This window comes from Neophocaena asiaeorientalis, unplaced genomic scaffold (genome assembly GCF_003031525.2).
Source record: "Neophocaena asiaeorientalis asiaeorientalis breed wild unplaced genomic scaffold, Neophocaena_asiaeorientalis_V1.1 scaffold107, whole genome shotgun sequence".
NCBI lineage: Eukaryota > Metazoa > Chordata > Mammalia > Artiodactyla > Phocoenidae > Neophocaena > Neophocaena asiaeorientalis.
This window is the reverse complement of record NW_020173110.1, coordinates 602,561-746,739: the sequence shown is the minus strand read 5'-3', so window position 1 is coordinate 746,739 and position 144,179 is coordinate 602,561. Positions and strand designations below refer to the sequence as shown.

At 36.4% G+C, this 144,179-nt stretch overlaps 2 protein-coding genes across 14 annotated transcripts; one reads left to right on the top strand and one right to left on the bottom strand.

The window, feature by feature from the left end:
* The first annotated feature begins 29,080 nt into the window (after window positions 1-29,080).
* On the top strand, window positions 29,081-87,674 carry MIS18BP1 (MIS18 binding protein 1). Of its 7 annotated transcripts, none has more exons than XM_024743426.1 (16): window positions 29,135-29,172; window positions 32,581-32,654; window positions 34,241-34,872; window positions 39,028-39,138; window positions 39,765-40,240; window positions 46,465-46,538; window positions 48,222-48,352; window positions 53,422-53,509; window positions 55,535-55,692; window positions 59,184-60,048; window positions 70,586-70,749; window positions 74,259-74,419; window positions 76,437-76,585; window positions 81,348-81,435; window positions 86,372-86,426; window positions 86,611-87,674. In XM_024743426.1, exons 3-16 carry the CDS (start codon window positions 34,332-34,334, stop codon window positions 86,712-86,714), a joined length of 3,165 nt encoding a protein of 1,054 aa, XP_024599194.1. In that variant the 5' UTR covers window positions 29,135-29,172; window positions 32,581-32,654; window positions 34,241-34,331; the 3' UTR covers window positions 86,715-87,674. The 7 variants fall into 7 exon arrangements, with proteins under 7 accessions (XP_024599190.1, XP_024599194.1, XP_024599191.1 ...); XM_024743423.1 differs by lacking the exon at window positions 29,135-29,172 and adding an exon at window positions 29,286-29,535 and having other exon boundaries at window positions 32,581-32,650; XM_024743428.1 differs by lacking the exon at window positions 29,135-29,172 and adding an exon at window positions 29,286-29,535 and having other exon boundaries at window positions 34,666-34,872.
* Window positions 87,675-89,838: 2,164 nt separating this feature from the next.
* Window positions 89,839-143,907, bottom strand: FANCM (FA complementation group M). Of its 7 annotated transcripts, none has more exons than XM_024743415.1 (23): window positions 143,232-143,907; window positions 142,491-142,663; window positions 139,105-139,182; window positions 135,613-135,771; window positions 132,614-132,745; window positions 130,350-130,482; window positions 129,588-129,713; window positions 128,990-129,076; window positions 126,168-126,352; window positions 119,752-119,958; window positions 118,030-118,243; window positions 114,306-114,463; window positions 113,036-113,191; window positions 109,393-111,301; window positions 105,051-105,142; window positions 104,746-104,814; window positions 102,990-103,109; window positions 102,103-102,259; window positions 99,351-99,457; window positions 96,846-97,409; window positions 93,135-93,510; window positions 91,237-91,528; window positions 89,839-90,203 (listed from the first exon to the last, which is right to left on the bottom strand). In XM_024743415.1, exons 1-23 carry the CDS (start codon window positions 143,764-143,766, stop codon window positions 90,065-90,067), a joined length of 6,168 nt encoding a protein of 2,055 aa, XP_024599183.1. In that variant the 5' UTR covers window positions 143,767-143,907; the 3' UTR covers window positions 89,839-90,064. The 7 variants fall into 7 exon arrangements, with proteins under 7 accessions (XP_024599183.1, XP_024599186.1, XP_024599184.1 ...); XM_024743414.1 differs by having other exon boundaries at window positions 89,840-90,203; window positions 105,051-105,148; XM_024743418.1 differs by lacking the exon at window positions 102,990-103,109 and having other exon boundaries at window positions 105,051-105,148.
* Between the last annotated feature and the right edge of the window lie 272 nt (window positions 143,908-144,179).

The following is a 144,179-nucleotide window of genomic DNA, read 5'->3' as shown; positions in this document are numbered from 1 at the left end:
ATGATGGTTTCCTTTGATATGCAGAAGCTTTTTAGTTTGATGTATTTCCACTTGTTTATTTTTGCTTTAGTTGTCTTCGCTTTTGTTGTCAGATTCAGAAAATCATCACCATGACCTATGTCAGGGAGCTTACAGCCTATGTTTACTTCCAGAATTTTTATGGTTTCAGGTCTTAGGTTTAAGTCTTTAATTCAATTTGAGTTTATTTTTGTATATCGTGTAAGATAGTGGTCCAGATTGATTCTTTTGCATGTGTCTGTCCAGTTTTCACAACTCCATTTATTAAACAGACTGTCCTTTCCCCATTGGATATTCTTGGCTCCTTTGTCATAAATTAATTAAACATATATGCATGGGTTTATTTCTGGGGTCTCTATTCTGTTCCATTAATCTATGTTTGTGGTTTCTATGGCAATACCACACTGTTTTAATTACTATAGCCTTGTAATATAGGTTGAAATCAGAGAGCATGATTTCTCCAGCTTTGTTCTGCTTTCTCAAGGTTGTTTTGGCTATTCTGGATCTTTGGTGGTTCCATACAAATTTTAGGATCATCTGTTTTGTTTCTGTGAAGAGTGCCATCAGAATTTTGATAGGACCTGCAATGAATCTGTAGGCTGCTTTGGGTAGTGTGCATCTTTTAACAATAGTAATTCTTCCAATCCATGAACAGAAAATATTTTTCCGTTTATTTGTGTCTTCTTCAATTTCTTACATTAATGTCTTATACTTTTCAGTATTCAGGTCTTTCACCTCCTTGGTTAAATTTATTCCTAGATATTTCATTCTTTTTGATGCAATTATAAATGGGATTGTTTTCTTAATTTCTCTTTCTTTCATCGGAATTTTATTTTATTTTTTTATACAGCAGGTTCTTATTAATTATCTATTTTATACATATTAAGGTATTCCCAAACTCTCAATTCATCCCACCACCACCACCCCCCCACTGCTTTCCCCCCTCAGTATCCACATATTTGTTCTCTACATCTGGTCTCTATTTCTGCCTTGCAAACTGGTTCATCTGTACCATTTTTCTAGATTCCACACATATGCGTTAATACACTAATGCCATTGGTAATTTGATAGGGATCGCATTGATCTATCCATTGAAGTAAGTGGGATATTAAAATCACCTACTATTATTGTATTGCTATCTATTTATCACTTCAGGTCTGTTAATATTGGCTTTATATATTAGCAAACATTATAAGAACTGTTTATTATTCTCTTTCCTAGTTGGAATAGAAAAGAATGCATTTTCCAACTCAATGGCCACTCACCCCATACCTGAGGCCAAACTAATCTATTCTAGCAAAGGTTCTTCATCAAGCACATGAAATTATCTTTATACTTATAGTACACTTTGAACCAAAACATACTCACTATTTCAACTTTGGACAATAGTTGTCTCTGGCTTTTATTTTGCAAGGGAAGAAAAACATCTGCAGAAGAAAATCCCCAGAACTCAGCTGAAATAAATTTTACTTTTTTTCTTTTCTCAACTCCCAAGGTTAGATAATCATAAACAAAACCTAAGGAAATACCTTCTACAAATACTCTTTTTAAGATGACTCAGGTTAAAAAACATGCAGTAGGTGAAAAGTGGGGAGAGGCTTTAAAAAGTAAAACAGCAAAAGATAAGATGTATTTAAACATTCTTTTAAACTGCACAAGGGCACTGAAATGGCTGAGTGGGACTGTGTTGAACAATTATTTGGGCATGCATAGATATGACAGTCATTGATATTCTAATCTAAACTATTGGACAGACATAAACCATTTCAAAGAAAAGAATTCTCTGACTTTTTAAAGCCTTCCAAAAGAAAATACCTGTAAGTTTCATGTCATCTGTCAGGAAGCTTCTTTTTTTAATAAGGGTGTCCACTCCTTCTGTCACTAGGAAAGTGTATACTGATCTGTCTGAGTCCATTCCCAGAGTATAAGCCTTAGCAGGAAACAGAAGGGGCACTCAGCTGAGGTTTGAAGATATTTTAATAAAGAAACTATCTACACATGTGTGAAAAGAGTTAAGCAATTCAATAGGCATGTTGAGTACTCTGGGACTGTTACCACTTCTAGGCCTGAAGGGACAGGCTGGAGCTGGAATGATGGAGGAATTGAGGAAATGGAAACCTGTACTTGTAGAACTGCAGCCACAGCCAGAACACAGCTCCAAGGCAGCGATGGAGAGAAGGAAGGGATACCCTGATCTCTCCTCTCTCCCTCCTCTCTCCCTCCTCTTACCCTTCAACCCCTTGCTGGTGCTTCCCATTGCCCAAACCAACTGGAAGCAAGAGGACAAGAAAGTCTAGGAAATGCAGTTTATCTGGATCCATCCCCAGGGACAAAGACTAGGGTGGAGAAGTGTGGAAAATAAACCTGGGAAAGGGGAGCAGGGAAAACAGAAAATAACCAACCCAGCACTCAAATACCTTACCTAGTAATGGCTAATTGTAGCAAGTATAAAATGACCCAGGGCTTCCCTGGTGGCGCAGTGGTTGAGAGTCTGCCTGCCAATGCAGGGGACACGGGTTCGTGCCCCGGTCTGGGAAGATCCCACATGTAAAGGGGAGCAGGGAAAACAGAAAATAACCAACCCAGCACTCAAATACCTTACCTAGTAATGGCTAATTGTAGCAAGTATAAAATGACCCATGTCCTGTTCTTCTTAAAAGGTGTCCCTGAGGAGTATCATCTCCAAGGTTCAATGATGCACATGTCCCAATATTGAGTTGCCATCTCTCACCAGAGCAGAAACAAACTAAGTCTCTAACAGCATTCTGACATCCTTTGATTACATTACTCAACTACCTACTTGCCACATCTACTCTGCTTCAAAGAGACAAGTCACAACCAACTTTTTTCTGAATCTCTCCATTGCTTTGAACATTAGGTTTTAACTAGATACTCTATTGTAAGCTATAATATTTTATGACAAAGTAGTTATATCAGTTTGGGGAAACTAAATATTTTAGGGTGGGAACTAAATCCAACTCACATGTGAAAACATTAACCAGAGATGAATGTGTATGGATGCCACAAAAATATAGCATGAATTAAAAGCATCAGTTCTTAAAAACCACTTTTACCAAAAATAAACATTCACATCATTTGAAACAAAAGAGCAAAGGAAAATCAAAAGAGCTATTTGATAGGGAAATGACTCAAATAAACATACTTTAAGACATATACATTATATGGAAAAGAATATGAAAAAAAATATATATGTATAACTGAATTACTTTGTTGTACAGCAGAAACTAACACAACACTGTAAATCAACTATATGTCAATTTTAAAAAGGCATATACATTATATAAAATAATGGGAGTTTTCTTTCCATATTCAAAAAATGGCACAAAAATGTAAAGTTATTGCCATTTAAGCTACATTACCCGTTTGAATTATTTTACTCTTCACATAATAATCACTGAAATAGTACATTCTGTAGGACACTTTTGTTGACAAATTAACAACTGAAATTATCATTAATTTTGCAAGTATGAAGTACCTGATGGACTTGGGTCCTAGGACAAGCACATTATACTACTATTTGCTTTCAGAAGGCTCCCTGTGAGAGCCCTGTTTGCAGAAAGTGCCACATCATGGTTAAGAGCATGAACTCTGGAAATAGATGCCCAGCTCCGCCAGTTGTGTGTCCTTAGGCAAGGATACTTAACTTCTCTGTACCTCAATTTCCCCATCTATAAAATGGGTAAATAACTGCCTCATGGGAGGTTGTGAAGACTAAATGAGTTAATTCATGTAAAGTGCTTTCAGCAGTGCTGTGAATAAATACACAACACATATTAGCTATTGTTATCATAGTTACCCTCTCCCTCATGTTTAAGACTACTCCTTGGAAGAGCTAAGTGATTATCAGGGAACAGGATCTCTTTTTGCCATATTCTCATTTCTTTATCCTACAAATTAACCCTACTCTCAATAGAAGCATCGATTTCAAAGGAGAGCACAAATATTACTGAACAGAAACATTGATTCTATCAGGAACTGCAGTTGGGCTACAATAAGCAGACATAAAAAAGTTTAAGCATACAAGGACTTGTTCTTTCCTGTAAGGATACAGAGCTGTTATGGTGACTCCACAAAAAGCATCAGGCATCCTGCTCAATTCTATCATCTCAACCATCCTCAGTGAAAGGCTTTCACCCTCAAAGTCACCTCATGAACCAGGATGACTGCTGAGCTCTAGCTATCACATTCACATTCCAAACAGCAGAAAAGGCAAATGAGTCCTCTCCCAACCAAACCAGTTCCCACTGAGAAACTTCCCAGAGGTCCCACACATCACTTCCATTGAACTTAGTCAGTTGGGCACATCTAGCTGCAAATAAGTCTGGAAATATAATATTTTAGCTGGGTGTATTGCTGCTCTGAAAAAAATTGGGATTCTATTTCCTTGCTTCAAGGATTCAGACTGTGAGATCCAGTTTCTCTTATTAGAAAGACAGGCAGACAGAAAGAAATAGCTCTCAAAAATATATCGGTGATGACTCTATAGATAAAGAGTTGATGATAGTAATGCTACATAATACTCAATTTGCTTATTTGGTTGTTAGACATGTAACAAAGATGAAAAGGGAGAGTAAACTACAAAGTTTAAAACAAGAACATCTTTCTTTTAATTTCATGTACATGTTAGGTGAAGGAGGTTTTATGACCTAAAAAAGTCAAAATTTTCTTTTTTATAGTGCATGAACAAAAGGAACCTAAGAAACAAGATCTACCCTTTAGAAAATCATAGAATTATAGTTGAAAAGGAACTTAAGGTTACCTGGTACACATACCATTCTGGTATTTTATCCTCATGATATCACCTTCTCCAAGTGACCTGGCCTATATTTGAACTTATGTGAGAACTTAATGTTTCTTGAGGCAATGCACTCCATTCTTAGAAAATTCTGACTTTGAACATTTTTTCTTATGTTTAGCCAATATCTCTCTATAGCTTCCATTCACTAGTTTTAATTCCAGCCCTAGGGGCCATGCATAGCCTTGGGGCTATACAAATACTTTTCTACAATGTACCATGTGCCCCTGAATCTCTTTTTCAGTAGACTTTGATAATAAGTTCTTATTCCTTATCTTTTTGTTTCAAAATTGGAATAACTTTGTTTTGCTCAGTATAAAATATATTCTCACTGTAAAAAAATTTTTTAATATAGATTATATAAAGCAAAAGTCTCCTTCCTAATCCCACCTCCTTGAAATAACCATAATTAACATTTTAATGTATACAACAGACACAACTGGCTTAGCTGTGCAGTTCATAACTATTACCTCAGTGGCCATGTCCATATTACTGTTTCTTATAGAAGCAGTCCACTCCCCTGACAACAGGCTGGCCAATTATAGAATATCACCCTCATATTAACACACTACTTGGTCAAAAAATGTGAGCGTATGACACAAGACTAATCAGAATCTTGCCCTGAGATTTTCACAATGGGAAGCTGAGAAAGAGGAATCTCTTTTGCCACACTGGTTTTAGAGTTGTACCATTTGTATCTATAGAAGTAGCTGGCAGCCATGTTTCTCACAACATGGAGGAATCCTGTCTACAGTAAGAGAGAATGAAGCCAAAACAAGATAGAGAGAGAAAGAGATGAAAAAGTAAAAAAGAAAAGGCTGGCAGTGTTCAGGCTCCACACTCTAGTCTCTGAATTCCCTAAAATTTCTTTGGTTCTGGAAGCATTTTTTTTTAGTGTGAGCTACCTCAGTCATTTCAACAAATCTCCTTTTCTACCTAAACTAATTTGACTAGATTTGGCACCAAAGGAGTTCTTGGCTAATTCAAAGAATATCCTTTCAGGCATCAAAAATATAGTCAAATAAGTGGGGCTATAGTATAATTACTGTCTTTTACCTTGTTTTGCTTCTTAACTTTAAAATAGTCATGGACTAGGACTTTCCTGGAGGTCCAGTGGTTAAGACTCCATGCTTCCAATGCAGTGGGCACAGGTTCAATCCCTGGCTGGGGTACTAAGATCCCATAAAATGTGAGCGTATGACACAAGACTAATCAGAATCTTGCCCTGAGATTTTCACAATGGGAAGCTGAGAAAGAGGAATCTCTTTTGCCACACTGGTTTTAGAGTTGTACCATTTGTATCTATAGAAGTAGCTGGCAGCCATGTTTCTCACAACATGGAGGAATCCTGTCTGCAGTAAGACAGAATGAAGCCAAAACAAGATAGAGAGAGAAAGAGATGAAAAAGTAAAAAAAAAAGGCTGGCAGTGTTCAGGCTCCACACTCTAGTCTCTGAATTCCCTAAAATTTCTTTGGTTCTGGAAGCATTTTTTTTTAGTGTGAGCTACCTCAGTCATTTCAACAAATCTCCTTTTCTACCTAAACTAATTTGACTAGATTTGGCACCAAAGGAGTTCTTGGCTAATTCAAAGAATATCCTTTCAGGCATCAAAAATATAGTCAAATAAGTGGGGCTATAGTATAATTACTGTCCTTTACCTTGTTTTGCTTCTTAACTTTAAAATAGTCATGGACTAGGACTTCCCTGGAGGTCCAGTGGTTAAGACTCCATGCTTCCAATGCAGGGGGCACGGGTTCAATCCCTGGCTGGGGTACTAAGATCCCGCATGTCACATGGTGCAGCTAAAAAAAAAATTAAAAATTAAATAGTCATGGTCTTCCTTCTATGGCAAAACCTCTACCTGTCTTAGCAGTTTTAATGACTGTATAAGCATTCATTTGCATAAGGTACCATTTTTTTTTATTTAATCAATCACATTGAAAACAATTTAGATAATTTTTCATTTCATTAGTACAAATAATACTGTGCTTATCCTTATATATATATTTTATTTCATACTTGCATGATTATTTATTTAGAATAAATTACTAAAAGTTGGATTGTTGGTTCAAAATATATGTACATTTAAAACTTTAATAGCTATCAAATTTCCCTCTAGAAAAGTTATAAACATTTCTATTTCTAGCAACTATGTAGTCAAGGGTCTACCACTACACACCCTCACCAGCACTGGACATAATCACAATTTAATCTTTATCTATATGATAGTCAAATGTGCTGTCTCATTGCTGTTTTTATTTTCACTTATTTAATTGTTAGGAAAATTGAGCATTTTTTCACTTTGACCATTTATATTTATACTTCTTTCTCTTTGCTTTTTTTTCTTCCTACTCTTCCTCTTCCTCCACCTCTTTCTTTGAGGAAAGATGAGGCCCAGATCAGGGCAGGGATATCAATCACTGCATTTATTCTAAATACTCCTGAAATTTAGAATAATGCTGCCAAATATTATATGTGGGGTTTTTTCCTCCAGTTTTATTGAGATTTTTATTTGACATACAGTACTATATAAGTTTAAGGTGTACAGAACAATGATTTGACGTATATCATGACATAAGTTTAGTGAGCATCCATCATCTCATATAGATACAAAAGAAAAGAAAAAAATATTTTTTCTAGTTTAAGGTGTACAGAACAATGATTTGACGTATATCATGACATAAGTTTAGTGAACATCCATCTCATATAGATACAAAAGAAAAGAAAAAAATATTTTATGATGAGAACTCAGGATTTACTCTCTTAACAACTTTCATGTATAACATACAGCAATTTTTTTTAGAATAATGCTGCCAAATATTATATGTGGGGTTTTTTCCTCCAGTTTTATTGAGATTTTTATTTGACATACAGTACTATATAAGTTTAAGGTGTACAGAACAATGATTTGACGTATATCATGACATAAGTTTAGTGAGCATCCATCATCTCATATAGATACAAAAGAAAAGAAAAAAATATTTTTTCTTATGATGAGAACTCAGGATTTACTCTCTTAACAACTTTCATGTATAACATACGCAATTTTTATTATATTAATCATGTTGTACTTTATATTAATTATAATTAATCATCATTAATTATATTAATCATGTTGTACATTATATTCCTAGTACTTATTTATCTCATAACTGGAAGTTTGTACCTTTTGACCACCTTCACCCAGTTCCCTCTCCTCCTACCTCATCTACAGTAACCACAATTTGATTTCTTCTTCTATAAGTTTGTTTGTATTTTGAAGTATAAATGACCTACCTACAATACTATGTTAGTTCCTGGTGCACAACATAGTGATTAGATATTCCTATACATTACAAAATGATCACCATGATAAGTCTAGTTACCATCTGTCAACATATGAAGATATTACATTATTATTGACTATATTTTCCATGCTGTACATTACATTCCTGTGGCTTATTTATATTGTAACTGTAAATTTGTACCTCTTAATCTCCCTCACCTATTTCACTCATCTTCTCCTATCCCCCTCCCCTCTGGCAACCACCTGTTTGTTCTCTGTATCTGTGACTCTGTTTCTGTCTTGTTATGTCTGTTCATTTATCTTGTTTTCTAGATTCCACAAATAAGTGAAATCATACAGTATTTGTCTTTCTCTATCTGACTTAATTCACTTATCACATAATACCCTCTAGGTCTACCCATGTTGTCACAATTGGCAAGAAACTGAAGATGACACAGACAAATTTAAAGATATATCGTGTTCATGGATTGGAAGAATTAATATTAGTAAAATGGCCATAATCCCCAAAGTAATCTACAGATTCAATGCAATCCCTATCAAAATACCAGTGACATTTTTCATGGTATTAGAACATATAATCTTAAAATTTGTACAGAAACACAACCCCGAATAGCCAAAACAATCTTAAGAAAGAAGAATAAGCTGGAGGTATCATACACCCTGACTTTAAACTATACTACAAATCTACAGCATTCAAAACTGTATGGTGCTGGCACAAAAACAGACACATACCTCAACAGTTTCCAGTCCAAAGAGCAAAATCAACCGGATGTTCCACATCAGGGACCAGAAGGAATCCAGAGAACTTGGCATCTCAGTCAGGACTTGTATCCCCTCCTTCTCTTGAAAATGGAAAGAAAGAAAAAGAAATAGGGAAAACAGAGAATTCACTAGAAAAACTAAGCAAAAAGCAGAAGTTCAGAGCACGATTTTATTGAAGATAATAAGGAGAATGTAAGCTCGCCAACCCCCACCACCCTCCCCATGCCAAAATCCTTGGATTTCCTGAAGTTAGACAATAGAGTATAGACTAAATTTATTTGACTGTTAAACAAAAGGGTAACCCCAGAAGGCTGGTGATAATATTTGAGAATATTCATGATACACGTTACCTTTATGCCACTTTTCTATCTTATAGTTCTGCAGTTGGTTATTGTTTTGAGGAACTCAAATATAAAACCTTATTTCTACGCCAGTAAGACCCATAACTATCCCAGTTAAATTCTATTTGGTTTATTTAGCTCATTATTCAAGCTTTTAGAAGATATTTTGGATCCTAATTTTATCATATAATGTACTCTGTACCCTAGAGTCATAGTGATGGCACATTTGATTAGCCTTTCTTTATCATTCTCATCAAAATCTTTAATAAAAATGTTGTTAAGTCTCACAAGGTTGTGGAAGAAAGAGCTGTCAAAATAACCACTAGTGGGTATCATTCAGACAGTTGTTATTTTAGAAATTATACACATATCACCCCATGTTTTTAAATTTAAGAAGTTCTTGTCAAATGCCCATTAATACTGCTCTAGCATTTTCTTGATCTTCCTGATGAGTCACCCCATCAATTTAAAGATGTTTGAAATTTGTCTGAGAATTTTCTCTGCAGATAATGACTAACAGAAAGGAATCCTGAGCCAGGATTATTTTCCCTGTCAGCATGATGGTTCTAAACCACTTTACAGACTAAGATATCATTTAAAATGATATCTTCTTGATCCCAAATAGCTAAAGCAATCTTGAAAAGAAGAACACAGCTGGAGGCATCACACTCCCTGACTTCAAACTATATTACATAGTTATAGTAATCAAAACAGTAGGTATTGGCATAAAAACAGGCACATAGCTCAATGGAACAGAAGACAGAACCCAGAAATAAACCTACATACATACAGTAAATTAATTTACAGACAGTCTCTTCAATAAATGGTATTGGGAAAACTGGACAGCCACATACAAAAGAATGAAACTGGACCACTGTCTTACACCATACACAACAATTAACTCAAGTGGATTAAAGACGTGAAACCATAAAACTCCTAGAAGAAAACAAAGGCAGTAGCTCCTTGACATCAGTCTTGGTGATGATTTTTTTAATTTGACACCAAAAGCAAAGGCAACAAAAGCAAAAGTAAACAAGTAGGATTACATCAAACTAAAAAGCTTCTGCACAGCAAAGGAAACCATCAACAAAATAAAAAGGTAACCTACAGTAAAAAAGCAACCAATCCAAAAATGGTCAGAGGATCTTAACAGGCATTTTTTCAAAGAAGACATACAACTGGCCAACAGGCAACAAGATGCTCAATATGCCTAATAATCAGGGAAATGCAAATCAAAACCACAATGAGATATCACCTTACACCTGTTAGAATGAATGACACTTATCAAAAAGACAAAAAATAACAAGTGTTGGTAAAGATGTGGAGAAAGGGAACCCTGTGCACTGTTGATAGAAATGTGAATTGGTGCAACCACTATAGAAAGCAGTATAGAGATACCTCAAAAAATTAAAAATAGAACTACCATCTGATCCAGCAATTCCACGGCTGGGTATTTAACCAAAGAAAACTAGACTAACTCGAAAAGATATTTGTACCCCCATGTTCACTGCAGTGTTATTTACAATAGCCAAGACATGGAAACAACCTAAGTGTCCATTGATGGATGAATGGGTAAAGAAATTGTGGTATATATATATATATATATATATATACACAATAGAATATTATTCAGGCTTAAAAAGAATGAAATTTTGCCATTTGTGACAACATGGATGGAGCTGAAGGGCATTATGCTAAGTGAAGTAAGTCAGAGAGAGACACACATACGTTATGATCTCACTTGTATATGGAATCTAAAAGAAAAAAACAAAAGAATAAAAGAAAAAAAAAGCTCACAGATAGAGGACAGATTGGCGGTTGCCAGAGGCAAGGCTTTGGGGATGGGCAGATGGGCAAAGGGAGTCACAAGGTACAAACTTCTGGTTATAAAGTAAATAATTCATGGGTATGTAAAGTACAGCATGGCAACTATACATAACAATACTGTAGTGTGTATTTGAAAGTTGCTGAGAGTAAACCTTAAAAGATCTTATCACAAGAAAAAAAATCAGTAGCTACGTATGGTGACAGATTTAACCTAGACCTATTGTCGTGATCATTTTGTAATATATACAGATGTCGAATCATTATGTTGTACACCTGAAACTAATATAATATTGTATGTCAATTATACCTCAATAAAATAAATTTATTTATAAACTTACCATTAAGTAAATCATATTAAAAACAAAAAACACACAGAGAAATTATATCTTCTTAAAAATGCTCAGCAATGCTTCCTCTTGCTTATCTCTAAGTTCATCTAGATATTTAGTCTCACAAGACCAGAACAGGTCATACTTGGAGCCAAAAGTATGCAAGGACAGCAAGCGAGCAGGGCAGTATCAGGCATTCTCCTTATGTAGGAGTACTCAAAGCAATCCACCAGCCCAGGTGCTTATCTTCCCCCAAATAACAGCTCAAGTGGAAGAGAATGAGACCCACATGGACATGTGCAATAGTCATCCTGGATTAGAAGGCCCATGTCCCAGATAGGAACTAACATTCATGAGCATAGCTTCCAGATCCCCGCCCCCAAAAGATATACTGAGTTATTTAGGAAAGCCCAAAGTTTTGGCTTCACACCAGGAACCTTCCTGGCCTAGCAAAATTACCCCAATCAGGGTCATTTTTGCCATAAACAATATTGCTAATTAGACAGTTGACATTCTACTTTATCAGGATTCCAGAGAAACATAATTAGAAAGTTAACCCAAGGTCACATTTGCCCACAAAGAAAGAGAAAAGGTTTTGCTAACCTTTACACATTCTTTCTACAAAGCCTTTCCCAACTTCCTATTTAAAATACCTATGGGAGAATTCCCTGGCAATCCAGTGGCTAAGGCTCAGCGCTCTCACTGCCAGGGCCCTTGGTTCAATCCCTGGTCGGGGAAATAGGATCCTGCAAGCTGCACAGCACAGCCTAAACAAATAAATAAATAAATACCTATGAAATGACCAAAAAAAGACCAAAACTCATCAATACCAAAAACGAAGACTGATAGGTATTTCAATGCTGGAGTCTGAGAGACATCATACTAACTATGAGAGAGATAGAACTTTGATGGAAAAAAGCACTTAAATTCTGCTTCATGAAACAGACTGCCTGAAAAGGAGTTAGAATATAATGCATACTTTACCACTGTCTGTTTCTGAAGTCAGGGATACAGGGTCTCCACCAACCAGAAATTTAGAAATTCATTCCTTTTTTTAAAAGGGCCAATCCATGAATTGACTCTCTCTTCCTTACTGTTGGGAGGCAATTTTCAGTGGTCTCCTTTATTTCTGCATGTGTTGTAAAGAAGCATTGACAGCTTTTGCTCCAGACTATCTTTTCAAAGATATTTGTATGGAAAACAGTTTAGAAAGACAGAAATGATGTCTCCCTCTAAAGCAGAAGGCAGATTTGTTTCCTGACCAGGATAGTAAAAATAATGTTTTTAGTGAAATGTTTTAGTGAAAACTGACCTAGTGGACAGGGGATGTCAGACACCGAACCTGCAGGGGGAAGGAAGCTAATGAGAAGGAAGCTAATGAGAAGGAAGCTGATTTGAATTGCAAATCCCAGAAGGTTTCAGAAATTAGAGGCTGCAGGTACATTTGAAGGCAAAGTGTGGAGTTGAGCTGAAAACAGGAGAAATGGTTGAAAGTCTATATTTTAACAAAATAGTTTCCTAGACCTCCTCCCCAGCCTAAGACTTGGGAATACCTATCAAAGCTAAGAGATTAGCTACCATCTGAAAACAGGAGATTAATTGAACATTTTCAAAATGAAAGGTGACATCCCTAGCCCTCTTGCCCCGTTCCTCTCACAGAACACTAGCAGACAGGTTTCCCCTCTGCGCTGATTGTTCTCTGTTATGTTCTCCTGATCCTTTACCATTCTCTGCCCTACCCTGGGAGGATAACCTCTATGGACTGCTTCACCTTGGCTTCCTTAGACTTCGGCTTTCATTTGGAATCAGCCAATGAGAAGAACCAGCAGAAGAAAAAAAGGTGGAAGGAGAGAGGAGTTGGGCTATTTATTCTACATCCCCCACCCCCACGCTTTTTTGGCAGTGGCCACATTCTGCTGCTTTCAGACACTGTAACTGTTGGGTGCACTCTCACACAGAGTTACAGATCTCTCCCAGCTCCAAAATGCTGTTCCTTCCCCTTGCCCCTTTAGGTCTAGGGGGGATAAACGCTTCTACCTGTTTTTTAGTCCTTGGGTTTTTCACCATCCCTTGATGGTTATGTTGATAAATATTTCCCTTATTAAATTCTCTTCAAGGGACCCTTCTATTATTCTCTTCCATTACCCCATTGAGTGATGCATCTGCTTCTTACAGGCCCAAACAGATACCTACCCCACAGAAATTTTGCAGGATGCCTCTACTGGACCTGAACTACCCCAAGATAAGACCTACAGATGTTTGTTCGTACACAAAAGGAAACAATATGAACTAATGCCCAGAGCCTGACAAAACTCAGCGTGTTCCAGAAGGTATAAGTGTTACTAGTTGTTATGTGTGAAATGAGGAGTGATTAGAGAGGAGGCTTAAAAGCAGACAAATGCCATCTCACAGGGTACCTTTTAAGACACATCAAGGATCTTGGACTTTACCCTGTAGGCTCTTCGGCGATATTAAAGGATTTCAAATTTGAGTTTCAGATCAATCAAGCTGCAGGCAATAGGAAGGAAAATTCTGAGATGGGCAAGGCTGTAAAATGGGAAACATGATAGAGACAAATAACTGCAATAGTTTCAGTGAAAAATATTGAAGGCTATAACTCAAAACAGTGGCAGAAGAATGTAGGAAATGGACAGATTAGTGGCCATTTGGAACTGGGAGCCAGAAAAATAAAATGAAGGGGAGGGGGGAATCTAGAATGGCTTTAGGCTCTGATTTAGCAGTGGATAAACAGTCTTTCAATGTGATGAAGAGCAGAGGAGAAGAGAGTTTAAGATTGAGAGTTACTGAGGGGAAGCCTGGGGTGAAGGTAAGGAGGGGGATACAGAAGGGTGAGGTGAAGCAGACTGATGTAGTTCTATTATGAATACGTTGAATTTAAAATACCTGTGGGAAATCTAAGTGAAATCTAGTCACAGGGAAAAAGCCTCCCTTCAACCCATTGAACCTGGTCAGTGTGGAGGACACTAGACTCAGTTTGCCTCTCTCCTTAACCCTGGAATCCAGATCCAAAACCACAGAAAAAAAGGCAGATAAAATTGCCCTTAACCTTAAAGCAGCAGGCATGACCAGAATAAAAGGCTCCCAGTCCAGCCACCTATTTAACCACAAGATGGCATGAGAGATAAGCTAAGCAGAGCCCTAGTCAGACCTTCCTTCAATGGGCAAAGCTGTCACTAATGGTGTGGTACATTTTGTTTGTTTCTGTTAGCAAGGAACAGATGAAATTCCGTCATCCCTAATATATTTCCTAGGAATAATATCAGCATGGGGAGGAGATGGAAGGAGCAGGACTAGAGTTAGACAGATTTGGAGCATTTCCCCAAAGACCGGGAAGGGGCTGGGATATTGTGGTTTCCTTTGAGTGGCAGGGATCTTCAGGTGACAGAATGAGGCCAAGATGTTTTCAAGACAGCCACTATTTAGAGAATGAGATATTTGACAGACTACAGTTGGAAGCAAGGATTGGGGAAATCAAACCATCCTCTATTTACTTCATAATAATTTGAGACTCTTTAATAAACTGGCTCCATTTCTGTCTTTGACTTCAAGCAGGCTTCAGTTTAGTTTCTGTACCTATTAGTATGAACTGACAAAGAGGAACACAATACAGCTTATCAAGTCACATCATGTTAAATCATAGACACATCATTTCACTTTTAGCTATACTAAAATATTAATACTAGTTATAACAGGTATTATAGACATAGTTACTAACTGTTAATACCGTCAGGCCTCTCATGTTACCCCAACCTCAGCCTACAACCAGCTAGACTATCCATATGAATAACTATTTCCTAAACTTCGGAGTCACCTAGGAATGCCCCCATCTCTGATACTCTAATATCTCACATGCTTACCACCCAGCCTTCTAGTTCTCTTATTTGCTTAACTCCTATTGTCTTCAAGCTCCTATTGTCTGTGGACCTCTCTAACTCTCCCAATAGCCCTCTTACCTTTATTTTTAATCCCATCCAACTAAAACAAAAAACATAGTCTATCATTTCAACAACTCTCCTATCAAAAAACATAACTCCTTTGTGTTATTATCATTCTGCTATATACCCACTCCAAAATAATCCCAGCCCTGGATTAATATTTTCTCTTACAAAATGTGTTATAGAAACAGAAATTGCCAATCCTGCAAACTGGTGTTACTTAAATCTTGACTCCAACTTTAGCTTGATTCTCAATACATTCCAGCAATCTCTCTGTTCTCTCAAGTCAGTTCTCTCATATTTTCCATTAACATCTGTTCCAAAATTTAACCACTCTTCTCACAGAGGAATTATATTGAAGATTAAACACTTCTATACCTCCTAGCTCTTTTAGCCAATGATCTCTTTTCCTACAACAAATACAAAAATATAGGCCATGAGAAGGTTTTAACTTTAAGACTATTCCCTACCAAAAAATTCCCTCACACCTCTACCAACTGTTCTTTCCTTCCTTCCAGCTAGTTATTCTAAAAATAATATCCCTCCACTTGTACATGGCTAATAATTCACCAACCTTTGCTCCAAGAAAATAATAATAATAGTAATAATAATAATCCCACCTAAGTCAGAGTCAAGTCTCTCCAACCCTGGGGGCGCTGTGGATTTTCCTGAACCCCAAATGTTCCACTTAGGGTTCTCTCTCCTCCCCTTTACACATTTCTCAGCAAGGAGGGGAGCGGAGAAATGTCTCTGTGGCTATTTTCAGGCACTCTCTTCCCAATCATTCCCTAACCTACTATAACTGAGCTTCTGCCCTACTAAATCTGTTGTCCTAAGGCCTCATTGTTAAATCTAAAGAGTGCATTTTAATCCTTACCACATTTGTCTTTTGGGCAGCATTTGACATTAGAGAAAATGGTTCAAAATCACAAATCTATAATAATAAAAACTTCATTTACTGAGTACTTAATATATGCCAGACTCTGTGCTAAGTGTTTTACATATATCATTTTATTTAATCCTCACAATTATTATATTTCATAAATGAGGAAATGGAGATAAAGTCACTTGCCAACAGATACAGAGAGTTAGAGAAAGAACGGGGACTTGATATCAAAAGACAAAGACAAAAACAGAATCTTGAAAGCTGTGAAATGAGAGATTTGTCACATACAAGAGATCCTCAATAATATTAACATCTGATTTCTCATGAGAAACTATGGAGACCAGAAAGAGAGGAAAAAGACTGTTTAAGAATTCTATATCTGGTAAAACTATCTTTCAAAAATGAAGGGGAAAGTTAGACATTCCCAGGTAAACAAAAGCTGAGGGAGTTTGTCACTAGCAGATCTGCTCTATAAGGAATGCTAAAGGGAGTCCTTCAGGCTGAAATGAAGAGACACTAGATAGCAACTTGAAGCAAGAAGAAATCAAGAACTCAGACAAATGTAACAACAAAGGTGAATATAAAAGCCAGTATTATTGTATTTTTGGTTTTTAGGTCTTTTTTCCCTATATGATTTAAAAGACAAATGCATAAAACAATAATTATATATCTATGATAATGGGCATATGGTGTTAAATGATATAATTTGTGACAATAACAACATAAAAGAGGGGACAGAGCTTTATAGAAGCAGAATTGTGTATGCTACTGAAGCTAATTCGTTAACAATTCAAATTAGATTGTTATATATTTAGGTGGAAACAACCTAAACGTCAATGGAGAAATGGATAAACAGAATGTGATATATATTGAACATATACAATGGAGTATTACTCAGCCATAAAAAGGAATGAAATACTGAAACATGATACAATGTGTATGAACCTCAAAAAAATTATGCTGAGCGAAGGAAATCAGACACAGGTGGTCACATATTGTATGATTCCATTTATATGAAATATCCAGAATAGGTACATTTATAGAGACAGAAGGGGTGGGGTGAATAGGGAATGACATTGGTATGGGATTCCCTTTGGGGGGTAATACAAATTTTTTGTAGGTGGTAGTTGTACACATTCTGAATGTACTAAATGCCATTAGATTGTATAATTTAAAATGGTTAGTTTTTTTAATGGTTAATTCTAAGTTATGTGAATTTTGTCTTAATTTTTTAAAAAGAAAAAACAATCTCTAATCATACAGAAACATGAAAATATTCACATTGTCCTATAATTATACACCAACACTAAAACACAGGATATATAAAAGGACAATATCAGCATGCATTGCACACAGTAAGGGTAAGTAATGTTCCAAAAACTTTTTTTAGTTATATGTATTTTTATATTTATTAGGTTACAATGTAAAACATATTTCTTACTGTGGGTTGCAGCAAAAAAAATTGAAAGCCATTGAAAATAAATTCTGGGACTTCCCTAGTGGTCCAGTGGCTAAGACTCCATGCTCCCAATGCAGGGGGCCCAGGTTCAATCCCTGGTCAAGGAACTAGATCCCACGTGCCACAACTAAGAGTTTGCATGGTGCAACTAATGATCCTGTATGCTGAGGACACCTTCAAGATGGTGGAGGAGTAACACGTGGAGATCAACTTCCTCCCCACAAATACATCAGAAATACATCTACATGAGGAACAACTCCTACAGAACACCTACTGAACGCTGGCAGAAGACCTCAGACTTCCCAAAAGGCAAGAAACTCCCCACATACCTGGGTAGGGCACAATAAAAAAAAAAAAGAGACAAAATAATAGGGACGGGACCTGCACCTCTGGGATGGAGCTGTGAGGGAGGAAAAGTTTCCACACACTAGGAAGCCCCTTCACTGGCTGAGACAGGAGGTGGCGGGAGGAAGCTTCGGAGCCACGGAGGAGAGCGCAGCAACAGGGGTGCAAAGGGCAAAGTGGAGAGATTCCCGCACAGAGGATCCGTGCAGGCAGGCACTCACCAGCCAGACAGGCTTGTCTGCTCACCCACCAGGGCAGGTGGGGGCTGGGAGCTGAGGGGTCAGATTCCAGGGAGAGATGGGTTGGCTGCATGAACACAGCCTGAATGGGACTAGTGCCCCACAGCTAGCCGGGAGGGAATCCGGGAAAAAGTCTGGACCTGCCTAAGGGGCAAGAGACCATTGTTTCGGGTGCATTAGGAGAGGAGCTTCAGAGCACTTCCTAAACGACCTCCAGAGACTGGCGCAAGCCGCAGCTATCAGCGCTGACACCAGAGAACAGCATGAGATGCTAAGGCTGCTCCTGCAACCACCAAGAAGCCTGTGTGCGAGCACAGGTCACTATCCCCACCTCCCCTCCCAGGAGCCTGTTCAGCCCACCACTGCCAGGGTCCCGTGATCCTGAGTCCCAAGATTACTCTACCCAGCAAGGATCTCAATCAGATTCGACAGAGAAATTAAAACCTTTACAGACAAGCAAAAGCTAAGAGAATTCAGCACCACCAAACCAGCTTTACAAAAAATGCTAAAGGAACTTCTCTGGGCAGGAAATACAAGAGAAGGAAAAGACCTAGAATAACAAACCGAAATAATTAACAAAATGGTAATAGGAACATACATATTGATAATTATCTTAAATGTAAATGGATTAAATGTTCCCACCAAAAGACACAGACTGGCTGAATTGATACAAAAACAAGACCCATATATACACTGTCTACAAGAGAGCCACTTCAGACCTAGGGAAACACAGACTGAAAGTGAGGGGATGGAAAAAGATATTCAATGCAAATGGAAATCAAAAGAAAGTTGGAGTAGCAATTCTCATATCAGACAAAATAGACTTTAAAATAAAGACTATTACAAGAGACAAAGAAGGACACTACATAGTGATCAAGGGATCAATCCAAGAAGAAGATACAACAATTGTAAATATTTATGCACCCAACATAGTAGCACCTCAGAACATAAGGCAAATGTTAGCAGTCATAAAAGGAGAAATCGACAGTAACACAATCATAGTAGGGGACTTTAACACCCCACTTTCATGAATGGACAGATCATCCAAAACAAAAAGAAATAAGGAAACACAAGCTTTAAATGATACATTAAACAAGATGGACTTAATTGATATTTATAGGACATTCCATCAAAAAACAACAGAATACACTTTCTTCTCAAGTGCTCATGGAACATTCTCCAGGATACATTGTATCTTGGGTTACAAACCAAGCCTTGGTAAATTTAAGAAAATTGAAATAGTATCAGGTATCTTTTCCGACCACAACGCTATGAGACTAGATATCAATTACAGGAAAAAAATCTGTAAAAAATACAAACACGTGGAGCCTAAACAATACACTACTTGATAACCAAGAGATCACTGAAGAAATCAAAGAGGAAGTCAAAAAATACATAGAAACAAATGACAATGAAAACACGATGACCCAAAACCTATGGGATGCAGCAAAAGCAGTTCTAAGAAGGAAGTTTAGAGCAATACAAACTTACCTCAAGAAACAAGAAACATCTCAAATAAACAACCTAAACTTACACCTAAAGCAAGTAGAGAAAGAAGAACAATAAAACACCCAAGTTAGCAGGAGGAAAGAAATCATAAAGATCAGAGCAGAAATAAATGAAAAAGAAATGAAGGAAACAAGAGCAAAGCTCAATAAAACTAAAAGCTGGTTCTTTGAGAAGATAAACAAAATTGATAAACCATTAGCCAGACTCATCAAGAGAAAAAGGGAGAAGACTCAAATCAATAGAATTAGAAATGAAAAAGGAGAAGTAACAACTGACAGTGCAGAAATACAAAGGATCATGAAAGATTACTATAAGCAACTCTATGCCAATAAAATGGACAACCTGGAAGAAATGGACAAATTCTTAGAAAAGCACAACCTTCTGAGAATGAGCCAGGAAGAAATAGAAAATATAAACAGAGCAATCACAAGCACTGAAATTGAGACTGTTATTAAAAATCTTCCAACAAACAAAAGCCCAGGACCAGATGGCTTCACAGGCTAATTCTATCAAACATTTAGAGAAGAGCTAACACCTATCCTGCTGAAAATCTTCCAAAATATAGCACAAGCAGGAACACTCCCAAACTCATTTACAAGGTCACCATCACCCTGATACCAAAATCAGACAAAGATGTCACAAAGAAAGAAAACTACAGGCCAATATCACTAATGAACGTTGATGCAAAAATCCTCAACAAAATACTACCATGCAGACTCAAACAGCACATTAAAAAGATCATACACCATCATCAAGTGGGGTTTATCCCAGGAATGCAAGGATTCTTCAATATATGCAAATCAATCAATGTGATACACCATATTAACAACTTGAAGGAGAAAAACTATATGATCACCTCAATAGATGCAGAAAAAGATTTTGACAAAATTCAACACCAATTTATGATTTAAAAAAACTCCAGAAAACAGGTATAGAGGGAACTTTCCTCAACATAATAAAAGCCATATATGACAAACCCACAGCCAGCATCATTCTCAATGGTGAAAAACTGAAACCACTCCCACTAAGATCAGGAACAAGACAAGGTTGCCCACTCTCACCACTATTATTCCACATAGTTTTGGAAGTTTTAGCCACAGCAATCAGAGAAGAACCAGAAATAAAAGGTATTCAAATTGGAAAAAAAGAAGTAAAGCTGTCACCGTGTGCAGATGACATGACATTATACACAGAGAATCCTAAAGATGCTACCAGAAAACTACTAGAGCTAATCATGGAATTGGGTAAAGTACCAGGACACAAAATTAATGCACAGAAATCTGTTGCATTCCTATATACAAATGATGAAAAATCTGAAAGAGAAATTAAGGAAACACTCCCATTTACCATTGCAACAAAAAGAATAAAATATCTAGGAATAAACCTACCTAAGGAGACAAAAGAACTGTATGCAGAAAACTAAAAGAAACTGAAGAAAGAAATTAAAGATGATACAAACAGATGGAGAGATATACCATGTTCTTGGATTGGAAGAATCAATATTGTGAAAATGACTATACCACCCAAAGCAATCTACAGATTCAATGCAATCCCTATCAAACTACCACTGGCATTTTTCACAGAACTAGAACAAACAATTTTTATGGAAACACAAAACACCTGAATAGCCAAAGCAAACTTGAGAAAGAAAAACGGAGTTGGAGGAATCAGACTCCCTGACTTCAGACTATACTACAAAGCTACAGTAATCAAAACAATATGGTACTGGCAAAAAACAGAAACATAACTGAATCGAACAAGATAGAAAGCCCAGAGATAAACCCACGCACCTATGGTCAACTAATCTATGACAAAGGAGGCAAGGATATACAATGAGGAAAAGACAGTCACTTCAATAAGTGGTGCTGGGAAAACAGGACAGCTACATGTAAAAGAATGAAATTAGAACACTCCCTAACACCACACACAAAAATAAACTCAAAATGGATTAAAGACCTAAATGTAAGGCCAGACACTATCAAACTCTTAGAGGAAAACACAGGCAGAACACTCTATGACATAAATCACAGCAAGATCCTTTGTGACCCACCTCCTAGAGAAATGGAAATAAAAATAAACAAATGGGACCTAATGAAACTTCAAAGCTTTTGCACAGCAAAGGAAACCATAAACAAGACCAAAAGACAACCCTCAGAATGGGAGAAAATATTTGCAAATGAAGCAACTGACAAAGGTTTAATCTCCAAAATTTACAAGCAGCTATGCAACTCAATATCAGAAAACAAACAACCCAATCCAAAAATGGCAAGAAGACCTAAATAGACATTTCTCCAAAGAAGATATACATAAACAAATACCATATGCTAACACATATATACGGAATCTAAAAAAAAATTAAAAAAGGGTTCTGAAGAACCTAGGGGCAGGACAAGAATAAAGATGCAGACATAGAGAATGGACTTGAGGACATGGGGAGGGGGAAGGGTAAGTTGGGACGTAGTGAGAGAGTGGCCTGGACTTATAAATACCACAAAATGTAAAATAGATAGCTAGTAGGAAGTAGCCGCATAGCACAGGGAGATCAGCTCAGTGCTTTGTGACCACCTAGAGGGGTGGGATAGGGAGGGTGGGAGGGAGATGCAAGAGGGAGGAAATATGGGGATATATGTATATGTATATCTGATTGTTATAAAGCAGAAACCAACACACCATTGTAAAGCAGTTACAGTCCAATAAAGATGTTAAAGAAAAAAAAACAGAAAAAAAAACAAAAAAAAAAGATCTCACATGCTACAACTAAGACCTGGCACAGCCAAATAAATAAATATGTTTTTTTAAAAAAGAAAAGAAACTTCTGTTATGACCTTTTAATTATCCTCCTACGATAGGCATGGAAGTGTGCAATTCTAATCTCCTTTTATGAAAGAGTGTCATTGCTATATGATGCATACAGCTATCTGACAGACTTTAACTGCATGGACTTCAGGATCTAATAAAGCCTTTGACTTCAATAAATGGTGCTGAGAAAACTGGACAGCCACATACGAAAGAGTGAAATTGGGAGTCCTAGCCACAGCAATAGAAAAGAAAAAGAAATAAAAGGAATCCAAATTGGAAAAGAAATAAAACTGTCACTGTTTGCAGAAACATGATACTACACACAGAACTCCTAAAGAGGATACCAGGAAAATACTAGAGCTCATCGATGAATTCAGTAAAGTTGCAGAATACAAAGTTAATACACAGAAGTCTGTTGCATGTCTATACACTGACAACAAAATATCAGAAAGAGAAATTAAGAAAACAATCTCATCCACCATCACAACAAAAAGAATAAAATACCTAGGAATAAACCTACCTAAGGAGGCAAAAGACCTGTATGCAGAAAACTATAAGATACTGATGAAAGAAATTAAAGATGACACAAACAGCTGGAGGATATACCATGTTCTTGGATTGCCAGAATCAATATTGTGAAAATGACTCTATTAACCAAAGCAATCTACAGATTCAGTGCAATCCCTATCAAATTACCAATGGCATTTTTCACAGAACTAAAACAAAAAATTTTACAATTTGTATGGAAACACAAAAGACCCCGAATAGTCAAAGTAATCTTGAGAAAGAAAAACAGAGATGGAGGAATCAGGCTCCTGACTTCAGACTATACTAGAAAGCTACAGTAATCAAGACAGTATGGTACTGGCACACAAAACAGAAATATAGATCAATGGAACAGGCTAGAAAGCCCAGAGATAAACCCACGCACCTATGGTCAACTGATCTATGACAAAGGAGGCAAAGATATACAATGGAGAAAAGACAGCCTCTTCAATAAGTCATGCTGGTGAAACTGGACAGCTACATGTAAAAGAATGAAATTAGAACACTCCCTAACACCATACACAAAAATAAACTCAAAATGGATTAAAGACCTAAATGCAAGCTGGATACTATAAAACTCTTAGAGGAAAATATAGGCAGAACACTCTGTGACATAAATCACAGCAGGATCTTTTTCGACCCACCTCCTAGAGTAATAAGAATAAAAACAAAAATAAACAAATGGGACCTAATGAAACTTAAAAGCTTTTGCACAGCAAAGGAGACCATAAATGAGACAAAAAGACAACCTTCAGAACAGAAGAAAATATTTGCCAATGAAGCAACTTACCTAAATAGACACTACTCCAAAGAAGACATATGGGTGGCCAACAAACACATGAGAAGATGCTCAACATCACTAATTATTAGAGAAATGCAAATCAAAACTACAATGAGGTATCACCTCACACCAGTTAGAATGGCCATCATCAAAAAGTCTACAAACAATAAATGCTGGAGAGGGTGTGGAGAAAGAGGAACTCTCCTACATTGTTGGAGGAAATGTAAATTGGTACAGCCAATATAGAGAACAGTATGGGGGTTCCTTAAAAAACTAAAAATAGAGTTAGCATATGGTCCTGCAATCCCACTGCTGGGCATATATCCAAAGAAAACCATAATCTGAAAAGGTACATGCACCTCAATGTTCATTGCAGCACTATTTACAATAGCCAAGACATGGAAGCAACAAAAATGTCCATTCACAGATGAATGGATGAAGAAGATGTGGCATATGTATATACGATGAAATATTGCTCAGCCATAAAAAAGAATGAAATAATGCCACTTTCAGAAACATGGATGGATCTAGAGATTATCACACTAAGTGAAGTAAGCCAGACAGTGAAAGACATATATCATATGATATTGCTTATATGTGGAATTTTAAAAAAGATATAAATGAACTTATATATGAAACAGAAATAGACCCACAGACATAGAAAACAAATTTATGGTTACCAAAGGGGAAGGGGGGAGGGCTAAATTAGGAGTTTGGAATTAACATATACATACGACTATATATAAAGTAGATAACTAACAAGGACCTACTGTATACCACAGGGAACTATACTGAATATTTTGTAAAAACCAATAAGGGCAAAGAATCTGAATAATCTTATATAATATATAAGAATATATATATATATATATATATATTTACAAATATATATATGTCTGAATCACTTTGCTATACACCTAAAACTAACACACACACACTCACACACACACACACACACACATGAAATCGGACCACTATCTTACACCATATACAACAATTAACTCAAAATGGTGAAAGACCTGAAAAGAATGGTTAAAGAACATAAAACCTGGGCTTCCCTGGTGGTGCACTGGTTGAGAGTCCGCCTGCCGATGCAGGGGACACGGGTTCGTGCCCTAGTCCGGGAAGATCCCACATGCCGCGGAGCGGCTGAGCCCGTGGGCCATGGCTACTGAGCCTGCGTGCAACGGGAGAGGCTACAACAGAGAGAGGCCCGCGAATCGCAAAAAATAGGCAGTAAGCTCCTTGACATCGTTCTTGACAATGATTTTTTGGATTTGACACCAAAAGCAAAGGCAACAAAAGGAAAAATAAATGAGTGGGACTAGATCAAACTAAAGCTAAAAAGCTTTTGCACAGCAAAGGAAACAATAAACAAAATGAAAAAGCAACCTACAGAATGGGAGAAAATACTTGTAAATCATAAACCTGATAAGGGGTTAACATCCAAAATATATGAAGAACTTATAGCTCAATAGCAAAACAAATATGATTTTAAAATCAGCAGGGAAACTGAATAGTCATTTTTCTAAAGAAGACATACAAATTGCCGATAGGTATAGGAAAATGTGCCCAACATCACTAATCCTTAGGGAAATGCAAATCAAAACCACAGTGAGCTACCACCTCACACCTGTTAGAAATGTTGTCATGGGACTTCCCTGGCAGTCCAATGGTTAAGACTCTGAGCTTCCATTGCTGGGGGCTCGGGTTTGGTCCCTGGTCAGGGAATTAAGATTCCACAAGCGGCACACCAGAGGTAAGTGTTGAGAAGGATATGGAGAAAGGACAACTCTTGTGCGCACCTGGAGGGAATGTAAATTGGTGCAGCAACTATAGAAAACAGTATGGAGATTCCTCAAAAAATTAAAAATAGAACTACTATATAATCAAGCAATTCCACTGTTGGGTATTTAACCAAATAAAAAAAGACTAAGATATTTGTACCCCCATGTTCACTGCAGCATTATTTACAAAACGCATGACATGGAAAGAACCTAAGTGTCCACTGATGGATGAATGGATAAAGAAAATGTGGTGTGTATATATATATATATATATATATATATTTATACATATATATATATAATGGAATATTATTCAGCTGTAAAAGAGAAGGAAATCTTGCCTTTGTAACAACATGCATGGAGCTGGAGAGCATTATGCTAAGTGAAATAGGTCAGACAGAGAAAGAAAAATACTGTATGATCTCACAATTAATAGTGAAATTAAACAACAACAACTAAACTCATAGATACAAAGAATAGATTGGTGATTGCCAGAGGTGTGGGTTGGGGTTGGACAGGTGGAAGAAGGTGGTCAAAACGTATAAACTTTCTGTTATAAAATAAAGAAGTCTTGTGGGTATAATTTACAACATTATGACTACAGTTAAAAATACTGAACTGTATATTTGAAAGTTGCTAAAAGGGTAGATCTTAGAAAAAAATTAACTAAAAAAAGGTTGCTAAAAGGGTCGATCTTATAAGTTCTCATCACAAGAAAAACAAAATTGTATCTATGTGTAAGAATGGTTGTTAACTAGACATAGTGTGGTGATCATTTCACAATACATACATATTCAAATCATTTTGTTGTATACTTGAAACTAATATAATGTTATATGTCAATTATATCTCAGCTAAAAAAAAATTTTAAGCCTTTAAGCCAAGGCATGTTCTTCCCATCTCCAGCATGATGGATTTCAGGGCCTGCCTACTTCTGCCCACTGCGGGAGTCCTCTGATGGGCTACCCCCAAACTCCCTACTTCATTAGCCAACACTCTGTCAATTTGCATTGCAATCTTTGGCTCCCTCTGACCAATTCTGCTTCCTTCTCCCCTTTTCTTTCACAAATGTCTGATTTGCATCAAAGCCTGAAGATTTACCAGGCCCAATTCTTTCTCCACCCCTTAAAACTTTCACAGGCCCTATCTCCCAATAAATCTCTTATACTCCTAACTGCATCTCACCATCAGCTTCCTGCAGGACCCAAACTGATACATCTTCATAGCACTTATTACAATTTGTAATGGTATGTTTATATATGTTTGTGTGTTTGTATACTGTCTCTATCACAAAATAATCTCCTTGGCAGGCTTTTCTACTGAAGGGTCATCCTCTAAAAAGCCTCGATAACCTCACTGTTGACTCCATCCTCATCCCTCCTCTAAGTCCAGAAAGGGCGTAGTGGTTGCACAGTTGTGCCTTACATTGGCAACACAGCTGAGAGAGTGAGAGGCGACTAAAATCCTAATTCAGGGCTACATTTTCCCAACGTAGGATTTCTCATCCTTGGCATTACTGACATTTTAGATTTGATAATTCTTTGTAGTGGAAGAGCTGTCCTGTGCATTATAGGATGTTTCGTAGCATTCCTGTCCTCTACTCACCAGCTGGCAGTGGCACCCTTCTTAGTTGTGACATTTATATTTCCAGACATTGCCAAATGTCCCCTGGGGTGCAAAATCATCCCTGGTTGAGAACCACTGACCTTGAGGAAAGAGCATCTTTTTTATAATTCTCCTCAAAATGCTATATGGTCAATTAGTATGGAACTTACCATTGTCCTAGGAATATTCTTCCAGGCTAAGCAGAACCAGATCTCTTGGCAGCAACTCCCACACAACATGAGGATTCCAGTCTTCTCCTCCTATGTTGTCTTCTGGACCCTAAGTAAGCCTGTATGTGTTCCCAGGAGTTACAGATTTAGGGCAGGTTATCCCAGGTGCCTGGCTGTGATGATAAGAAGCTCGTCTGCTCGTCACCTGGCAGACACAAACTTAGAGGGTCCATCCAGGGCAGCATGTTGATGTCCCATTGGACAGATGATCATTGTCCCTTGGCCTGTATGCCTTCTCATTGCACTTTTTATCCACAAACTGTTATCCAGTTTTCCTTGGAAAATTATTAGTCACCTTTATGTAAATTCCTGTTGCTGTTCACCCTGGAGCATGCTAGATCCTAGTTATTTCTCACATGAGAAGTGGCTAATTAAAAAATTAAAGTCTGTAATTCTGAGGGTCTGCCGTTAATATTTCAAGGTTCCTGTTTTGGCTGAATGTGTGAGCCATGGCTATCTCCATCATCAGGAACAGAAATCTTTCATACCTCTATTTCAGATACTTTGAAGTATGAATGCCTGTCTTTTCAAAGTCTCTCTATCCCACAAAATGCATTTTATAGACGACACTAAACATATATTTTAAGTCTGGTTTTTCCCATAAATTTGGTGCAAATCCATGTCCGGCCATCTTCTCATTATGCTGCACAGACAGAAACTTCATTTGATCTATGATTTGCTTCCCACCTCCCACCCCCAACTGGTTTATTTTCCTTACTTGCATTCATTTGACGTTTTAAACTTATATTTTAGATTCTGAATATTCGGTGAGCACAAGACTTAGTGGATACAAGATTTAGAAGAGGGAATCGCAAAAGTCACTTTAAAAAAATTAATCCATTACAACCATTTCAGTCCAGTCTTAACGGACAAATGCGATACATGACTCTAGGATGTTGAGAATTTTCTTGGATGAGGCAAAAAATAAACTCTCCTGTCCTAAATGCTGACTTGGTGGGGGAGGGGGGCGGAGTCCATGAACAGAAGATGCAGGATTGGAGCTGGAAGGGATTTAAGGCTGAAAACACTAGTTACTCCTCTGGCTCCTCCTCCGCCAAGACTGAAACAAGGTACCCTACACAACGCTTCCAGCCAGCAACCGCGTCGTGCCAGGGCGCTGAGGCGAAGGATACACAGTACTCCGCGGTGGTTAGAGCAGAGCATCACTGGGAGTAGCCTAAGGCAGGGATAAATCTAAACGCGACTGTCACGAACTGCATCGCAACCTAGAGTAGTATTCGAGACAATCAGGTTTAAAAAAAAAAAAAATCACACTTCCTGGGGGAATAGCTCAAACTAAACATCCCATTGCAAGTATAACTTTGAATTCAGTCCATTATCCCCTAAGAACAAAACGTTCCTTCTCGGCCTCAAATATCTGACGGTCTGAGGAAACTAAAAGCTCTCTCAAACGTATTCAGCAAGCCGTTTCCTCACACTAGGAAGGTAGCCCTAACCAAAAGCTGTTAGCTTTCACACATACAGCAGGAGGGTAGCCGGGAAGGGCCAAGCTTCTTAAACTGCGGTAGTGCGGGAGCGCGCAGTCGACGTCTGACGTAAGCCTTCCTGCCGCAGAGCATTTCGGGAGGAGCGGCGGAACGTGGGGCTGGCGCCCCTCTGAAGAAAAAACGAGTCCGAGAACGACTATAGGTGCGTGCTCAGTACCCGCTGCAGCTTGGGGTTGCCCAGTTTTTATGGAAACAGCATTGCTCACGCGGAGCGGGGACCACCCCCAGTTTTCCTGAGTTCTAGTGAGACGCACGGTGACGCAGTTCTGGGCGCGCCAATCCCGGGCTGGCTGGGAGGGCGGGCTCTTCAGATTTGAATTCCCAAGCAGTTTAGGGGTTAGGGAACCTCACCGAGGAAGTGAGCGTCACCTGGGGCTAGGCCGCTGCGAGCTGGGGCCGACTTGGGCCAGAGGCGAGAGTCTTGGGGCGCCCAGGTCCCCCTCTCCCCAGCACGAAGCCGAGCCCAGACTGCAGCCGTCTTGCCATTATAGGCCCTTCGTCCAAGGTACAGCCACCCCGCCCCTCTTCCCTCGCCTCCTGCCTCCGGTCCTTTCTGGCGCTGCGAGCCTCAGCGCTTCAGCATTCTGGGCTCTCTCGGACTTCTGTACATTTCTGGCTTTGGCTGTAGTATCACAACTACTCATTCATTCGGGGTGTATTTGTTGCGTGTCTACTGTAGTTATCAAGAGAGTAGACTACTTTCCTTCAGATTCGTTTCGATGGTGAGCGCTCCAGGCTTTTCTTCTAAAATCACTTCTAGAAAAAAAAATTTTTTTTTAAGATTACCAGGTAGGAGAATTGTGTGCGTCACTGCCCGATTCTTCACCTTGGAACCCAGCATCCACAGAGCTAAAGAAACAGTTGATCCATCCAGCTTCTGTTTTCTTCTGATTAAATTACATATTAGTTGCAAATATTTTCAGATGTAAGTAAAATTATTTAGGTAGTGGGAGGCCCCTTCATCAAAGATAAACGCTGCACTTCAAAGGTAAACGCTGTTTACAATTTGGTATACTCACTTACAGATTTTTTGCCCTATGCTTTATGCTCCTGGATGTGTTTGTTTATTTTTGACTTTTTTTTTTTTTACAGAAATTCAATTGTACGTCCTGTTTTGTTGCATTTTAAATTTAGTCTAGTTACTTTCTATGTCAGTATATGCGTGTGTGTGTATATCCTTTTATTGAATACATAGAATTCAGTTGTATGGATGTAGCAGAATTTTGTCCCATATTTATAGACATCTAGATTGTTTCTAGTTAGCCTGGTACTTCAGTGAGCAGCAGAATTTTGTCCCATCTTGGTAGACATCTAGATTCTTTCTAATTAGCTCAGTACTTAAGTGAACATCCTTGTATAGGGCCTGTTTAAGAACTTGGGCTTTGAAATCAGACAGACTGAGGTCCTGCTCTTAACCATTGTAAATGGGACCTTGGACTGGTTATTTAACCACTCAATGCCTTAGGTTCATCATCTTCAAAATGGGAATAATGACAGTATTTATCTCTTAAGAATTGCTGTAAGGTTAAGTAGTATCTGATGTATATGCAGTAGATGTTGACTATTATTATCACATATATATTTGCATTCTTATGTAGATGTTTCTATAAGAAAAATAATTTTAAGTAGAATTTCTTGCCCATTGGCATGCAAACCTATATTTTGAAATTAATCTTTACCAATCTGATAATCATAAGAAGTCTCACTGTTTTAATTTGCAGCTCTTCATTTATTAGTAAAATGGAGTGTCATTTTGACTCATTTATTGGCCTTTTGTATTCCATTAATTGCCATAAATGTCCTTTGGCCATTTTTTGTGTTGATCATTTCTTTAAATTGATTCATTTGGTTTCTTTGAATGTTATCTATATTGGCTCTCAGTGTGTCATGTGCTGCATTTTTCCCCCCAAATGTATCATTTGCCAGTTAACTTAGTGTTCCTCTCATTTTTTTCCCAACTCTAGTCTCCCAGTTTTGGTTAGTGTGCCTTTGATCCATTCCATTATAATTATTATTAATATTACCACAACAGTAAATTCCTAGAACTTTTCATGTCTTCTTAGGAAGAAGAGTAAAAATTACTTTCAGTATCATATCCATGATAACAGTTGTTTAGCCTGCCTTTTACATACTATAAATGCTCATAGCTAGCTTTTTTTATATAATGGTTTTCCCACGTCTGAGTATTTATTTTGAATAAATAGCCATTTTTTCCTAGTACATCAGAATTTCAGTTTTCAGAATAAATTATAAGTATTAGATTTTCCAATATTTTTAAGCAGTTAATGAAGGCACAAGCATACCATTTTAGAATTCACCTTCTCTTCTTCAGTCCTAGAATCTGAGCATCATGATTTATTTTCTTTGTTTTGCTTTTCTGTTAACTAGGAAGAGAATGGGGCTTCAGGTGTTTATTGAGTGGCCTCTACCCAGTGGCTTTTTGTTTTTCTTCTTTATCTATTATGCAAAGCCTCTATGGTCAGAGAAAATCCTGGGTGATTTTTTTTTTTATATATATCCTTCTCTTTTCCACCAACCGCACTGAAACCTGGCAACTATTGGCAACTCTTTTCGCTTCTATTGAGTTGCTCTTTATCACATAAATAAGAAAGAGGTGCTTCTCTTTCTTATTTAAAGAGGAACTTACTGCATCTTTTGGGGAGGGTGAGTGGAATTTGAGGATTTTCAGAATCTTGACTACACACCTCTCAATCCTACTACATGTTTGAATTGAGAATGAAGAAGTTGGGCAACATGAAAGAGAAGAGTTGTGTGCTGGTTCTTGGAGACTTTCACTGTGGCTGTAATTATCTGCCTTTAGATGAAAACAGTTCTGCATGTGTACAGTAGTCCCCACCGCCCCCCTCCATTACCTGCATTTCACTTTCCTCGGCCCACAGTTTCAGTTACCTTCAGTCAACTGCAGTCTGAATATATTAAATGAAAAATTCCAAAAATAAACAATTCATAAGTTTTAAATTGCATGCTTTTCTTAGTAGCATGATGAAATCTCACACTGTCCTGCTAGGGATGTTTATCATCCCTTTGTCCAGCATATCCTACCCATTAGTCACTTAGCAGCCCTCTCGGTTATCAGATGGACTGTCGTCGAGGTATCATAGTGCTTGTGTTCAAGTAACCCTAATTTTACTTAATAATTGCCCCAAAACACAAGAGTAGTGGTGCTGGCAATTTGGATATGCCAAAGAGAAGCTGTAAATTGGTTCCTTTAAGTGAAAAGTTGAAAGCTCCTGACTTAATGAGGAAAAAAAAATTGTATGCTGAGGTTGTTAAGGTCTGGGTGAAAACCGAATCTTCTATTTGTAAAATTGTGAAGAAGGAAAAAGAAATGCACGCAGGTTTTGCTATTGTACCCCAAACTGCAAAAGTTTACAGCCACAGTGCATGATAAATGCTTAGTTAAGTTGGAAAGCATTAAATTTGTGCAATAAGATATTTCGAGTGAGAGAGATGACATTCACATAACTTTTATTACTTTTTATTATTTTTTATTTATTTTTGTTGTGCCGTGTGGCCTGTGGGATCCTAGCTCCCCAACCAAGATTGACCCTGTGCCCTGCAGCATTGGAAGTGCGGAGTCTTAACCACTGGACTGCCAGGGAAGTCCCTATTACAGTATATTGTTATAACTGTTTTATTTTATTCTTTACTGTGCCTAATTTACAAATTAAACTTTATCATACGTATGTACGTAAAGGAAAAAACATAGTGTATATATAGGGTTTGGTACTATCCACAGGTTCAGGCATCCACTGAGGGTCTTATAATATATCCACCCCTGGGAGAAGTGGGGTGGGGGGGGAGGACTGTTGTGCTACAGATTGGGCCTGTTCTTAGTTCTGCTAGTTTATTTGCAGTTTACACTTCCTGCTGAGCATTTCATTAGGTTCTAAGGAATTGAGATTGTGTAAACCTGCACATACTTTGCCTTCTTTCCATGCAATTGTCCCAGTTTATTCATTTTTGTTTTGAGAGCTTAGAGAGAATGGCTAGTGAGTATTACAACTCTCAGCACAGCGTTCCTGTCACTACCACATTGCCAAATGCATAAATATATACATTAATACATTTTGCTGAATTCAGTGGTTTTTGTGTCATTCCCAGGATAACCCTTTTTTGTTAGCTCTTGTTATCGAGGAATATTTCCTTCTTTTTTTCTCTTATAAACTGTTGGATAAAATGGTAATTCGTATATGAATTTTTAACTTGCATATTTGTTTCTTACAGAAGTTACTGTAGATAAAGATACTTGATGTCTTGGGTCTGATTGCATTTGTATTTTCTGAAATAGGCTTTTTATGTTTATATGATGTCAAAGACTGGTTGGAATAGTTATAAATTCAGTGACCAGAGATGCTATAAATCTAGATTTTCAAGTTCTGAGCTCCTCAGGTTGAAATATTTTGTTAATTTACCAGCTGTTACAGAATGTAACTGTATGGTTCATCACCTAGAATCTTAATTTCTAGGTGTGGGAAATAAAATTTATATGTAAGAAGCAAGCTAAAACAAGTCTAAGACCATGTATGCCCAAGTGCGTGATTTCCTCTAAAAATTCTAAGTAGCGGTAAGTGTTTAGAAAATTGGAATGTATATAATTTACTTTTGATTTGAGGTTTTTTTAAAACAAAAACCTCACAATTAAAATGTTCTGCAGCATAACAAAATCAGGATTGGAGATTATTTAACTTAAAAATTGAATGGATTTTTAGCCTTCATTAGGATATATCATTGTAGCTGCTGCCTTAAAATTTAAGTGCCTAAAAGGAAAAACCATATTGGTGAAATTTGATCTTTTATAACTTAATGTAGTGCCATATGCAAATGTCAGTTAATAGTTTTTGATGCAAATATTAGATTGGAACTTCCAGGACTTGAGGTTCAAATAAATTTCCAAAACAGATATTCAAAATTCAGCCCCTAGAGCGATTAAGTAGAAGACTTGGTGAAAGCTGCTTTTTCGTAGAGAAGTAAATTTAAAAGCCAAACTGTTTATCATTTAAAAAGTAGTAAAATGAGGCTTTAACAAAAATATAAAATCTTCGTCTGATTTGTGAGCTATAGATTATCCAGTGTTGTTATGAACCGATTAAACCTTTTAATTAGTATAATGTTGTTATGGAAAGCAAATAAACTTAACTTTTTCTGTACCAAAGCATGGTAAAGGTTGATTTCACATTGAACTACAGGTTCTTCTGGCCCCTTGCTGAAGGTCTATCCTGAAAATTGTGTTTAAGTGAATATTCTGTTAGAGGAAATTTGTTGCTACTGTTTATCAAGATGATTGCAACACCTTTGAAACATCCAGGAATTCACTTGTCTTCAGAGACATCTTCTCAGAGGAGAAATATGCCCATGCATGCAGTCTTTTTTGACAGCATTCCTTCAGGCACACTTACTCCTGTAAAAGATTTGGCGAAATATCAGAAGTCCTCTTTAAAATGGAATGACCATAAAAAGAGTCAATTCCTAGGAATAACAGTTTTTAATAATAAAAATATATTTCAATCTACCATGCTAGCAGAGGCCACCACCTCTAACAGTTCTCTTGATATCAGTGCTATAAAACCCAACAAAGATGGATTAAAAAATAAAGCAAGCTATGAATCACCAGGAAAAATATTTCAAAGAATGAAAGAAAAAGTACTACATAACAAGCAAGAACAAGCATCAAGAAACAGTTTGTTGGAACCACCAAAAAATGAAAGTAATAAAATTTTCACTCCTAACGGAACTGAGGAAGGAGTATTACAGCATACCTACCTCTGTGAAGGAAAGGAAAACAACAAATCATTCCAGCCAGAAGACAGTTCACTAAGAGGTTAGTTTTATTACGTGTTGGTTTAAGAAGTGTTTATTGTGTCTGATACTGTTTTAAGCACTCGGGCGGGATAGAGCAGTGAACAAAATGAACAAAAATCTCTGCCCTCATGAAGCTAGCTTACATTCAGTTGCTGGGAGGCAGATCACCAAATAAGTATTTTTTAGGGTATAATAGAAGAAAAATGCTCTGGAAAGAAAAAGAGTAACCTTGATGGGGAGAGTTGGAGGAGGTTGTAATTTTCAATGGGGTGGTCAATGTTTCAATAAGGTGGCATTTGAGCCAAAAATTGAAGGAGGCACTAGATACAGATATCTTGGGGACTGAATGGGGAAGGATGATCCTTCGGCTGGTACAAATGCCCTGAAATAGAAGCATGTGGACTAGCTGTGAGATTATCATGGGTGAGTGGACAGAGCTGGGAAGGAGTGGATAAATAGAGGGTCAGATAATGCAGGGCCTTATAGGTGAATGTTAGAGTTTGGGCTTTTATTGTGAACAAATTAAGGAGCCACTGGAGAGTTTTGAGCAGAGGAATGACATGATCTGACTTATATTTTTAAATTTGAAATAGTTAATGAAGTAATTCAGTTGAGAGAGGGTGTTGGCTTGGTCAGGTGGTAGCAGTGAAGATAATAAGGAGTGGCCGAATTCCAGATATATTTTGAAGGAAGAGCCAATAGCATTAGCTTAGAGATTGGATGTGGAATATAAGAGGTATAAAGGGTGATTTGTTTGTTTGGTTTTGTTTTTTTTTGCTCGAGCAACTGGAACGATTTAACTGAGGTGAGGCAGACAGAGGTGGAGTGGGGTTGGGGGCTCAGCAATTATGTTTTTTGTCATGTCAATTTTGATATGTCTGTTAAAAATTGAAGTGTAGTTGTGAATTAGGCTTTTGAAAAAAAGTAGTTGGAATTTAGGGAAGTGGTCCAGGTGTGAAAAATACATTTGAGAGTCATTAGCACCTAAATGGTATTTAAAGCTATGAGATTAGATGGGATCATCAGGGAGTAAGTGTACACAGAAAAAACATTCAAGGATGAGTCCTGGGGCACCCTGAAATTTAGAAGTTAGAAGAAAGAGTAGGAAGTACTGAAGGCCACTGAGAAGATGAGGAAGAAGAAAAACCCAAGAAAACAAAATGCTTTTGAGGAAGTTGTCATTGGCTGTGTCTAATGCTGCTAATCAGTCAAGAAAGATGAAGGCTGAGATTTGACTATTGGATTTAGCAACGTGGAAATCATTGATGACTGATGTGGGCAGTTTTGGTGGAGTGATAGGAGCAAAAACGTGATTCAGGAGGGTTCAAGAGAGAGTGTGAGGAGAGAAATTGATGATGGTGAACATAGTTCTTTTTGAGGGAAGCAGAGAAATATGGGAAGTATGGTTTAAGAAGATCTTGTTGTTTTTAATGATTGGTGAAATAACATCATCTTGGTGTGCTTTTGGGAATGATCCACTAGGGAAGGAAAAACTGAGATTTGTAGTATGATATTCTTGAGTAGTTGAGAGGGAATAGAATCTGAAAGTGGATGTTTGGCCTTTGCTAGGAACATAAACAGAACATCAAACAAGAAGGTAGGCAGTGTTATGTGACTTCAGAAATAATCTGAAATACGAAGTCAAGTCATCAGTTGAGAGTGAGAATGGGAAGCAGGTATTGAAGTTTGAGGAGGTTTGAATAGTGTAGGAGAGCGAAAGAGTAAATGGCCTAGGCCTTATTTCCTGGGCAATGTTAAGGACTTACTTGAGATTTGTGGGCATGAATTTAGATAAGACCAATCAGTATGGTTGTGAGTTTTCCTCTAGCTGCATAGGTGCTGGTGGGGAATAGGAAGGGGGTTGGATTTTATCAGGACTGTAATTTTGCCAAATACAGGCATCCTTGTTTTATTGCAGTTCACTTTATTGCTCTTCACAGATATTGCGGTCTTTATAAATTGAAGGTTTGTGGCAATCCTGTGTTGTCAGATAATTGTTACCATTTTTAAACAGTAAAGTTGCTATAAAAAAATTGTGTTTTTAGCAATAATTTTTTAAATAAAGGTATGTACATTTTTTTCTTAGACATAAGACTGTTGCACTCTTAATAGACTACAATATAATATAAATACAACTTTCATATGCATTGGGAAATAAAATTCACATGACTCACTTTATTGTGATACTCACTTTATTGCAGTGGTCTGGAACTCAACCCACAATATTTCCGAGGTATGCCTGTAGGATGATGTGAAAAAAGGACAAAGGAGTTGGGGTGTGTGTGCAAGGGGGTGGTCACAATTGGCCATGAAATTTAAGTTGGTTAGACAGAGAAAAGAAGACCTGAAGGAGGTGAAGAAGTGTGAAGAAGTGTAGGTCTTGTTGGGATAGTCAGTGAATTTGAGAGAATGATCTGGAAAGATATAAGGTGATCAGAAATTGGGACACTTGAAATTGAGATTTTAATGAGTTGCAATAATTGATAAAGATACTTTACATGCATTATTTCTTTTGATTCTTTGAGCAAACACTATGGTTACATGCTTATTTAATAGTCTCGGAGTTGGAGCTTTTAAATATGTCACTTCTGCTCTGTGTCTCACAGGTAATAAGTGCTGGGCTGAGAATTAATTACAGGTATCTATTAGAAAGCCCACGCTCTTAACTACTGTACGATAGATTGTGGGTATATTGTTGCATTGCAAAGACAGTGATATATTTTGACACAAAAAGCAGAGTTTTCTAAGGGAGTTTAGGATAGAGGTGGGGGAGTATACAAAATAATCTCATACAGTCTAGGAAAAAAGGGAGAAGCAAATGAAATAATGTATATTAAAGCATGTTTTATATGTAAAGTGGAATTAGAGAGAAGTAACTGACTACTTTGAGAATCTGATGAATCTTTCCCCAGAAAATGCACATATATACAAACACAGATTTTGTATATATTTTCAGAGATCTTTTGGAGAGTCTCTGCATGGATCCTTGGACTCTCAAATAAACAGACCAAGTTCTATATAGCATGTTATTTATATTTGATTGAGTTACCTACTCATCTTTACTACATTGCTTTTTCATTTCTAGTAGAATGAATTAAAGAAACAGAAACTTATCCTTCTTTTATGACACATCATTATAATAAAATCTTTATATTAAGGTTTCTAAGGCCAAAGCAGCATACTTATTAAAGTATAATCACTACTAATTTTTTCAAGTGTAATATTTAAAATTAAACATATAGGGCTTCCCTGGTGGTGCAGTGGTTGAGAGTCTGCCTGCCGAAGCAGGGGACGTGGGTTCGTGCCCCGGTCCAGGAAGATGCCACATGCCGCGGAGCGGCTGGGCCCGTGAGCCATGGCCGCTGAGCCTGCCTGTCCAGAGCCTGTGCTCCGCAACGGGAGAGGCCACAGCAGTGAGAGACCCGCGTACCGCCCAAAAAAAAAAAAAAAAAATTAAACATATAAAATAATTCAGTTTTTCCTTCTCTGGTACAAATTAAGTTGATTACCTTCCCCTTTTTGTGTGAAAGAAATTCATTTCTGTATTCAAGAAACAAAACTAACCATCTAGGATGTAAAGCAGAATAAAATGTAAATAATACTATTAGTTCCTATTTTTCTAGTTGATAAGCCTACCAGATTTGTGCCTTTGAAGACCTGCTAAAGAGATGTCAAAGAAGTATAAATTATGGTTTAGTCTGCTACTGAATCTCAACATTTTGATTTTTAAAGTATAAGTTACAACTTTTCAACTGTTCTTCCACATTTTAGAAATTTCCAGCAACCAGAAGCAAAATCAGAATTTTCAAGGCTGGATGGCACTTCATATATAACCTTAACACTGATTTGTAGCAGAAACAGAATGTTATTCCAGATGTCTAGGCTTCTAAGTTCAGTAGTATACTTTTGTCTAGAGTTGGCAAGTAATGTGGAGAAGTTTTAAAAAAATTTTTTCTCAGCATAATGTAGGTATAGATAATCTGTTGAAGGCATGAGACAATAATAAAGGGAAAAAACTTAATGTAACTGTCATATATTCCGTAAGTATACACTATTGGTTGGATCATTACTGAACCTAAGTCTATTCCAAGATTTTTTTTAAGGCAGTTTTTTCTTCTCAGTGACTAATACAACTCAACTTCTTTCTTTTAAAAAAAAACAACAAAAAACGTAGCCTCAGTCCAAGAAGTTCCTTCAGAATCATCAAATAATATTTTCCTGTCAGTCAAGCAAAAGATTCAATATCAGCAGGAAAAGAAGGCACCTCTGTGCAATTTAACTTATGGTAAAGTGCTTTTTGTTTTGTTTGTTTGTTATTTCAATGTATAGCTAAATGTGCTAGATAAAATTATTTCCCCTGTGTAGGCAACAAGCATTGACTGGATAAAAGATTGAGTTGTAAAAGCCAGCTGCACTCAGAGAAAGACTAGGCTTGAGGGTGGAACATTTCTAACCTGAAGACTTTAATATAAACAGTTTTACAAAACAAATGAACAAACATAACAAAACAGAAACAGACCTATAGATATACAGAACAAACTGGTAGTTGCCTGGGGCGGGGGAAATGAGTGAAATAGATGAGGGAGATCAGTAATACAGATTCCCAGTTATACAATAAATAAGTCACGGGGATTTCATATACGGCATAGGGAATGTGGCCAATCATATTGTAATAACTTTGCATGGTGACAGATGGTAACAAGTTATTTTGGTGATCCTATGTTATGTGTTATTTGTAATGTGTAAAAATACTGAATCCTTATGTTATATACCCTGAAACTAATATTTAAGTCAATTATACTTCAGTTTTAAAAAGGAAAAAAATATTAGAAGTTTTCAGTTGTTCTGTTGCTCTCTTTTAATTTCATATTATCCTTCTATAAATTTTGTTTGGTTTTGTGTTTTTTGCAGAGCTTCCAATTCTGAACCAAGAACATGAAAATGATTCAGCTGCAGGAGTCTCAAACAAGGCATTAACTAGAGCTCAGTTGGCTAGACAAGTTCTTCACTCTAAGGAGAATACAGTTGCAACCACTAAGTCCAAAAAGGACACATTTGTTTTAGAAGGCACTGATTCTACCTGTGAAAAATCCCAAAATACCACCATTGAGACTCTCTGTGTTCCTTTTAAAAACAGCAGTCAATTAATGGTTTCTGATGATAGTAAGATTACAACAGAAGGCACTTCAAAACAGGAAATTAAGGAAGGAAATGAGAAAACAATGCCCAGGGAGACTGATCTTCCAGGTTCCATGAATGATACATGTAAAATTGTGCTTGCAACTCCAAGATTTCATATAGGAATACCTCAGAGATCCAAAAGCAATGCCTGGAAACTTTCTCCAAGTACATGCCAAGCTATTACTAATGGAGTTAAAAAAAATAAGGTAGGAAAACTTTTAAGGCAGATGTATATTTGTTTTTACCCCCATTCTTCAAGAGCATGAGCTCTTTTGCTTTCTCATTAACAGTATCTTCATTTTGGAGTTTTGATATTAGTGTATAGGCAGTGTGGCCTAGTGAAAAGAACAGTGGATTAAAAGTAAGACCTAGGCATTAACTCTTACTTTGCTCTATTACTAGTACAGTCTTCAACTCCCTTTGGGGATGAACAGTGAGGTATTCTTAAATTTTATTTTTCCTGATTCTTGGGCTTCTATTAACAGAGCAATTAAAAGAAGAGTTACAGCATCTGAAGATTTGAGAAGTTTTTCTGTTGTAATACAGAGGGATCAATGAAAGACTTTAGACCATCAAACTATGTTATATTAGGATAAGTTCTCTGAAGGAAGTATAATAGAAATTCAAGTTCAAGGAGGAAGATACAATGTAACCTTTCCAATTGGTAAAGGTTTGAGCCTTTATTTTTAAAAGGATGATTTGTAGGTATCAGACTGAGATGATATTTGAATTCTGTCTAAATTTTTTTTTTAATTTATTTATTTATTTTCGGCTACGTTGAGTCTTCATTGCTGTGCAAGGGCTTTCTCTTGTTGAGGTGAGAGGGAACTACTCTTTGTGGTGGCTTCTCTTGTTGCAGAGCACGGGCTCTAGGCGCGCAGGCTTCAGTAGTTGTGGCACACAGGCTCAGTAGTTGTGGCTTGCGGGCTCTAGAGCACAGGCTCAGTAGTTGTGGCGCATGGACTTAGTTGCTTTGCGGCATGTGGGATCTTCCCAGACCAGGGCTCTAACCTGTGTCCCCTGCATTGGCAGGCAGATTCTTAACCACTGTGCCACCAGTGAAGTCCCTGTCTACATTTCTAAGAGCGATATAACAGTTACAGTTTCGTATCTCAGTGTATTTATTGGAAATTGCATTATTTGCAAATGTTTAGACTTACGAGGAAAAGTTTTAGATGTTGTCTTAAAAATATGAGGTGGATTAAGTAAAAGATTTAAAGACATCTGTTCTAAGAGACCCTACAGTACTAATTCCATCATCTCTATAGTACTGTTTACCTCAGCTACTACACAAAGTCCAAGCCTCCCAGGTCTCTACACAGTTCTGTACATGCCTTAGTCTGACCCAGTCTCTCACTCATCTTTAACTCTCCCAACATTACATTGCTCTCTTGAACTCGAGTTACAGCATTAGCAAAATGTTATATTCTCAATCTTCTATGAACATTTCTTAACTTTGCTCTAACTAAAATTATGGCTGTTTCTCTTAAATGGTGGCTCTTTTTTCTCCCATATCCCATATTCTGTTGGACCTAGAGATGATATAATGTGCGTTCCTCTTGTTCCTCATCCTTGTTGCAGGTCATTTTTCCTTCTCTCTAAAACCACTCCTTCCCCCTCCCTAACTTTTGAAGCATGTGTCATAAGGCTTTACCACTCCCTCTGTCCTTCTGTAGTCATCTATAGTGCAACCTCCTAGTCATGAGCTTGCATCCTGTTGAAGGGTTTTGACACCTGTTACTCTTTCCTCTGCTACTGCTTCTGTCGTCAACTCTTGTGACATCAATATCCATGTAGATAATCTATCCAGCCTCCTTGAATTCTTGATTTTCAGAGACATTCTCCCTACCAATACCCTCAACTCTAGTCATACCCATCCCTTGTCTTTGCCAGTCCATGCACCAGCTCCTCACTTTCAAGCATCCCACTCTCACTATTAAATCCTGTGTGCTCAGATCATTCTACCTCTAGTACTTTTCCCCCATCCCCACCATCAATACTCCACCCCACTAAGACAACCTTCAGTTCATCAAATCTTTTCTGTCCTCATTTCTCTTACGTTACATAGAGTCCATGGTCCATCATTAAAATCATCCCCTTGACTAAACTCAGTTCTGTTTATTGCTTTTCCTTCTGTCTTCCTCTGGCAAAATTGTAACCCTGGTTAAATTTTACTCTTTTTTTTTTTTGCTATACATCTGTACCTGAGAAGTAGAAGATGACTGGAACAAAATGTACAACGATGTTGACTAGTCTCATTTTAAAATTGACAACAAACCTTAAATGGGCTCTCAGTATTGCCCATCAGTCCTGCTAGATTTCACTTGTCAATCCACCCCACGCTCTGACTTTCCTAGAGGAGTATGCCACTCTTATTCTCTCTTAAAACCTCCAAACCTTTTCTTTCCTCCTCATTCTCAGTTCATTGAGAACCTCATATTCCCATCACCAAATCTATCAGTCTGTTTGCTGCTATATCCACATATTCTGTGTTTCCTTCTATTAAAATGGATGAACAGTTTGTGTTCCTTTTCAAGGCCAGTTCATTTCCTCCTACCACCTAAAGGATTTTGTCCTTCTTCCCTCAAATTTTTCCTCTCTTCTGCATCATTCCCATTAGTATATAAACATGCTGAAACATGACCTGCGTTTTTTAAAAAATATGAAGAAAAAGTCTACCTTCCTTTTACTCCATATCACTCCAGCTACCACCCCTTTTTTTGTTTGCTTGTTACAGCAAAACACCTTGAACGAGGTATATGTATTCACAGTGATCATTTCTTCTTATCTCATTCCCTATTGAACAAGTTCCACTTTGGACATTCATATTCACTACGCCATGAAAATTGCTTTTTTCAGGTTCACCAATGATTTCCATATCATTAAATCCAATGATTATTCTTATTCCTTATTCTGTCACTCATGGGGGAGGTTAACACAGTGAATCAGAACATCCTTCTCAAAATTTTGTATTGCTTTTTTGCTTAGGTTCTAGGAACTCTCTCCTAATTTTCTGCTACCTCACTGGGCATTCTCACTCCCCTTTGCTACTTTCTCCTGTAACAACCTGTAAATGTTGGATTCCCTAGAATCCTAGAAACTGATTCTCTCTAGACTATTATTATCCAGTGCCATAGCTTTAAATTCCATTTCTCTGCTGATAGCTGCCAAATATATATCTCCAGCCCAGAACATTCTTGTAAACCCTACTCACATATGCAATTATCTGTACAGCTTCTCTATTGATACCTAATAGGCATCTCAAATTTAACATTGTGTCCCATATTGGTAAATAGTAATACCATTTCACCAAATACTTAGGTAAAAATTTTAGGTTCATTTTGGGCTTTTTTTTCTATCTCTCTCTTTCTCTGTCTCTCTGTCTCTGTCTCTCTCTCTCATACTGCACATCTAAACTGTGAAGAAATCCTGTTGTCTCTGCTGTCCTGAATCTGACTCCTTATTGCTCAACCACTGCCTCCTAGTCCAAGGCACAGTAATCTCTTGGATTACTACAGTAGCCTTATAGTCTCCCTGTTTCCACTATTGCCTCTCTCCCCTTCAGTCTGTTTTCTAAATAGAGGCCAGAATCTTTATATATAGGCCAATTTCTACCCAGCAGCCCCTTAATAGAATATTAAATCATGTCACTCCTCTGCTCAAAATCCTCTAGTAACTTCTCACCTCAAGAGAAATCACTGGGACTTCCCTGGTGGTCCAGTGATTAAGACTCCACAGCACGTTCATTGGCTGTGAGTGGGGGATGGGGGGGCGCATGGGTTCGATCCCTGGTTGGGGAACTAAGATACTGCATGCCGCGTGGCGGCCAAAAAAAGAGAGAGAAAACACTAAACCTTTACCATAGCTTGTAGGACTCTACATAATTCAATCCTGGAGATATCCAGCCTCATCTCATCTCTCTTGCTTACTCTTTTCAAGCTACTGTGCCCTCCTTGCTACCTACTTAGGGCCTTTGTACTTGTTCCCTCTACCTGGAAGAATTACTCCCAGATATCCATATGGCTTATTCCTTACTTCATTCAGTTCTTTGTTCCAAGACCTTCCCTGACTATCCTGTCTAAAAAAAAAAATCCTCCATTTATACTTATTTTTAATATTATCACTGCCTGACATTTTATTATTTATTTGTCCATTTATTTGAATATCACCACCACCACTCTGCTTGTTTCCAGCCCCCTCACCAACCCTCACCACCACCACACATACAACACAAATGTTGGCTCTAAAGAGGGTGGCCTTTTTATTCTGTTTCTGGATGAATCCCATGCCTAAACCAGTGCCTGGAGCATAGTAGAGCTCAACAAATGTTTGATGAATGAATATTTGATTTTTTTTCTTAAATAATTTATTTTTGGCTGCATTGCATCTTCATTGCTGTGCACGGGAGTTCTCTAGTTGCAGCGAGCGGGGGTTATTCTTCATTGCAGTGCACAGGCTTCTCATTGCAGTGGCTTCTCTTATTGCGGAGCACAGGCTCTAGGCATGCGGGCTGCAGTAGTTGTGGCTCCCGGACTCTAGAGCACAGGCTCAGTAGTCGTGGTGCCCTGGCTTAGTTGCTCCACGGCATGTGGGATCTTCCTGGAGAAGGGATCAAACCCATGTCCCCTGCATTGGCAGGCAGATTCTTAACCACTGCGACACCAGGGAAGTTCCGATTTTTTCTTTCTTTTTTTAACAACATAGTTTGTTTTGTTTTTTGTTTTATTTTGGCTGTGCAGGGTCTTAGTTGCAGCATGTGGGATCTTTAGTTGCTGCGTGAGGACTTCTTAGTTGCGGCATACGGACTCTTAGTTGCAGCATGCATGCGGGATCTAGTTCCCCAACCAGGGATAGAACCCGGGGCCCCCTGCATTGGGAGCACAGAGTCTTACTGGACCACCAGGGAAGTCCCTTGGTATTTTATGTAAGCAGTATGATACAGGATCATGGAGCCAGAGTTCCTAGATTTGTAACCCATCTGTGCTACTAACTAGCTCTGTGTGATACGGGCAAGTTATTGAACTAGACTTTACAGAGTTTCTTTATCTATGAAATGAAGATAATTGCACCTGCCTCCTAGTGTTATGAGAATAACATGAGTCAGTGTATCTTAGATGCTTGGAACACTGCCTACTGTTAGCTTTTATTGTTAATACCATCTCCATCTGATAGATTCTTTGATATATCTTATAGTTCCAAATGCAGAAGTAGGAAAAAAAATTTTATTGCCTCTTTCCCAAGTCTTACCTGTAATTTTTTAAATGAATACCCTTCTATTTTAGTTTCCTGACTCAGCATAAAACTACCACAGAATAGTTTGTCTTTATATGTAAGTTTATAATTTTATATATAAAATAAATGGCGACTCAAAGTATGACTTTTATGGATGTATTTGTCATCAGAAATAGTTCATTATTAGATTGTTACACAATAAAAGCAATAATTTCATAACACAGTTGTTTACAGAAATCTTCCTTTATAGTAATGTAGGATTTTACTTGTCCTAAAATAAAGAATTCTCTGAGCTGTTCAGTTGTTTGCTTTGGAATAGAATACTAAATATAGATTACTAGCAGTCACCTTTATAGGAAATTGAATGCAACTCCAAATCAACTTTGTAAAAAAACAAAAAAGCTCTAATTATATAAGGGTAAGAGTGATGGTGAAATGTATATTACACAACTGTTTTTTTCTCCAAGTTATTGGGTCTTTTGTGAGTTTGGGTATTTTAATGGATACCTTAGGATTTTAGGTGTTTTTTTCCCCCTAGTGGTTAAGAGTATTTGACATAAGAATATTTAAAGTATAATTGATTCTGGATTGTAGAGCAAACTTTGCAGTACAACCTCAGTTCAGTCTCTCTCCATTCATCTTTTTTTTTTTAATTTATTTATTTATATTTTGGTTTTGGCTGCATTGTGTCTTTGTTGCTGTGCACAGGCTTTCTCTACTTGTGGAGAGCAGGGGCTACTCTTTGCTGCAGTGCGCAGGCTTCTCATTGCGGTGGCTGGCTTCTTGTTGCGGAGCACAGGCTCTAGGTGTGCGGCCTTCAGTAGTTGTGGCACGCAGGCTCAGTAGTTGTGGCTCCCAGGCTCTAGAGCACAGGCTCAGTAGTTGTGTCTTAGTTGCTCCGTGGTATGTGGGATTTTCCCGGACCAGGGCTTGAACCCATGTCCCCACACTGACAGGCAGATTCTTAACCACTGTGCCACCAGGGAAGTCCTCCATTCATCTTTTGTTCAATTATGTATAGGAGTTTTTACCTTATTGCTATTTAAAATAGAATGTGATTCTTACGTAGATGAACACTAAGGACTCATTTGGATTACTCGTCTACGTTTTTTCTTTTAATTTAATGTAAATTGATTTTGTAATGCATATGCTACAAGTAATACAAAAAATAACATAACTTCATTTTATGCTTAATTAGGTAGTCCAGCTACAGGAATGGATGATTAAAGTCATCAATGATAACACTGCTATATGTGTAGAAGGAAAATTGACGTAAGTGTAACTTTTCGGTATTCTTTTAATAAAATTTGTGATAAGATATACTTGTGTGTAAGAGCTTAAAAGGAGATGCATGACAAATTGCATCTTGGTACAAAACAAAGACTTTCTAATGAGGTTACAAACTGATGGCAGTAAAGTAAAATGAATATGACCATTGTGATTGTAACCAGCTTTCTTGCTTTTGTCTGTTAACTCAAATTATTTTTAAAATAGTGACAGCTCCAATTTGTATACACAGTGCTTTATTTTTTTCAGAGGTTCTAATAAGTGAACTGGTATTATCTGCTTAATTATATATGATTAGTTAATATTACTACATGCATTTCAGTCCAGATTCTCACATCTAAATTGGGACAACCAGATATAAATTACTGATCCAGAAAAGAAATCAAAATATATAACACTTTGCCATACAGCTACATATTAAGTAATCATTGGCACTTTCTGGTTCTCCCTAAAGCGAAAGCATCATCTGGTAAGTGGGCTTTGCCTAGTTCTGCTACTCTATTAGCACAATTTCCTATTCTTCAAAACCAATTTTCTTAGTAGTTAAAAAAAATTGTAATAAAAGGTTGTAATAAAACAATACAGTGTATCACTGTTCAAGATACTTACCTGCAAGTTTATAAGTTAAGTGTATAAAATCTGTCTTGCTCACTTTATTTCTGCCTGCCTTGCACCTGTTTCCTTAATATCCAGAGGCAGCATTGATTGCCCTTGTTGGAATCCCATTACTGCTCTTTACTGGCTGTATGAGTTGGGCAAATTACTTATCCTCTTTCAGTCTCATTTTCTTCATTTGCATGATGACAATAATAGTATGACCTACCTTTTGGGTTATTTTGAGGATTAAATGAGTTAATATTTATAAGACTTTGAGAACAGTACTTTTAGAGTACTATTTAAATATTTGTTAAATAAAATAAATAAAGATAGAACAGAAGACGAGAATATTGTGTTAAAGTATAATGTATGAATTTAATTCCATTTGACCAAACTAAAGAACTTAACTTTCTTATTTATTACATTTATATTTAGAATGTTTCTTATTAGTTATCTAATGAATCAAAGAATGTTCAACATTTATCTAATACATCGTCATACTTTGTTTTTTTCTATTTTATATTTATTCTTAGTTTCACGTAAGGAATTATGAAGAGTAGATTTGTGGGTCAGTGATTTGATACTGCAGTTTGTTTTTTCCCAATTTGAACCTCTTTTTGGTACTTTCCAAAGAGGAAGGTAAAGACATTTGGCTTTGTAGTGAGGGGAAAAAACACAAGATTAGAATAATCCAAACCATATAACTGCGTGAAAGCTAACACAGTATAGCCCCTGAGGAGAGGGACAGGGAAATCATCCTTTGGAAGCTGAGCATCAGTTGTTAGCACCAGATGAAGAAGGCTCTGCTTTCTTGCTAATGATATATTTTATACTAGGGGTATAGTTTGGCCACAATACAGTTTCTTGGTACTCTGAGGATCACATTAGCCAAGAGGTTGAGTTGTGTTGCAATGTTTGGCCCTCAAATGTTTTGTAACTAGATTAATAGTATTGTAGCTGGAGGGCAAATTTATTACTTTCTGTTATAAATTTACATACTTATATATGTACATTGTGACTCTTGGTAAAATGTGAATGTTTTGGTTTTAACTAAGCTATTTTTTCTCCTAGAGACATCACTAACATATATTGGCACAGTAATGCAATTATAGAACGGATTAAGCACAACAAACTTAGGACTTTATCAGGCAACATGTATATATTAAAAGGAATGATAGACCGGATTTCCATGAAAGAAGCAGGTAAAAACTGTCATTACTAATTGATGAATTAGTTTACTAAGTGAAACAATTAACCATATATCTAACAGTGATATACATTTTTTTGCTTTTTACTAGGTGTTTTAAAATTATATATCAAAACTAAAAATTAAAAATAAAATTGCCAACATTATGTAAAACTGTTCTGTATGTTGATCCTTTCCTCTGGTTTAATCACTCTTATTGACAGTTTAAGTCCAGTAATTTAAAAAACATTCAAGTCAAATGTTCCTTGTTTGTGAGAAATTGTAAGAATAAATTATAAGAATATAATTTAGCTCCCCAATTCCTCTCTTTGTTGAACCTGCCCAGTACAACCCCAGTCCTGATACAGTCTAATTTTCTGCCTATGCCTTGTACACAGCTAAAGTGACTAAAGAAAAACACATCTGAGTAGTCCACCTTAAATTTATGATTACCAGCAACAAGTTGTGGTCACTTAGTGCCCCTTGGTATCCTACCACAGCTCCCTAATCCGTTCACTCTCGCATCATCCTTGATAACTGTTTCATATTTTTACACATCTCCTACCTCCCTCTCTCATCTGGGTGGGTAGGGGAGCAAGAAGAGGACTTGAGCAATAGGAACAATCAAAAGAAAACCTCTCTGTCACATTTGCTCACCTGCTTGTATCTGTACCTGCTTTTATTGTGGACAAACTTTCCATGTTCCTGTCTGTGTCCACCTATTTATGCTTCAGCTCCTATCCTCTTTTACTCAAGGATATTACTCCAGTAATTCTCCTTTCTCCTATCAAAAAAAAAAAGAAAAACAAAAAGCCCTCTTTTGAGTAAGAAATCAGGGTTGTTAGAATGCATTTGTATTTAAGAGATCATCAACTTAAAATAATTCTATATATATACTATATATATATATATATATATATATATATACTATGTAATATATATACATATACACACACGCTATATATAAACCTCATGGTAACCACAAACCAAAAGTCTGTAATAGATACACAAAAAAAGAGAAAGGAATCCAAATATAACACTAAAGATAGCCATCAAAAGAAGAAAGGAGGGCTTCCCTGGTGGCACAGTGGTTAAGAGTCCGCCTGCCGATGCAGGGGACGTGGGTTCATGCCCTGGTCTGGGAAGATCCCACATGCCGTGGAGCGCCTGGGCCCGTGAGCCATGGCCACTGAACCTGCATGTCCGGAGCCTGTGCTCCGCAACGGGAGAGGCCACAACAGTGAGAGGCCCGTGTACCGCAAAAAAAAAAAAAATAAGAAGAAAGGAACCAAAAACTATAAACACAACCAGAAAAACTGCTAACGCAACCAGAAAACAATTAACAAAATGGCAGTAACTACTTTAAATGTCACTTTAAGTGCAAATGGACTAAATGGTCCCAATCAAAAGACATAGAGTGGCTGAATGGATAGAAACACAAGGCCCATATATATGCTGCCTACAAGAGACTCACTTCAGATCCAAAGACACATGCAGATAGAAAGTAAGGGGATGGAAAAAGGTATTCCATGCAAATGGAAATGAAAAGAAAGCCAAGTTAGTGATACTTATATCAGACAAAACAATTCAAAACAAAGTTTGTAACAACACAAAAAAGGACATTACATAATGGTAAAGGGCACAATCCAAAAAAAACATATAACAATTGTAAATATATATGCACCCAACATAGGAACACCTAAATACATGAAGAACAAAGCTAGAGGCACCATACTCCCTGACTTCAAACTATACTGCTAAGCTACAGAAATCAAGACAGTATGATACTGGCACCAAAACAGCCACATAGATCAACTAAACAGATTAGAGGCCCCAGAAATGAACCCATGCTTATTTGGTCAATTAATTTATGACAAAGGAGGTAAGAATATAATGGAGAAATGACAGCCTCTTCAATAAATGATGCTGGGAAAACTGGTTATCTACATGCAAATGAATCAAACTAGACTACTTTCTCATACCATGTACAAAAATAAACCCAAAATGGATTAAAGACTTAAATGTAAGGCCTGAAACCATAAAACTCCTAGAAGAAAACACAGGCAGTAAACTCGTTGACATATGCCTTAGTATTTTTCTGGATCTGTCTCCTCAGGCAAGGGCAACAAAAGCAAAAAATAAACAGATGGGACTACCTCAAACTAAAAAATTTCTGTACAGCAAAAGAAACTGTCAACAAAATAAGGCAACCTGCTGAATAGGAGGAGATATTTGCGAACTATATTACTGATAAGGGATTAACACCCAAAATATACAAAGAACTCATACAGCTCAATATCACAAGAAGAAACAACCCTTTTCCCAAAAAAGACATACAGACGGCCAACAGATACGAAAAGATGCTTAACATCACTAATCATCAGGGAAACGCTAATCAAAACCATAATGCGATATCACCTCATGCCTGTGAGAATGGCTATTATCCAAAAGACAAGAAATAACATGCGTTGGTGAGGATGTGGAGAAAAGGGAACCCTTATGCAGTGTTGGTGGGAAAGTAAATTCCTTACAGCCACTAGGAAAAACAGTATGGGAGTTCCTCAAAAAATTAAAAGTATAACTACCATATGATCCAGCAATCCAGTTCTGGGTATTTTTCCAAAGAAAACAAAAGCACTAGTTGAAAAGACAAATGCACCCCTATGTTCATTGCAGCATTATTTACAATAGCCAAGATACAGAAACAGCTTAAGTGTCCATAGATGGATGAGTGGATAAAGAAGATGTGGTGGGACTTCCCTGGTGGCGCAGTGGCAAAGAATCCGCCTGCCAGTGCAGGGGACACAGGTTTGAGCCCCGGTCCGGGAAGATCCCACATGCTGCAGAGCAACTAAGCCCGTGCACCACAACTACTGAACCTACGCTTATATATATATATATATATATATATATGTACATATATATATATGTACATATATATACACACACAAAAGAATACTGTTCAGCCATAAAAAAGAATGAAATCTTGCTATTGTGACAACATAGCTGGACCTAGAAGGTAATAAATTTTAAGTGAAATAAATCAGAGAAAAACAAATAACATATGATTTCACTTGTATGTGTAATCTAAAAAATAAAACAAATGAACAAACAGAAACAGACTCATAAAGAGAACAGATGCTTGCCAGAAGGGAGGGAGGTCAGGGAATGAGTGAAATAGGTAAGGGAGGTTAAAAGATACAAACTTCCAGTTACAAAATGAGTCACAGTGATGACATGTACAGCATGGGGAAAGGACGTATAATCACAGTATTCTAATAGGTTCTGCAGTGAACAATATTCACATTGTTATAATGATGCAAACAATCTTTGATATAATTAAAATTATTGTAAAAATGTGGGGAGAGGGTGAGGAAGGAGAGGTGCAGATGCTAAATCTTCATCTCATAACATTTATAAATTTTAAAATTGCTTTTTTCTTTTTATTGTATCTATATGAGCTGCTAGATGTTAACTAAACATATTGTGGTAATCATTTGACAATATGTGTAAATCAAACCGTCATACTGTACACCTTAAGTTTATAGTAATGTATGTCAATTATTTCTCAATAAAACTGGGAGGGGGGGCCCTCTTTTAACCACACTTCTTTCAGCCACTGTTGCTCTCATTTACAGCAAAACAGCTCAGACGATTTGTTATACTTAGATCGAATTCCTCTTGAATTCTTTCTCATTTTTTCTTGAATTCTCTTTAATCACGCATTAATCCTCAATTCTTCACCAAAACAGCCCTTATCAAAGTCACTGGTGGCCCCCACATTGCTAAATCCAGTGTACACTTGACACAGTTAATCACACCTACCTTCTTGAAACACTTTCTTTACTTGGCTTCTGGAATACCATATTTTCATACTGCCTCATTCCCTGTTCCTTCTTAGTTTCTTATTTTTCTTTCTTCTTTGCCTCTGAATGATGGGATAGACTACGGCTCTTTCTATACTCAGTGCTGTGCTGATTTCTTTTAGGCTTAAATCTCATTCATATTTTGACAAATGCCAAATTTTATCTGTAATGAAGAATAGTCCCTGAGCCACTCAACTCATTTTCTGTCTGCTTATTTGACATCTCCACTAGGATGTCTACAGATGTCTCAGAGTTAATATGTCTAAAACCTGGTCTTCTTCCTTAAATCTATATAGCCTACAGTCTTCCTCTCTTTCCATGGTTCCAGTGGCTAGCCAGTTTCCTCAGTTTCTCTCACACTCACATCTAGTACGTCAGTACATCCTACTGGCATTATCTCCATGATATATCCAGAACCCAGGCCTCTGCTGCACCGCTGTGGTCTGGACTTTCCTCATCTTTTGTCTGAATCATTGCTGTAACCTCCTAACTGGTGTCATTGTTTCTCCCTATGTACTTCCACAGATTGTTCTCAAAATAGCAGCTAATTCAGTCCTGTTAAAGTAAGTCAAATTCTGTGACTCTTCCACTCAGAATTTTTCTATAGCTTCCCATCTCACCCAAAGTAAAACACTCGGTTTATAAAATGACCCCAAGGCTTTATAATCTCCCCCAACTACCTCTGTTACCTATCTGAGTAGCCTCTCCTCACTCCACTTCAACTACACTGATTTCTTTGTCATTCTACAAACAGGCCGGGCACACTCTTGCTTCATACCCTTTCACTTTGTTCCCTCTGCTTCCACTGCTTTAACCCTATATTGCCACATTGCTCACTCCTTCGTGTCCTAGGCCTTTACTCAAATGATGCTATTTCTGTGTGAATGTCTCTGTCCTTTTTTGAAAAGCTGCCTGCCCCCTTTCTCCTCCTTTAGAATGAACACACTGGTATCCCTATTCCCCTTAACTGCATAATTTTCTCCACAGCATCGATGACCATCTAACAAACGAGGTGTTTTACTTATTGGTTTGCTTTCTGTTTAGAAGCCAGTTTTCATGAAGGCAGGGATTTTTGTTTGTTTTGTTAACTGCTGAATCCTCAGTATCTATGACAGTGCCTGGCACATAGTAAGCAATAAGTATATATTTTTAAATTATTTAATGAATTAATGACATCACTTTAAAATCTAGTAATTTTTGTTTGTTTATCATTAAATAGGTTACCCAAATTATCTCATAAGGAAATTTATGTTTGGATTTCCAGAAAAATGGAAAGAGTACATTGATAATTTTTTAGAACAGTTAAGGTAAAGTACCTTCTAACTTTTTAAAAAACAACTTTATTAACGTATACTTTACATTTGATAAACTGTATCTTTTAGGAATAAAATTTGATGAGCTGTTTACAGATGTATATATTCATGTAACCAATGTAAAGTGGTTTTAATTTGTATTTTTGGAAATGCCAGTTTTGAAGCTGTCTTTGATCATAGACTTTGAGAAGGCAGTAACACTTTACTAGAACTTCTGTAATATGGAATAAATCTAAAAGGAAAATAAAACCTTTGATGTATTTCAAGGAGTCATCCACAATCACTTACCCTTCAAGAGGCATTTAGCTGTTAAACATGAGTCCGAAGTTCTTGATCTTTTTTTTTTTTAATAATTTTATTTTATTTGGCCACGCCACATGGCGTGTGGGATCTTAGTTCCCTGACCAGGGGTCATACCCATGTACCCTGCATTGGAGCATGGAGTCATAACCACTGGACCTCCGGGGAAGTCTGGTCTTTTTTTGCAGTACGCGGGCCTCTCACTGTTGTGGCCTCTCCCATTGCGGAGCACAGGCTCCAGGCACCGGATGCGCAGGCTCAGCGGCCATGGCTCACGGACCCAGCCGCTCCACGGCATGTGGGATCTTCCCGGACCGGGGCACGAACCCGTGTCCTCTGCATCGGCAGGCAGACTGTAAACCACTGTGCCACCAGGGAAGCCCTGGTCCTTTTTTAATTCATTCATTCCCTCAGTAGTTACTAAGTGTCATTTGCTTAGCAGACACTGTATCAGCCTTGGGAAAACAAAGAAGAATTTGATTACTTTTTTTTTTTTTAAATCTTGGTTTGTTTGTTTGTTTTCTTTGTACTCTTTTTTTTTTTAATTTTTGGCTGCGCTGGGTTTTCGTCGCTGTGCGTGGGCTTTCTCTAGTTGCAGGGAGCAGGGGTTACTCTTCGTTAAGGTGCATGGGTTTCTCATTGTGGTGGCTTCTCTAGTTGCGGCGCATGGGCTCTAGGCACATGGGCTTCAGTAGTTGCAGCATGCAGCCTCAGTAGTTGCGGCATGCGGGCCGTAGAGTGCATGGGCTTCAGTAGTTGTGGCCCGCAGGCTCAGTAGTTGCAGCTTGTGGGCTCAGTAGTTGTGGTTCACGGACTTAGTTGCTGTGCGGCATGTGGGAGCTTCCCAGACCAGGGATCGAACCTGTGTCCCTTGCCTTGGCAGGTGGATTCTTAACCATTGAACCATGAGGGAAGTCTGAATTTGATTAATTCTTGCCCTTAAAAATTCATAGGGGATAGGTTGTGTAAGTTGACTAATAATGTCACAATGTAATAAGGTATAACTGGGGCTGGCAGTTTTTTTCTGTAAAGGGGCAGATAGTATTTTCATGGGTATGTTGCCTCTATCACAGCTACTCGACTCTGCCTTTGTAGTGGAAAAGCAACATAGATAGTACTGAAAAGCGAGAGAGAGGCATGGACATATATACACTACCAAACGTAAAATAGATAGCTAGTGGAAAGCAGCCGCATAGCACAGGGAGATCAGCTCGGTGCTTTGTGACCACCTAGAGGGGTGGGATAGGGAGGGTGGGAGGGAGGGAGACGCAAGGGGGAAGAGATATGGGAACATATGTATATGTATAACTGATTCACTTTGTTATAAAGCAGAAACTAACACACCATTGTAAAGCAATTATACTCCAATAAAGATGTAAAAAAAAAAAAAGAATGAATGTGGCTGTGTTTCAATAAACTTTACAAGAACAGACAACTGGCAGAATTTGTCCTGTAATTTTCTTATAATATCAGCTTAAGTGGGAAATACAAGAGCATAGATAAGAAGCACTTAAGAGGTCATTAAGATGTTATACTTAAGTTGTTTGTGGGAGGAAAAGGGTAGAAGCCATGAAAGCTTAAATAATGTAAGATTAAAGGTAATATGCTGGGGAAAAAAGCTTTATCTGAGGGAGTTTCATTTATTATTTATGGGTTTTGTTTTTTGTTTTTGTTTTTTGAGAACCAATATTAGAGGAAAAATACTATACTTGTTTTTAGGTCTTGTGAAAAGAAAGGAGGAAAGGCCAGACAAAAACAGAAAACTGAAAGAGTTGTTCCTGACATTCGAAAATCAATGAAAAATGATGCAGGGGAAAAAAAACCAGAAGTCCTCCAAAGAGCCACTGCCACTTATGACCTTGATTGTGATCATTTGGGTATGTTTGCTCTTTTCTTCTCTGTTGGTATAGTGGTAAATTTTTACCTGAGCTCCACACTGTTTAATTGTTTACAGTGAATTTAGTATTGAGTTCTTGATTTATACTGCCCTAAAATTCCTGGGTTTTTTTCACTGCTTAAGAGGAGAAACTGCAATGTAGACTGCCTGTAGTCAGCATTCAGCTTACTTCATTAAATTATACCTTTTAATTAGAATACCAAGAACACTGATCAACATAACAATGAAAAATGATTGTTCTTTCAGTTTTCTAGACGCAAGGTATTTAGGCTGCCAGCTTACCTCAGACCTATATTACAGATACCTATATTTTTGTACTAACTATTATTCCTGTTAATAGACAAAACCAGTTTGCTTTCATGGAGGTAATGGCATGTCTTTTTGAATGACCGTTGCTATGAAGGTAGCTGGCAGAACTGTTCTGTGTCAACTCTACCAAAACTATAATCTGCCTCACATCCACCCAACCCCAAGCTGAAAAAAAGTATTTATAGTCCTTTCTAGATAATATAATGAGTAAAATTCCTAGACTCTGTTGTATAAATTTATGCCAATTCTACCTTGATCTTACAATGAAGAGTTTTACAGAACTTCAAGAGTTCAGGACTGCTTCTGCCAGAAACATAGCACCATACTGGATATAAATGTACCTGTGTGTCGCTCCCCACCCCACCATACCCTATTTCCTGTCCCCCACCCCCATTGAAACTATGCTAATCCTTTGTAGTACAGAGAAAGGAATAAATATGTGGATGACTGCTTCATACAGCTAGCAAAAATTCACTCCTTAACTGTTGATCCAGTTCCTTCTCAATCCTTCATTTTATCAAAAGTCATCCTATTTCTCGCAAATTAGGCATACTGCTTGTTGTCTTTGCTAGACCTCTTCAGTATTCTGAAGTCCTGGGGCTACAGCACCTGCTATATACTTTTTTACTCTGAAATTTGAAAGATCCCTAAAAGTATATCTAACTTTGAATTATTTATTAGTCGTCTTTAGTCTTAGGTCTTATCATCTCTCTACCCCCACTCCTTCCTTTCACTTATAGTACTGTTTTTCAGGAATTTGAGTCAAATTGTGAGTATTATTGGTAAAGTATTTGAGAATACAAATGTAAAAGACTAAAGTTTGATAATTTACATGCCAGCTGTGTCCAAAGGAAAATCATTCAACAAACATTTTTAAAGCATCTTCCATGAACTTTGATCTATGTTAGCTGTTAGGAACTTAGAGATGAATAAAATGAGATGCTTTTCCTTGAGAAGCTCAGTTTAGGGGAAGATATTACTGTATTCTGTTTTGGATGTATCATTTTTCCAGTGTGATTCATTAGATTATTGTTTTGTGAAACTATTAAGACAGTGAGTGTCTTCTTGTCACATACATTATTTTGAGTGGTGGTATTTGATGCTGTTATTGTTTGTATTATCATTATCATTACACTTTCCATGAGAAAAACCACTGAAATATAAAAAAAAACCACATCTAACATTAAACAACTGAGGTTATGCAAAGGTGCCAACCAATGATAATTTAAGATGATATAATTGTGTGTGTGTATTTTAATGATATACCTAATGTTTTGTATATTTAGTTCTGTAATCTATATATTATAGTATTGCTCTTAAAGTACTTTATATATCTCTGTTATTATACTTAACAGTATATTGTAAATGATTATAATATCAGCCTTCCTCACCATACTGTAATAATCTCAAGAGCAAGGAGTACCATCCATTGTGCATCTTCAAGTACAGACTTCTATGAACTTAATACCATAATTTAGTTTTGTGTAAGTGTGGATTTTCAGAGTAATTTCATTGAAATCCTGCCTACCAGAATTTAAAGAACCTTTTCTCTACACATTAGCAAGTTTAAAATTTCATATTGAGTTAAATCCATCAGCTTAATAGCACTTTTTCCTATCTTATTTCTTCTAGTTGAAAAGAAATGAAAGTGAGGAACATTTATAAGTGTTTAAAGAAGTAGAGAGGAAACAATACTAACACTACTAACTTCATACAGCTTAGGTTGAAGTATCCAGAATGGTCTGAATCTTTATTCAAATTATTTAATAAAATGAATAAAAATATTCAGAATAAAAAGGTTTTGTTCAAAATTAGAAAGTTCAAAATTTTCACATTTCCAATTGAACATTTGAATCATGTTTATATGAGGAATTAGAAGAAAACTTTTCCTTCATAATATGAAGATACATGATTCCATTGAGAAATCATGTAGAAACTTTCCTGATTACTTTTGTCTAGTGCCACTTCTCCATGAACTATAATTTAGAGGCTTCTTTTTTCCCCAGCATTCAGTATTACCCATCAGTCTTTCATTTTGTCATTCATCTTGTAAAATGGCACATAATATGTGTAGGTTGTTGGAGTACTTCACTACGATGATTGGTGTGGTGATTTACAATTTGTATATATTTATAATTGTATAATTTAAAGTTAAAATTAGTTTGGCTTCTGGTTTCCTAAGTTTCAAATTGGAGAGTTTCTCTCATTTTAATTTGCTTTCTTTAACCAGTGACACAGTATAATAAAGATTCCCAAGTTCTGCTTTGGTTGTTAGCCCATGATGCTTCATGGAGTTTTGGGGGATTCAGCAAAAATGTATCTCTGTGACCACCGCTGGGGATGCATATGGGGCCATGCAGATGGAGTTCCATGTTTTCCTAACTCTCCTAAACTAGGATAGCTTCTGTTCCATATATTACATACCTAGTAAGGTTTTAGCAACCCTAGTGGTTTTCCTTATGTCTTCTTAATATTTTACTTCCAAATTTAACAAATATTTAGCATCTCCTATGTATGTGAAAGACTGTACTAACTCCAGCAAAAAAAAAATCAAAAATGAAGACGAAATTCTTACCATTAAGAATTTTTTTCAGTTGAAAGATAAGAGAAGTATGTTAATTATAATGCAGGGCACATTGTCAAACATGGTATTATTTGAAAGTATTCTGGAAATTTGAAGGAGAGTTTTCATTCAGTTGAGGGAATCAAGACAAAGTTTGTGGATAGGTGGGTTAGAAAACAGAAATAAAGAAGGTTATAGAACAGAATTGAAGCAGGTGGTAAGTGAAGGAAACTTTCCAAGTAGAGTGAATGACATTAATGAAAGTTGAGAAGCAGTGGATTAACAGACATAGAATATCATTCAGATTTGGGTACAGTGAGTGATAGAGCTATATTTAAGACCAGGCAGAGGAACTGTGTACACTAAGTAGACTGTGAGACGTCATGGACAGATTGGTATAAAAATTAGTATATGTTTACAATTGAAGGGGCAGTGATCTGAACAGACCAGTGCTTCAGGAAGATTAATTTGGCGATAGTGTTTAAAATGGAGTTTGTGGGGAAAGAAACAGTATATTTTATTTGGGAAATATTTTTTCTATATTTTGTTTGTAGCTAATTTGAAATTTTGATCTTTGGTTTTGTCTTATGAAATTAAAGAGAGAACTGAAGAATCCAAAGTATCCATTGATATTCTAACATCAAGGGAACAGTTTTTCTCAGACGAAGAAAGAAAATATGTGGCTGTTAATCAGAAGAAACCTTATATTTTAGTAACACCACTCAAATCTAAAAAAATTATAGAGCAAAAATGCATGAATTATAATCTGTCCTTTGGCACCATTAAAGCAGTAACAGATTTTGCAGCGCGAAAGCATCAAAAAGAAAGTAAATCAAACTTAAATGAACCTACAAGTCCAATCAGCAAACCCACAAAGACTTTAGAAAGTACATTTGAGTATAGTGTGGGTCATAAAAGTAAAAGCAAGGAAGATTGTAGTGAATGTGATTTACTCACTGTCAACCAGAAAATAAAAATACCTAGTCCTAAAAAGGAACAAACAGTCACCTCTGACTTTAAGAAAAATACAAGGTTATCAAAATTGAAGAAAACTGAAAATCAAGTAACTGTGTCATTTTACAAGCATCAGTCCTCATCAGATTTGTCTAATGAAGAGAGTGAAAAAGGAAAGGAATTTAGAAGGAAAGCTGGGGTTGTTAAGAAAACCAGAGCAAGAAATACCAAAGAAATAGTGGTTCACTTGAGAAAAAGCACAAGAAAAACAAGGACAATCCCAGTGATGTCTGAATCTGAAACTGAAGAGAGTGAAAATGAACTTCATATGAAACAAAAGAAAGCTAGATGTTCTGCTAAAGAAAATCTTCAGAAATCTGATATTAGCAATGAGCTTCCAGCTATTGAGACAATGGGATCTGGCAAGACAAACAGGTATTCCTTCGCATGTTTACCTGGTTTAATTCAGGATGAGGAATGGAATAAGAAAGAATTACAGAAACTTCATTGGTAAGTAGTCAGATTTGACTCTGAAATATCTAGAGGGGCCACAAAACAGTTTACAACATAAAAACTCTAATAACGGGCTGATTTAATGACTTCTATTTGTTAATATGGAAGATGTCATCCAAAAACACATGGAGAGAAATTAAAATTTATATAGGGAGTAGAGGGAGAGTACAGATAACTTCTAACTAGGTTCTTTGTGGCCATCTATAGCCTGCATGTGAGGAAAGTGAGTGACCCTCTTTTCATTCCCATTTAATATTTCAAGAGAGTCCCCTCCCCCTCCCCCCTAAAAAAGGGTAACTATGTGAGGGGACAGATGTGTTCATTAATTTGATTGTGGTAATCATTTCACAATGTATATGTATGTCAAATGATCACATGTACACTTTAAATATATACAGGTTTTGTCAATTATACCTCAGTAAAGCAGGGGTAAACCATTTCAACACAGACAAATGCAGCTCTCTCACTTAGCTTCACATTTTAAGGAATATTTTATAAGTAAATTTACTATTATAAAACCTTAAATTTGAATCCAAGTTTGTAGATTATTTAGTACAGTCTTTTCCCCCTCATTTGTAGAAGAGAAATTAGTCTCAAAAATTCAGTGATTTGTCCAAGGTTTCTTAATTAGTGCTGCTTGATAAATCAGGTATGATGAGAATTGGATTTAGCTACATAGACTTGAAAAGCAGTTTCAGTAGTGTGGTAGTTAGTATTGGAAGCCAGATCATAGTTGAGAGATGAAGAGTGAATGAGACAGTAAAGACAACCTAGATGGATGACACAAGAAATTTGGCAATGATAGGGAACAGAAGAATGCATAGTCATAGAAGACAGTGTGAAGATAAGGGAAGATGTATGTTTAGTTGCTTGCTTGCTTGTTTGTAAGGTGACTCATGCCAGGGTATAATGGTATGTTCTTGGAAATGATCTAGTAGAAAGAAAGGAAGATATGATTGATAAAAGAGGGAAGGATAACATAGAAACACGCCACGTTCAGTGTTCCATTCTCTTGTGTACCCCCAACTTTGTAACATTTGGAATTCATTTTCAAATCTACCTTCTCTTCCTAAGGCATCTTTGTGCCACTGTACTCTTCCTTTCTCGATTTCCTAAATTTTCCTTCTCTATCTTATTTTCAGGCAGAGAAGGTTTTCTTACTCTTCAGACTTCTTGGTTTTGGCTGCTTGCTTTCTAGCAGTAGTGTATTCCTCAGTGATCTTTTCATTCCAAAGTTCTATTTTTCCTTTTTGCAAAGGGACTTCCAAATCTGTGCCTCTGGTCTTGAATTCTTGTACTTAGGTTTGTATTTCCCTTTGCCTGCTGGACATCTCTACATAAATCTCACCTACAGCTAACTTAATATGTCAAAAACCAAACTTATTTTCCCCTGCCTGTCCACTTTGCCTGACACTCCTGTTTCTGAATATGTAATTTTTCTAGTCAACTAGGTTTAAACTCTTTATTATTATTGATTTTTAATCTAATTTTTTAAATCTAATTTTTTTTAAAATTAAGAAGCTACCAGCTATACTTAGGCAATATTATGGGTTCAATTCTGGACTACTGGAAGAAGGTGAATATCTCAACAAAGAAAGTCACATTAATTTTTTGGTTTCCTGGTGCATATGAAAATTATGTTTACACTCTACTGTAGTCTCTTAAGTGTGCAATAGCATTATGTCAAAAACACCAGTGTATATACCTTAGTTAAAAAAAATAATTTATTGCTTAAAAATGCTAATCATTTGAGTCCTCAGCAAGTTGTAATCCTTTTGCTGTTGGAGGGTCTTGCCTTGATATTGATAGCATTTTACCCACAGTAGAACTTCTTTCAAAATTGGAGTCAGTCCTCTCAAACCCTGCTGCTGCTTTATCAGCTAAGTTTATGTAATATTCTAAATCCTTTGTTGTCATTTCAACAGTCTTCACAGCATCTTCACCAGGAGTAGATTTCATCTCATAAAATCACTTTCTTTGCTCATCCATAAGAAGCAGTTCCTCATAAGTTCAACTTTTATCATTCAGCCACATCTTTAGGCTCCACTTCTAATTCCAGTTCTCACTATTTCTCACTATTTCCACTACATCTGCAGTGACTTCTTCCACTGAAGTCTTTAACTCCTCCAAGTCATTCATGAGGGTTGGAATCAACTTCTTCCAAACTCCTGTGAATGTTGATATTTTAATAGACCTCTTCCCATGAATCACAAATATTCTTAATGGCATTTTAATGGTGAATCCTTTCCAGAAGGTTTTCAATTTACTTTGATCCATCAGAGGAATCACTATCTGTGGCAGCTCTAGCCTTAGGAAATATATTTCTTAAATAATAAGACTTGAAAATCAGAATTACTCCTTGATTCATAAGCTGCAGAATGGATGTTATGTTAGCAGGCTGAAAACAACATAAATCTTGTACATCTCCATTAGAGCTTTTGGGTGACCAGGTACACTGTAAATGAGCAGTAATATTTTGAAAAGAATCTTTCTTTCTGAACAGTAGCTCTACACAGTGGTCTTAAAATGATTCAGTAAACCTTGTTGTAAGTAGATGTGCTGACCTCCAGACTTTGTTCCATTTATAGAGCACAGGTAGAGGAGATTTAGCATAATCTACCTAAGGACCCTAGAATTTTCAGAATGGTAAATAAGCATTGGCTTCAACGTCAAGTCCCCTGCTACATGAGCCTGTATCAAGAGAGTCAGCCTGTCATTTGAAGCCAGCCATTGACTTTTCCTCCTTAGCCAGAAAAGTCATAGATGGCATCTTCTTCCAATAGAAGACTGTTTTGTCTGCATTGAAAATCTGTTGTGTAGTGTAGCCACCTTCATTGATGATCTTAGCTAGAGCTTCTGGATAACTTGCTGCTTCACTTTGTACTTTTATGGAGACACTTCTTTCATTAAACCTCATGAGCCAACCTCTGCTAGCTTCAGACTTTTCATCTGAAGCTTCCTCACCTCTCTCACCCTTCGTAGAATTAAAGAAAGTTAGGACCTTGCTCTATATTAGACTTTGGCTTAAAAGAATCTTGTGACTGGTTTGATCTCTCCAGATCGCTAAACTTTCTCCATATCAGCAATAAGGCTATTTGTTATCATTTGTGTGTTCACTAGAGTAGCACTTTTAATTTCCTTAAAGTACTTTTTCCTTTGGATTCACAACTTTACTGTTTGGCACAAGAGGCCTAGCTTTCAGCCTGTGTCAGCTCTTGACATGCCTTCCTCACTAAGCTTAATCATTTCTAGCTTTTGATTTAAAGTGAGAGACTTGCAACTCTTCCTTTCACTTGAACATTTAGAGGCCATTGTAGACTTATTAATTGGCCTAATTTCAATACTCTTGCGTCCTCGGAGAATAAGGAGGCTCAAGGAGAGAGAGAGAGAGAGATGGGAATGGCTGGTCAGTGGAGCAGTCAGAACACACAACATTTATCAGTTAAATTCACTGTCTTATATTTGCACAGTTCATGGCACCCCAAACAATACAAGAGTAGTATCACAGATCACATAACAAATATAATAATGATGAAAAAGTGTGAAATATTGTGAGAATTACCAAATGTGACAGAGTCATGAAGTGAGCAAATGCTGTTGGAAATATGGCACCAATAGTCTTGCTTGACACAGGGTTGCCACAAACCTTCAGTTTGTAAAAAACACAGTAAAGCAAAAGGCAATAAAACAAGATATGCCTGTACAGCCTTTTTCTTAACACTACTCTTTTTTTCACACCTTTAATGCCTTTTGCCTGAACTGTGTAAGTAGCCTTGTGTTTTTACTTTATTCTGTTCATCTGAGTAATCTGTTTTATACAACTCCAGATTAGTCTTAATGTATAGTTGTGGTTCTGACACATCAAAAACCTTCACTTGCATTCTTGCTCAAATTCAAATTATATAAAGATTTCTTCTGCCTTGCATTGAGAGTAATAGTTGACCTCAGTTATCCCTTCCAGCTGTATCCCCCATTATTTCCTTTAATAAAAGTTGTCAACCTTTGCTGTATGTTCAGATCATGCAAGGAGATTTTTAAGTGCCTGGACTACAGAAATGCCAGTTCCCAGTAAGATGAGTAAGCATACTCCGCTCTGTTTCTTCTATGCAGCTGTAACACCTGGACAGAATTCTTGGAACAGCTTTTTGTTGACTCAGGAAGATAAATAATAACAGGTTGATTGAGGGAGACTAGAATTTTAAGAACCACCAAACTGGAAGTGAATTTCCAGTTTTTCCTCTAGATATTCCCCCAAGCTAAACTCAAGGCCACCTAAAACCAGGAAGGGGGCATTGAGGCAAGACAAAGAGAGTTCAAAGAGAAGCCCTTCAGTTATGGCTTGAACAGGAAGGGGGATTACTAACACTCAGAAACAGTAGAGGAAATCTCTCAGTTGTTTCTTTTTCTTTTCTCCTTTCTCTTACAACCCAGTACCCATACAATCCAGCAGGAGCAAGCATCACAGCATCAGTTGTGTCACTGATGCATCACACGTACCTAAAACTCTGAAAGTGCGGAACCTTCCTCTCCAGTTCGGGTAGAGGTCTCAAAAGGGTGGGGCAAACCATTTTGCAATTTTCTCTTTCTGTCCTGTGCTTGGCCCTGAGAAAGACACAATTTTATAAAGTGTGCAGCAGAGCTGGGTAACTAAAACCCCAGGTTTCTGCCAGAGAATCAAAAATGGGAACCCTAGGGAACCAGACTGCAGAGAGGGAGGACCTAGGGAAAGCAACCCTATAAAGTTGTTTATGAACTTTTAGGCTCACCCTTGAGTTGCCCATTTGTGGATCTGATCCTAAACAGCATACCCAAGACTTTGAGAACTGAACTAAATGGTAGACCACCATGCAGTTTCCAGGCCAGCCACCCAGTGTCCAACATGCAGTATATCCTAATAACACTGCAAAGCTTTAAAAATGGAACTGACACTGAAACTGCAACCGCAGAAGACTGACTGGAATTTATAGCTCAGGTTACAGCCAGGTTGGTTGCCTGCTAAAACAAAAATATTAATATTCTCTATAAAATATATATAAGACCCAGAGTTTTGTCATTCAAAATGTCTAGGAAATAATCCAAAATTACTTAGCATACAAAGAACCAGGAAAATTTCAACTCTTATGGAAAAAATAATAAACAGATGCGAATGCTGGGATTGACACAGATGTTGGAATTATCTTACAAGATTCTGAAGCAGGTATATAAAAATGCTTCAGGAACTAAAAGCAAACATTCTTGAACAGAAATTTATAATGTCTCAGCAAGAAATAGAAAATGTAAATAAGGATCAAATGGAAATTTTAGAACTGAAAAATAAGATAAAAACTCACTGGATAGGCTCAATAGCAGAATGAGATGAGAGAGCAAAGAGGCAGTCAGTATCAGGAATGGAGGAATAGGAAGACAGATGGCAACTCTGGGTAAATACAGTAGACTTCTCTTGAGTTCTTGTAAATGTTTAGCGGTTTAAGGCAAATATTGCATTGCATGATGGAGTTCTTCAGTGTTTATAAATGTGATACAGAAGACAAGTGAGGAAGAGGCTTATATGATGGTAAGATTTTACTTGAAGCAGTAAGATACTGATTCTAAGTTGACTGTTCAGTATGTATATAGTAAACCCCAGAGCAGCCACTAAAAAACTACACATATCTTCAAACATATAATAGATAAATTAAAATACTAAAAAAAAAAGGCAGAAAAAGGAAATAGAAAACAGGAGGAACAAAGAAAAACAATTACATTAATTATGTTAATAATATACATTACATTAATTATGTTAATAATATAAATACCATTTAAAAGATTGTTAGAATGAATTTAAAAACATGATCCCACTGTGTTGTATAAAGGAAACTCACTTCAAATAGGACAGAGGTAAGTTAAAAGTGAAAGGATAGATACATGCCATGCAAATTCAATAGATAGCTGGAGTGGCTATACTAATACTAATCAAAGATTTCAGTATGAAGAAAATATCGAGAATAAAGACGGACATTACAAAATGATAGAAGTGCTATTTCACCAGGAAGACTTAACAATCCTAAATGTGTATGCACCTGAGAATAAAACCTCAAAATACATGAATCAAAATCTGACAAAACTAAAAGGAAAGTACTGAACTGAAAAGAGTCAAATCCACAATTATAGTTGGAGACTTCAGTATTCTTCTCTTGGTAATTGATGGCAGTAGTAGATAATTAGTAAGGGTATACAAGAACTGAATGAACAACACCATCAGCCAACTGTGCTAGCTGACATTTTGGAATAGTGTACCCAACAGGGAAAAAACACATTATTTCTAAGGATAGGTGGATTATTCACTAAGAAAGAACATTTACTAGGTCATAAAACAAATCTTAACGAATTGAGTATAACTGAAGTTATATAAAGGGTGTTCTCTGGCCATAATTGAATTAAACTACAAGTCCGTAAAAGAAAACAAAAAATTCCAAGTGGTTGAAAAATAAATAACACACCTATAAATAATCTATGGGTCAAAGAGGAAGTCTCAAGGGAAGATATTCTGAACTGAACAACAAAGAAAATATATCAAAATTTGCAGTGTGAGCCCAGAAGTTCATAAACAATGTTACAGTTTGGTTTTACGTAGCTCATTTCTCTGCCTGATTTTCATGATACTTTCTTCATAAATGAAATTGTGGTATGATCTTATAGTGATTGGACTACTGAGTAATAAAAAGGAAGAACTATTGATACTTGTAACCACTTGAATGAATTTCAGAGGTATTATGCTGAGTGAAAAATGCCAGCCCAAAAGGTTACATACTATATGATTCCATTTATGTTATGTTCTGGAGAAGACAGAACTAAAAAGAAAGAAAATGGATCAGGGATTTCCAGTGGTTATAGTGGTGGACCACAGAGGGGTAGCACTGGGAGTTTTTTTCAGTCTGATGGAACTGTTCCATCTGTTGTGTTATATATCTGTTAAGATTCATAGAACCATACCCAAAAAGACAATTTTACTTAAACTGTTTAAAAAGTGCCTAGACTGCATTCTATTAAAATATTCAGAAATGGCAGGTTTGGGTTTGGGTTTTATGCTTCTCTAGTTTTTTACAGCTTTGACCTGCAGCTATTTCTTTGAAATTTCCTGTTCTATAAATATGAACTATATATCATTCCCTAACCATATGTAGTTCTTCCTTGTCTTCATTTCTTTGCCAATATTATGGCCTTATTTTCACCTGTTATATTTTTATCCATCCTTCAGATTTTATCTCACATGTCACCTCCTCCCTGTAACATTTCCTTGTTATCACCTATTCCTACTTTCCACTCAGATGTAATGCCTCTTTCTTACAAACAACGTAAAGCAATTCTAATGCTGATTTCAAAGCAAAATAATCACATGAGGAGCTTTTGGAAAATGCAAAGGATTGCTGCCCCAGACCTACTGTATTGAAATCTTCAGGGATGGAGTCTATGAATCTGTTCGCTTATTTTACTTGCTTGCTTGCATTTTGCTATAAGCTCCTTAAGTGATTCTTGGTTGCAGCCCACTGTTTTGTACCCCCCCCATCATGCTTATAACCTAGTAGGGTAGACAGATACTTAGCAAATAATCCCTGTAAGAAGTTTATGACAGTATTTATCAGGGAAATCTGACTTAGTTTAGGCAGATACTAGAACTAAGATTTGAAGGTTAAATAAGTATTTAGGCCAAAGATTCATGATAAGTACGTTTTAAAGTAAAACAGTGTGTGTAAAAGTAGAAAGTAAGAGAGCATATTTAAAAATACTAAAGGCCAAAATGACTGGCATACAGAAAGTGAGGGAAGAGCTGTAGAGGATGAGAATAGACAGGCAAGGAAGAACATAGATCATATTTAGGTTTTTATGCTTAAAAATGATGAAGTGATTTTTAAGTAGGACTGGAGTGATATGATTACATTTGCCTTTTTAAATTATCTGGGATTAACTAGAGAAGATGTGTTCATTACAGACTAATTTCTTACTAAGTGCATTAAGTATTTTTATTATGACAAAATAGTCCTTTTAGGCAATCCTAGACTTGAATGTTAGCTATGTACACAGATAGGGAAGCTTGAGCCCCCTCCCTATAGTTCTCTGCTTTAGAACACATGTGGAATGATTAGTTATGCAAGAGTAGAACATTTGTTAAGTGTTCAATGCCCATAAGTATTTGTTCTCCTTTTATGCATCGAGTGAGTGGTATTCTGTAGTTAGATCATATCTATTCACAAAAGTTGCTTCTTAAATTTTCATGAATTTTACAAATTAAATGTTTCATGATCATTATTAAAAATTAAATTATATAAACTAAAGGTTAAATAAATTAGAAACAAACTAAAACTCTAAACTCATCACTTCCTAATTATTTTACTATATTTTATTATCTGTGCCCTTGAGGTTCTTTACATCTGTCATATCTGTGTAGTGGAAATTCTTTATAATTGTGTGCTGTTGCACATTTCTTACTCCATGTTGGTAACTTGAAATCATCCACGACAGGAGTATTTACAACATCGAAATTGACAAACACTACAAATTGGGGCTTTTTAACCCCAGAAAACTAGTTGTAAAAAATTTACCAGCATAACACTGCATAGGTTAACTGGTGAGTTAAATAGATCTTTTCTGGCAGAACTATCAGCCTAACCACAATATATAATCTCTTGGAGGGGGAGGGCAGTAATATGTATACCAGGTTCTAAATACAGTAAGTCCCTACATCTGAACCTTCAAGTTGTGAACTTCCGAAGATGCGAACATGTGTTCACATGTCCAGTCACATAAGTTAGTTCACATGTCTAGTGTATACTGTCATGTGTGTGCATCCTTTACAGGTAGTTTTGCTTTTGTGTGCTTTACTGTACAATATTGTATCGAGTACAGTAGTACAGTATCTTTATTTCAAGCCCAGGATGTCCGGATGCAAGCATAAAAGCAGTGGTGATGTAGCTGGTACTACTGTACTTTTCAAGGTTCTTTAGTGTAAGAGTAAAAATGTTTTTATTTTTGTGTTTGTTTTTAATGTATTATTTGTGTGAAAAGTAATATAAGCGTATTACAGTATAGCACTATATAGCCAATTGTGTTAGTTGGATACCTAGGCTAACTTTGTTGGACTTACCAACAAATTGGACTTAAAAATGCAGTCTCAGGACGAAATTCATTCATATGTAGGGGACTTACTGTAATCATTTGCAATGAGATTTTAGAATGAAACTCGTTTGTTATTCCCCTGCATCGGCAGGCGGACTCTCAACCACTGCGCCACCAGGGAAGCCCCAAATTGGGGCTTTTTAACCCCAGAAAAGTAGTTGTAAAAAATTTACCAGCATAACACTGCATAGGTTAACTGGTGAGTTAAATAGATCTTTTCTGGCAGAACTATCAGCCTAACCACAATATATAATCTCTTGGAGGGGGAGGGCAGTAATATGTATACCAGGTTCTAAATACAGTAAGTCCCTACATCTGAACCTTCAAGTTGTGAACTTCCGAAGATGCGAACATGTGTTCACATGTCCAGTCACATAAGTTAGTTCACATGTCTAGTGTATACTGTCATGTGTGTGCATCCTTTACAGGTAGTTTTGCTTTTGTGTGCTTTACTGTACAATATTGTATCGAGTACAGTAGTACAGTATCTTTATTTCAAGCCCAGGATGTCCGGATGCAAGCATAAAAGCAGTGGTGATGTAGCTGGTACTACTGTACTTTTCAAGGTTCTTTAGTGTAAGAGTAAAAATGTTTTTATTTTTGTGTTTGTTTTTAATGTATTATTTGTGTGAAAAGTAATATAAGCGTATTACAGTATAGCACTATATAGCCAATTGTGTTAGTTGGATACCTAGGCTAACTTTGTTGGACTTACCAACAAATTGGACTTAAAAATGCAGTCTCAGGACGAAATTCATTCATATGTAGGGGACTTACTGTAATCATTTGCAATGAGATTTTAGAATGAAACTCGTTTGTTAAATTGGGGAACTACCTTATATTGACTTAGTTTTTTTCTATTTCAATTTTCATTTCCCTCAGTTAAGTATTATATCTAAAATATTGTGTTCTATAAATTATAATAGAATGAAAGCAAGCGTAACACTTTTTAATAAGAGTTTGTAACATGGAATATATAGAAACTAGGAGCTTGTCTTCCAATATAGTTAGCACCAGTAAGATTTGTACAGCAGTGTACAAAAGTTAGTCATGCTAGAGTCCCCCCAAAGATCTAATCACTGATTAGTTGGACTTAGGAAAAAAATGTTGAAAGATTGGGCATGGTTTTTCAGGTTTAATAGACTACAACAAAATAGAAGGCATCTACTAGATATGTACACTTACATCTTTGTATTTTAAGCATTAGAGTAGGTTATTAAGTGGAGAGAATACTATCTTCTTCCTAAATAGTTATCTAGAATGATTTTGATAAAATTCCTTCAGCTCAGTAATTCTCCTTGATTTAGTAGTATGCCTTCAGAAGGTTATTTTTTTATTGAGTTGAATTGCTTGTTCTTTAACTGTTTTTGGTCTTCGATAGTGCTTTTGCATCTCTTCCAAAGCACAAGCCTGGTTTCTGGTCAGAGGTGGCTATGGCTGTAGGTTCTCGATCTGCTCATGAATGCCAGAGGAAATACATGGAAGATCCCCGAGGAAAAAGATCTCAGAAACATGTCACCAAGAAAAAGCCAGTCAACCCCAAAGGTAACCTTTGTAGGAAATAGTTTTTTCCTAGTTCTCAGTATCGATTTCTTTTTTTGAATTTTATTTATTTTTTTATACCGCAGGTTCTTATTAGTCATCCATTTTATACACATCAGTGTATACATGTCAATCCCAATCTCCCAATTCATCACACCACCACCCCCCTGACACTGCTTTCCCCCCTTGGTGTCCAACGTTTGTTCTCTACATCTGTGTCTCAATTTCTGCCCTGCAAACCGGTTCATCTGTACCATTTTTCTAGGTTACACATACGTGTGTTAATATGCGATATTTGTTTTTCTCTTTCTGACATACTTCTCTCTGTGTGACAGTCTGCAGATTCATCCACATCTCTACAAATGACCCAATTTCATTCCTTTTTATGGCTGAGTAATATTCCATTGTATATATGTACCACATCTTCATTAATCATTTGTCTGTCGAGGGGCATTTAGGTTGCTTCCATGACCTGGCTATTGTAAATAGTGCTGCAGTGAACATTGGGATGCATGCGTCTTTTTGAATTATGGTTTCCTCTGGGTAACCCAGTAGTGGGATTGCTGGGTCATGTGGTAATTCTATTTTTCGTTTTTTAAAATTTTTTAAGGAACCTCCATACTGTTCTCCATAGTGGCTGTGTCAATTTACATTCCCACCAACAGTGCAAGAGGGTTCCCTTTTCTCCACACCCTCTCCAGCATTTGTTTGTAGATTTTCTGATGATGACCATTCTAACTGGTGTGAGGTAATAACTCATTGTAGTTTTGATTTGCATTTCTCTAATAATTAGTGATGTTGAGGAGCTTTTCATGTGCTTCTTGGCCATCTGTATGTCTTCTTTGGAGAAATGTCTATTTAGGTCTTCTGCCCATTTTTGGATTGGGTTGTTTGTTTCTTTAATATTGAGCTGCATGAGCTGTTTATATATTTTGGGGATTAATCCTTTGTCCGTTGATTCATTTGCAAATATATTTCCCATTCTGAGGGTTCTCTTTTCGTCTTGTTTGTAGTTTCCTTTACTTTGCAAAAGCTTTTAAGTTTCATTAGGTCCCATTTGTTTATTTTTGTTTTTATTTCCATTACTCTAAGAGGTGGATCAAAAACATCTTGCTGTGATTTATGTCAGAGAGTGTTCTTCCTATGTTTTCCTCTAAGAGTTTTATAGTGTCTAGTCTTATATTTACTTCTCTAATCTATTTTGAGTTTATTTTTATGTATGGTGTTAGGTAGTGTTCTAATTTCATTCTTTTACATGTAGCTGGCCAGTTTTCCCAGCACCACTTGTTGAAGAGGCTGTCTTTTCTCCATTGTATATCCTTTACCTCCTTTGTCATAGATTCATTGACCATAGGTGCGTGGGTTTATCTCTGTGCTTTCTGTCCTGTTCCATTGATTTACATTTCTGTTTTTGTGCCCCTACCATATTGTCTTGATTACTGTAGCTTTGTAGTATAGTCTGAAGTCAGGGAGTCTGATTCCTCCAGCTCCGTTTGTTCCCCTCAAGACTGCTTTGGCTATTGGGGGTCTTGTGCCTCCATACAAATTTTAAGATTTTTTTGTTGTAGTTCTGTGAAAAATGCCATTGGTAATCTGATAGGCATTCAAGCCTGTGTCTTTTGGTTGGAGCATTTAATGCATTCATGTTTAAGGTAATTATTGATATGTATGTTCCTATGACCATTTTCTTAATTGTTTTGGGTTTGTTTTTGTAGGTCCTTTTCTTCTCTTGTGTTTCCTGCCTAGAGAAGTTCCTTTAGCATTTGTTGTAGAGCTGGTTTGGTGGTGTTGAATTCTCTTAGCTTTGGCTTGTCTGTAAAGCTTTTGATTTCTCCATCAAATCTGAATGAGATCCTTGCCCGGTAGAGTAATCTTGGTTGTAGGTTCTTCCCTTTCATCACTTTAAGTATATCATGCCACTCCCTTCTGGCTTGTAGAGTTTCTGCTGAGAAATCAGCTGTTAACCTTATGGGTGTTCCCTTTTATGTTATTTGTAGTTTTTCCCTTGCTGTATTCAATTCTTCTTTGTCTTTAATTTTTGCCAATTTGATTACTTTGTGTCTCGGCGTGTTTCTCCTTGGGTTTATCCTGTATGGGACTCTCTCCACTTCCTGGACTTGGGTGGCTATTTCCTTTCCCATGTTAGGGAAGTTTTCGACTGTAATCTCTTCAAATATTTTCTTGGGTCCTCTCTTTCTCTCTCCTTCTGGGATCCCTATAATTTCCAATGTTGTTGGCGTTTAATGTTGTCCCACAGGTCTCTTAGGCTGTCTTCATTTTTCCTCATGCTTTTTTCTTTATTCTGTTCCATGACAGTGAATTCCACCATTCTGTCTGCCAGGTCACTTATCCGTTCTTCTGCCTCAGTTATTCTGCTATTGATTCCTTTTAGTGTATTTTTCATTTCAGTTATTGTGTTGTTCATCTCTGTTTGTTTGTTCTTTAATTCTTCTAGATCTTTGTTAAACATTTCTTGCGTCTTCTACATCTTTGCCTCCATTCTTTTTCCAAGGTACTGGATCATCTTCAATATCATTTTTCTGAATTCTTTTTCTGGAAGGTTGCCTATCTCCACTTCATTTAGTTGTTTTTCTAAGGTTTTATCTTGTTCCTTCATCTGGTACATAGCCCTCTGCCTTTTCATCTTGTCTATCTGTGAATGTGGTTTTTGTTCCACAGGCTGCAGGATTGTAGTTCTTGCTTCTCCTGTCTGCCCTCTGGTGGATGAGGCTATCTAAAAGGCTTATGCAAGTTTCCTGATCAGTATCAATTTCTGATCACTCATTAGATGTATTTTCTATTTATCCATGTGTTTTATTATAGGTATTTTTTGTTGTTTTTAAAATTTTAAAGCTAGGAAGAACTCCAAGGATCATCTGTTTAATTTTTAAGTCTGACCTAGCTACTTACTTACATCAATAGTAGCCTTAGCAGCCTTGTGCTTTGAGTTTGTTCTAGGAAATCTGCAGTTGGATCCAGAGATTTCAATAACTGGATTATTGTTCTAAGGGTCTAAGTTAATTTGAGGCCACTTGGGTAGGGCCCCCTAGTAATTCATAAGAAAACTCAGTAAATTTAGTTTTTATAGTCCCTAGTTGTACACACTCCTGGCCAGGGTTTCTGCCAGAGAAGTCCTATACCAGGCTTTAGGGAATATTCAGTATCCCTGTCCTAATTCAATAAGGTTTATATTTTAGCAAAATCAATAAGTTAGGTAGTCAGCGAGAGAAGTGTGAGAGGTAACCTTTCTCACAGGTAAAGAACCTTTTCAACCTCACGCTACCTAATCCTAATATAATTTCTTCCTGAGTAGTCTTGTAATCTAATCACATTGCACAGATCCCAGTGTAGAAAGAATCATTTGTTATATTAGAGGCTTGGAAATATCAACAACAGAGACTGAGTTTATTTAATGTAAATACACAATTCAGAATTTGCAAAGGTTGTTCACTTTATAGAGCAGTTAGTATAAATGACTAAATCCTTATCAAAATGTTTTGCTGACTCTTAAGGCAAGATCAGTGATTCTGATAAGAAGCAAACTATTAAGATAACTGCCAAAGTGGGAACTCTTAAAAGGAAGCAGCAGATGAGGGATTTTCTGGAACAGTTGCCAAAAGATGACCATGATGATTTTTTCAGTACAACACCTTTGCAGCATCAAAGAGTACTGGTAAGCATCTTAAATGTATGAAATCATTGTTTTCTTTATACTGACTTTTATATCTTTCATTTTATGTATGGTTAGTGTTCATCCCTAATATTTAGGCCAAGGATTGATAGCCCTCACTGATATGCCAAAGTATAGTATAGTAAAGTATAGTATAGTATAAGAAGCATTCTGATGCCATTCTCATCAGTGGCCAGAGTCTCCCCTTCAGTGGGGTTCAGAAGTAATGGTTGTAGAACCAAATAGAAAATCCAGAGATAGACCAAACATATATATTTAAAATTCATATGCAGTAAGGCAAACTTAAAAAGGGGGGGTGATAAGAAAAGATTATTACCTACTGCATAGTAAATTGGGAGGAGGGATTAAGTGACAGCATAAGATTGACAGATTTGAATGTATACAAGAATTTTTGTAGTATGAAAAATCACAAAACTAAAAACTTCAGTGACTGGGATAAAATATTTGCAACAGATAAAGACAATAATATGTATAATATGAAGAACTCATTCAGATGTTACTGGAATAATAAAAAGTATCAAGCTCACAGGAAAAAAGTAGGCAAGAAAAATTTTAAAGGCTGAATGAACACTTAGGGGCATTTTAACTAGCTATCAAAGGAAAACAAAGTAAATTATATACCTTCTAAATTACAGAATCTTTTAAAAAAATAAGTTAAAATATTCACTAACAAAAAGCAGTAGGCATGTTGATATAGTCATATGTCAGTGTATACATAATTGAATCTTATCTTTTGGAAAGCATATGAGAGCCATAAAGATTATATCTATTCATGGGAGTTTATCCTAAGAAATTCAAAAGAAGGCAAAAACCTTCACAGAGATACTCCTTGTACATTTATCTTCACAGCAAAAAGCTGAAAACAATCTGTATATCCAGTAAGGATGTACTTCATAAACACAGTTAAATATAGTGCAAATATTAAGTGCAAATCTGAGACTTTGTAGACTCTAAATATAAAATGTTAAGAATATTAAGATTAAAGTAATGCAAAAATGGATGTATATAGACAACTGGACTATTAAGCATAAAAACTGAGATTTGTTTTAGTGAGCTACACTTAAGGGTAATTTTTTCATCTACCCATTTCACAATGTGGTTAAATCATCTCCAATTTTAAAAGGCTACACAGTGCTTTAAGAATTTAGTAATAACATCATTATCTGGGCTCTCTTTTTGCCTACACAGGTTATGAAGGAAGGTATTTTAAGGGAGCCATCTGAGAATCATACTGTGTTCTTTGCACAAAAACCATGATCCCTTAGGCATTGTACCGTTTATATTATTCCCCCATCATTTCAGGTTCTATATTTGTTTTGGCCTAAATGCAACAGTAGCAACATTTTGAAAGCAATAGAAATAGAAAGCAGTGAATTAGTTCATTTTCTGTGGCAGAAGTCCACTGTTTCTAAGGTTTTAATATAAAGGTAAGTAAAATCTTAATTAAGGATTGAATTGCTGTTTATTGGAAATATATGCACACAAAAAGTTTAATACTGCTTGACTGTCTATTTAGTACCAAGCATAATAGTAAATCAATTACAGTTTTGTTTTGTTCTGTCTACACAGAGGTCAGCATACTTGGTGCATAGGCCAAATCTGGCATATCACCTTTTTTTGTAAACAATATTTTATTGTAACACAGACATGTTAGCTATGGCTGCTTTCCTGCTTCAACAGCAGAGCTGAGTATTTGGAATAGAGACTGTATGGACCACAAAACCCTAAAATATTTTCTGTCTAACTCTTTACAGAAAACATTTGCTGACCCTGGTCTACACAGTGCTAGAAATGTGTGTCCATTACCTCTGTTTTACACAACAGAAACTAAGTTTTTTAGAGGCCAAGCCTCTGTTCTCTACCTACTAATATTTTTAGTTACTCAGTTGTGAAATTATAAGACAGAAAACAACTTATCATCCCCCCAAAAAAACAATTTGTGATAATGAGGAATTCCGTTTTTAGGAGTGGCTGTCAGTAATATATATTTGCTTTCTAGTTACCAAGTTTCCGGGACAGTCAAGAAGAGGATGATATTCTGCCAAATATGGACAGAAATCCAACAACTCCATCATCGGTTATCTTTCCACTGGCAAAAACTCCTCAGTGTCAGCATGTCAGTCCTGGCATGCTAGCCTCTATAAATAGGTAAGTATTTGTGCATATGATACTGTAATTCTCTGCATCAACTTTTAATATTCCATGAGTTGAAGAGAGTAGATGTCAGTAATGAAAGGAGTCATCATTATTTTTAAAAACTCATGAAAGAATAGTTCCTAGAAGTCAAGGATGGACAGTTTCCACAAGGAGGGATGTTATTCAATAGTGTCAGTACACAAGTGACACTTTACATTAGATTCCAAATGGGTCAAAGTTTTGCCTGTAAAGAATTAAACTAAAATATACCTTAAAAACACCTTAGAGAATTATTTTATAACCTCAGAAGAACCAGAAGCCACTAACAAAAAGTATGATAAAGTCAACCATACAGAAAATAAAACATTTTACCTGGTACCAACCACCATAAACAATCAAAAGACAAATGACAGTCTGAGAAAAGAATCTGTGGAACTCATCACAAGAAAAAGGCTAATTTCTCTGTTATAACACTCCTACAAATAAACAAGAAAAGGAAAGCCATTCTCATGCATTACTAGTGAGAAGGTAAATTAGTTCAGTCTCTGCAGGCAGTAATTTGTTGATATCTATCGAAATTATAAATGCATATGCTCTTTGACTTAGCAGTCCCACTTCAAGAATTGTGAATGTACAACTAATTCATTGCAGTATTGTTTATAATGACAAAAGACTGGAAACAAATGTCTATCAATTAGGGACTAATCAAATAAATTCTCATATATTATGTAGCCATAGACATTAATGAAGAAATTCTTTATGTACTTATGGTAAAATGTCCAAGATATATTAAATGCAAAAAGTTAGATGTGGTTAATTATATGTTACAATTTGTGTAAATCGGGACTGTGTATATACTTGTGATTGCTTTTATGTGATTAAATATAAAACAATTGCTTTTATGTGATTTAAATATATTGCTTTTATGTGATTAAAATCACATAATTACTTTTATGTGATTAAATATCTCTGAAGGGATACATAAGCAACTGAAAACATTGGTGATCCTTAGGGAGAAGAACTAAGATAGCTTGGGACAAATAAGAGGAATACTTTTTTGAATTTCACACGATTTGAATATAAGCATTATTTTTTAATATAAATAAATAAAATTAAGAAAACATATGGGTGGCCAACAGTCATATAACACAGAGAAAAAAATGGAAAATGGTAAAAATGAGGCCTGAAAATAGGCTATTCATTTGGCAATTAAGCAGGCCAGTGCTGATCTTAAGAGCAATTTCCATGGGGTGTGAGAGATAGAAGCCAGATGATCATGACTGAAAAAAATAAAAAAGCACTTAGTACTCTCATGAAGCTTAGTGAAATTTTAATTTGCATTTATTCAGCAAAAACATAATTTTTCCCTAGCAATCCACAAATTATTTTTAATTTAGTATTTAGTGCAGGTGAAAGTATATTGATCATATAATTTTTTTAATTTTTTAAAATTTATTTTATTAAAGTATAGTTGATTTACAATGTTAATTTCTACTGTACAGCAAAGTGATTCAGTTATACATATATATATTCTTTTTCACATTCTTTTCCATTATGGTTTATCACAGGATATTGAATATAGTTCCCGGTGCTATACAGTAGGACTTTGTTGTTTATCCATTCTATATATAATAGTTTGCATCTGCTAATCCCAAACTCCCAATCCATCTCTCCTGCACCCCCTCTCCCCTTTGGCAACCACAAGTCTGTTTTCTATGTCTGTGAGTCTGTTTCTGTTTGGTAGATAGGTTCATTTGTGTCATATTTTAGATTCCACATATAAGTGATATCATATGGTATTTGTCTTTCTCTTTCTGACTTAACTCCACTCTGTATGACAGTCTCTAGGTACATCCATATTTCTGCAGATGGCATTATTTCATTCTTTTTCATGGCTGAGTAGTGTTCCATTGTGTATATGTACCATATCTTCATCATTCATCTGTTGATGGACATTTAGGTTACTTCCATGTCTTGGCTATTGTGAATAATACTGCAATGAACACAGGGGTGCATGTTATCTTTTTGAATTATAGTTTTGTCTGGATATATGCCCAGGAGTAGGATTGCTGGATCATATGGCAACTCTATTTTTAGTTTCTTGAGGAACCTCCATACTGTTCTCCATAGTGGCTGCACCAGTTTACATTCCCACCAACAGTGCAAGAGGGTTCCCTTTTCTCCAAACCCTCTTCAGCATTTATTGTTCGTAGATTTTTTGATGATGGCCATTCTGACTGGTGTGAGGTGATACCTCACTGTAGTTTTGATTTGCATTTCTCTAATAATTAGTGATGTTGAGCATCTTTTCATGTGTTTGTTGGCCATCTTTATGTCTTCCTTGGAGAAATGTCTATTTAGGTCTTCTGCCCATTTTTCGATTGGGTTGTTTGTTTTTGTGTGGTTGAGTTGTATGAGCTGTTTGTATATTTTGGAAATTAAGCCCTTGTTGGTCACATCATTTGCAAATATTTTCTCCCAGTCTGTAGGCTGTCTTTTCGTTTTGTTTATGGTTCCCTTTGCTCTACAAAAGCTTGTAAGTTTGATTAAGTCCCATTTATTTATTTTTGGCTTTTATTTCTATTGTTTTGGGAGACTGATCTAAGAAAACATTGGTATCATTTATGTCAATGTTTTTGCCTATGTTCTCTTCTAGTTTTATGGTGTTATGTCTTATATTTAAGAGTTTAAGCCATATCGAGTTTACTTTTGTGTATGGTGTGAGGGTGTGTTCTAACTTCATTGATTTACATGTAGCTGTCCAACTTTCTCAACACCACTTGCTGAAGAGACTTTTTTCCATTGTATATTCTTGCCTCCTTTGTTGAAGATTAATTGACCAGAGGTGTGTGGGTTTATTTCTGGGAAGCATAAAATTTTGGACACAGTTTTTGGTAAGCACTTTGGCCAAATCATTAGCTTTAAAATAGTCATGCCTTTGGCCCTTGAATTTTATTTCTGAGGAAATATGAGGTTTGGGCAAGTATGTATGCACATTTGTATGAACAGAGATGTTCACCACAAAACAATACTGAAAATTTGGAAATGACCTAAATGTCCAACAGTAAGGAAAGTCAAGAAATGAGGATTTGTTGGACTTCCCTGGTGGCGCAGTGGTTAAGAATCTGCCTGCCAATGCAGGGGACACGGGTTCGAGCCCTGACCCGGGAAGATCCCACATGCCGTGGAGCAACTAAGCCTGTGTGCCACAACTACTGAGCCCATGCTCTAGAGCCCGCGAGCCGCAACTACTGAAGCCTGCGCGCCTACAGCCCCTGCTCCGCAACAGGAGAAGCCACCGCAATGAGAAGCCCGTGCACCCCAACAAAAAGTACCCCGCTCACCACAACTAGAGAAAGCCGGCATGCAGCAACGAAGACCCAACGCAGCCAAAAATAAAAAAATAAATTTTAAAAACAAAGAAATTAGGATTTGTCCATATAATAGAATAATATATAACAATTTAAAATGATGCCTTCAGGAATTTTTAATGACATAATGTTCAGTGGATAATTTTTAAAAGCTAAGAAATAAAACTACATACAGTATGATCCCAGTTTACATAACATGTATTCATAAGAGAAAGGAAATTTCTTGACCAAAAATATCACCAGCCATTATCTCTATATTGTAGAATTACACTGATACAGGTTATCACGTTATTTTTTTATATGTATCACTTTTACAATTAAGCAAAATGGCTTTTTTTTTCTTACAGAGCATATGGTGGGCTCATTTATACCAAGAATATATTTCCTAAAACTTCTTTATTTTTAAAATATGAGTTTCCTAGACCTCTTCAATCTCTTGACTTCACCAACTCTAGCAGTTAGTTTCCTTCTCATAACAATATTAAGTAACAAAACAGTTTTTTTTATTAATCCCCAAGTCTCTGGTTTGTTCAGGACAACAGACCCATGAGATGCTGATCCTGAACCATTGGCTAGGCTTATTCACCTGCTATGCAGGAGAGTTTGTGGTTCACATTAATATCTTAATATGTCACACATTTACACATTTCTACACGTCATACATTTAAGGTTGCTCCCAAATAGTCATAAAGGAAAGGATAGTCAATCATATAGGATCTTGAAGCCAAAAGAGAGAATTAGAATTGGTGTTCAGCTGGATTTACTGTCATAAGTAATTGTTGGGGAAATTGAGAACGACATTACATGTGGCTTCAGTTTTCATCTGTAAATTATGAATCAAGCTTATTTGCAAAGAATGAGAAGGGAGAGAGGTAAGGTAAAAAATGAAAAAAAAAGTCTTAGTTGGTGTGGGGGATATAAGAAAGATGTAACTATGTAGAAATAAAAGGCTTATGAGCTGAACTGAAGACTAAACACAGTTGGAAGCCATAAATTAATTGAGGGCTTTCATCACCAGACTTATCCTTAAAATGATCAACTTTTAAGATTCAATCTGGAGAGGGAAGGAAGACATGAATAAGAGAAAGGAGTGAAAGGTATAACAAAAGCGAATCAAGGGACAAGAAGTCTCTGTGAGTTTTAGAAAAGACAGGCAGCAAGATAGAGATTGGAAAGAGCACAAATGGGACAAAAGACAATGGGTAAACCATCATTTCCCAAAACAGTCTTAGATTGAAGCATTTTGTCTATTTCCATTGGTACATGATTGCCTTTTTAAAAATGGAAAAGAAAATGTACTTTTAAAATATTGAAACATTTTAAATTCATTTTGTCAGTTGCTGTTCAACCTGTGGATAAAAGTATGGTAGTTAATGTTGACCTGTTATTTTATATTTAAACAGGGCTGACTGTGATAAATATGTTTTTCGTATGCAAAAAACCCATAAAAGTAAAGGTGGCACTGTCTGGGGCAATATCAAGAAAAAAACAGTAAGTATTTTTATTCACCATTCATTTATTCAACACATACCTATTGAACAACTATAATATATGGCAAATTGTTGTAGTTATGTTATATAACAGTCCCTGCCTTCAAGTTGCTTACAGCCTAATACAAGTAAATTATGAGGCTATGAGTGAGGTAAGTACCTAAGTGCTGTAGGATTATGGATGGCAGCTCATAGACTGAAGCATTTGAGCAAGGTGAGAATTTTCATTTGAGGAGTCTGGCAGGGTTGAAAGAACACATATAGGTTAGAGACATTTCACACAAAACAAAAGCATATCTATTCAATGATTGGGGAATAATCCACACTAATTGAGTTGTGATTGTCATAGAATAAGAAATTTCATTAAATCCTCTGCAGGTTCAAAATGGTTTCAAATTTTTTCAGATTCAGCTACTTGATTTTATGTGTGTGTGTATGTCAATAACAGAAAAAATTTTAACTCAAAATCTAATTACAGAAAAAATTTTAACTCAAAATTGCCTTACAGTGATCTGTATCCCTTTGAGAAAAGATTAGGAGAATCCTCTTGAATTATTTTTAAATTTTTAATTTCTGATTTTAATCTGAATAATTTATATCCAGATAAAACTATAAGTATTCTGGAAAAGCTAATTCACCTCAAATTTCCTCAAAGTAAATAGCCATTCTTAGAGAACGATAATTTCTGGATGGAGGTAAAATGGGAGACTACCTTATTCCCTGAGGGTATATTCCTTCTGACCAGGTTATGGCCATCTTTCTCCCTCACCCACACTGAAATATTTATATTGCACACCTGCTACAGTTCTCTCAGAGAGTCTCTAAACTTAACATTAGGATTACCTAATCAGACCTAATCTTTGTAGGCTTTATTTGTCCACAGGAAATGGTAGATACCTCCGGGAACCTTGGTTTAAAATCAGTCTGGAGACTAAATTCTTCAAAAGAAACCTCTACTCCATAATTGAAGGTGTGGGCAGACGCCCTCTCAGTGTTTCTCAGATTTTCTTTTTCCAGTCCACTCCTTACAAGAATGAAATTTTGGTTTCATTTGTAGCCAGTGAGTATGTGAGGATAGAAAGAACAAAGGATTTAGTATTAAAACTTCTGATTTCAAGGTCTGACTCCATACCAGCTTTATGACAAGGCAAGCTACTTGAGCTTTCTAATCTCATTTTATTCATATGTGGTATGAAGTGGGGATCATGATGATATTGTATCATTTAGGATCTCTGTTGCCTTATTGATTTTCTGTCTCGAAGATATGTCCATTGATGTGAGTGAGGTGTTAAAGTCTCTTACTATTATTGTATTCCCATCAGTTTCTCTCTTTATATCTGTTAGTATTTGTTTTATGTCTCTGGGTGCTTCTATATTAGGTGCATATATATTGACAAGTGTAATATCCTCTTCTTGTATTTATCATTTTATAGTGTCCTTCTTTATCTTTCTTTGTTTTAAAGTCTGTTTTGTCTGATAATGAGTATTGCAGCCTCTGCTTTCTTCTCATTCCCGTTTCCATGAAATATCTTTTTCCATCCCCTCACTTTCAATCTATGTGTGTTCTTTGCCCTAAAGTGGGTCTCTTTGTAGGCAGCATATTGTAAGTTCTTGGTTTTTTATCTGATCTGCCACTCTGTGTCTTTTTATTGGAACATTTAGTGCATTGACATTTAAGGTAATTATTGATAGATATGAATTTATTGCTGTTTAAACCTTGTTTTTCCATTGATTTTATATTTCTTCTTTGTCCCTTTTTCTTTTTCTTTTTGCAGTTTGATGGTTTTCTTTATCCTTGTGTTCTTTTTGGTTTTTGTGCATCTATTGTATGTTTTTGATTTGTGGTTACTCTGTTTTTCAAGTATGTTAACCCCTTCCTATATCTACTTGCTTTAGACTGGTAGTCATATAGGCTCAAACACATTCTAGAAAAAACAAATGTACATTTTCTTACTCTCCTCCCCAACATTTTTATTATTTTGATGTCTTCTTTTACATCTTCATGTTAATCCTTTTGCTGTTCATTGTGGTTATCATCACTTTCACAGAAATTTTTTGATTTTTTTTTTTTTCAGTCTGTGTCCTGGCTTATTTAATTGATTTACTTTCCAATTGTGATTTTCTCTTTCCTATAGATTCTTGCTTCTTTTCTATTTAGAGAAGACCTTTTAGGATAGGTCTTCCTTTAGGATAGGTGTACTCTTAGTTTTTGCTTGTCTGAGCAATTCTTTATCTCTCCTTCTATTCTAAATGATAATCTTGCTGGGTAGAGTATCCTTGGTTGCAGGGGTTTCCCTTTCAGGACTTTATATCCTGCCATTCCCTTCTGGCCTGCAGTGTTTATGTAGAGAAATCAGCTGATTGCCTTATGAGGGTTTCCTTATAATTAAATCTTTGTTTTTCTCTTGCTGCCTTTAGAATCCTCTAACTTTTGCCATTTTAATTGTCTTGGTGTAGGTCTGTTTGGGTTCATCTTGTTTGGGACCCTCTGTGCTTCCTGTACCTGGATATCTGTTTCCTTCTTTAAGTTTGGGAAGTTTTCCACCATAATTTCTTCAGATACATTTCAATCCCCTTTTTTCTTTCTTCTCCTTCTGGGATCCCTATTATGTGTAGATTGGCATGCTTTATATTATCCCATAGGTCTCTTCTGTTGGTTTCATTTTTCTTTTCATTTGGCTCTCTGCTGTTCTAATTGGGTGATTTCTCTTATTCTTTCAGATCACTTCTTTGTTCCTCTGCATTATTCATTCTGTTATTCATTGCCTTTAGCTCAGCTTTCATCTCGGCAAATAAGTTTTGCAATTCTTAGTTCCTCTTTATAGTTTCTAGTTTCTTTTTACAGTAATCTTCATTTCTATCAATAGCCCTTAATTCCTTCAGTATTTTCATTATTTCCTTTCTGAACTCAGTGTCTATTAGACTGAAGAGGTCTGTTTTGTTCTTTCAGGAGAATTCTCTTGATCTTTTAATTGGGAGTGGTTCCACTACTTCTTCATTTTACTTTTATTTCTCTGACTCTGTGAGCTTAGGAGAAATAATTATTTACTGTGGCCTTGAAGGGCTGTTTTTATGTGGGAGCATCCCTTTGTAGCCTGCATAAGTCTAATATTTTTGGTGTATGGGCTGTTTCTAGTAGGGATGCCTGCTGCATTTTCCTTCAGTGTGTGCTGGCCGGGGTCCCTTTCATAGGGGGTATGACTCGTGTGGTGACTAGAGCCTGCACTGGATATTGAGCAGGGTCTCTTCTTTGCTGTCTGGTTGTCACAGCCCTGTTGGGGGCAGCATCTGCTCCCCAGTTGTTGGAATAGAAGCCCCTAGATCCGTTTCTGAGCTGCAGTGTGAGGTAGGTGAAACTGGAGCTCTCCCACTGAGAGAAGAGCCACTGAATATTCCATTGCTCGAGCTGTCCACTGGGGGGTACGCTCTGTGTGTCACCTGTGCAAGCCCACAAAGTACACTGTCACTGGCACTGCCCTTGGCCCCGCCTCCACCGTGAGAATGCAGGTAGTCGGCTGTGGTGTCCCTCAGACACTGTGTTCACAAAGCTGCCAGCGCAGATCCACTAAAGTTAGGTACCAGGACCACAACAGTCACATACCTGGACCCACCATGGGAGCTATGGAAGCAGCCCAGACCCCAGCCCTGCCTCTGCGTGCAGTCACACACAAAGCCTACAGCTGCGAGGCTAGTCCCATCCCAGCCACAGGAGCACCCATTGTCCTGCTCCCAGAGCCCAAGAAAGAGGATGCTATGGCAGGCCCCGCCCCTCTCTTCCTTCATGCACCCCACCCCTTAGCAACAGTGATTGGCTTCTGTGGCGGCCTGGGCTTCTTCCACATACACCCTCGGTTGAGGCCCTATAACTACTCTCCAGCCCCTTCAGGCTGTCTCCGTTTAGCCAACCCCAGTACTCTCCCCGTGTCCTCTGAAGCCCAAGTTTCAGCACCCAGTCATCCCATTGTTCCCTCCCCCCACCACACACACACACACACACACACACACACACACACACACACACACACGCGTGCGACCATCTCAGGCTGGGGATTGCAGTGAGGTAGCACAGATCCTCTGTGCTAGTCTCTGTCTGTTCTGCCTGCCACCAGCTGGCTTCTGTGCTCTCCCTTTCTGTCCCAGCTGATCTTCCCACCAGTTAAGAGGTTCCCCAGGGTGCGGGAACGTTTCCCCTTTTCCAGCTCCCTCCCAGTGCCGCAGGTCTCATCCCAATTCCTTTATTTTTTCTTTCATCCTACTGGGTTATATGGAGATATTTCTTGCACTTCTGGGTGTCTGATATCTTTTGTCAGTGTTCAGTAAGCTATCCTGAGAAAATGTTCCCCATGTAGATGTATTTTTGATATATTTGTGGGAAGAGGTGAGTTTCATGTCCTTCCATTCTCCCATCTTGGTTCCTCCTTTTGATCATGATGATACTGGTTTATCTCATTGAATGATTTTTGAGGGCTAAATGTTGTAATAGTGTTTTGACTCATTTCACAGGAAAAAATACATTTCCATGGCAATCCATGAACACGAGTTTGTATATCTAAAGTTTCTTTCAATAATACTTATCCTTAGTACAGTGGGTATACTCTGTCATATTTTCTTTTCTGGTCTATTCATTTTCATTTTTTAAAGATAGCCATGGCCAGTAGTTTAAAAAGCACTGATGTATATATAAACATGCATTATATACTTAAAACTTGCCATATAAATTATTATTTTAGCCAAGAATTTAAAGTACAGAGAATTCAAATTTTGCTAGTGTAATGGAATAAGTACTCAGTAGATTTTGGCAACTTTCAGAGGCTATCCTTTAATCACTGTAGCATTAGTTTGTAATGTTTTATTGGGATAAATCATGCTGAATTTTGTCTACATGTGAAGCAGGCTTCAGAGGAGGCATCACTTAGCTAATATGAACTCTCTTGTAGATTGAAAGTGATTTTTCAACTCCACCATCAAGAAGAAAAACCCCATTTAAAAAAGGTAATATACTTACATCTTTCTTTTGTAGCTCTGTCCTATTATAGGGTAGTCTCTTTATTAACATAGTATTAAAATTAATTGCTCACAAGTGGGCAGATCTACCAGTTGGTTTCCTGTTATTTTCAATTTCATTGAAATTGTTTTTAGAAATATATTAATCTTTTTATTAAACTTCTCTTTACAGAATTAGCAGAAAACTCTGGTATTGGAAAACTTTTCACTAATGCTATGGAGTCTTTAGAGGAAGAAGAGAAAGATTCTTATTTTTCGAACTCTGATTCTGCATAGTAAAAATGAGAATACTTCCAGGATGTTTATCAAGAAGCAGATAGTGTATCTGTATCTTCATTTGAAGGATGTTTTTTTTTTTTTATAATGTAGCTTCATATGAAATTGCAGACTCTTCTTCATAGGTTTCATGTGTTATATATAGATGTCTCTCATAAGCATCTTAGTCTGTTTACTTTAAGAAAATCATGTTCCATACAGATTTTTTTAGAAGCATTCAAGAAAATGTTGCTATCCTTAAGGGGAGAGGTGGGGGAGAATTAAAAAATAGATTGTATTGGTAGCTACTGAGTTCATGAAAACTTTAGGTTACCAGTTGTCACCACTTGGTATAAAAGCCAGAGTTGATCTAATGTTTCAGTTATCAGTACATGTTGTTTAAACCATTTGACAAGCTTTCTCCTGATGGTTTTTCTTAAAACTTGTGATTGGCACATTCATGAAACCTATGTAAATTTAATTTATTGCTTTTTCAGTATTTTTATTAGGTAGAATAAGAGAACAGATTTTGTTGTATTCTTAAGCAGACATGGCGTAAATTTGGTCTCAATATTTAAAAGACTGGATTAGACAAACATTCAGGTTATAGCTCTTTTACTGTAAGGAGTCAAGTTACTATGTCATGTCATAGTAAACACTGTTTTCCTTTCAGACAGCTTCTTTAGAAATAAACTTCTTTTAGCATATTATGCCATTATGCTTTAAAATTTGACATAGGGCTTCCCTGGTGGCGCGGTGGTTGAGAATCTGCCTGCTAATGCAGGGGACACGGGTTCGAGCCTTGGTCTGGGAGGATCCCACATGCCGCGGAACGACTGGGCGCATGAGCCACGGGCACTGAGCCTGCGTGTCTGGAGCCTGTGCTCCGCAGCAGGGGATGCCGCGATAGTGAGAGGCCCGCGCACTGTGATAAAGAGTGGCCCCCACTTGCCACAAACTAGAGAAAGCCCTCACACAGAAACGAAGACCCAACACAGCAAAAATAAATTAATTAATTAATAAACTCGTACTCCCAACATCTTCTTTTAAAAAAAAATTTGACAGAATTTTTTTCCCTCTGGTTATAGTACACATTTACCCACTCCTTCTCTCCAGGTAGGTTGTTCAAATAAAGTAAATTTGCTTTTATAATATTCATGTTTTGGTTGGTTTTTCCAATTACTGGCTCATAGAAAAAATGCATTTTGTTTGTTAATGGTTCAGTTCATTTCCTTGAAAAATACCAGAACTGTTAGAAAAAGTATACTTTCTTGTTTCTTAAGAATTTAGTCAGTAATAATCAGCAGCTAAAGAACTACAGGATTTGTAGAAACACAAGATTTAAGAAGAATAGTGCAAGCAAACAGATCACTCTCCTTTAAACTACCATGATAGTTTCTGCCACAGAGATTTTTGATAGATGAAGGATGAAACAAATGAAAGGGTTATTTTAGAGTAGCTCTAAAAAATTCTGTTGTAGAACTCTTAAGTTGCCAATATTTGGTGTAATACCATGCTGCTTGATGTTAGTGGATAGTGTTTTAAGAATTAGAAGGTATTCACAACATTGTAAATCAACTATACTCCAATAAAAATTTTTTTAAAAATTAGAAGGTAGTTAAATTCTGTAATACGAAACAAAGATAATTTTTGAAATAGCATATACTTGACACAAACCACAACGTACCCCCACTCCCCATATTCCATATGTCCTATCAAAACTATTGTATCCCACCTTCCAGGTACCTGGTTATTCCCGTTTCTTTCCATTCGGTCATTAGATAAACTAGTAAGGTTTAAGGTAACCTCCAAAGGAGACTTAAAAGTGGAAAAGAAAGACTTGAAGGGCTCAAAGACAGTAAGACGGATCAATAAACTATAGGGTTCATAGTTAAGTGCAACCTGTGAAGAGTATAGAAAGAGGCCGTTGCAGCTTAAATATGGATAGAGGTCTCTATACAGCAAGCATAAATAAATGAAATCCTCTAGGTTATGTCCCTCAAACCATATCAATGTATGAAATATTTTGTCTGTTGGGTGAACACACAGAATCTGAAGACATTGGTGTCTGCATGAGATGTGCTGCAAGGAGGTCATCAGTCCAGGGCAATGTGAGGTTGTTGAGGGACTGCATGCTTCTGGTGTACAGCCAGGGCACAGAGCACCAGATGTCCCTACCCAATGCACCACTGATACCATGTAACAGGAGTGAGTAGCAGCAAAAAAAACAGCACACTGGAACCAGAAAAAGAAGTCCCTTTCCTCCTTCTACTTGACAAAGCTTAAATCATGCTCACTAGGGAGAAATGCTCAAAAAGTCCAGTCCATTATAATGGAGTGAGATACTGAAGGATGAATTTGAACCTGAGAGAGAACAAATTGAGAACTGCACGTGAGCCAATAATTTATAGAACTTCTTTTCTTTCTGGCTTTGACAGAATTATTAAACAGCAGAAATAAGAGGTTAACTGCTTTAGTAGAATTCAGAATTTATACTATCCCAAAGGAGCTAAGTTCACGATCAGAGCAACTTTTTTAGTGAAAAAACTATCTAGTTCCTGGGTTCTTGTTCTAGATTTCCCAGTCTAAACTTGAGTAAGTCACTTGTTTCTGGGCCTCACGTTTATCATCTGATAAGAAAGGAACAAGAAAAGCAATTTGAATTAGATCAGCTTTGAAGTCCATGCCAAGTCTAAGTGAAACCCTCTGCTGTGAGGTTGGTTCAACTACCCAACAATTAGTAGCATAACAGACACAGTGTTATGGGTCACGATGAAAGTCCACATTCCATAGCTCATCTATACTGAAATTTCCCAACTCCAAGATATCACTTCTTTGAATATGGTACTTCAACCAAAAAAAGTAGTATAGATCAGAGTTCATACTACTAGGATTAGACTGTTAACTAGGATTCAGTTAAATTTTCTACTTTCCTAGTTACTGGGGCATTATCTCACAATACACCTACCACCCACATCTATTCAATATAGTTGATATATGAGAAAAATTGTTTATGACCATTAAGCTGGCAGCAGACACATCAACCTATAATGCTAACAAATGACAATGATAGCACTATAATCTTTGAGAAAATTCTAAAATATATCTTTCACTCTAGCTTTTACTTAATAGTACCTTCAATAAGCTTTTCGTTCAATAAAGTTTTATTATCTAAACAAAATGATTATTAAACATGAGATTTTTTTAAATCATTTATATATTCTATATAAATAAAAAATGTACACAGTGTAAAATAACAGATATGGACATATTAATATATTTTAAACTGATAATCACAAACCACAGCAATGATTATTGAAGTGCATTTAGTATTGTGAGGGTTCTTTGATAACCCACCCTGAGCAGTCTGATCATGCATCAGATTTAAAACTACCTTTGTTAAGATCATTTGGCAACATTTGCATGTCAAATATATAGTGAATATATCTATAGATCTCCTCAGCTTTTTGATGAGTTACTTGTGCATACATGGAGATTTCCTGAGGTGAGCTGAAAAATAAACAAAAACATTATACTAAAACTTCTGACTTATAAAATTCAATATTCTTGCTTAAAGAATACCAAACATAAAATCCTTTAAGAAAATCATTTTTTCCCAAGTTTTCTACATTCAGTTGATTATGTCTTAGCATTAGTTTAAATAAAACAAAAGCCTATTCCCTATATTTAAAATCATTTATAATAATAATTTCAACATCTTATTTGAGCCTTTAGTTTAACCTATTTTCTAAAGCCTTCGTTTGATTTTCAAGCAATAAAATCATTAGAGCCTACTAAAATTTTCAACTTGAACATTTTTCTAGTTACAGAACTAACCAGCCCAGAAATGTGAGACTGCAAGATCAAATTAAGTGCTGTCTGTCTCCCCACAGGGCTCTAAGCTACTCAAAGACAATGCCTATGTTTTTTTTTTTTTCCTTCCATTAATGTCCTCAGCTTAATGCAGTGACTGATACCTACATGTTGACAAGCAAAGTCTTTACTGAAAGAATCTAACAGGCACTATACCTCTTTATTTTTAAAAATATTAAAATTCCTATGGGGGCTTCCCTGGTGGTGCAGTGGTTGAGAGTCCACCTGCCGATGCAGGGGACACGGGTTCGTGCCCCAGTCCGGGAAGATCCCACGTGCCGCGGAGCAACTAAGCCCGTGTGCCACGACTACTGAGCCTGCGCGTCCGGAGCCTGTGCTCCGCAACGGGAGAGGCCACACCAGTGAGAGGCCCGCGTACCGCAAAAAAAGAAAAAAAAAATTCCTATGAAATGCCTTCAAGGATGATTTTAAAGTAACCATTTAAAAATATTAAATCAGGGACTTCCCTGGTGGTGCAGTGAATAGGACTCTGTGCTCCCAATGCAGGGGACCCGGGTTCGATCCCTGGTCAGGGAACTAGATCCCACATGCATGCCACAACTAAGAATTCACATGCCACAACTAAGGAGCCCGTGTGCTGCAACTAAGGAGCCCAGCTACCATAACTAAGACCCTGCGCAACCAAATAAATAAATATTAAAACACATACCTATTTGTCATCTTTTTCACAGATGAAAACTGGTGACACATATTCAGTGCAGCTATATAAGTTATATTGGGAATACTGAGATAAAATTGAAGTGCCTCACATTTATTACTGTTCACCACTGTTGAAACATGAATACCAACATTCTTTCTTTGTTCCACTAAAGACAATTCCTTTAGCAAATCTGCAGTTTCTTCTTGGCAGGAACTGAAAAGAATTCGGATTCCAGCACCAGTTAAGGTAGTCAGCAGGCTGTCATAGCTCTTTGTTCTCCTAAACATCCTGGATGTGTCTCCTAAATATTTTACATTTAGGAAAATGCAAACCTTAGTAAGTTACATTAAGTAGGACCATTAATACTATATATTATTAAAATCCCAAGATCTACATCATTAAGCAAACTAGTGCCACATTATGCTAATGAGAAACCCTACCGCTGAAAATTTCAAGTGATCCTCAAATAGAAAATAAGGAGAACGGTCTTTATGAGTGTCTTAAATTGGAATCTACAGAAGAAGGTGAGTAGGCAGGGGAGAGTTTATATTCCTAGATAATTTATTCCTAAAGGCCAAGACCATATTACTTATCTCTAAAATTCATAACGGTAGCATTGCCGAAGGGTTCATTAAGTATTACTTCTAACTGATATAAAATTATCATGTATTTATTCCAAGAGTACCTCAATACCCTGCATACCCATTATAACTTTAACTCCTGCCTATTAATTTACTTTCCTACTTTTCCCATTCATTTTCTTTCCATGTTCCACCTACATCCTTTTTTTGGCATTCTTCCTTAAGCCAAAAAAAAGATGTTTTTCCATAACTTTTGCCATATTACTTTCCTTTTTATTCCAAATCTATTTCCTTTATAAAGGATATGTTAGTAAAGAGTAACTTATAGAATTTTAACGCTAGAAAGACCCAAAAGATCACTTAATCTAAAGCCCTCACTTGTCAAATTAAAAAAGAAAAAAAAATTTGGGTTACTGAAAGACAGAATGACTTATCCAAGGTCACATGGTTCAGTAGTGACAGTGGCGATGAAAAGTACGTTGCTCAAATTGAACCAGTGTTTTATGTAAACTACATTATTTTCTTTTACATAATGATTGTATAATCCTTGAATTCTTCCATAGCGGCTTTCAGCTGCATGATTTCACTTAATCCTCATAACACCCCGGGATGAGTAGGAAAAGTATATTATTAACTCCTCAGAGGGAGTGATTTGTCAATGCAGTATCACATAGCTATAGAGACACCAGAACTCAGTGCATCTTCTGATCCCATATCCTATGATCTTTTCACTATTCTCAGGGGCTCCCCATTACAATTAAACATTACCCATAAAAATGCCCTAACTGAAGCTCCAAGCCTGCATTTTTTAGTATATCCTAAGCATCCATTTTAGTGACCCATTGAGAACTCAACATATTCAAAGTTAAACCTCTCTTTGTCCCTCAAATCTGCTGTTTCTCTGATATTCATAATTTCAATGAACAGCACCACTACCTAACTGCCCAGTAATCAAGAGATTGTTCAGCTCAATAGTAAGTCTTGATTGCTCCCACTTACTCCTGCTACCTCCTGATTTCACTTCCCTCCTGATTCCTCCTTTCCCCCACTGCTGCCTTATTTAGGGCCCCTCACCCTTTCTGGGGCTCCCAGAAAAAGACTTATGATTGGTTCACTTGCCTTCAATTTCTCACCCTTCGATTCTCACAAGCTGCATTTAAACACAATGACTAATGAAAAACATTATGGCATTGTGTAAATATGAGATGACATTCATGAGTCAGGTATTTAAATTTTAAGAGCTTCCCACATCCTGACAGTAGGATAATGAACCAAATAATAGGTTCCTTTACAGCCTTATAAACAAAACCATTTAAAAATACAAACCTGTTTTTTCTCTGTCCTTTTCCACAATCACACATATTCTTTCAAACATGCTCTGTAGGTACTGGATCTGGTCAATGAGCTTGTTCTTATTGGTACTATTTAACATCTCAGATTGAGACCTCCTTTCCACCACCATGCGGTTACTCACAATATAATCACAACCATTAAGAGGACAAACCTCTACCTGTAAGCCATGAACTGCTCTTAGGGAAGAAATTACTTCTGAACCAGAAGTGATTTCACGACTGTCTACAAGAATACAAGTTCTTTGGCCTTCCTGTGGAAGTCTAAGAGAAGCATGTGTGCCAGCCAAGCGTGGTCGTGAGTTGGAACAGTATGCCACTGAAGTGCCAGAATCCTCCAGAGCACTAGTATCCTGAAAAGCAGAAAACATCAATCACGATCAGTTATATGTATGTTAGCGCCATAAACTTCTAACTCCTAGGCTGATTTTTCTTATTGATACTTTTTTTTATTCCTTCAACATCAGCAAAGTGACTATGTAGATGAAGGACCAAGCTACCACTTAACACCTTGTAGGATGGCTAGAATTTTTAAAAAAGGAAAATGTGTTGATGAGAATGTGAAAAAACTGGAATGTACATTGCTGGTGGGAATGAAAAATGGTGAGGCCACTGTGGGGAGAGTTCTCAAAATTAAAGAATTACCATATGGCCCAGGAATTCCACTCCTAGGTAACATACCCATAATAATTGAAACCAGAGACTCAGATACTTGTATGCCAGTGTTGATTAATTTTGGAAAATCCTCAGCCATGCTTGTTCAACTATATCTTCTACTTGCTCTCTTTTCTCCTTAATTCCAATTACATGTATCTTAGGCTACTGCTTACAGTCCCACAGCTCCTGGATGCTCCATTCTGTTTTTTCACTCTTTCTTTATATTTCTGATTGGGTAATTTTATTGACCTAGCTTTAAGTTTGTTGGTTCTTTCCATGGCTGCATTGAGTCTACTGATGGGCCTATTGCAGACATTCTTCATCTCTTTTACCATGTTTTCCATTTCTAGCATTTCCACTTTATTGTTCTTTATATATCCCATTTCTTGGATGATATTCCCTTTCTGTTCATGCATGTTTGTTTGACTTTTCCACTAGAGCCTTTAACATGTTAATCATGGTTATTCTAAATTCCCTGTCTGATAGTTCCAATGTCTGGGTCATATCTGAGTCTGGTTCTTGAGAATGTGTTTTTTTCTTCCTTCTATGTATCTTGTAACTTTTGGTTGAAAGCCAAACATCTTGTGTAGGAGAGTAGTGATTGAGGTAAATATGAGCCCTACCAAAGTACAGAAATAGCTTTGGACCCATGACAAAACATCACAAAGTCCTTTCAAACTGAGCTGAGGTCTGGGCTCATGTGCCAGGTGATTTTTCTAAATATTCTAACTTTTCTTTGTAAACCTGTGCCTCAGAGAGTTTTTCTCCCCATACTCTTGTCTCTCTCTCAGCAGTAGATTGCTTTTATTTCTCACTTACTGCTTGCTAGCCTGGTTGGAGGGAGTGCTAGGAGTGTGCGGACAGGCGGGGGGAGGGGGGTTTCTATTGTCCTGGTTCAGCCTGTCTTGGGCAGGAATTGTGTCCCTGGATCTCAGAGATGGGAACTTCTCAATGATCCTCCCCCTCTCCCTGCCCCCAGTGGTTAGAGATCTCTAATGCTCTGGGCCCAAGATGTTTTCCTGCCCCTTTCTCAGATGTAGAGCATTTCTCTCTTATTCCTTTCTTCCATCTGCAAAGGGTCTTCACCTAAGCCCTGGAGCTGTAGGGTTTGCTGTTCTTCCCCCAGTAGTTTAATGCTTTTTGTTCCATAGGGGAAATAGGGGAGAAGGAACTAGTGGTGCCTTTTCCACAGAAGGAACTAGATGGGGTTTGGTGCCTTTTCCACAGTAGCTTCTGGTCACTTCCCCAAGGCCTGCACTGGGAAGGAGGTTTTCTCTGATTCTCAGTCTTTCTTGTGACCATCTGATGACTCTGTGGAAAAGAGCCCACGAGTGGTTATGAATTACCCTTCTCTCTGCAACTCCCAGGGGTTCTAAACGCTCATGCTATCCCGTTGCCTTTTGCAATTCATTAATGTTTTAGCTGAATTCTTCTTGCCAGATTATACAGTGCCCAGTGACTGTCCCAAATCAGCAAGTCTCTCCTTGGCACTTGTCTCCTTAGATATCAGGCTAATTGGCTGTCCTGCAACCTCAGATCCAAATAAACTTATGATTTTGTAGATTATCTGGTTTTTTGGCTGTTGTTACAAGGATGGGAGCAATGCTCTTTCCAGCTTTCTGTATTCTAAGCTAAAGAGGAAGTCCTAATCACTCAGAATAATCTTTAAAATATATTTAATATTCAATCTTTTAAGAAAAGGAATAAATGTCATGAAGGAAGAAATGAACACTAAAGAACCAAAAGAAAATATTGGAAATATTTCGTTATCTTGGAGTACAAAATGGCTTTTTAAACATGACACTGATGTCAGAAACTATAAAGAAAAAAATTGGAACTGTATAAAAAAGTTAAATTTTCCTGTGGCAAAACCCACTATTAAACAAAACAAAGGCAAATGACAAACAAGGAATACTGTCTGCAATACACATGACAAAATAAGTATTAACATTTTTAGTATCTAACAGTTTTTGACAGGATATTTAGCCTATTTTCTGTCTTCTCAAATTGATCTCAAATTCCTTCCCCTCCTAATCTGAAGAAGAATCATACTATATGTATAGTATTAGATAGTAGAGGAAAAGTTAAAACACATTTCTGTTAAAACTCTATCCTTTTTCACAGTCCTCAAAATATTACTAGCCTATATCTATTTTTTTTAGTTACAGCATGGCAAAATAGAAATGTAGAGAGTGCTTACTGGTTTTGAAAGTAATGTGCAAGTATTACCTACCCTGACCCTTGGGATTACTATCTTTCTAATACAGCTGAGAATACCGAGGCTCAGGGAAATTAAGTACTTTGCTCTTCTCCAATCTATTTATAAGACTTAATCTAGTCAATTTTATCTAATTATGCCTTCCAGAAATAACTTTGTGCAAAAAAGGCCTGGAGATAATTTACAACTAGAAATGCCAATTTGAGGGCCATTGTGCGGACACTGGAGCATGTTGCTAAGGTGGAATGGGCTGAAACACCTGGAATAAAAGAGAAATCTAAGTCTAGGTCTAGGGATTCCTATTACTATGACTTTAATCCCTATTTTAGCAAAACTACTGCAACTATGAACTCTTAAAAACTGAAAATGATTTTAGGAATTACTTTATCAATAGTAACCATTCTGGAAGGAAAGAAATTCAAAGGAAGGAAATCAGCTGGTACCCCTAAACTCCTCACCCCAATAAGTAGATGAGAGTTACATACCAGAAGCCTTCAGAGGGGGAAAGAAAAAATCTGGAGAAACTAGTTCTGAGCTTTAATTTCTGTTAATTTTACCTTGTAGGAAGCCCATTTCCTATATCCTTTTTATAAAATTAGCAGGTTTCCTTACAGAAAACTATTAACACATTTTAAAAATAAGCATCCTACAAATCAGCTATAAAATTTAGTGTGCTGGTTTCTTGTCTGAAGAATTTTATCACTTGCTAATTTTTCTTTGACCTAGTTATTTAACACAAAAGAAAGAAAAACAAACCAAAGAAAACGTTTTGGTAAACATACAAAGGCTTTTTCTCTCTAATCTGATTCATACCTTCAACTGAATTGGAAATTTTCTACAGTCTTTCTGTGAATCAACAGTAGTGAATGATGATGAGGTAGGTTCAATTTTAGTACGGCTCTGAGGTTTGAAGTCTGAGACATCGGAAACTGTAACCTTTAAATTAAGCGGTGTCTGTTGTCTCCGGTTTGGCGACTGATTAACAACTGGATTAGAGTGGTCCCTGGACTGCAATGAAGACCCAGAAGGCACTAAATTCAAACAGTGGTTTTGTTGTTCACTCTTGGTAACTGCACTTGGATTAATCACAGTGCTGGATTCCTGTTTATCATTTACATTGTTTTCCTCCTCACTTGAATCATCTGGTAAAATAATTCTGAATAATTTTTTTTTTGAAGATGCACAGTTTTGTCTCATCTTCATTTGTTTTAGCTTTACTGCACGTCGGGTTTTATATTTTTTACTCCTACTTGCAAAGCAATCTTCAGTTATTAGGTTAAAATCAACACAGACTTCTTCACTTGATTGGCTTTTGCAAGACTCCTCTTCATCAACACAAAAACTGTCTTCTAAATAGGTTTCATCTTGCTCAGGAATCTACAATACAAATACAAAATAAGAATATTATAAATTTCATAAAATCAGCATGTTCTAACATATTCTTTTAAGTTCATGGTATCTTTCTGAATATTTATTTCACTTACTTTATTAAGTCAGTCACTTGCTCACTAACATATATCGAGCATATTCTTTTTTTCTTCCAGTTTTATTGAGATATAATTGACATACAACACTGTATAAGTCTAAGGTATACAGCATAATGATTTGACTTATTACATCATGAAATAAGTTTAGTGAACATCCATCATCTCACACAGATACAAAATTAAAGAAATAGAAAAAAAATTTTTCCTTGTGGTGAGAGCTCTTAGGATTTACTCTCTTGACAATTTTCATATTTAACCTACAGCAGTGTTAATTATGTTTATCATGTTGTACATTACATCCCAAGTACTTATTTATCTTATAACTGGAAGTTTGTACATTTTGACTACCATCATCCAATTCTCCTTCCCCCTACACCACTCCCCTGCCTCTGGTAACCATAAATTTGGTCTCTTTTTGTATGAGTTAGTTTGTTTGTTTTTGAAGTATAATTAACCTACAATACAATGTTAGTTCCTGTTACATAACATACATTTCAAAATGATCACCAGGATAAGTCTAGTTACAATGTGTACAAAGATATTACATAATTATTGACTATATTCCCCACACTGTACATTTTATACCTATGACATTTATTTTGCAACTGGAAATTTGTGCCTCTTAATCTCCCTCACCTATTTCTCTCCTCCCCCAACTCCCCACTGGCAACCACCTGTTTGTTCTCTGTGTCTATGATTGTTTCTTTTTTATGTTGGTTCATTTGTTTTTCAGATTCCACATATAAGTGAAATCATACAGTATTTGTCTTTCTCTGTCTGACTTCTTTCACTTAGTGTAATGCCCTCTAGGTCCATCCATGTTGTCACAAATGGCAAAATTTCATTCTTTTCTATAGCTGAGTAATATTCCATTTTATATATATACCACATCTTCTTTCTGATTATTCTTTATGGAAGAAAATGAGGAGTTTGGGAATAAAAAAAGAATGATTTACCCTCTAGAAATTTACAGTCTAGTGCAAGTAGCCAGAAAAATAAACAGTAATTTATAAACAATGTGATAAATGCTATATAATAAACACAATGAAAGTACAGAGATAAGAATGACCATATTTCCAAGGTGAATATGGCAATTTATAAACAAATAAGGCTAATATGAAATTGTTATCCATAAATGAAAAATAATCTATGGTTTTTAGGATATACCATTTTTATGAAAAACTTAATTTTCAAGAGAAATATGACAACATAGAAGAATTAAAATTTTAACTAATAGATGATAAAGTTCTATTCACTTCCTTTAAATATTCTCCTAATTGGAAAACAATTTAAGAGTATATTCTAGGGCTTCCCTGGTGGCGCGGTGGTTGAGAATCTGCCTGCCAATGCAGGGGACATGGGTTCGAGCCCTGGTCCAGGAAGATCCCACATGCCGCCGAGCAACTAAGCCCGTGTGCCACAACTACTGAGCCCACGAGCCACAATTCCTGAAGCCCATGTGCCTAGAGCCCGTGCTCCACAAGAGAAGCCACCACGAGAAGCCAGCGCACCGCAACAAAGAGTAGCTCCCGCTCGCCGCAACTAGAGAAAGCCCACATGCAGCAATGAAGACCCAATGCAGCCAAAAAATTTAAAAAAAAAAAAAAAAGTATATTCTAATTAGTTCAAGTTAACAAAAGGATAATTTGATCAAATTAGTACTAAAAGGGATTTTGAGAGTTCATTTAGCCCACCTTCCTTACTCAGGGTAGAAATTATTGCAAATAGTTCTGATGGTCCAATTTTAGAAACAAAATGAAAGCTTCATTAATGGGGATATATTTCAACACCACCACCAGGAAATTCTCCACTATATTTCTATAGTTCATACCTGTGAGAAAATGTTTATGTTGTTATGTTTCTTATGGACCATTTTGTACCGATTGTTCATCAGTGGACTTCGCACAGATTTCATGTAAATAGCTCTCATTTCAGAATCTGTGTAGAGATAAAAAAAATTTCAAACAGCAAAATTATTTAAATGAAAACTAACAAAGTATTTAACTTTGACCTATCCCAAATTCACATGATTCAAAACTTGTGGAACTATTTTACACAAAAGATATTTAATATATATTGAAACATGTCTAAAAATAATTATTCAAAAATGCAAAGTTAGGAGTTTTGCCTTTGACAGATGATCTAGTTGGGTGATCATGGACAACTTATTTAAGCTCTCTGCCTTAGCTATCTCTCTTCTCTGATAACGAAGATTAGGAGAGTGCCTTTTCATGAGAAATAAATGTACACAAAGACCTTAGAACTGTATCTGATTTATAGAAAGCATTCTATAAAACTAAAACATAAAAACTCCAGGCAAAAAAACCCTATACTTAAAAACATCAAAAGCCACAACCAATAGTAAGTATGTTTCATAATTTTCAGTCAAGCAAAAACTAGGAAACACAGGTTTTTATTTATGCCTATCTTTTTTTTTTAAGGTTGTAATCAGAAATCAACTTTAATTTTTGTCTCTCATTTCCCCTTACATATTTTTGGAGTGATTAAATTAATTAACAGGTTATTTTGAGGGATAACATTGCTAATTTAATGACTATCATGCTTGGGACAAGATGTATAAGCTTTTCTTTGAATAATATTTCCCTTATCTCCATTCCATAGCTAGCTTCAACTATTAGATATTCTCCTGACTTAACTACCCACTTCTTACTCATGATAAATCCCTACAAAATTTAGTGAGATCTTTATTTCCAGTTTACTGTTTAAAAGGACTCAATCAAGGAGCTTTCAGAGATATTTTTTCATTTGTTTTATAGATTTTTTTTTGGTATAATGCATATACAATAAAATTCATCCTCTTTAGGGTATAGTTCTGAGTCTTGACAAATGCATAGTTATGGCAACCACTATTCTATTTGCTGTTGCTATAGTTTTACCTTTTCCAGAATGTCATATAAATCAAAGTATATAGTATGTAACCTTTTGAATCTGGCTTTTTCCACAAAGCATAATTCATGTGAGATTCATAGGCCTATCATTTTTTAAAGTTATATAGCAAAGAGTACCTAAGAAATGAGGCTTAAAAAAAAAAAAGGTAATGTGGATTTTGAGATTTTCTTAAAAAAAAAAACTTTGAAATCCTACATTTCAAACATACTGTTTCTAAATGGAGTTTCAGATCTCCCTACTCTCCATCCCAACTGCTCTACCTTCAACCTTCCCAATTGCAGCAACTAAAGTCCTTCCTGCTGCTCAAGCCCACTGACTCCCTCTTTTTCTCTCTAATCCATCAGAAAATCCCATCAGCTGTACATAGCCAGAATCCAATCTTTCTCACCCTCTCACTGCCCCCACCTTGGTAGAAGCCACTAACATTCCTTGATTAGATTACTGCGATGGCCTCCTAAATGGTCTCTTTTTCCACCTTTGCTCCCAAATAGGCTGTTCTCAACACAGAAGCTAGAGCTATACTACTTAATATGAGCTGGCTGCTCATTTATTACTCTCTGATCTCACTTCCAACTACTCCCCTTCTCACTCATTCAATTCCAGTCACAATGCTGTTCCCTTGAACAAGCCAGGCACACTCCTGCTTCAGGGCCTTCACATTGGTTGTCATCTTTGCATCAACATTCTCCCACCAGATTATACAATACTATAGACCTGCAAAAGAAACCTTATTCTGCAAATCATATCAGTATCGGCAACATGGTACCGATAATTTTGTATTTAAAGCCTTTTTTCTTTAAAGTCACGGACCTTGGGAAACTTTGCTGTTTCAAATCATATCAGGCACTGCAGGAGCAGAATAATGGCAAGATTTGTGAAGGATAAGAATACAGAAGAGCCCACCACAATCTTTCCCATTTCTATTAAAGCCAATCTGAATCATCTGCTCTTAATATATTGTATAGAAGACCTGCTCAAGCATTGTTTGGGGAGACTGTTTTCTAAAAGTAGATCTCCCTTACCTTAGCAAATTTAATAAATTTAGCTTTGTGTCTCAGCTGGTTTTAAATTTAGCTTTGTGTCACACTGCTGGATTCCTCATCTCCTTCTAGTCTTTGATTAAATGTCACCTTCTCAATGTGGGCTACCCCTAATTACCTTACTTAAATTTGCAGCTTATCTGTTAATACCCCTAACTGCTGCCACTCCAAATCTTCATCTTACACAACTCTTTGTTTTTCTGTAAAGTTTTCATCTTACACTAAATAATTTAGTTATTATGTATATTGCTTGTCTTCTTCCATTCAAATGTAAGCTTCATAAGGGAAGGGGGTTTTGTCCATTTCGCTCACAGATGCAGCTTTCTCAAGAACCTTACATAGTACTGGGCACATAGTAGGCACTAAATACTTGTTTAAATGAACATCTGACATTGAGCCAACTAGGTCATTCTGGAGAGACATAATCAAATTAGCAGAAGCCTATAAACAATCAACTCTCACATAAAGCAAATATTAACAGAATTTGAATGAAAATGACCAAGTATTTTACACATGACAAATTTAATTCCCTTTATAGTCAAAGTTCTTTGGAAACTGACTAGAATATTTAAGTATAACCACATTAAAGGCACTGAAAATCAAAAGAAAAAGAAGCATCATTATATCACTTACCATTTATAGCCTGTGACAGTTGAGTCTCATCATTTAAAAAGTCAAGTAATGAGGAATCCTGTTCATTTTCTGACTCATCATTTTCATCTGATGAAACACATTCTGCATCTTCTTGGGAAAGTTCTGCTTCATCATCTAAAAACTTCCTAGCTACAAGCTAAGATAAATGAGAAAAAAGGAAGATGCCTTTAAGAAAATCATTTTATTTCTTCAAATAATTGGAAACAGTTCTGGAAAGTGGATTTCTTGCCAGTGCTTTTAAGATCAAAAATAATAAAAACAGAAAACTGCAAGAAGAAATAATAAAGTAGTATACCTATTTAAAATTTCTTCTTTTAATTCTGTTATGAATAAAATAAAGTACAAGTCAGCATATCAGCTTGCTGAATGTTTCTTAATAAGCACAAAGTCTCCTGAGTCTTTCAGCTAATTAATTTTTTCCAGGAAAAATACAGTACCACAGAAAGACTGATCAGACAAAAAGGTGCTGAGAATTCTTTTCCAAGAATGTGAATATTGGATAGAGATAAGAAAAACAATATAATTATTACAAAAGCAAATATTCTAAAACTCAGATTTGTCTCTATATTTTCTTCAATTTGAATATTAAATCCTCAATACACTAAAGTTTCTTCATTTAGTCATTCAAAATAACACAACACTGCAAGATAGTTTCAAAACACAAAGAGAAACTAAAATACCACACCTTAAGATTTTAATTCCAATACAAAAAGTAAAATTTGTGTCAAAATATTTTTTAATTTTGGGATTTTTTCCTATAAGAAATTATAGAGAAAAATCTACTTCTGTGTAACATCTACTGTTCTTTACTAATTAAAAAATATATAGTATATTTATATAAAAATAAGAAACGGAAAAAAGTTTACCTTTAGGTGACTCAGTCTCTTTTGGACTTTGATGCCTCTTTTATTATGATCCTTGAAGTCTGCTGATTGTGGATCTCGTTTGCTAAAATTCTCACTCTCATCGCTAGATGATAAATCTAACTAAAATTCAATAAAATTCTTACATGAGAAAATATAATTGGAGTGTTGTATCTTAATGTGTTTCTCAAGGATTATTGCTTCTGTTTTCATTTTTCCTTTTTAAATAGTTGACCTAACATTTTCTTGTTAGAAAAATAAAATGCTCTTACAACTCAGAGCCATGTTATAAATACACAATACTTATGAATTTAAAAGTTAGGTAATTCTAAGTACTAAAATAATAAATTAGGTAATATAAATAATACTAGTATTCATTTAATTTTGTATGAAATTGAATGTATCTGATGAAAACTTGTGTTTTTAGTTTAACTCTTTCCTTTAGAAGACCCTGAAGGGCTTCACAAAAAAAAAATTAAGTCTGTAAATACAGCTATCAAAATTAGTCCAAACATACATGAGTCCTTTCAAACTAAGAAACCAATATAACAACAAATTTTGACTATGAAACCTACTATAATATCTCTTACAGAATAATATAAAACCAATCAAAAGAATCAAAAGAAATTTATCAAAATAATTTCAATTAACAGGAATAATTTTAGGTTAAAGTAGATTGAGCATCAGCATTATCAATATTTTAATTCACTTCTAGTAAGTCAATCAGACATTCTAGTTCAAGTAGCAAGTTAAAGCAATTTTTCTAATGAAGTTTTATATGAGTATACATGCATTTTCAATTAATTTTGCACAAATTATACTAGTTTGTATTAGAGAATTAAAACACACAAGATTTCCTAATCTCAAAATTTAGCTATCAGCTACAAACTGATGACAAATGAATACTATTAGCCTTAAGACCTGCCCCCCAACCCAGATTTCACATTCTCATAGTTGTCAATGCCTTGTCAATGCCTGCCAGACACTGTCACTTTACTATCCCACATGAACTTCAAACATGTTCAACACTGAACTTACCACTCTTTCTTGTTTTCTCTAAAGATGTGACACATCTGCCAACTAGCCCAAGCCAAAACCAGAGAGTCATCGTGGACTCCTTCTTTTCCTTCTTTCAAGCCCATTCAGTAAGCAAATGAAAGAATAAGGCCTTCCAAAAACTCACCCAGATTTTTCTCCAATTTTACTTCCTGGTACTTTTTGTCTTTACAATCAAACCACAAGAGATGCTGTTTCCCCACTTTGTGTCCTTCTTTAAGCTGTTGGGGAATGCCTTCCTTTCTCCCTTCTCTTCCCTAACTGCCACAGATGCTTTAAGATTTAAGTAAGGTGTTATCTTCAAGAAGCTTGCCAGAACTCCCAAGGTCTAGGTTAAGGGTTTATCTTTTCTTATCACTTAACTTAAAAAATTATATGGAAATTATCCACTTACTATCTATCCTTCCTATTAGATTGCAGACTTAACAATACGAGGAAATAATCTTTACAGTATACCAAACATCTTACACAGTAGATATAAAGTAGGTATTTAATCTGAATTGCTGGAGTGTACTGACAAAAATAGGAATAGTTTTTTGAAGGAGTTTAAAATAGAAATTCCAGTCACATAGGACTTACTATCTATTTTTCTGTTAAACATATACCCATAAGATCAAACATACCTATGGTCATCTATACAGATATTTCTCTTGTAATATTTATTTCAAAAGGAATTACTATACATTATTTGTTATTTACTTACTCTGTTTGGAGGAACCCTGCGCTTTTTGACAGCATGAAGTGGAGAATCAACTTCGCTATTTTTCTGATTCTAGATAAAGTAGATAAATAAAGTAAAAAGTTAAAAAAAAAATAGTTTTAAGGGGAACAAAAGGACTTCCCTGGCAGTCCCGTGGTTAAGACTCCATGCTTCCAAGGCCGGGGGTGTGGGTTCCATACCTGGTTTGGGAACTAAGATCCCACATGCCATGCGGCATGGCCAAAAAAAAAATAAGAGGAACAAAAAATTTTATGTGATCATGTTATTGTGATTATTGAATGACTCACCTCAGGGGACTCCAAAACATTTCCTTTTGTCTTTTTACTTTTTCTTCGGAAAATCTCATCATCTTCACTTTCACTGCTTGTTAACTGTTCATCTATAACTTATTAAAAAATAATGAATCTGGTCAACAAATTTAAGTTTATCCAACCACAACTATCTATTTTATTTATGGGTCCAATAAGAATTGTTTCTGGCAACCTCAACATTTATTCACTCTCAAACAAGATAGTTTTTTAGAAATCTGGCCCAAAAATCAGCATGGGAAAAAACAGAAAAATAAAAACAATGCCAGTGAAGAAATTAAGACATGATAACTCTTGGTAATAAACATATATTTAACTCAGGTTCAGTTTTACAAATTAACTGAAAAAAGTCCAGAAGAGTGCAAAATACAATTTTATTAGTCTTATTCGTTCTAGAATTCATCTCTAAAATCTACTATAGTCTTTCTGCCCTTTGTGTCTTATTCTCTTTCTAGTTGAAGGCTACAAAACAATATATGAAAAGATTTTTTTAATGTATGTATGTACATATGTGTACATATACATATTTGTGAGTAAGTGTAAAATAAAAATTGGTAGTCACCCAAATGTTGTAATTGGAACAAGACATTCGTGGGTAGAAAGAATGTTAAAAAACAAAAAACTCATGTGAAATCAAATCCTTCAAGTTTTCAGATACTTAAAGTTTTATTTCTGTACTTGCATAAAATTTTGACAGAAGACACCTTTTATGTGTTTTTATGAAACCTTCTATAAAAGCCCTGTGGTTGTTTTAAGATATGTTCATAAATCCTCTGATATGCCTGCTTTTCAAGAGTTGGATCATAATTCTTCTACCCTTGAGGGTGGGCCACACTTGGTCACTTGCTTCTAACAGAAGAATATAATGGAAGTGAAGGTGTGTTACTTCAGAGTCTAGGTCATAAGAGGTCTCATCCTTGCTCTCTTTCTGGACTCATTCACTCTGGAGGAAGCCAAATGCTATATAATAAGAATAGAGGAAGTAACCCAATGGAAAGGCAAACATGGCAAGAAACTGAGGCCTCTTAACCAATGGCAATGTAATCCTCCAAGCTTATTCAAGCCTTCAGATAACTGTAGCCCTGGCCAACGTCTTGACTGCAACCTCATAAAATATCCGTAGTCAGAACTCTGAGCTAAAGAGTCCAAAGAAACGGTGAAATAATATACGCTGTCCAAAGGAACAGTGAAATAGTATATGTTGTTTTAAGTCATTAAGTTGTGGAGGAAATCTGTTATGCAGCAAGAGATAAATGACACAGATTTTGGTACCTGGAAATAGGGAATTACCATACCAAAACCCAAAACTGTGGACATAAATTTAGAACTAGAGAGTGGGCAGAAGCTGAAAGGATTTTTGAGGAAAGTTTTAGTGAAAGCTTGAAGAGCCTCAAAGGAATTGTTTGTAGGAAGATTAATGGCCATTTAGGAGGCCATGGGTGAGGGCTTAGAAAGAAGTAAGAAAAACCTTATTAGAAATTATAGGAAAGAGGATCCTTAATGTAGTGCCAGAAAGTTTAGCAACATTGTGGTAACACAGAAAGTAGAAAATGTACCTAATGGGACTTCCCTGGCAGTCCAATGGTTAAGACTTTGCCTTCCAATGCAGGGGGTTCGGGTTCGATCCCTGGTCTGGGAGCTAAGATCCCACATGCCTCGTGGCCAAAAAAAAAAAAACCCCAAAATGAAAATATACCTAATGAATGAGGTGATCTAAGTAAGGAGATTTCCAGACAAAATGTTTAAGGTATTACCTATGCTTCTTCCTGTTTAAGTAAAATGTGAAAGGAGAGAGAGGAACTAAAGAAAGTACTGTTAAACAGGAAACAGTTGAGACTTGCTGGTTTTGAAGATTAACAGCTTCTCCAGCTGGCAAACAATATTAAATTAAGAAATGTTCCAGGCAAAGATCTAATCTAGAAGACTGCTAAGAAGCTATTGTGCAGGGCTTCCCTGCCCAAGAGGGGAGAGGCCCATCCCAAAAAAAAAAAAAAAAAAAAAAGAAGCTATTGTGCAAATGGTGCTGAAGGTGTAACTGTAAATGCTTTAAGATCTCAGAAAGATCAAAGGTGGTACCTTAGAGTACCATTCAGTCAGATAAAACGCCCTCCAAACATTTTAAAGATGTCTCTTACTTTTCCTCTCAAACAACAGGCCTTCTAAGAAGATTAAGGAACTATCTCTAGACATCTTTGGCTTTGGAGAAGCCAAAGGTAGAGAAGGACTTACCTCCAAAAGATTTGTGGGCACAGCTAGTGTCTAATGAAATGAACCTCAAATAAGATTCACAAGAGATCCACAAAGATTTATGAGAATTATAAGCGAAGAAACACAGCCAGCTACAACTAAAAGGGGCAGAGACAGTACAGAATGAAAAGAGGCCTTTGGATCCCCAAATTTTCACTAAAAGGAAGCAGGCTGAGAAAACTCCACAGGCGCTACCTGTTACAAAATTGAACCAAGCATCCAGAGTACAAAGCCAAGAACCACGGAGAATTATTAGCAGTCTTTGAGTACTAATCAAGAAACTTCCAATCTCAGCTCTGCTAGATTTTAGAATTGCTATGGACCAGAGATTCCTGTGTGCCTCCTATCACCCTCCCCCACTTTCAAATAAGCCATCTTGGAAGCAGATTCTACATGCCCAGTCAAGTCTTCAGATGAGTGCAACCCCAAGTGAAATCTTGACTATAACCCTAAGAGAAAGCCGAAACCACCCAGTTAAGCAACTCTCAAATTCCTAAACTACAGAAACTGTGAGATGTTATTTTAAGCCACTAATTTAAGGGGAGTAATTTTTTACACAGCAATAAAAAACTAATACAAACTCACAGAGTAAATTTCTCCTCACACTCTATACTAATAAAACATCTACCCAGACAGATAAACTTGAATAAATCCTTTTTGTAGATGATCACTATATAATTCAACTCATTTTCCTTTTTTCATTATCTTCTATGGAAGCCACAGTTAAATGCAGGGCTCAGCTACAATAAGCAAATCATTCCAGGAGGCTTTCCTTTTAACTGCTTTAGTGGTGTTTTAATCAACAATTATTGTATACATATATAACATGGTAAATTATCCTAAGTCTTCTATTTCAGTTAAGTGGAATAATAAATACTAAGTAAATATTCCCTAATAAATTGTTCCTTAATGTATATGTATTCAGAATTATATTGCCCATGGTTAGTAGTTAAGTACAATGCTAGAAAAAAAGTTTTAATGCAAATATGACACAAAGAAAAATTATCTCACCCATTAACACAGACTTAGTATAAAGGTGTTAAAGCAAATATTAAAGGATCACAGGCAACATACTTAGTAAAAATACACGTCAGAGTACCTCCAGAACTATGCAGAATAGTCAGTTTTTAAACATCAACTGTATTTCCAGAACTTATTTTAAATAAGTTTTTATCTTAAATAAAACATTCATTAATCATGCCCTTGATGCTAATGAGAACAGATAAGAAAAAGATTTACAAAGGAAATTCTCATTTTACCCTACAACTATTCTTTTTCCTCAGCCATAAAGAATAAAATTCATAAATGGCCTGCTATAATAATCTACACACAAACTAGAGTTGGGTTCTATAACAGGATCTAAAGGATACTTAAATCATTTTAATACTAAATATCTATTTTCTGGGTTTTCTGTAGAATTAGATCACAGAAAACCAAAGATTCCTATAGATCTGCTATGGTCTCATCTCAATCTTCCAAATACAGTCTTATTTCTAAATTTTGCTATATAAATCCTCAACTTTATACTATCCCACCAAAATCTTACACTTTCCTGCTTTCCCTTTGTTTTCACCATTTTATAACATCCAAATTCCCTCCTGATTATTTTCAGCATATCCAAATCATGAATATTCCTGAGGAGCCAAAATGGAAACCTTCCTTTGAAGTCAACATTTCCAATCTAATCCAGTTCAAAATGTTTTCATCTTCTGAACCTCCTAGATGTATGCCATCTTATTATTCACTTGGTAGTTTATTTCCATGTTTTACTGGTATCTTTTCAAATGTATATGTCACACATTTGTTTGTGTTTTACAATAAAGGGCTAGAGCCAAATCTTACACTTCTACATTTCACAGTGCCTAGCAAAATACCTTTCCTATGGCATACATGCCATAAGTATATGCAGATAAAATAAATACTGGATCAGTAAGCATCAACTTAAGAAATATATAGTACATCGATTGCCTAATTCAATACACCATATACTGAGAAACTACATTTGAAAAATTATAGAATATGATCCAAAGTAATCATTCTAGAAAGATTTTATTTTATAAAGATGGAATCTTACCTTTAGCAGAACGGACGGATTGATGCAGATTGATTTGCTCCCTGCTGTTAGCCTTTTCTATAGAAAGTCCCAAATCATCAAAAGTTGAATTCAATGTTTCTTTGAAACTTTGTAGATTTATTTTTCCCTTATTGGAATCTGACTTCCTAGCCATTTCTATTCTCTTCTTAGAAAATGAGTTTGGCGAGTTTGATTGAGAAAGTGGTGTACTCATAACTTTCTCTCTTACTGGCAATGAAAATTGAGAATAACCAGGAGACATAAATTCTTTATTTTTTGTTGCATTCATTGGAAAACATGCAAAAGTTGGACTCCGCTTATCTTCACTTGATGGGTTAGTAATGGTTACACTCGTAGAACTATCAACATGGTCTCTTGATATTACTGCTTGATTTGAAACATAATTCACATCATTTATCTCCTTAATGTCTAAACACCCTCCAGATAGATCATCTAAAATTTTATTCTTATTTGTATCTGATGCATGTTCTAGTATTTCATCATCAGTATCTGGACTACAAAATCCTAAATCAAAGGTAACAGAAAATAAATCCTTAGAGCAGTCAAAACCATATTCATCATTCTTCAGTTTTTCCTCATGTACACCTCTCAAATCTTCATGAGATTTCCAACTATTCGTATCACCAATAATTTGATCTTGGGGTTCAGAATTATTGCCTATCAAAAGTTCATCCGAAATTAAGAACTGAGAGCCCAGTGCCATTTCACTTAGAGAAGTTTTGTCTGACACACATAAAGATTTGCATTTACTGTTCAAGGGAGGAAGGTTCACATCATTACACTCTGTATTAACATCCTCAAATAATAGCAAACTCTCATCCTGATCAGTATGCAATATTGGGAGGCCACTGTTATCAACATCATGATTCTTTTCTTCAACAAAATACTTTGGAGGGCCAGTGTTTATTTGAATATGATGGTTGGATACTAAATGTTCATTTTTAATATCTTTATTATAGTAACAGAAGCTTGGTTCAGCAGAAATCTTATCATTAATTGTACCATAAAGGCAACTTTTTTCAGAAGGATGAGTAATAAATTTAAGTGAACTCAATTCTAAATTCTGTTGAGAATTTATAGTTGAATGTGACATCAAACAGGTGGATTTGTCATTTTGTAAACACTCTGTGTAGGGTACAAAAAGCAAGTTCTCAAGTGCAGAACCCTTAGAAATTTCATATTCCAAATTTGAGAGTGCACTAAGAGGCGGAGGAGAATGAGATAAAAATCTCTCTACATTAGCTAGCACCTCTTTTGTTAATGAATGACAATTATAAAATTTGTCATCTGTTCTAGCTATATAAAGCTCATCCTCAAATGGAAAAAATAAGCTAGATGAAAGAGACTTCTCATCACTGAAACTGTTATAACCAGAATCTAAAAAAATTCCAGTAAATGAACTAGTAGATTTATTTGTAAACTGACAATCTGCTAATAATCCACATGACCGATTACCTACATTTTCACTGATAGCACATGTGGCAGCAACTTCATCTGTATCTGATACTCTTTTATCATTTAGTAGGTCTACCTGAAAAATATTTTTAGCAGTAGAACTGCCATCAGTATCTAAAGGCCCCGTAACAACCTCCTTATGTTCTTTTTTAGGTTGATCTTTTTTCAGTTCTTTGGAAGCTTTTTTTTTTAGAGAAGCAATTTCAGTTGGTTTGATATGAATTTGTTTAAAAATTTCAGCACATTCTTCATCAGATTCCTTCATTGAGAGTGATTTGCCTTGATTTATATTCTTTGTAAATGAAGATTTCTTGTTACTAGTAAAGATACCATTGGCAAAAGGATTATATTCATTCCTGGGAGCACTAGATGTTGAGCTAACATCTTCCATTTGTAAATAAGATTTAATTTCCAATTCATAGCTGCATTCTCCCTATAAAGAAGGAAAATGAAAAAGTCACAGGAAAACAAAAAAAAAAACAATTCTAAAGATAAATTTTACTCAGCTAAAATATTTTCTAAACAATATTACATTATTCAAATGATTTTTTATACCTTAAAAACTTATTCCAAGTCAAACAAAATAGAAATGACACTACTGCGAAATTATCATAAATTATCTTTTATCAGTTAATATTTTTGTATTCCCAGTACCCAGTACATGAGAGACCCATGATAACTATTTGGAGAAAGTACAAATTAATACATAGAATATGATTATAAACACTTTTTTCACTTCTGACATTTAATTGAACAATTATTCTAATTTTCTAAAAGTAGATATTTAAGAAATTAATATGTATAAATGAAAAACACACATATGTATGTTAAATTTACTCTCTTGATGAAGGTAAACTAAGAACAGCTTTTGAAACATCTGAAATAATGGTACCTGTATGTCTTCTAGGCTGTAAGCTAGAATATACTGTTTTTAACAAATTTCCCAAGAACACTTCTAGTGAATTTCCAAGTCTTACTTATCTCTAAATCTAAAACTACAGTCCCCACCATCCCTGACTCATCCTTCCCTCTTGCCCATGAATGCCACTTTAGTCAGGATTCTTCTACTCTTCAGGGACTTAAGCAATTAATTCTCCACTTTTTGAATCATAAATACAGTAAATATTAATGTGAAAATGTCTGTCTCCCTGCTAGGATATATGCTCCCTATAGAATATTTTATCTGACTTCTTCACCAATGTAGCCACAGGGCCTAGAACAAACCATGCCATGTAGAAGGCACTAAATAAATGTGTTACTTTGATGCACAGGCTTTGCTGGGATCCAAAAATAATTACTTTATTTACATGTATTCATGAACAACAGCTAATAAAAATAGCAGCTACAATCTACTGAGTAATTACTATGTGCCAGTTTCTATTCTAATTGCTTTATGTGTATTAAGCCACTTAATCCTCACAACAATCTTATGAAGAAAGTATTATCATTATCCCCATTTTACAGATAAAACTGAGGCACAAAGAGGTTAAGTAACTTACAGATGCACAATTAGTAAGAGGTAAAGTTGGGCTTCTAACCCAGGCATTTTGGATTTCACACTCATAATACATTCATCATTCTGACTCTCTCAAGGAAGAACAATCAGGAAACTGCTCAAGAAATCACTAAATCGCTAAACTACCACCAGGATAAAAGAGACATACCAAATAACCTATATGATAGAGAACACTTATGCAGATCCCAATCTAACAATAATCCTAAATTAGCTTTACAAACAGTTTATATAAATCATTAAATGGGAATTCCCTGGAGGTCTATTGGTTAGGACTCAATGCTTTCACTGCTGGGGCCCAGGTTCAATCCCTGGTCAGGGAATTAAGATCCTGCAAGCCATGCAGCATGGCCAAAAAAAAATTTTAAATAAAAGAAAAATTTTTTAAATCATTAAATATATTAAAATTTTACTCTGGTCTATCAATATTCACAGATGACATTCTTCTAACTAGGTCTAATTCTCCTAAAACAGAAAACTAGTTCCTCACTGAGATCACAAGAAGCTATATAGAAAAACAAAAATAGTCTAGCTATGATTATTTATAATAAATACTTGTTTCTTATAATAAAGACTTCAAATTGAGAAGAATAAAGATTAAGTATTCCAGTTTCACTGGCATACAAGCAAGAGAAAGTTACAGTAGAACCCTACCTCTTCATGTCTCATTCCTTCTATCATTTGCATAATGTTTACGAAATGGTGACATCGATCTGAATGGTCGACTTGATATGTAGGTAAAGGATGATCCTGCCACAGTCTCCATTCAGAGAGAGAGAGTGGATGAATTCCAGTGGTTGGTTCTTGAGTCTTGATTAATGATAATTTAACATAATAAAAACACACATACTCAGATTTCACACACTGATTAAAAAAATACTTAATATACAGATAGCCTACCATAAATAATTTTAGGTATTTTATACTAAATTTAGGTATTTTCAACTAAAATCTCAGGAGAAAAAAGAAAATAATTTTATAAAGTACAAAGATGTCCTTTTAAACACATTTTTAAAATAACTGTTACATGTATTGCTTTTAAAATTAGAAAGAAAACAATAAATGTCATTAAAAATGAAATACACAAATAAATAAATGTTATATGAGTTACTAGTTCGCCATATTCCTGTTTATATAGTCCCATGTTAAGAGCAAATATTTAAGAAAATGTGTGGCTTCAAAATTACTATTATGCTAGATTTATATTCTATAATCTAATAAAGAGGCAGTCATAATCTCTCAGTGATACTGATCCCAATTCTTCATGCCTACTGCCATTTCTCACTTTCCCTGTTAGTGAATAAAATACAAATTCTCAAGAGCCATATATTTCTAGCCCTATAAATCTTCCCAAAGGAATCATCCTTGAGGTTGTTTTTCTAGTTCTCTAGGTTCATATGTAACCTTTGCTCAATTCTCTTGACTTTCATTAAGTTCATCAATAATTTGTTTATAGTAAACAAAATAAACAAGTCTAAGATCCAATTTAAAGTTTTACTGTAATTTCAAAACAAAAATTGAAAACAAGTTTGTACAAAGATGCTCGTGACAGCCTAATTTTATATTAGTAATATACTGAAAATAATTCTAAAACATGACAGGGAAAGAGCCAAATTATGGTATATTGCAGAGCAACATAACAATCATATAAATTACACCTACACAGACATGTTCATATGCAGAAAGTAATAAGAAAAGTCAGAACTTATGTAAATATATTACAGTCATGTAAAAATATATATACAATAAGGAATACAAGCAAATTAGTAGTTTTACCAAATTAGACTTTAATATTCTTTTTTACACTGCTTACATTCTTAATTTTTACATAAGTTGACATTCTGATCATGAACATTCATTCTCTTTACTTCCAAAGCTATTGCACAGTCGCTATAAAAAGCATCTGAAAACATGTTCAACTTACTGGTCTGTTCTCTTCATTCTGTAAAGATAGAAACTGAACTTGAGGCAATGTTATTTCCTTAATTTCATCAGTGTCTCTTAATCTATATCGTCTGTTCCATAATTTAAATTCTTCTTCTGATAAGAACCAATCATTCTTTGAATTACTCTGCCTCATTCCTATAAGTTTAAAAAATAATTGAAAAGAGGTTTAAAAAAATCTGCCAGGCAAACACAAAATATATGACATCAACTCAAATGCTCTACCTGTTTATGTCTACTCATCTCTGCTAAACCACTGATTCTATACCTTAAAATTAGTGTTCTTCATATAAACACTCTCGTTATCACTTCCTGCTTCTACATATCTCCTAAACTTCTCTCACCTCTTTGAAAGTACTAGTGCACCCTTCCATCTAGAGCTAACCTTTGGTAATGACTTTATTAGCAAAACATCACCAGGCAGCTAGGCTCTCAGTCCTGGTTTCCTTTGGACTCTCTCCATTTTGTTGTCTAAGACCTGGCAGGAAACAGATAACTCACAGATGAAAACTAGTATCATGATTCTAGCAAAACATTATCGGAAAAGTTATCTGAAACTGGTGTGGGGGAGGGGGAGATGCCAAGACTAAAGTCTTAAAGGGGGCGGGGGGGGGTTGAAAGGGGATAGGAAAGACCTACTGCTTTAAAAAATGACATAATAATATACTTTTTAAAAAATGAATCGTAAATTAACCCTTTTTTAATTTCCATAATTTTTATGAAGAAAAACAAGCACCAACATGGAAAGGATAAAAAATATAAACTTATAACTCTGGTCCCAATACAGATGAGGGCAGAAAAAAAAAAATCAGAAAGACTACTGAATTAGGAATCAGGAAGCTTCTGTCTTAGCTAGTCCCAAATATTATATAGAAAGCTTTTATAAAATAAGGGGTTTGAACTAGGTGATCTCTCAGGTCCCTTTCAGATTTAGCAATCTGAGGCACTAAGGCTTTTGAAGTAGAAAGGTATTCCATTCTCCTACTCACTTTAAATAAACTCAGACCTCTAAGCCCAAATGAATTATATACTAATACATAGAAGATGACATTCATACACACTATCTTGGCAAGATGAATCACTGACACTTGAAAAATCAGAGAAAACGGAAGAAAAAAAGCACAGAAAAATGAACATGTGCTAACATTATCTCAATTTTTAAAAAAGGACAGGTTCTAGACTTTTACCATCCATCCCTAGTAACATTTTATAAACAATCATTAAACATATGGTTAACATTTATAAAAATAAAATGATCACTAAGAAAAATGTATGCCAACCTAATCAAGTTTTTTAATAAATTCAAGAGAATTCAAAATACATACTATCTTTTCATTTTAACCCAAAATTTAGCAAAGTCTTGTAAAATGACAGGTATATTCCTATTAAGTGGATCTGCATTAGGTTTAATAGGCATATCCAAAAAGCACTGATTAATGGCTCTGAGTTAAGGGAAAGAACATTAACAAATTTAAGTGAGTAAGTCCAAAGCAGGTGCCTAGGAGGGAAAGAACTTTGAAACTTCACGGTAATGAAAACCAGTAGAACAATCAGTTGAACAAACCTGAGAGGTACTGTCTTCAAATACATAAAGAACTGCCACCTACGTAAACCAAAGATCAAATCCACTCTTTGTGTCTAGAAGCTGTTGGCAAAGAAAGTCGCCTGCCATTTCAGTAAACAAAGGATGATGGGGCCATCAAGCCATCAGCCACTGAAACCCCAAGGGGGTTTCAGCATGGAGAAAAACAGGATACTGGCCCCAGATAGTTAAGATGTATATCAAAGGTATAATTTTAATGAGCCCAAACTCTTGCATCTTCCCATACATAAAAAAGCACTAAAATCATTAACTTGAGACGTTTGTTTTTTGTGATTAGCAGTAATCTTTTGATGCTCAACTACTAGGGTTCTTTTTCAGCAAAAACTCCTATATATCCTGGCTCCTCCTATACCTCTTTGGACCAGTCCCTCAGAGCTGTCTGAGAGGCTGCCTTCCTGGGTTACAGTCCTCAGTAATACCCCAAATAAAACATAATTCTCAACTTTTACATTGTGCATTCTTTTTCAGTTGGCAAAGCCAAAACTAAATCAATGAGCAAAAGGTACAAATCCAGATTTTTTTTTTCAACAGAGGGACTTCTTCTATATGGACTATTCAACAATGGAATGAACCCTCATAAAAGAATACGATTTCCATTAACAAAGATGTTCAAGTTGAGGCTGGATATACATTTAACAAGAATGCTACAGAAAACATCCCTACCTTGGTTAAGTAATTGGACCAGATGACCCCCAAGATTTCTTCCAAATCTTAGAATATAATTACATGATTTTATGATTCTTTAAAAGCTTACCTTAAAGATTAAATAAAAAATTTTTTTAAAGTTTTTGTTTCTCATTTTTATAGTGCTAACAGTTCCAGATATTTTCTTGATATCACCAAAATCTGAGAGCTAGCACTCTCATTACTATGCTTCCTGGCACCAAAGTATTTTTTTCTTACTGATTCAATATCACCAACAACTTAGTCTAATTTCACCACTATGTGGTGTAACAATAAATTGAAAAAAAAAGCGGGGGAGGGGGAATTTCCCTGACGGTCCAGTGGTTAAGAATCCGCCTTCCAATGCAGGGGATGTGGGTTCAATCCCTGGTTGGGGAACTAAGATCCCACATGCCGCAGGGCAACTAAGCCTGCACACCGCAACTCCTGAGCCCGTGTGCTCTAGAGCCCGCATGCCACAACTAGAGAGAAGCCTTCACGCTGCAACGAAAGATCCCACATGCCACAACTAAGACCCTGTGCAACCAAATAAATAAATAAATAATTTTTTTTTAAAAAAAGAAAGAATATTTTTTCCTTTGTAGAGATGGAAATAAACAATTCCCCCTCCCTTTTTCTGGGAGCAATTCCAGAGATACCTAATGTTCCTAAATCCTTTATTTAACCCTTTGATATTTATGCAAATTGTTGTAAAGGCAAAGCAAGCCTCTAGCCAGCTTTCCAACCAGAAATGATTTTCTTAAGGACCTAGGAGCCATCTCTTTGAAATGTAAACATCAAGGAAGATAGTGTCCCTATCTCCCATACACCTGCAGAGTTTAGCCTTGGCACCTTTCTCTGAGTTGTCCTTATCTACTTGTCATAGAGACAGAGAAGTTTTATTATTTCTTTGGATAAAGGCAACTAGCTAACACAAATGGCTACCTCAATTACCAGGTGAATTTGGAATGAATTATGAAAGAACATATAGCAAATGGTGCTGTCCTCTTCTATGAGGACAAGTTACTGTTAATCTTAAGAAAATGATGTAAAGGACTGTGACTGCTTGGATGAATAGGGTAGAATTTCATTCTGTCTTTGTATTATCTCAGTGGATTCCTTAAAATGCGCACTGTAATTGGCTTAATGCTTATTCAATAATAAAACTATTTTCTTTCTTTTCCACAATTTGTAAAGAGGATTCTCTGGGCTGGTAAGATATTTTTAATTTTCCCAACACTGAGTTTCTTTCATTCTGTACTGCCAGTGTCTCCTTCCCTTTGCCACATTAATCATCTCTTATCCTTCTCAAAGTGAACATCTATAACAGCCTAGAATGTATGCTGAGTTTCTCATAGAAGAAAAATATCAATATATGACCTGCTAATTAACAACAGGAAGACAAATGCATGTCTCAAATGTGAAAAATTTTATTTACCCTTCCTAGAGGAAAAGATAGATGACTTTCGCTGCAAGTTCCGAGAAGGCTTGTCTGGTTCATAGACACCGTGCGTGATGAACATCTTATGTAAGTGTGGATTGATTCCATCAGGAACCATTCGTGGACTTCCTTGGTAAAAATGAAGGACCTGCCTATTACCTGAAATAGCTTTATAAATACTTCTTTTGTTACACTGACTTTGATTATAAGTCTGCAAAAACAAATAAACATCAAATCACATTATTTCTATAATAATCACCAAGCCATGACAAGCAGTTATTATATTAGTCTGAGTTTATTCTAAACAGTAGACTCTGATCCACTTAAATACTTGAAGAATGGAATATCTGTTGTCTTAAATTTGAAGCCTATTTAATTAACTCTTGATGAAAATCATTTCAAAATTATTATAAAAGCTTAACTTAGTAACTATATTGTACAAAGGAAATCTGTCTTTTATTTAGTATCTTGCTATTTTTGATTAAGGCTGATGTTTATATATAAGTGTAAATTGCTTTTTAAAAAAATACTATTCTCTTATTTCAGCTTTTACTTCATCTCTCTACGTGTCAATTTTCTTTACTGTATACAACAAGAAAAGCACTAGTACTGCCCTTACAGGGTTGTTGACAGGATTTAAACAAAATAATGCATTTGAAACATTTGCAACACTGTCCAGCACAGAGTAGGTACTCACCAAATGTGGGCCATTATGACTACTTAACAGATAAGAAAACTAACACCTGATATCTAAACTAACAACTAACAACTCACTTAAGGCAAGTGAGTTGCCAAGGTATACAATTAGTTAGAATCCAATTCCACTCAGTGATAATACATAGACTTTTAAAAGCTGCCAGACATTTCATTTATTGGAATCATTTTATAGATAAACTGGATGTTACATAAGAATATGCTATAATCACATGAAAAGTATTGGGGGGAAAAATTCATTTTTCAGGATGATTTTTAAAGGGTTTATAAAACATTTTAAATCTATTTTTTAAAACTATCACAATTAATGAAAAAATCTTTAATGTAAAACTATTTACTTAGACACAGAAATAGTCCCACTCAGTTACAAAAGTTAGTTAATACTTTAGTGTACATACACAAAATAATATTATGTATTGATACAACATCGTATTTAGGAAGACCTGTTACCCAAGATTACAACAAAGTATGAATATCATTCAAGTCCCTTATCACTTAGAGTAGGCATCAGCAAACTTTTCCATAAAGGGCCAGAAAGTAAATATTTTAGGCTTTGCAGGCTACCCATTATCCCTGGTGCATATTCTTGTCGGTTGGTTGGTTGGTTGATTGATTTAGGCAATTCTTTAAAATATAAATAAAACCATTCTCAGTTCACTGTAGTTAAAAAACAAAAAACAACTAAACACAAAAAGCAGGCCTTAGAAGCACAGGGAAATAGTAACACAAAGTAATACATATTGATTTTTGTATCTATGTGTCTCTAAATTAATACTGAAGTACAAAAATGTGTTTCTTTATATGGATAAAAATATTAAGACTGAATCCAGTCAAAAATTCTCCTAATTACAAGAAAAGAACAGGCAGAATCTAATACAAAGGAAAACAGAAATCAATCACAATTACCTACAGATTGTTTGGACTTTGTTAACAGATTGATACTTGTCTTTAGGCTCTGTTTCTCAAATTTCGATTGTCAAATTACGTTTCCACATGTCTACTTACCCGTTCTTCTCGTCCTTCAGCAAGGATAACAACAATCCTGCCTTGACGTTTGCGGCCAGTTCTACCCATTCGTTGCACAAGACGAATTGGGCTCTTCTGGGCATCAAAACATATTATAAGATCAACTTCTCCTATATCCAAACCTTCTTCACCAACACAAGTAGAAACCAATGTATTGTAACCACCACTACGAAATTGCTTCACTACCTAAAATTAAAATGATTTAAAAATAACTAGATGCAAGTATAAGAGAGTTGTAGATCAAAACATACTTTTTCCATTTGTCCCTGAAATCAGATTCAAAATCAGCACCCAAAGTACTATCGAATAGGAAAAGAAGCGGCAAATGGCAATATAAGCCAAAAGACATTGTGGTAAAATGCAAAGGGAAGTCCCAATTTCTTTGCTTTAATAATGGTTATGATTCCAAAAGGTTTTGCTAACAATTTACACATGAATGAGAAACCACAGATACTATTTTTAGCATCACTAAAAGGGGTGTAAAGCAGATAAGTGGCCCAGAGCAATTACTGTTATTTATCATGTCTTAGACCTAAATTTATTGTTAGTAAATTTAACAATAATAGTACGTTTAATAATTAAACTATTGTTAAAGTAAGATTGTTTTATTACTTCTAGAATTCATATTTTAAATAGAAACAGAATCATGGACATAGAGAACAGACTGGTGGTTGCCAAGGGGGAGGGGGCTGGGGAAGGGATGGAGTGGGAGGTTGGGGTTAGCAGATATAAGCTTTTATATGTAGAATGGATCAACAACAAGGTCCTACTGTACAGCACAGAGAACTATATTCAGTATCCTAGGATAAATCATAATGGAAAAGAATATATAAAAAAGGAATGCATATATATATATAAAACTGAATCACCTTGTTGTACAGCAATTAACACAACATTGTAAATCAACTATACTTCAATAAAAAAAATTTTAATTAAAAAAATAGAATTCATGTTTTACCTTTTATACTGTCATTCCAGTGAAGGGTAGCAGAATATGCCACCCCAAAATATGACTGTAGGAGTTTAGAACATGCTGCCCCAACCTATGCTGCTTTAGTATATTGATTATTTTGAGCTATAGGCACTCGAAAAACAGCAAATGCGGGGAGAGGCTTTCTCTGAACTCCCCTTATCTGTCTAAAAGCAGATCCTCCAGAAGGAACTCAATTGTCATAAATCCCCTCCCCAGGAGCTTCATCAACCAGGGAAAATTGACTCAACAAGACACTGAAAGTCCACACTACATCCAGACAAACTTTATCACAAACTATCATACCTCCCATCTTTTCTTTTAGGGCTCCATTCATCTTCCCTAAAAATCATTTACTCTCCCCTGTGCACCCCCCTTCTCTTTCCCCATAAGATGATATTTAAATCTGTATTCTAAGCCACTTCAGGGAGTTACTCATTTTTCCCTCAGTATCTCCTATGCATACATGAGGTATACATGTTAATAAGCTTCTGTTTGTTTTTCTCTTGTTAATCTTTTATTACAGAAGTCTCAGCTAAGAACTCGTAAGGGTAGAGGAAAAATTTTTTTTCTCCCCTTCACCAGGATTTCTCTCTGATCAAGTTAATGAAACTACATTAGCATGACAATGAGTTAATGAAAAAGTCAACAAATATTTTGAAGTTTCCTTAAGCCTTATAAACTTAGTTCTCAACTGCTCTGAGCCTCAGTTTCTCATTTACATACACACACACACACACATATATACACACACATAAATGTTGCAGGTTTATGGATGGTGGAATAGTAGTAGTGGTGGTAATTAAATAAGATCATGGTCAATAGATAGATAGAGAATAGAAACAAAAATTAAATGATGGTATTCCAGAGGAATCAGTCATACTTTTGACTAATACCTTTATAAATGCCTATTAAAATGTAAGAATGCCTGAACAAAATGACTAGTATGAAGGACAGTTATCAGACCTCATATCTAAAAAGTAAATTTCAGGAGAAAATATTAGGGGAGTATACACAAAAAGGAAATATGAACTCTATCAAAATATAGAAATAGGGCTTCGTGCCCTGGTCCGGGAAGATCCCACATGCCGCGGAGCGGCTGGGCCGATGAGCCATGGCCGCTGAGCCTGCGCTTCCGGAGGCTGTGCTCCGCAACGGGAGAGGCCACAACAGTGAGAGGCCCGCGTACCACAAAGAAAAAAAAAAAAAAGTATAGAAATAGCTATGGACCCATGACAAAAGACCATAAAGTCGTTTCAAGCTCAAACATTCTACTATTCTATAAGTAATAATAATCATCAGCATTTAAACCTAGGTCTCTCTGACTCTAAAAAGCTATTATCTTAATCCTTAAGCTAGTTCTTTTGTTTAAAACAACCACTTTAAAAGTAGGATAATAAATATAAATTTATCATGTTAAATCCTCTTAGAAACCTTTCCAGTAACACTAGTCAAAGAGTTTTCCTTCAATATGGAAAAACAGAATACAGAGAGAACCAGTGATCATAATTAAAAGTTAAGAATAATTCATTTCCCTTTGTAATCTGTAATGACATTAAGCCAAGGAAAGACTGACCTAACATTACCTGTATGTAACTTAAAACAGATGTCCTTTTTGTCCTGATCAAAAAACAGCCCAGAGCCAGAGTTGTAAAAAAAATTATTCTTTAATATAAATAATTAATAGATTAATAAAGGATTTCAAAGAACTTTCTTTTTAGTAGCAGGTACAAGCTAAATTGTTATTTATTTGCCTAGGATTGATATTAATTTCCCTAGAGTTTGAAAAATAAATATGAACCAGAAGTTGTTTAATCAAAGAAAGGAATAAGTGATTAAGTAATTTCCACCAGGACTTCTTATAATCTACTGATCCTACCATTTTTTTGCTGTTTACACTACACTCTAGCTTACAACCCACTCCCTTGCTTCTCTCTCCTCCAATATTCCTAACTAAACTGCAACACTGATTATATCCCACTTTCCACTGGGTCTGTATTTACACAGTTGAATGTGGCTGAAGGAAAACACCAACCATACTGACTGGTTACACTTTAAACTCATAATATCTCACCTTGAGTGAGCCCTTAGTGCTATCTGAAAATAATTTTATATTTCCCTAATCCATTCACTCTCCCCATTCTCCTCCTCACTCCTCTCTCATCAAACTTCCAACATTTCCTCCCCATCCTCACTCTCAGTTGGTCACATGACAAAAATTGAGCTATCAAAAAAGACTTTCCGGGCTTCCCTGGTGGCGCAGTGGTTGAGAGTCCACCTGCCGATGCAGGGGACACAGGTTCGTGCCCCGGTCTGGGAAGATCCCACATGTCACGGAGCGGCTGGGCCTGTGAGCCATGGCCGCTGAGCCTGCGCGTCCGGAGCCTGTGCTCCGCAACGGGAGAGGCCACAACAGTGAGAGGCCCAAGTACCGCAAAAAAAAAAAAGACTTTCCGCAAGGTATCACTGCCACATCTACATACCCACCTCTACCTGTGCCTGCATAGTTTACCTTCCCCTCCTATTGTTTTGGACAAACTATCCATGTTCTTAACTGAGGTCACCCCCTATAGTTTTATACTAGACCGCATCCTTTTCCCTTAACTACTTAAAGATCATTCCAGCAATACTCTTCTTTCTGCTCTGTCATCAATTTTTCTTTCTCAACTGGTCATTCCTATCAGCATATAAGCATACTATTATGTATCTCAACATAAAACAAACAAACAAAAAACTACTTCCATCTCTGTGCTCCTTTTAGTAATAATCCTTGAAAGACTTGTATACTTGCTGTCTCCAGCTCTTCTCAGTGGTGGCTTGTCCCACCATTCCACTGAAAATGTTCTTTTCAAGGTCATTTGCCTTCTCCTCTCTTATTCCAATAGTCAATTCCCAGTTATCATCTTATATGACCCACCAGCAGCATTTATACATTTAATCACTTCCTCCTCCAGGAGATACCACACTCTCCTGGTCTTTCTCCCATTTCACTAGCCACTTTTTCTGATTCCCCAGGACTCAGTCTTTGGACATCTTCTATGTCTTCATTCAATCCAGTCTCATCTACATGATGGTGATTCCCAAATATATATTTCCATGAACCCATGAAGTCAAGACATATATTCAATTGTTTACTTAACATCGCTACTTGATGTTTAAAACAGTGTAACTCAAAGTACAATCCATGAAGTATTTATTACTGGTGCTGGTATTGATTCACAAACTGTTTACTACCAGCTGACAAGACTACAAAAACTAAGAGTAAGAGTTTAGAAACTTGACAGAGTATTCCCCATCTGTTGACTCTAAAAAAAAATTTAGACGTGAACTTTGTTTTTCATTAAGCTTATTTTTCTAGTAATTCATTTTTGTTGTAATGTTCAAAGGTATCTGTCTGTGATGTATTGAATGGAAATAAACTGGTCCTCCATCAGTTCTGACAGTTTGAAAACCACTAATCTCATAGGCATGCCAAAGTTAATTTGTCCAAAACCAAGCTAATATTCTCTACAAAACCTGCCTTTCCTGCAGTCTTATCCAGCTTAGTTAATAGCCACTCTTTTCAGTTGCTCAGGCCAAAAACCTTGGAGTCAGCCTTCACACTCCTTTATCTCATATCCCACTCTAATTTGTCAATAAGTCCTGTCAGCTTGACCTTCAAAATATATCCAGAATCCAATCATTTCTCACAACCTGCTACCAACCTAGTCCAGGCCACCATCATCTTCAGCTTGAATTATTCTAGTAAGTCTTCCAGTTGGTCTTCCTATTTCCACCCTTAGCCCCTATAGTTTATTCTTAAGACAGCAGCCAGTGTGATTCTTTTAAAATATCAATCAGGACATGACCCTCCTCTGCTCCAAATTCTCCAAGGTCTTCTTCTCACTTTATTCAGAGTAAAAGCCAAAGTCATTAAAATGGAAATGTAAGGTCCTAAAGAATCTGGCCCCCAACTTCCTCTGTGACTTCATCACTTGTTTCTAGATAAATGAATAATTCAATTACAACTATCTGCTTGAAAGATTATTTCAGAATAAAACTGCTGTTATGAAAGCAATTATGTATAGGAGTAATAAAAAGGATTGTTACCCTGGCCTACATAAAAATATTATTGATAAAAGTGAATAAAAGACAAAGTGAATAAAATCTATAAGGTTTCTTATGGTACCTGACAAACCCAGGAAATATGACTCTGGGTAATAATGAAGTTGGCCAGAGACCAGGTTGGGGACTATGGGTATTTCAAAATGCTTGACCTCCTAGGTAGAAATTCACTTCATTTTTCACACAGATATTACTAATCACTAACGTGATTATTAACGTTAGTAATAATCATCCACTAGATGCCTGAACCCTTTAGAGTACTTATTAGACTCGAGATAGGGAAAAGTGTTACATTCAGACTCAGGAAAACCTCCTAGACTCTCTCCACCAGATCCAGTTTGCTTAAACAGACTCTTTTGAGTACAGTGGGGACTGGTATAAGAAATATTTAATAATAGGAGTCCTCATCTATTAATGTTGACAGAATCAAGAAAGGATCTTTCAAAATGAATTAGACATTAAAGACATACCTACTCAAGTGTAGACCTATAGCTAACCTGAAAAAACCTGTATACAGTTTATAAAAATCTATATATAGTCTAGGGCTTCCCTGGTGGCGCAGTGGTTGAGAGTCGGCCTGCCAATGCAGGGGACACGGGTTCGTGCCCCGGTCCAGGAAGATCCCACATGCCGCGGAGAGGCTAGGTCCGTGAGCCATGGCCGATGCGCCTGCGCGTCCGGAGCCTGTGCTCCGCAACGGGAGAGGCCACAACAGTGAGAGGCCCAAGTACCGCAAAAAAAAAAAAAAAAAAATCTATAGTCTAAAATATCCCCCAAAACATCATAGCACTCAAAAATTTATGAAGAATATTCAGAGCATACAGCCACCTTAAATGCCACCATGGTTTCCGCTGACCATATTTTTAAGTTAAGATTTTTAGATAACAGAAGAAAGTGTAAGCTTATTATTTGTTTGGAATAAACAACTAAAGTGACTTAAGATAAATAAATAGTAAACACTTCTTGAAGGCTCTACAGTACGATTTCACTTAATGCTTACAATAGCTCTACAAGGTATGTTTACAGATAAGGAAAACTGAGGCACAGGAAAGTAAAGAAACTTATAAGTGGAAGAACCAGGATTCCAACCTACATAATATGAATCCAGAGCCTTTCTGTTTAACCATTATACTTTTTAAAAAATTTCAAAATCCAAAAAAACCCACTTTTTTTGGTCTTTCAAAATATGCCTAGTTTTATTTATACATTTACTACAAAATTATCTTTAAGATGTAGCCAACTGACCAGTGAGTTAAAACAAAAAAAAGGCGTAAGTGCAAAGCTAATCAATTTTATATTCATCATTTCCAAAAATAATTACCTCCAGTTGCTCCTTCTGGGTAAAACCCTTCATGCTTTTCCCTGAGGCATGGCCAACAAAAGTCATTACTCTAATAATTGGCTGATGCTGTAAAAGCATTTCTGCAATTTCTTGAACACTATCTCGAAATGAAGAGAAGATCATAACTCTGGTCTCGTCACATTTCTTGTCAGATGTCTTTTGAGCTATATAACAAAAATACTTTAATTACAACTTTTATAAAAGCATTTAGATGAGAACTAATTTAAAAGACAAACCTGAAACTATATACTAGTGAGTGACAATTCTTTCAAAAAAATAATTTAAGGCATCTTAAATCTTGGCTGGTTTTCCTCCTACCTTTTCTAGTAATCTTAATAAACCTGGCTCCTTATCTCTCATTGGCTATCATAAAATAAAAACCTAAACCAAATAAAAATTACCTTTTGACCAGTCCTTCAATTCATGCATGACACCTGTTATTCCCCTTTACCTTCTAAGTCAGAAGCACAGGACTGCAGAGCTCTCACTGATTTTGTATATCTTCCCTTTCCTTTCTGCTCACTAAAGGCACTGTCTTAATCCAGGCCATGGTATTCTGTCTCCAAATTATTGATGTGTTCAAATTCTCCAAGGAAACTGCAGAATATACCCAACAGTCAATCACACAGCTGCTCCCAGTGTCTCTGTGCTTGGGAGGAGTAGAATGCATAAATAAAAACATGATTTTGAGGCTGGACCACTTAGTCTCTGGGTGATGTGTGACCATGGTAGTCATTTAATCTCTTTAAACTTTAGTTTCTTAATATCTAAAATGGATTGAGGTGATGATTAAATGAAACAGTAAATATAAAGTATGTAGACTTGCATATAGCAATTGGTTAATAATTGAAAGTTGTATGGAGTTTTTTGTTGTTTGCTTTCTTTTGTTTTTTAACCTTGCATGGGTCTTTGACAATCCTGTTTATCTTCTCAAAGAATCAGCTTATAGTTTTATTGATCTTTGCTATTGTTTCCTTCATTTCTTTTTCATTTATTTCTGATAATCCTTCTTTCTTAAACATGATTTATATTATGTTAATCATCATGTGTGTGCCAGAGACTACACTAAGCATTTTATATTATGAACTCATTTAGTCTTCATAACAACCTTATGAATTAAATGACTTAATAAAGTTAATGTATAATACATAAGGAAAAAGAAGCAGCTGCTGTTGCAAGGAAAATTATTCCAGATAAACCTCCTTTGAATCAGCAGAGCATCAAGACTCTACATCTGACCAACTGCAGATCAATAGCTACTTTCAGTGCAAAGCCTATCTCCTTCAACAGGCCACAGCCTGCCTTTCTATCTTCATTCCATTAAAGCTGCTCTACCAAAGTCATTAATAACTCTATATTACCAAACTCAGTGGATGCTTTTTAGTTCATCTGACCACACCTCTCAGTAGTATTTAACACAATCCACTCCTTCCTATTGAAATAGTCTCTTCCCTCAGCATCTCTGATAATTCACTTGCCTGGTTTCTTTCTCAATCTTCTTTGTGGCATTTTCCCCTCTGAACTCTAAATGTTGGTATTCTGCAGGACTAATTCCCGGCCCTCTGTCCCTAAACTGTATTCCTGGTGATATGATCACATCCATTCTTGAAACTTTTAATATTGCCTTTATGCTGATAACTCTAAAATTTATTTATATATATGTAAATAGATAAAAATATCCCAGACCATTCTTCTGAGACCCAGATTCACTTATCCAATGCCTATACATCTCAACTTAGATGTCTCAACTTAGATGTCTCAAAAGCATCCATCCATCCATCTCAAAAAACATTTGCTCTTTCTTCTCCATGTTGTTAGTTTTCTCTTTGTTCATACAGTCATCTGCAAACACACACACACACACACACACACACACACACACACACACACACACACTCTCCTAATGATTTTTTTTCTCATACTCTATGTCCAATCCATCAATAAACACTGTTGGCTCCAACTTCAAAATATATCTAGAATCTATAACCACTTCTCAGAACCATCTTGCTGCTTGGTACTACTATCTTGGTATAAACTATCATCACCTGTTATCATCTTAGACTATTACAATAGCCTCCTAATTGGCCAACATCTATGAGAATGATCTTTTAAAAATATAAGTCAGATCACGTCACTCTGCTGCTCCGAATGCCTCTGTAATAGTTTCACAAATCACAAGCATGCACAGAATAAAATCCAAAGTCCTGACATGGCCTACAAACCCTACATGACCTGGCCCCTGGCTGTCTCTCCAACCTCTGCCTACACCACTCATCCTCATTACACTTCTCCAGCCACATTGGTTTGTTTACTGATCCTTAATCTTACCAAGCACCCTACTGCTTCAGGGCCTTTGAATCTGCTATTCTCTCTGCCAGGAATGATCCTCCTACAGAAATCCACAAGGCTTGCTCCCTTACTTCCATCAGGTAACAGCTCAAACATCACCCTACAAAGAGGTCTGCTCTAAAACCATATATAAAATAGCCTCCTTCATGACTCTCTATTTTCTCACCTAGCTTACTTTTCCCTATCATTATATTATACATTGTTTTATTATCTGCTTCCCTTATACTGCCCCAGGTTGACTTTTCTTTTTCACATAATACCCTATTCTTAACATTTCCACCATTCCCCTGGTGCCTACACTCCCAAAATTTCTCAGAGCTTTTTTATATTCATTATCCAGAATAATTAAAAGCTCATCTTCTCCATAAGAAATGTTAGCACAAACTAATGAGTCAGAGTTTTAGCTTTCTCAATAACTTTGCCTTGCCTTGAGTCTATTAAATACGACCTACCATTCCATGACTTGAAGTGTTCAACTACAATTTCTTCTAATTTCTTTAATTTTGGATGACTATAGCAGAACTTTTTATCTTCATCTCCTGTAAAAAAACAAAACACAAAAAATGTTTCTGTATTTTTCCATATTTGATTACATTAATGTATTTTAATTACCCTTTCAAATGGATTCGTTAAAACTTATTTCTTTTTATTTAAACAGTAAGTAGCATCTGGGTAGCACACAAACCTTACTGTAAAATAAACTGAATTTTTATGAAAATTTCATTCTGAGAAAGACTCCAAATGAGAATCAGCAGCAAAGAGAAGGGAAAAATTCACATTTAGTTAAGCTATAAATTAGTTTTTGGTAGTTCTGAGAATTTTCACTACCAGTAACAACTACTACTAACTTCTATTATATATTTAAAGTTTATGAACTCCTTGAATATACATTTATCCTAAGTTGAAGAATAAGATCTTTTAGCATTTAACAGGTCTATTGCTACAGAAATATAAGTAGATATAAATAGACATGTGGATCAATGGAGCATAATTTTAAAATTAACCTTGATAAAGAGGAAACAATACAAAAATTTAAAAGAAAAACCAGACCTTTTTTGATAGCAGAAATGCCACTTGCTGAAGTACTACGTGTATGTGCAAACATGCACTCTAGATGATTATAGAGTTTCATGAAGTCCTCATTTTGGCTAAGTTCTTTTTTTGCCCGAGTCATTCCTTCAGAAATTAAGAAAATATTTTTCAATAAATTTAATAGCAAAACTAATCAAATGTATCATTTATTTAAAAGAAATTAAACTATAGCAATGAATGCAAGTTTTTCAAATTTAAAAATAAAAACCAGCAACTTTTTCCAGTTTCACATTCACATATGTATTAATGAATGGCTTCTTTTCTTCCAGCAATTTATCAAAAGCAAAGAAACATGGGCTGGCACCTTGATCTTGGACTTCCCAGCCTCCAGAACTGTGAGAAATACATGTCCATAGTTTAAGAAAAAAAAGAAGAAGAAGAAAAAGAAAGGAAGGAAGGAGTGAAGGAAGGAAGGAAGAAAAAAGAAAGAAAGAAAGAATTTGTTACATAACTATTTCACTGCTTTTTATTTTATTTATTTATTTATTAAGCTGTGCTGGGTCTTAGTTGTAGCATGTGGGATCTAGTTCCCTGACCAGGGATCAAACCCGGGCCCCCTGCATTGGGGAGGACCACCAAGGAAATCCACTGGACACACAAGGAAGTCCCCTTCACTGCTTTTTAAAATAAAGCACCTTAAGTAATCCAAACGGCTCAATACATATCGTTAACCAAAATAATACACGTCAGCACTTTTAAAAATAATTTCATATAATTTACCTTTAGTTCCATCCATAATTCCACAAAGGAAGAAATATAATGATCTCATTCCCATTTGCTGCAATAATTCATAACCATGATATAAACTAATACAAATAGCAAATTCTCCCTCGATTATGCCTTGTTGCAGTCCCTAGAAAAAACAAGCATATATCAAATTTACCCAGAGGAAGAAATGAAGATACATGTTCCATGCAGAACTTACTGGTTCTACTGAATGCCCTAAGATGTTGCTATGGAAAGGTGTCAATGTACTTTCCATATACAATCTGCCCCTTTATTTAATTCAACATGAAACTTACATTTTAAAGAGAATAAATGAACGGGGGGATATTTATCATATGCTGTTTTTCTTTGCAGGTAAATTATTAGCAGTATATAGATTTATTTGGTCTTTCAAAACAATTTAATAAGCACCTACTATTTGCCGAGCACTGAGCTAGACATTTGGGATACAAGGGAAAATAAAACAGATACGGGCCTATCCTCACAAATGTTTCTGACATCAGGACAAATATTTAATCAAACTGTTTAACACTAACATTTAACACCAGGTATACATGCCACAGTAACATCTGACAGGGAGCACCAGACACCGTTATAAGCACACTACTTATACAAACTTATTTAATCTTAACACCTAGGAGGTAGGTACTATTGTTATGCCCATTTTACACATGTGGAAGCTCATGTAGGTGATAAGTAGCAGAGCCAGTATTTGAACCTAGGAAATTTGGGCCAGTGTGCTTGTGCTTTTAACCACTACTCTCAAGGAAAAGTAAAGTACATATTCCTTTTGTAGGAGCATACAGTCAGTATATCTATACAATAAAATACCTTTAAAAGACCATTGAGAATATATTTTAATTATTTTCCTTTATTAGAGATGCAGACTATTATTTAATACCTTACATTTTTAGTAGCATTAATATCAGTTACACTCATTTTAAATGTTTCCAGGATAGTGAGAAATGCCTTAAAATGGCACGCTAGGGCTTCCCTGGTGGCACACTGGTTGACAGTCCGCCTGCCGATGCTGGGAACGCGGGTTCGTGCCCCGGTCCAGGAGGATCCCACATGCCGCAGAGCAGCTAGGCCCGTGAGCCATGGTCGCTGAGCCTGCGCGTCCGGAGCCTGTGCTCCGCAACGGGAGAGGCCACAGCGGTGAGAGGCCCGTATACCGCAAAAAAAAAAAAAAAAAGTTACGCTAATTACCTAAAAGGGTAAAACAACGTCTCTGTAAAACATAAACTCTCATCAGTGAGACCAAATTCAACAGGTTTAGATTTATGATTTAAAATTTTAATGAACCTTTAACTCCTAGCAGAAACTTTAAACATTTTATTAAAGTCTAGTATAATACACTGCAATTTCACAGAAAATTCCCTTTGTGGTTTCCCACAAAGTCTAAAAAAAAAAAAAAAAAAAAAAAAAAAGTTACGCTAATTACCTAAAAGGGTAAAACAACGTCTCTGTAAAACATAAACTCTCATCAGTGAGACCAAATTCAACAGGTTTAGATTTATGATTTAAAATTTTAATGAACCTTTAACTCCTAGCAGAAACTTTAAACATTTTATTAAAGTCTAGTATAATACACTGCAATTTCACAGAAAATTCCCTTTGTGGTTTCCCACAAAGTCCATATTTCTAGCATAACATTTAAAGCACTCCCAGGTGGTCACAACCTAGATCATATCTGACTCCCTCAATCCTTTACCTCAGGCAAATTGGTTTTCTCACTGTCTCCTTTATACCTTCATTCAATTGCCTCTGTCCTTTTGCACATGCATTCCCTCTCAGTTCCAAGAATGACTCAGTGCCTTTTCATGCTTGTGAGCATCTCTTTTGACTCTGGACCTAACTTGATGGATATGTTCCTATCCACCTATTTTTTTCCTATAAAGATTAAAAATACAAAGCTTACTGTGATGCTTAATCCAACTTCGGTATGGAGATTTAAGACTAAATGCTATGGGTCTAAAAGTTAGTTAAAATCTACCCTCTTATGACCCTTTTACTTTGCAAAACAGAAGTGAACTAAAAGACCAATTTTTAATTAAAAGTTATAAGATAAATTTATCTTAATTCACATCATTAAACTGTATTCCTGCTAGATCTTTTTCATATTTTTATAAACTATATAAACCACCTCTGAATTCTTGATGAGCTAATATATACCAAAAAATAATCATTATTTACATTTCATCCTGGTTCTAAGTAAAAATGTAGTCTATCAGCAAAATTTATTTTAAAATACCTACCACAATATTTGGAGATGGGTTTTTCCTAAATTGATCTCTTGCCAGAATTATCTGGTATTTTGTTAGATTGGGAATATCTCTTCTCATCAAAACATTCCTCCGAATCAAAGAACTTGCAAGTGCTTCCAAAATCTGCAAATTTCAAAGAAATTTAGTTTATTTTAAAATCCTTTTACAAATACATTTCCTCACATACTAAAATAGTTTTATATATTAAATTATATGTTAAATAAAGTTTGTCTTAAAATGAATTTTTAAGTAAACACAGAAGAGATGATAAAGTTTTAAAGTACTTGACAATTATCCTCAGATAATCCATGTGAGAGTCAGCACAAGCAATTATTAGATTCAGCAATAATTCAAGAACATATGTGTTGGGCTTTCCTGGTGGCGCAACAGTTAAGAATCCGCCTGCCAATGCAGGGGACATGGGTTCAAGCCCTGGTCTGGGAAGATCCCACATGCCACGGAACAACTAAGCCCATGCGCCACAACTACTGAGCCTGCGCTCTAGAGCCGCGAGCAACAACTACTGAGCCCGTGGGCCTAGGGCCTGTGATCTGCAACAAGAGAAGCCACCACAATGAGAAGCCGGTGCACTGCAACGAAGAGTAGCCCTTGCTCACCACAACCAGAGAAAAAGCCCATGCATGGCAATGAAGACCCAATGCAGCCAAAAATAAAATAAATAAATTTATTTTTAAAAAAAAACAAAAAACGAACATATGTGTTTATCTGTTTATTTCTTAACTCTCCTCCTCTCCCTCCAAACTAAGCACAATGAAAGGAGGGCCTTGATTTGCTCTGTTGCATCTTCAATGCCTAGAACAAGTCTAGCACATAGGTAAATATTTGTAGAGTGATGACTAAATCAAAATTCCTTGAGTACATTTAATTTCATTCACTGATTCATTCTCTCAAAAATATTCATTAAGCGACTTCCCTGGTGGTCCAGTGATTAAGAATCTGCCTTCCAATGCAGGGGACGTGGGTTCGATCCCCGGTTGGGGAACTAGGATCCCACATGCCACAGGGCAACTAAGTCTGCATGCCGCAACTACTGAGCCCACATGCTCTGGAGCCTGCGTGCCACAACGAGACAGCCCGCGCTGCAACTAGAGAAACCCACGTGCCATAATGAAAGATCTTGCATGCCGCAACAAAGATCCCGCATGCCACAACTAAGACTTGACATAGCCAAATAAATAAATAGATATTTTTTAAAATATATTCATTGAGTATATACTACATATCAAGCATCGTTCCTGATGCTGGGGATATTGTGGCTGAGACAAATGAAGTTTCTATTTTCCTAAAGTTTACATTCAATAGACGGAAGAAAGGAGTAAAGAAGTGAACAAAGAAAATAGAGAATTTTGATTATGATAATGCATTTAAGAACCTACAACACAGTAATGCTTTGTAGAGTCTTTGATGGGAAGGGGGTCACTATCATATAAGTGGACAAAGAGGGTTTCTTTCTTTCTTTCCTTCCTCCCTTCCTCCCTTCCTCTCTTTCTTCCTTTCTTTCTTTTTTTTTGGGGGGTGGGGAGAGGAGCAGCAATTGTGCTCTGCCCGGGCACCCCCTGCCTCATCTGTCATCCAGCCCCAGGATGCAGAGGAGCGGGCCCTTGGATTGTGACCTTGCCAGCGCCCTTCCACCTCCAAGCAGCCGGTTTCCCACACTAAGGTTCCTGGCTGGGGATGGACCGCTCTGGGCCAGGGCTGCCTCTGGTACCAAGCAGCAGGAGAGACGGTGGCCCGGGTTGGGCAAGCAACGGAACCTATTGCTGCATGGGTGACAGCAGGGCGCTCTCAGGGGAGAACTGGGCATGCAGGCTGCCACAGTTCTCCACGTGTTCATGCCACCAAAGATGGTTTCTTTTAAGAGGTAATACTTGACATCTGAATGATAAAGTATGCCTAGCCCGAGAAGTTCTGAAGACAGAGCATTCCAGGCAGAGGAAACAGCAGACAAAAGGTCCTGAGCTTGATGCCACAGTGAAGGTAAAAGGCGACCTCCAGATGAAGACCTACTACAGCAATATGTAATTTGCCTAAGTCTTATTTCCTAAAATATATCTATTTTAGTACATTTCAATCTTTCCTCTCTTCTAGCTTTGCTGATCAGCTTTGCTGACCACATGTGCCTAAAGAAGCACTCTAAAAGAAATCAATAAAGTTAGGGCTTCCCTGGTGGCGCAGTGGTTGAGAGTCCGCCTGCCGATGCAGGGGACATGGGTTCGTGCCCTGGTCCGGGAAGATCCCACATGCCACGGAGCAACTAAGCCCATGTGCCACAACTACTGAGCCTGCGCTCTAGAGCCCGCGAGCCACAGCTGCTGATGCCCGCACGCCTAGAGCCCGCGCTCCACAACAAGAGAAGCCACTGCAATGAGAAGCCCGCGCACCGCAACGGAGAGTGGACCCCGCTCGCTGCAACTAGAGAAAGCCCGCGTGCAGCAACGAAGACCCAACACAACCGATCAATCAATAATGTGTCAAGACATTGCCAAATGCCACCAAGTGGGCAAGATAGTCCCCAGTTGAGAAACACTGCTGTACAAGGGATCAGGGAGGAATATATTGAAAATATATTTCCTTACAAAGAAAGTTCTGGTTGAATCTGGATACATGTTTTGGGTGTGTTCACTATGTGAAAATTCACTGTGCTGCACACTTACATTTAATGTACTATGCTGTTCATATGTTTGGGGGGGCTGGTTATACTGCAATTAAAAGGTTTACTTAAGAAAATACAAAACTAAATTGGCTTTAGAAACGGTCCATCATTTTGTATTTCCTCTTTAACTAATAGTTTGCCAGTACATATAAAACATGGCGCTCATACTGAAAATTGTCATTTCAAAGAATTTTTTACCATATTAATTATATAAATGATTATAACTATACATTCTCACAGTCCGATTCTGTTAAGTAAAATAATTACATTATCAGTTCATTTATTAAAACACTGAATTATGATAAAAATGGCTTACCTGTATATATGCCTTTTGGATAGCTCCAAGTTCTTCACCAAGAGGAACAACAAGCTTTTCAACTCGTCTTTCATGAGAGTATGGCAAAATATCTGGAGAATCTTCAGAACGAATCTCTATCTGCCCAATTAGTAGATTAGTAATAACCTGTTGCACAGCCTACAGAAAATCAATTAAGTATGATTATATATTATATTACTTACTAAATTTTTTAGTTTGCCACTAACAAAAATAAAATAGCAATAAGTTTTTGAAAAAATATTAGAAATTTATATCATTAAATATTTTTTAAAACTACAAATTATAGCACATCAGGAGTGGCACAATAGGGGAAAATGCTTTTGAAACATCTTTCTTGCATGCCAAGCATCCAAGAGATAAAATGTCCAACAAGTTCCTCAAATGTATTTTGTGCTTTCCAATGGTAGTGTTACATCTTGTCAATATTTATAAAGACTCAGACAAAATAGAAGTTTCAAATTAGCAAACCAAATCCCCAAAACATTATATAACAGTCAATTTTAGAGCCAGAACTAAAACCCAGATTTCCTGATTCCCTGGCAAATACTTTTTTCCACTGATTTTTAATGGGGAAAACAGAGAAGTCCTGTTACTACTAAAGGATACAAATGTACCTTGGAAATACTTTACAAACTGACTTGTTAAGAAACTGAGGGCATAGGTCCTACACTAAATCTATTATTAATAAATGAATGGAGGGAATTCCCTGGCAGTCCAGTGGTTAAGACTCCACACTTTCATTGCCAAGGGTGCGGGTTTGATCCCTGGCCGGGAGCTAAGACACCACAAGCTGCGGGTGTGGCCAAAAATATAAATAAATAAATGAGTGGAATATTTTCCATTTAAATCAATATATATGCTGTGAATATATTTCTGGAGCTAAATTTCATTCACCAAAAGCTTATAAAGGAACTTAATTGTAAAAATAGGGAATTTAAGAAAAAACAAAAAACCTGTTGGTATAAACAACTGCTGTACCATTAGACCACAGTACTACTGGGTGTGATGAAAAAAAAGAAAGGAAGGGAGAGATGGATGGATGGAGGGAGGGAAGGATGAAGACAGAATCCTGAAAGTATCCAGAAATTAAGAACTCTTTTTTTTTAAACTAGTAAAGCCTCATGGGCTTAGTTTCAGACAAAAAATACTCTAGGGCAAGAATCACATCTTAGTCACTTTTGTATTCCCAACACTAAGTATAATGCCTAATACAGTAGTACACTATAGTTACTGAATGTCCACATACATTCAAACTCTAGAGTAAATATATGACCATTTTATAAAATTGACTGAGACTTCAGTATTTTTTTTTCCTTTGGCCGCACAGCATGTGGGATCTTAGTTCGCCGACCAGGGATTGAACCCGTGCCCCCTGCGTTGGTAGCACAGAGTCTTAACCACTGGACCGCCAGGGAAGTCCCAGACTTTAGTATTTTTAATCATTCATTCATTCAAGAAATATTTGAGTAACTCCCACATGCCAGGTATTGAATTGGTGATAGAGGCATAACCAAGATAGACATAATCCCTACATTCATGTCGGTACTATTTTAGTGGAGCAAAAATACAACAAATAAATGAATAAGCAAAAGAATGACAGATTGTGATAGATATTAAGAAGAAAATAACAAGATAGGAAGAGTTGACTTTTCATAGCTTAAGAGTGAATTTTTCTGAAGAGGTGATATTTAAGCAGAGACTTGATGACTAAAAACAATCAAGCATGTTTAAAAAAGGTTGGGCAGAAATGATAGGATAGAAATTTCTAAAACTAATTGAGGCTATGGACAGAAGGAAAAAAGTCTATGGCTTGGCAGAATTGAAAGCTACCTTTGAAATTATCCAGAACCTAACACAGAAGACCATTCAGAGCTACTAAATCAGAATGTCATGGGATAAGGCTCAAAATCTGCATGGGATAGGGCTCAAAACTTTTTACCATCCTCTGAGCTCCCTAGAGAAATGGTGGATTCCACAGCGGGGACTGGAAAAACACTAAATGATCATAAAATATCTTGTGATACCAGTAAGCTAGGAAGTGTTCAAAACAAACACACGAACAAAAAAAGTGCATTCTAAAGGACACAGGAGCCATCTTCAAGGCACTCTCAATGGCCCAATCTAGAACAATCAAAATTATTAATGATAGTAGCCAATAAAAAATATATATATCCATATATATATCCATATATATCCATATATATGGATATATATATATATATATATATATATATATATCCATGAGTCCATATTGATGTAAAGACCTGAATTAAAAATAAATGAGGAGGGGCTTCCCTGGTGGCGCAGTGGTTGAGAGTCCACCTGCTGATGCAGGGGACACGGGTTCGTGCCCAAGTCCGGGAAGATCCCACATGCCGCGGAGCAGCTGGGCCCGTGAGCCATGGCCGCTGAGCCTGCGTGTCCAGAGCCTGTGCTCCGCAGCAGGAGGGGCCACAACAGTGAGAGGCCCGCGTACAGCAAAAATAAATAAATAAAATAAATGAGGAGAGAAGACAGCTTTTCACAACAGAAGAATTCAAATTTTGAAATGTAAAAGAAATGAGGGAAAGAGGAAATAATGATTCGGCAAACAGCACAGAAATAATTGTTGCAAGCAAGAACCATCATTGGATGCTAAAACAGAATATTTACATAGTCTCATAGTATCTCCCCCACAACAGACTTAATTAAAAAGGGAAAAACAGTAGTTTTACAATAGAGAAACCAGAAAGTTATCATCTGAACCAAGTCAAAATTAACAGCACCAGTAATAAGACAAATCATCATGTATTCTCGGATACAATGCACTAAGAAAGGTACAACATCACTTCTGGGGTATTCTTGCCCAAAATGCATACAGAACCTCACTCCAATCATAAGAAAACATCAGACAATCCCAAATTGAGGGATATTCTACAAAATAACTGGCACCTACTCTTCAAAAGCATCAAGGTCATGGAAGACAAGAAAAGAATGAGGACTGTCACAGACTGGAAGGTACTGAGGAGACGTGACAACTAAATGCAATGTGGGATCATAGAATGGACCCCAGAGCAGAAAAGGACCCCGGTGGGAAAACTGGCAATAGTCAAATAAGATTTGCAGATCAGTTACTAGTATTGTACCAATGTTAATTTCCTGGTTTTGATAATTTTACTATGGTTATGTAATATGTTAACAGGGGAAGCTGAGTGAAGGATATACAGACTTTAATTTTTGCAAATTTTCTGGAAGTCTAAAGTCATTTCAAAATAAAACAGTAAAAATTTAAAAAACAGCTTTAGGTGATTCTTTGGCACACTGAAGTCTGAAGACTCTAATGTAGATAATCTCCTACAACCACAGAAGAAAAGGTAGGCATCTTATATGAAATGCTGTACTCCTGATGTTAAACTAAATACTAGAATGGAAAACTGATCTGGTCACATACAAAAGTTCTTATTTTCTTAAACATTAATAAATTTTACTTACCTTTATATCACTACCTGGTGTGGCACTAAGAGCCAAGATTCTAAAGTGATTTGTATATTTGACTAGTTCTCTTACAACCTTAAAAAAAAAAAAAAATTCTTTAATTTCATCTGCCCAATACAAAAATAAAAATGATTCTGTTAAACAAGCTAGTATATCTGATCCACTATCATCATTCCTTATTTAGAGTACTGATGGGCTAGCAGATGGAACTATCTTTAGTTATGTTATCTGAAGAGCAAATGATTTAGGTTTACACTCTATCCCAATCAAAAATACTTTAGGGGGCTTCCCTGGTGGCACAGTGGTTGAGAGTCCGCCTGCCGATGCAAGGGACACGGGTTCGTGTCCCGGTCCGGGAGGATCCCACATGCCGCGGAGCGGCTGGGCCAATGAGCCATGGCCGCTGAGCCTGCGCGTCCGGAGCCTGTGCTCTGCAACGGGAGAGGCCACAACAGTGAGAGGCCCGCGTACCGCAAAATAAATAATAATAATAATAAAATAAAATAACACTTTAGGGTTTCTTCTATACATAAAGCTACAACATCAAGGCCTATACTGAGGCAAATCAAAATATTCAAAGGGCTAATTCAAGAGCAAATGGTAGAAAAAGATCAAGTTTATTCTCCATTGCTTGGGCCACAGTCTAGGCTTACAGCTATATCCATATGCATACTTGCCAGATTAAGATAAATCGTAACAGAAAAATAGAAAAAAAATTAAATACAGGGACTTTCCTGGTGGCGCAGCGGTTAAGAATCAGCCTGCCAACGCAGGGAACACGGGTTCGACCCCTGGTCCGGGAAGATCCCTCATGCCGCGGAGCAACTAAGCCCATGAACCACAGCTACTGAGCCTGTGCTCTAGAGCCTGCGAGCCACAACTACTGAGCTCACGTGCCACAATTACTGAAGCCTGCACACCTGGAGCCCGCAACACCTAGAGCCCACACACCCTGTGCTCCGCAACAAGAGAAGCCACTGCAATGAGAAGCCCTCACACCACAATGAAGAGTAGCCCCTGCTCGCCGCAACTAGAGAAAGCCCACATGCAGCAATGAAGACCCAACACAGCCAAAAATAATTAATTAATTTAAAAAATGAAATACAAATGTGAAATTAGATTTGAAATGAAAAAAGTTTGTTTTAGGAAAGATTTTAAAGAAGTTAGATTTCATGTGCAAGGCTCACAATTTTAAAATTAAGTTTATTCATAAAAAAATAAGGCTAATTTGGGGTAATTTTTAAAATCTAAATTCCGTTTTAAATCCTAAAACATTTTCCAAGGGGCACCAAAGCATCTCTCTAGGCTTTACAGTTTGAATTCAACACCCACTTCTGGCATAATCAATACTGGATAATTTGCCAGATTCCCATATGCCCCAATACAAGGAAAAAGGACCCCTAAGTAAACTGAGTCACAGGAACAGCTCTTAGTATCCCATAGTTCCACATTAGAGGTAGGACACTAAAAGCAGATTATTTTTTTTAAATTGAAGTATAGTTGATTTACAATACTGTCTTAGTTTCAGGTGTACAGCATAGTGATTCAGTATTTTCGCATATTATATATTACAGATTATTACAAGATAATGGGCATAATTCCCAGTGCTCTACAGTAAATCGCTCTTGCTTATCTATTTTACAAATAGTTGTTTGTATCTGTTAATCCCATACCCTAATTTGTCCCTCCACACTTTCCTCTTCCCTTTGGTAACTACAAGTTTGTGCTCTATGTCTATGAGTCTGTTTCTGTTTTGTATATACATTCATTTGTATTATCTTTTTAGATTCCACATATAAGTGATATCATATAGTATTTGTACTTCTCTGTTTGATTTATTTCACTGAGTGGCAAATGACAATATTTCACTCTTTTTTATGGCTAATATTCCAGTGTGTGTGTGTGTGTGTGTGTGTGTCATATATATATATATATATATATATATATATATATATATATATGCCACATTTTTTTAATCCAACCATCTGTTGATGCACATTTGGGTTGCTTCCATGTCTTGCTATTGCAAATGGTACTAAAACTAGATTATCTTAAAACTGCTCTGATTTCAACCCATGTCAAAGATGAATTCAATGAGACTCAAACTGAATATTGATCAATACTCAAAAAATATTATTTATGGAGTTTTTTAAAACATGATACAGAATACATTTAAAGATAGAACATTATAGGGAATTCCCTGGCAGTCCAGTGGTTAGGACTCTGCGCTTTCACTGCCAAGGGCCCAGGTTTAATCCCTGGTCAGGGCACTAAGATCCCACAAGCCACAAGCCATGAGGCACCGCCAAAAAAACCCCAGAACATTATACTTAATGGAGACTTAAGAACAATTGTCCTAATTAAAAACTGATATAAGACAAAATGTCCCTGATACATTACTTTTTTTCCAGGAGGGATTCTCAAGCATTTTATAGAAGTGGTGTTGTGTTTGTAACCCAGGAAGCTACATTCTTCAACAAGCTGTGTGCCTGTTGGAAACTGTATCTGGAATATTCAGTGTAGTATAAATTCTTAGTGCTATTTATATATTAAAGAAGTCAGTCATGTCTCATTGTACTCAGTGAAAGCATAGCCTTGTAGTTTAAAAAAAAATCACCTAATGTGTAGAAATTTTTTGAAAATAAAGTTGCTAAGGGGAGTTCTCTGGTGCCTAGTGGTTAGAATTCTGGGCTTTCACTGTCATGGCCTGGCTTTAATCCCTGGTCGGGGAACTGAGATCCTGCAAGGCGTGCAGCACAGCCAAAAGAAAAAAAAAAAAAAAAAGTTGCTAAATATAAGCTAAATGTACAAAATGAATTCCACAGAGTTAGAATAAAATTTTTAAAATGATCCTTTCAAGCAGAAACTTTAACACACTGGGTATTAATTTAACTTGGAAAAATATATCCATTTCCTGACTGAGATCAACTCTAGATAACAATTCTCAAGAAGATAATACAGAGATATAATAATACTTAAAAGTCCCCAAGGAAACTGCTTAATAAAATCACAAACTGGCAGTGAAATTCATCTCTTTGCACTAAATGAAATAAACTTTCCCTCTACTCTTACTCTATACCCTCTCCCTATTATCACCACCTATTATTGTTTTAACTACCTACCACTATATGGTAGTGGATCACTGCCTCAACGAGACTCTCATCATCTACATCTGACACTAATAGTCTTGTTTAAATTTAAAAACAACAGCAGAGACTGATTTGAATGGATGAAGGAAAGTATTTCCTATCACCATCTGTTGAGATAATAGATATAAGGCTTTTCATAATAATACCATCAGTAACTTCCATCATTAATAATTATTCCCCAAAATGCTCTTCATCAATATATTTACACTATAAAATACTTTTTAACAAAATTACCTGGCAATAAGCATAATTTCCAAGAGCTTTATGAGCTTCATCAATAACTAGACACTTTATTTCAGCAGCAGGGCAAGCTCCTCTAGAAAGATCATTTACCATGACTTGAGGTGTAAGAAAATGGACTCTTTTACTGCCCCATATTTCCTTCCTGGTGAAAGCTTGAGTAGATCCTGTAAATAAAAGTGACATTGTACATTCTAAACTCCCGACTGTTATCTGTAAAATATAAATAACCTGGCCTATTTTCAGAATGCATTCCTGCTTTGGTAATGTGCTTTCAAGATGATAATTGGACAAATCATGGGAATGCATTTTAAAGATTTGTTGTGGTCCAAATGTCAATGCTGGCTTTTACCGAAAACCACGACTAGACTGCCATTAAAGAATTCCTACAAAATGACATAATATTTGAAGAGAACAAAGTTCTTCAACTGGGAAATCCTTCTGCGGAAGAAACTCACGTTCACTTACCGATGGGGTATACACACATAATCACTTCAAAATTCTTTGACAAGATACAGGAATTCTCTGAAGATTGAATAAAGCAACCCTATTCATTAGAGCTGGACTTGCTACAAGCAGATGATGTTTCAAGGGAGAAGACGTAAAATAAGCATATTGTGATCTGGGGACTATTCCACACGGGTCAGGAATTCCTTTAACGCTATTTCCCAGAACGCATACTTTTCCCTGGGTCCCAGCTCTTAATTTCAAATTAGCCCACTGTTTCTAAGATACCTGTCATTTCGGCCATGTGGGACTGCGGGATACCCATCACCCGGTAGCAAGCCTCGATCTGCTGTGTCACCAAAGGTTTCGTGGGGGCCATGAAGACAACCTTGCCGGAGGGGAACCAGCGGTAGAAATTGTACATGACTACGGCGGCAATAAAGGTCTTTCCCAAGCCGGTAGGCAGACACACCAGCGTGTTGCAGAACAGAGCGGTCCTGGCGATGTGCAGCTGGTAGTCCCGCACCGGGCAATTAGTAGGGTAAATCCACAGGGCGCCCGCTGAGGTGCAGAACCCGCCATTCTCTAGACTCAGCTGCCGCTCTGCTTCGTACACCGCGACCAGCAACACATCATCGTCCGACTCGGGCTGCGCCTCTGTCGCCTCCGCCGCCTCTGCTGCCTGTGCCGCTGCAGGAAAACTCGCCCCGGAGATGCCAGGGCTCTGAGGCCGCTCAGGTCCAGAGCTGCAACTCGGAGCCCCAGTGGATCGGGAGACTCTTGAGCCCCACGTCTGAAAAAGCGTTCTTTGCCGCCCGCTCATTAGGCCGAAGACCACCGAAGGCTTCTCTCAGACGCCAGCAGCTGTTGCAGCTCAACAGCCTCCGTTCCAAACCTCATCGGTTATCTTCGCATAAAAAACACTAGAACTAGAAGGCGGGGTTGAGGCCTGTTAATCCAGTTGAAAGTGCTGCCACTGAGTTTGCGTGGGGAAAATGATTGGCTGGCTTCCCGGAAACCCCGTGGCCCTCTAGGAGACGCATGCGCGTTGTTATGGAGCCACCGCAAATTTGGTCCCCTTGTCAATTTCTTATCGACTCTAAAGTTGGGTTCCGTTTCTAATGACGAGGTGTCCGGGCATCATTGCGAAATTGATGCCTCTTAAAATGATACAATAAATAAACTTGAGGTCCAGAAACAATGGATACCCATTTTTTTTTAACTTAACGTTATTGA

Coding starts and splice junctions, on each gene's coding strand:
- MIS18BP1 (XM_024743422.1), top strand. CDS start 34,332: ATGATTGCAACACCTTTGAAACATCCAGGAATTCACTTGTCTTCAGAG. Junction 34,873..39,027: donor AGAAGACAGTTCACTAAGAG/GTTAGTTTTATT, acceptor CAAAAAACGTAG/CCTCAGTCCAAGAAGTTCCT. Junction 76,586..81,347: donor ATGCTAGCCTCTATAAATAG/GTAAGTATTTGT, acceptor ATATTTAAACAG/GGCTGACTGTGATAAATATG.
- FANCM (XM_024743414.1), bottom strand. CDS start 143,766: ATGAGCGGGCGGCAAAGAACGCTTTTTCAGACGTGGGGCTCAAGAGTC. Junction 142,664..143,231: donor CCACATGGCCGAAATGACAG/GTATCTTAGAAA, acceptor TTTTATTTACAG/GATCTACTCAAGCTTTCACC. Junction 93,511..96,845: donor AATTTCCAATTCAGTTGAAG/GTATGAATCAGA, acceptor TCTGCTTTTCAG/GATACTAGTGCTCTGGAGGA.